This window comes from Chiroxiphia lanceolata, chromosome 9 (assembly GCF_009829145.1).
Source record: "Chiroxiphia lanceolata isolate bChiLan1 chromosome 9, bChiLan1.pri, whole genome shotgun sequence".
In the NCBI taxonomy this organism is placed as follows: Eukaryota; Metazoa; Chordata; class Aves; order Passeriformes; family Pipridae; genus Chiroxiphia; species Chiroxiphia lanceolata.
In genome coordinates this window covers 12,311,914-12,425,122 of record NC_045645.1, presented here as the reverse complement: position 1 = coordinate 12,425,122, position 113,209 = coordinate 12,311,914, and the positions used below count along the sequence as shown (strand labels likewise).

General features: G+C 45.0%; 5 protein-coding genes across 13 annotated transcripts; 1 reads left to right on the top strand and 4 right to left on the bottom strand.

Moving 5' to 3' along the window:
• Positions 1 to 6,916: 6,916 nt before the first annotated feature.
• PGM1 (phosphoglucomutase 1) lies at positions 6,917 to 28,333 on the bottom strand. Of its 2 annotated transcripts, none has more exons than XM_032696969.1 (11): positions 27,968 to 28,333; positions 17,112 to 17,274; positions 16,729 to 16,875; positions 15,576 to 15,701; positions 14,508 to 14,698; positions 13,981 to 14,135; positions 13,446 to 13,561; positions 10,082 to 10,217; positions 8,397 to 8,580; positions 7,920 to 8,054; positions 6,917 to 7,163 (listed from the first exon to the last, which is right to left on the bottom strand). In XM_032696969.1, exons 1-11 carry the CDS (start codon positions 28,211 to 28,213, stop codon positions 7,074 to 7,076), a joined length of 1,689 nt encoding a protein of 562 aa, XP_032552860.1. In that variant the 5' UTR covers positions 28,214 to 28,333; the 3' UTR covers positions 6,917 to 7,073. The 2 variants fall into 2 exon arrangements, with proteins under 2 accessions (XP_032552860.1, XP_032552859.1); XM_032696968.1 differs by lacking the exon at positions 27,968 to 28,333 and adding an exon at positions 19,664 to 20,107.
• Positions 28,334 to 28,809: 476 nt separating this feature from the next.
• EFCAB7 (EF-hand calcium binding domain 7) lies at positions 28,810 to 49,334 on the bottom strand. 3 transcript variants are annotated; one of them, XM_032696966.1, is made up of 17 exons: positions 48,965 to 49,332; positions 48,653 to 48,727; positions 46,610 to 46,797; positions 43,967 to 44,178; positions 43,764 to 43,850; positions 43,094 to 43,283; positions 42,316 to 42,440; positions 39,079 to 39,220; positions 37,972 to 38,081; positions 37,119 to 37,276; positions 36,780 to 36,913; positions 35,185 to 35,333; positions 33,214 to 33,423; positions 32,029 to 32,136; positions 30,925 to 30,990; positions 30,129 to 30,197; positions 28,810 to 29,502 (listed from the first exon to the last, which is right to left on the bottom strand). In XM_032696966.1, the coding sequence occupies exons 3-16, from the start codon at positions 46,794 to 46,796 to the stop codon at positions 30,189 to 30,191; spliced, it is 1,887 nt and encodes a 628-aa protein (XP_032552857.1). In that variant the 5' UTR covers position 46,797; positions 48,653 to 48,727; positions 48,965 to 49,332; the 3' UTR covers positions 28,810 to 29,502; positions 30,129 to 30,188. The 3 variants fall into 3 exon arrangements, with proteins under 3 accessions (XP_032552857.1, XP_032552856.1, XP_032552858.1); XM_032696965.1 differs by lacking the exons at positions 28,810 to 29,502; positions 30,129 to 30,197 and having other exon boundaries at positions 30,258 to 30,990; XM_032696967.1 differs by lacking the exons at positions 28,810 to 29,502; positions 30,129 to 30,197; positions 30,925 to 30,990 and adding an exon at positions 31,035 to 31,949 and having other exon boundaries at positions 48,965 to 49,334.
• ITGB3BP (integrin subunit beta 3 binding protein) lies at positions 49,024 to 71,169 on the top strand. Of its 3 annotated transcripts, none has more exons than XM_032696977.1 (9): positions 49,024 to 49,157; positions 53,049 to 53,091; positions 55,619 to 55,757; positions 58,469 to 58,541; positions 59,804 to 59,882; positions 60,643 to 60,736; positions 62,294 to 62,353; positions 68,841 to 68,976; positions 70,098 to 71,169. In XM_032696977.1, exons 1-8 carry the CDS (start codon positions 49,153 to 49,155, stop codon positions 68,963 to 68,965), a joined length of 618 nt encoding a protein of 205 aa, XP_032552868.1. In that variant the 5' UTR covers positions 49,024 to 49,152; the 3' UTR covers positions 68,966 to 68,976; positions 70,098 to 71,169. The 3 variants fall into 3 exon arrangements, with proteins under 3 accessions (XP_032552868.1, XP_032552866.1, XP_032552867.1); XM_032696975.1 differs by having other exon boundaries at positions 49,050 to 49,157; positions 58,472 to 58,541; XM_032696976.1 differs by lacking the exon at positions 62,294 to 62,353 and having other exon boundaries at positions 49,050 to 49,157.
• Positions 71,170 to 72,822: 1,653 nt separating this feature from the next.
• ALG6 (ALG6 alpha-1,3-glucosyltransferase) lies at positions 72,823 to 90,414 on the bottom strand. 4 transcript variants are annotated; one of them, XM_032696970.1, is made up of 15 exons: positions 90,315 to 90,414; positions 88,050 to 88,161; positions 85,775 to 85,859; positions 83,933 to 84,022; positions 83,160 to 83,248; positions 81,306 to 81,388; positions 80,577 to 80,641; positions 78,501 to 78,686; positions 78,130 to 78,265; positions 76,048 to 76,133; positions 75,568 to 75,652; positions 74,422 to 74,492; positions 74,064 to 74,132; positions 73,464 to 73,662; positions 72,823 to 73,312 (listed from the first exon to the last, which is right to left on the bottom strand). In XM_032696970.1, exons 2-15 carry the CDS (start codon positions 88,129 to 88,131, stop codon positions 73,115 to 73,117), a joined length of 1,524 nt encoding a protein of 507 aa, XP_032552861.1. In that variant the 5' UTR covers positions 88,132 to 88,161; positions 90,315 to 90,414; the 3' UTR covers positions 72,823 to 73,114. The 4 variants fall into 4 exon arrangements, with proteins under 4 accessions (XP_032552861.1, XP_032552862.1, XP_032552863.1 ...); XM_032696971.1 differs by having other exon boundaries at positions 90,263 to 90,338; XM_032696972.1 differs by lacking the exon at positions 90,315 to 90,414 and adding an exon at positions 89,597 to 89,646.
• Positions 90,415 to 98,303: 7,889 nt separating this feature from the next.
• On the bottom strand, positions 98,304 to 99,518 carry FOXD3 (forkhead box D3). The gene has a single exon (XM_032696472.1). The coding sequence runs from the start codon at positions 99,516 to 99,518 to the stop codon at positions 98,304 to 98,306; it is 1,215 nt and encodes a 404-aa protein (XP_032552363.1).
• Between the last annotated feature and the right edge of the window lie 13,691 nt (positions 99,519 to 113,209).

Genomic DNA, 113,209 nt, shown 5'->3' with positions numbered 1-113,209 from the left:
GTTCTCCAGACTAGCAGAGGGGAAAAGTGCAAGTTAGCTGGGTCACAGTCTGAAATGTGAGAGCAGTCAACTTTTTCTGAAGTTTATGGGAATGAAAGGAAATTTAATACTGCTCAAAAGCAAGATTTAAAGTTGCATCATGTGAAAACAATTGAAGAAGTTTAATCCCGAGGTCTTGGGTTATTTGGTAACTTACATGACCATTTGTCAGCCTGCAAAAGATGGAGTTGGCTTTGCCTCTGTTAACAGTTGGCCTCTGTTTTGGAGTGGTTAGGGAACAAACACAAGTTATATTGGGTTTATAGACCCTACTAGTTCTATTCTTCTTTGTCCTTTCAGCCCCTGACATGTCTGCTTGTCTCCAGTGTGGATCTCCCACCGATCTGGGCAACACGTGCTGACAAGCCTTTCATGTGAGAGGGGCTGCGGGGCCTGACAGCTTCTCAGCCTTCTGAAAAGCTGAATACATATCCATAATTTAACCTTTACCTCTCAGGCCTCATACATCTCATTGTATGTGGAACAAAAGCCATGGGACCCCGGGATGTAACTGAATACTTCACGTTTTGTAATGTTTCCAGTGCATCGTTTATGCTAAAAGATGTTGCTGAAACATTCTTTACATTTATAGCAGTTTCTATGGAGTGAATTAAAGTGAAAACCTACAGAGCTTTAAATGCATAAAAATTAGAGATGTCTTCGAGAGTGTTCCAGCAAAAATTCCACCAAATAACTTTTAGCAAAGTCTCTTGCTGTTAGGAAAATTCCCTGGAATTTTCCTGCCTGTGTATTCTCCCACCACGGATACATCCTCTCTGGTTTTGGCATCAGCACCTTCTGTGTTTGGCCGTCACTCACAGGCTCTCCACAGAGATTTAAAATAATGGTAATCATCATTAAAGTGAAAAAAATGGTGTCAAAACTTGTTTCTGAAGGACATTTCAAATGTTGTTTTGAGGGAGACTAACTTTTCAGAAGATCTTTGGGGGGTGTGCAGGGTTGTGGCCATGGAGCTGCTGCACAACCGGACAAAAGTGAGGTTTAATCCATCCAGCTCACGATGGAGCCTCTTCTGTTTTTTTCTCTGTTTGAATCTGTTTGTTTCTCAGATTCATTTATAAGTTGCTTTTACCAGCTCTGAAAATTGGGGTTTATGGAGTTTCTTTTCCACTTGATTGTACAGTAACTCCTTGGACACCCAAACTGGAGCTCCACAAAGGGAATTTAATCAGTGCTGGAAGTAAGGACCAGAGGAGGGTTTGTAGATGATGTTAAATACTGATCCTGAAGTCTTGAGTTCCCACAGTACTGCAGAAGAGAAAGGAAGTCTAGAGGGGAAATATATTGTGTACGGAGGTGGCAAGTTGGGAAACTGTGAAGGAGGCTGAAAAGGAGGAAAAGCTGGAAACAAAGAAGGGAAAAAGGAGAGAAGAAACTCCAGAAGTTCAGATGAAGGATCCCGTGTGCAAGCTGAGCTACAAACCATTGGGCACAATTGTGCAGGAATTAGTGCACAGTGAGAGGAATCTGTTGCATTTCCCTGCATCTACAAAACCATTCCTTATGAAACACCAAGCAGCAATTTGCTGTAATGGCAGAAGAAATCAGCACTATGTTATTTCTACAGGAGCTGAGCTATTGCTGTACCTTCTTCCACACACAGTAAGTTTCCCAGACATACATGGGGACATTCAGCTACTCTGGCTTTTCAAGGCCTGTACCTAAAATTGAACAATGCAGCTCAGCTGCTTTTTATAAGATATCTACAAGAGCCAGTTCAAAGCTGAACATCCAAGAGCTGCTTAAAAACTGACTTTGATTCCCCCTGATAGAGAGCTCACCAGTGCAGCTGGGGAGCTGAAACCACTGATGTCTACTTTCACTGCTGCTGCTCTTTAATTTGAACTGATCTATTCCATCTCTTTTTATTTTGAGAAAGCAGAAAAATAAAATGTCTTGCATTGCTCATACTGCCATAAATGTTATCAGCAAAATCTGAAATGCTGCCAGGAGCTGCACTGTCCCACCTACTGCTGTGAGCGAGACACTGAGGAACAGCCCTGGATGTGGCACACATTTCTGCTTTGCAATAAAGTAAAAAATAAAGGGCTTCAATTTACATTGAATTTCTCTACTCTCCATAAAACCTAACAATTCACCTTCCAGTAAAGCAACAATTTTATCAGGAGGACACTCAAAGCTAGAAACCAGTGAGTGTGGAGTGTGCTCTGACCTCTTGGAGCTGGTGGGAGCTCAGGTGAAAAAGGCACTTAACTGGGCTACATTCATTTTAGCATTCCAATAAACTCCAATTTAGATATTTAAATAACACCTACATACTAATTAGCTTCTTCAGCCTAAGCTGAAGCATATCACTGATGCTTTCATTTTGCTTTGGAGAAGGCTGGGCTTCACCCTGGGTGATGTAGGTACCCAGAACTAGGCAGGACCATCATTTAACTCTATGTATATGTATTTCTTTCTCTGTCATTCCAGTGGCCAAACTCTCAAACAGTTGGAATTTCTTGCAAAGGAAGAAACACCTGAGCCAAATTAAACCACAGCATTGTTTAAAAATCACATTCTTTCATGTTGTGCCACGGACTGTAAGACCTGAGCTGCTGATTCCTGCCCTCATAAAGCTTTTTCTTTGAGGCTGACTAATTACAGAGCATTTTAACACTTTTATCTTGGGGCTGCATGGGGACAGAACAGATTTGTAGACCCTGTCTCCAGTTTTTTACCCAGAGAGGCTCTTTGCAGGCAGGTGACCCCAGAGGAGAAGCCAAAGCTACTCTGGGCAGCCCAGGAGCAACTGTCCAAGTCTTCCCTCAAGGATGTAATAGAGCTGATCATTCCCAAAGATCTCCCAGCCCCACCATGGGGGGTTAATGGCATTGTGAAGGGACACACATGACTGGGAATTTGTGCCAGAAACAACACAAGCACTCTGCTTGTGAACTTCCTAAACTCCTCCTAAACTCCTCCGCTTCCCTCCAGCTCCCCTCATCTTCCAGGAGCGCTGGATAAACACGGAGTCAAATGATTCAAAGCTCTGCACACTTGCTCACTGTGACACAGGGCTTTCTTTGCCTTTTATTCCCTCTACAACTTACCTTCTTTCTTTTGTGCTGTGGATGCAGGAGGTTCACCAGGACCAGAAAGAGTGGGGGAGGGACCCTGGGGACAGGAAGGATTTTTTCACCAGCCTCTGCCTTGTAGTAGAAGGGGCCTTAAGACCCATCCAGTCCCATCCCCTGCCAGGGGCAGGGACACCTTCCACTATCCCAGGTTGCTCCAAGCCCCGTCCAACCTGGCCTTGGACGCTTCCAGGGATGGGGCAGCCACAGCTGCTCTGGGCAACCTGTGCCAGGGCCTCACCACCCTCACAGCCAAGAATTCCTTTTCAACATCCCATTTCATCCCAATGCCCTTTTAGGCACTGGAAGGGGCTCTAAGGTCTCCCTGGAGCCTTCTCTTCTCCAGACTGAACACCCCCAGCTCTCTCATAGCAGAGGTTCTCCAGCCCTTGGAGCATCTCGACATCATCATTCAGACGCCATATGAACCATCCCAACAGCTGCAGCCTTGGCTCCTCTCACACACTGTCACACACACCTGGATGAATTTCAGACCTGGACTGTTGCTCCTTGCTAGGATTCCTCATCCTAATTAAAACTTAATTTGTTCCCTGCAATCAAGCTGTGTGTGTGTAGCTGAGTGTTCATCCACAGAGGAGAGTGGGAGTTTCCAGAACTGAAGTGCAGGTGGGATGCTGTGAGCAGCAGGTTCTGTGCTGACCTCTAAAGCCATTTCCCAGATTGGGGAATGGGGCTGTTATCCCTGTTAATTCTGGCTGGGAATCACAACCTGTGAAAACAAAGGCAGTAAAACCAAATCCCTCCCTGTTTTGGAGCTTTAATCCCTTCCAGTCTCCATACAGACCCCTTCCACCGCTCCCACCTCCATCCCAGCACCAGCTCCTGATCCCATCCCGTTCTTGCCAGGCTTCTCTGACCTGCTCCTTATCCAGATCGTGCTCCTTGCTGGTCCCACTTCACCATTTCTGGGATTTTTCCAGAGCCTCACAGAGGTGGGGAGTGCAGAGGAACACTAAGGGAAGGGATGAGAGCAGCTCTTCTGATGGTGGAGAAAGTGCAGAGACACTGGGATGTGCTGATGGTCCCATGTCCCTGGTCAGTGTGTGAAAACATGGAGGGAACAAATGAGAATTGGTTGATTGGATTTGGTAATTTGTTTAGCTCACCTGCTACCACTGTCCCCACCTAAGCCTGGGCACAGCTCTCAGTGCTGTGATGGGAACATACCAAATAACACATTTTTTTCAGTGGTACCCGGAAATTTTGCCCCAAACTCTGCATGCTGAAGATATGGGGATTAGACTTTGGATTTATGACATGGAATTACCCCACCAATAACAGCACTGTGCAGCATTTCCCTGAACTGTTTCAGCCAGTCTCAAAGTGACCTGTGGTTTGCCAGGCTGGGTTTCAGCTTTGTGCTGTGGAGTCCACACTTAGGGCCCAGCTGGGCAGCTGGTGCACTCACCAAGGGCTTCAGAGATGCAGGAGCTGTGACTGAATCCCTGGATTACTGGTGAAATCACACTGGAGTGAGGTGTGCCAAGACTCTGGCTCAGCTGGAGACAGCCTGGAGACTCTTTACCAATGCTGCCATCTAGAGAGAGAGAATCTCTTCCTGGGTGGAAGATCCTACAGACAATCAGGATTTAGAGCTTTTCTGCCTTTGGACCACAACGTGCATGTGCAGTAAAACCATCACCCCGTGTGCTGGGACACTCTGGAGACTGGTTCCTGCCAGCTCCACTTCTGGCCATGGCACCTCTGTGTGAACCCCTGGATGGGACAAGGAACCCCTGAGCTCTGCTCCAGGCTCAGCTGTGGCTGCTCTTCCCAGACAGCTCCTGTGATGGCTTTTCCTTTCTGTGTAGTGAAACTGCAGCCATGAGATCCTGCATTACGTAACCACGGGGTAAAGCTTAAAACATGGCTGAACACACATCTGGATCTAATTGGGCTCCTCCGGGACAGGAGTCCTGTGCTTTGGCCTGGAGAGAAGCAAGGAAAGAGCAGCAGTAATCTTTCATGCAAATTTCCAGCTGCAGAGGGGTCTGTGCAAACCCTCTGTGGCCACAGCTTTGGCAAAGGTGGCCCATTAAGTGCTGCGTGGACTGATGGTGCTCCCGCTCCTGCAGTCACTGACTGGGAAGGGATCTGCTGGAAAAGTGGGTTTCCTGAGAAAATCAGGACTAACTGAAGTTCAGAAGTGTCCTGTACCCAAAGCTGCACTGCTTATCCTAAACCACCAGCCACTGTCCCTTCCTTTCTGTCTGGTCAGGGACTACTGGCACTGGGGCAGCTGCCAAGAGCTACATCCCGCTCAGTGACCCCACAGGCAAATCCGCCCGGGCTATCCCAGGAGAGATCTCTGGCCTGCAGCCATGGAATCACAGAATCACCGAGGTTAGAAAAGCCCTCTAAGATCATGGGGTCTAACCATTAACCCTGCACTGCCAATGCCACCACTAACCCATGTCCCCAAGTGCCACATCCACACGGCTTTTAAATCCCTCCAGGGATGGGCACTCCACCACTGCCCTGTACAGCCCCTTCCAGCACCTGACCACCCTTTCTGTGAAGAAATTCCTCCTGATGTCCAACCTGAACCTCCCTTGGTGCTCTGCCTCTTGTTCTGAAGGTGCTGAAAGAAGTCAGGAGCCCCAGGAGAGGAGAGCTGGTGTCACCAGAGAGCTGTTAGCACCAGTTAGCCCCAGTATGGGCAGAGAGCAGCTTTTAGCCCAGTTTGACTGAGCAGTGCTCATGGTTCCACTAGGAGGAGCCCAGGACTGACTTGCTTTAACAAGAGGCCAACCATAAACTCTGGGGTCACTTGTTCACCCAACGCTTAAAAGGCAAATTAGAGCAGCCAAATTGTTTCCCCCCCACTAATCCAGCTTTCTGCTTTCGTGCTCTGCATTGGGCTGTAGGGAAACCTCCGGGACACCATCCTGCCAAGGGAAGTGCTGGGCAGGCATGGAAAACACGGCTCTCCCAACCTCAGGCACAGGTTTTTCCCGGGTCCTACCTCAGCTTTTAGCCTTTATTAACACCTCCTCTTTTCTCTTTACCCCTAACCCTGATCTAGATCATTTTATGGAGCAGCTTTAGGGCACTAACACAATTTACAAACTCCATTATTTGCAATTCCAGTTGTTCTTTATAATCAAATCAGATGCTCATTGGTGCAAATCTGAATTCTGTGGTCCCTCTGAGTGTTTAACAATCGCAGCTTTACATTGTTTTCACACAGCTGACATCAAACAGCTACACCTGTCTCCAAAGTGACCCTCTCTGTGCCCTTGGATAAGACATTGCACATTAATGCCTGCAAATCTGATTATTCCAAGGCTCTTACTGTCCACATTCAATCAAACAAGCTCATCAAAACCATCTTTTCGGGAGCCGCTATGTGGGCAAATAAAAGAGCCCTGAGCAGTGACTGTGGCCTGCAATGCTCATTTCTGCATGGAGGGTTTGTTGGGGGGTTTCTCACACAGAAAGAAAATAGAGATTCATTTTCATAACTGGTGTTTAAAAGGGAAAATCCACCTGAGTGAAAAATACTCAGCTTTAATACACAGCCATGGCTGATTAAAAGACTGTGTATTACCAAAAAGTATTTGTGCTTCTTTTCCAGGAAAGTTTTCACTACAGGAAAAAAACCTCTGAATATTGAAAAATGTAGACTTTTTGTTATTCCTAGTGGCTTTTGTTTAAGGAAAAGCCAAGAGTCTATGTGCTGACCCAAAGGTTGTCTAACGAGCACCACACATAACCCACGGGGACACAGAGAAGCAGCACAGCAACACAACACGGGGTGCTGAGGGCTGGGGTTTATTATTGTCTATCCTTAGCAGCAAAATAGTGTTCTTAATTACAAGGATAAAATGAACATTCCTCTCTCAGTGACAGGTGGGACAAGGGCAGGTGGGCTGACCTCCTTCCCTGCGTGCATCCAGCGGCGGTGCCGCTCTATGTGATGACGGTGGGCCCGGTGCGGCCAGTTCGCTCGTGGAGCTGGGAGAGCTTCAGTGCAATGGAGATGAGAGGGGCCAACATCACCTGCAGGGAGGAGAGAGATGGCTCAGAACTACTGCAGCACATGGAGCTCTCACATGCCATGTCCAGCCTTCCCTTGTGGGCACCTGGGCTCAGCCCGGGACACCCAAAGCTCAGCTCTGCTGACCAAAGGACTAGTTTGGGCTCACAGGAGCTGTGGGACCAGTGAGAGGGATGCAGTGCTCAGAAAGGAATCCCAAGCTTAGCTCCAGTGTTGCTGCTGCCACCCTCGCTGTGCCATATCCCAAACTCTGTTGCACGATGGCAGAGGACAGGGAAATCCTGAGTTCAGTTTGTTCCTCTCAGAATGTGGGATTCTTAGTCTGTTTGTCAACAGTGGCACAGCAAGTTGTGCACAAAGAGCTCACAGAGTGTTTACTGGTGAATATAGAATCACAGAATAGGCTGAGCTGGAAGGGACCCTTCAGGGTCATCAGTCTAACTCCTGGCCCTGCACAGACACCCCAACAACCCCCCCTGTCCCTGGGAGTATCATCCAAACGCTCCCTGAGCTCTGGCAGCCTTGGTGCTGTGACCACTGCCCTGGGGAGCCTGTTCAGTGCCCAACCACCCTGTGAGGAAAGAACCTTTTCCTGACATCTGTCCTCAACCTAAATATAAGAGGAGGATTCTTTTCCTCCCGTGCCTCCAAGAGCACAGCAGCGTTTTTAAGCTGTAAAGAACACATACTGAACTCATTACAGAACAGGTCAGTGCCACCTTAAGTACAGCTGCATCCAGCTGGGATTCCACACTCACCTGTGGATCCTGATGGATCTTCTGTGCATCCTTCTCGTAGCTGTCGATGTAGAGCCGCACGGTGGCTCCCGCGCTGCCGGTGCCGCTCAGCCGGAAGATGATCCGGGAGCCATCGGAGAAGATGAGCCGCAAGCCCTGGGCAGGGAGGAGAGAGGGAAGAGCCTCTCAGCTCTTGGGTATCCAAGGTATTTTCCATGAGAGCCAGTGTGGCTATGCCCAGCCTGCACCATCCCTGTGCTCCTCCTCTTCAGGGAGCCACAGAAGGCTCTTTTGTTACTCTCTCCCTATTCCCACAAGGATTACTGTCTCTCCTACCCCATGCTGGAGAACTTGCCAGAGCTCCTGAACACAAAGCATGTTGCTGCTGGGAGGTTCCTACCTCAGCACATGCCTGGAAACAAAAGCCGCCACAGACAACATTCCCAACCCACTGCTATTCCATAAAAATGGACACAAAGAAAACACTCCTGTGCCCACCTGGTTTTTGGAGACACTTCCATCCACAGGGTCGTTGTACTCAAAGTTATCAGCCTTCTCCACCGTGTAGGCCTTGTCCCCACACGACAGCTGCTTCCCCACGAAGGAGCGGTCGAACATCACCGCCTCCAAATCCTTCATCATTTTGTTGGCTGCATCTGCATCCACCTCCTCATAGTCATACCTGCACCAGGCACCAACACAGGTCAGGGAGGGGAGGGTGCAGTGGGCACTTGTGGTTTGGGATGCCCTTTTTGACTTCTGCCTTCTGCACTGAGGATGTCCCCTGCTCCCACACTGCAGGGGAGCACGGGAAGAAAAGGCACATAAAAAGCACCAGAACAGGTTGCCCAGAGAAGCTGTGACTGCCCTATCCCTGGAAGTGTTCAAGGCCAAGTTGGATGGGGCTTGGAGCAACCTGGGATAGTGGAAGGTGTCGCTGCCCATGGCAGGGGGTGGAATGAGATGAGCTTTATGGTCTCTCCCAACCCAAACCAGTCTGGGATTCTATGAAAAGAGAGGAGAGTCTGTGTGCAGCACTACAGCTCCATCCAACACAGACTCCTGGGATACACTGCAGCAGCTGGGGTCAGGAAATGGAAGCACAAAGTGCTGTCTCACACTGGGTGTGTTACAGATCCAGGGCCAGGCTCCAACTCCTGCCAGGAATTTGCTGTAATTCTGCCGACAGCATCTCAGCAGGCCCCTCACAGACACAGCTGAACACCCTCATCTGCATCCCCTGAAACTGTGACTGCACCAGGACAACATCCCACTGACAGCTTTGAGAGACAGCAGAGAGTGGCTGGAGCACATAAGGGATCCTAGACTCTGTATTCCGAGTGCCAGTGGGATTTGTGCCACTTTATTTGCCTGCTGACCCGCCCACTCCTGCACTGAGTGTGCTCTGCAGACACCTCGAGTGCTAAAAGGCTGCCTTTTTATCCCAGACTTTGGCATTTCCCCCCAGGTCTCCATGCCTCAGGTGTGTGCTGCCTTTGCGGTGTGGGGAGAAAAAGAAGGAAGAAGAAAAAAAATAAAAAGGCCAATTCTTTCATTTGGCAATTTGAGAGGGAATTTTCATGTAGGTCTTCCAAGCTGAAAGATTTCTGCCTAATGCTTTCACTCCAGGTGACATTCCCACCTCTGCTTGTGTGCAGGCTGGTTCTCACTCCTTCCCTTTCCATATTCCATGTGTACTGCAGCTTAAATTGGAGTATTTTGGGACTGGACAGAAACTCATCCAGGTAAGTAACAGCCTGGGAGCTGCCATTCCACAAGATACTGCTGTCACTGAAGGTATCAAAAATTTGCTGCTGATTTGGGCTCTCAAGAGCCCAACATACTGAACTGAACTTGAAAGGAAAAAAAAAAATCATTAAAAAAAAAGATTCTTTGCATGTATAACATGTACAGCCTGGGCAGACTTTAATACCAGATTTATGTCTAGAATAACAACCCTAAGCTGGACACGGTGAAGGGTTCTAGTGAATCCCATTCCGTGTAACCCACGTGTGTTACAAACTGCTCGGGGAGTTTTAAATTACTGTGAGAGAAGCAGCAAGTGCCCCGGGGCAGGAGCAGCCCCACGGTGACACACCAGTGCCATCAGTGCTTTGGCTGTGACCTGGAGGGTTGGACACGGGACAGAAGGAAGTGTGAGGTGTTGGAAGCACTTTTCCCACCTGGTAAAGTAGTTCCTGCCATACTTCTGCCAGTGGTCCTTCATGATGTCCTCCACGCTCTGCTTGCGGGTGGCCAGGATGGACAGCCAGGCCAGCACAGCCCACAGCCCGTCCTTCTCCCGGATGTGGTCGGAGCCTGTGGAGGGAACAGCACAAACACAGCTCCCACTCCTTTCACCTACCTTGTCTCCTCTCCTGCATCCATCTGGCAGCACTACAGGCTCCCAAATGGAAGGCATTCCCACAGCTCCATCCGGGCTGCATCATTAGAACGGGGCAGGACATCATCTGCTTTCAGCTACAGCCCAAGTAAAACATTCGGCGCCTTTCAACACACACACTCTCATTGTTCACAGATCCTCAACTCTGTTCCCAAGGAAGGAACGGGGAATGCACAGTAAAAAGGTCATCAAATAAAAAAAAAGGCAAATGCAGAGGAGCAGCTCAGGAAGAACATCAAGCTCCTGAGCAGCTGCCACGTTCTGTCTGCCAAGCAGCACACTGGGATCAGCACAAATCCTGGCCCAGCACCAGGACAAATGTCAGCCCTCCTGGGGAACCAAACCCCAGCAACTCTGGAATTAGCCCAGAACGGGGAGAGGAGCAGCAGGTCAGAGAGCACTGGCCATGGGGCTGGAAAATAGCAGGGCAAGGAGAGACTCCATCCACCTGTGGAGACCAGGAGAGCTCCCACACACCAGGCACGGAGAGGCTGGAAAACCCCCCTTTTGGATAGAGGAGGATTCACAGAACCAGAGGACAGTTCAGGTTGGATGGGACCAGAGTGGGTCATCTGGTTTGACCTCCCTGCTCCAGCAGGGTCACCCCAGAGCACATGGCACAGGGTTGCATCCAGGTTTTTCACTATCTCCAGTAAGGGAAACTCTGCACCTTCTCTGGACAACCTGTTCACTGCTTGGTCACCGCACAGGAAAAAAGTTCTTCCTCATGTCCAGGTGGAAGTTCCTGGGCCTGTTTGTGCCTGTTGCCTCTCATTCCTGATTCCACCAAAGCTGGCACTGCACAGAGAGCAGGAAGCCACCAGAGCCCAGCCCAGCCTTGCCTGGGAGCACAGCAGGGGGCTGGGAACACACAGGAAATCTGAGAGGGGCTGGACCTTACACAGCACCCTGAGCACCCAAATGAAATGGGATCTAGTGGCCCAGAACACCCCTAACCCACCCTCGGGGCTCCTGCCTCGTCAGCTCATGCTATGCTCCACAGCTGCAAAGTTCTCGCCTTTCCACTCTGGGAAACATCCAAACAGGTATTAATGAATCCCAAGGAGCTAATGCAGAGAGCACTCCAGAGATGCCATGTCACCCTCTCCAGGAGTGCCAGAGTGGGGATCCTCTGGGAAAGGGCTGGGGGCAGGGCATGGGTTAGGTGGAGCTTTGCACAAATCCCACTATTGTGGACACAGCGATAAATTATCCCCACGGTCCCTGAGGGAGGAGAGAGCTGGGCAGAGGTGATGGAGAGGAATGCTAAATAAACACCAGTCCCATGTGATGTATCAGCTTATGGCTGGAATAAAATACCCAAGGAAGCAAGAAGGAATTCTGTCATGTTGCATTACTCTAATTGCTCCTGGACTCCAGTCCCACCAGGTCACAGTTTGTTTCAATTTTTACTGGATCTATTTGGCTGCTCCTTCACCTCTCTCCCCTTCAACACTCACATTCTGTCCAGCTCCAAACAACTCCTCATTAACTTCCTATCAGCCAACCTTCCTCACCCCTTTTCATTCCTAAGTGCATTTGCCAGGTGGACAAACACCCTTTGCACTGTGGGGGGAGCCCAGCACTCCCAGGCTCTTTCTGTCTCCCCAGACTGCTGCAGCCCCCAGCCACTTGGATTTGATGCTGTCTGGCCAAAATCCCAAACCTCTCCCTCAGCCCCTGCTGCAAATGGAATCAGTCACTTTTATTTGGGATGGAGTCACTTCCCTGTTGGGGGATGGAGAGAAACTGGGAGCTTGTTGCTCATACAACAGTTTTAGAGAGCTGCTCATCCCGGACAATATCCCATCAGCAGCTCCAGGAATGTGGAAAAGCATTTGCTGGTTTTTGGTTTGATTTATTTCCTGAAGCACCAGTGCCCTCTCATTAGCCAAGGTCCGGGATATAAACTCAGCACATGCTGAAATCACTCAGGCACTCCAAAATCTTTACTCACAATTTCCTTCAATGTTTCTTTACACAGATACCACGTTTCCTGAAATTCCCCTTTCCTTCCAACCTGAGGCCAAATCCAGTGTATCAGAATAGCATATGATTGCAAAAATATTGCCACTGAGGACTGCTCAGCCCCACAGCCCTCTGCTTTCACCCAGAGCCTGGGATCCCCTTCCTCAGGCACAGGGAAGCTGGGGGAATCCTTTCCTGTCAAGCTGTGCACCCCAGCTCCACAAAGCACTTCACCTCAGGCATTTGGGGATTTAAGGCACCCATGCACAGGTTAAAAGGTGGTGGAATGAAAAACACACAAGGTTTGAGTGGGAAATCATCCACCCTGAATTCCCTCAAGACCCTGTGCCTTGCATATCCCACCAGAGGTCCCAAGAGAACAGGGAAAACAAGATCTCAAGAGAATTCAGACCAGGTAAGACTCAGCCTTTGTGCAGGAATTAGGTGCCTTTTCCACAGTCAGGATGTTAACACCATGTGGTAGATGCCATGGGAGAGCTCAGAAACTGCTGAGGTCTCCCAGGAATTCTGAGTGTCCTGCACATGCTGCTCCAATGTGGAGCAAAACCTGCTCCCTTCAACTTCCCTGCACAAATAACAGTTGTGTGTCACGTGCACACCCCTAGAAATTCCTTGTGATGTTCACTTTGTTTCTCAGTAACCCAATAACTTGCTTAGACTGTTCAAAGGCAAGTGTTAATTTAAACTTTATAAATCATACCTTGTTTTCAGAACAGGAAAATGAGGGCCCTATTAAGCTCAGAGATTTAATAGTGACCTGAAACCTTCCCTAATAAAACTCCATGCTCCAAACCATATTTCTTTCCAGAAATGAAAACATTTAGAAGGCTTTCCTGGCCACCAAGAGTTGAAAAATACATTTAACATTGCAGTTAATCCCCACAGACTCAATGACCGGACTAGTAAAGAGGCCCTCAAACTTCCTGCATATCTCCACGTGCCTTCCTGAAGGACTGAGGGAGAACTGGCTCCTGCCTCACAAAACCTTCAGCACTGGTTTTTTCCACACTGATTCTTCCAAGCCTTTTTTCATATTTTATTATTTTAGAAGCATTAACAAGTACAGATGAAAGAGAAATCCCAAGCTATAAAGAATAAAGAACTAACAGGAGGAACTGACACCATCCTGGGTGATCCCAGGAATGCTGACTTACCAGTTCCAAAACTTTCCTCTCCACACAGAGACAGTTTGTTTGCATCCATCAGGTTTCCAAAGAACTTCCAGCCTGTTGGAGTCTCATACAGAGCGATCTTTGTAGCCTGGGCCACCCTGCAAAGGTAAGAAGGCCAAGTCACATCCCAGCTGGATTCCTGGTGCTCCCATGTGAGATGCTGCAGTATCAGCCTCTCCCTTGGGGTGACACTGCAGGCAGGGAATGCCACTGCTTTGGGGGTTTATCCTCTATTTTATCCCAGTGTAACATTTGGAAAATGGGTGGGATGTGCATTTAAAGAACAGATACAAACACACAGCTCTTCTAAAGCAACTTTAAGTTATGGATCTCCAAACATTTAACAAATTAGCACTATAAAATTTAAGGGAAAAAAAAGAGTCATTTGTTTGGACTTATCTGTAGAGAAGAGAAAGAGCCAAGAGCACAGCCCAGCTCTGCTCCCCACTACAGAGATGTGTTGAATCCCAAAAAAGGGACAGGGATCCCTCCCCCCTCCCACCTGTACAGCTGGTACCTGTCGAGGGCCCCGCTGGTGGGCATGCTCCGGGCAAATCCACGGACTCCAGTCTGCTGGAAGTACGGGATGCAGAGAATGTTGGCAGCGATGACGGCCACAGAGTCGGAGGGGTTCACGAAGAAGCCGTGTTTTCCCAGGATCATGTTGCGATCCTGAGGAGGACAAGAGGGGAACAGCTCTGCTCCCTGCTCAGCACAAGAGTTGCTCATAAACCCAACAACTCCCAGGGATTTTCTGACTGCACTGGAATAAAAACAGAGCTTTGAAACACCTGGATAGTGTTTCACCTTCCTGCTGGTTTTTCACAGCCTTTAAAGTTATTTAAATGCAGTTTGGGTTTCTTTATTGGTACAGTAGCCAGCTATTGCCCAGGTGACAAAATGCAGCAAGTGGTTCACTTCCATGCAAGACTACAGAGGGAGAGAAAAGAGCTTTGCCTTCGTCCTCTGCTTAAAATCAGCTGAGCATCAGTCTCCCATAGCTGATTAGAAGGCCTAAAAGTGACCAGAGATCAGCTCATTTACCCCATCTCCATCAAAGGCAGCTCCAAAGTCATACTCTCCCGTCTTCATGGTCTGGACCAGGTCGGCAGCGTAGGTTAAGTTGGGGTCAGGGTGGTGGCCCCCAAAGTCCTCCAGTGGGGTGCAGTTCACAGCTGAGTTTGCTGGGGCTCCCAGCTCCTCACACAGGATCTTTTTCACATAAGGGCCCACAACTGTCACAGCAAAACATGGAGAGAAACAAGTTATCTCTGCCCTTGGTCAGCTCCACACCAGCCACATCACCCACCCCTGGGCTGCTCAGGCTGGGTCAGTTTGTGTGGGCTGTGGTCCTAAAGCACAGGAGCTCCCATAGGATGGTCAGTTTGTGTGGGCTGTGGTCCTAAAGCACAGGAGCTCCCATAGGATGGTCAGTTTGTGTGGGCTGTGGTCCTAAAGCACAGGAGCTCCCATAGGATGGTCAGTTTGTGTGGGCTGGGGTCCTAAAGCACAGGAGCTCCATAGATCTCGAGACAAGAGGAACAAGGTGCCTAGAAAGCCAGGGTGCTCCCAATGACGTCTGTGAAAGGGACTCACAAGTTTGGCCGATACATTAAATTATATAAATCGGTCTAATGGTCTCATTTTTGTACTCAAACCTCTATGGGCACATCTTTGCCTAATTGCTGTGACCTCCATGGGACACTGACAGATGTGAAGTCAGGGTAGCTTTGATCACAGCTTCGTCCTCTGTCTCTCAAGTGCTGACTGACACATGTGAGCCCTCCAGCACTCCCCAAACTCCACCAATACCTCTACCCTGGAGCAATTCCCAAGCCCAAACATTTCACAGAACCCTAGAATGGTTTGTGTTGGAAGGGATCTCAAAGTTATCATCTCATTCCTACCCCCAAAATACAATATTTGACAAAAGAAAATAACATAAGGCATAAAAAGTTTGCTTGCAAGAAGAAAAATCCAGGATGCTACAAAACAAAAATCAAACTTACAAGTGATGGATATAAATTTCAGTAAAATCTCTCTCTCTGAAGGAGGTAGGAAAGCCCCTGGGACACCCAGCTCCCTAAAATGCCCCAAGCCCACCCGGGGTACCTCCGTGCATGGCGTCAATGCGGATCTTGAGGTGGTTTTTCCCTGAAAGCAGCTCCTTTAATGCACTGAAGTCAAAGATATTCCTCAGCATGTTGGCATAAGCTTCCACAGAGTCCACAATTTCCACTGGAAAAGAAAAGGGAGCAGACAGCAACTCTCAGAGTCTGAAATCTTTGTTACAAAAGTCCTTGTTGCTGTGCTGAGCATCCTCAGAGCGCACGGCCAGGCCTCAGCACAAAGCCTCCCACATCCCACAGGATCAGCTGATAAAGATGGGAATAATGGTGCCAAATTAAGAATTTAATTACAGGTTCTCACTGCTAATCAGGTCACAGACAAATGGACCAACAAAATCCTTAAGGAAAATTCTGTTCCCAGCTATGACTCCCAAGAGGCTCAGTCCCACTTCTCTTGCCTGGAGAGAGGGATTAAGGGAAAAGGGGAATATATAGATATATGTATATAAAATCAGATCTTTAATTCCACCAAAGTCAATGGGAATTGTGAACTTAATAGTTCAAAATAGCTGCACCTTTGCAGCCAACAGGCAATATAAAAACCTCATTAACATAAAAATCCCACTACATAAATGGGGACTGAGAGAAATACCAACTTTTATCATCTTTTAATTTATTTTTTAATCAGCACAAGTCACCAGGAGACGGTAAAAAAATACTCGCAGTATTTTTTCAAAAGTCTTTTTTTAACGCATTTTCATATTTCACTGCTGACTGACAGAAATCACATATGAAATATAACAGTTTTCCCACTCACGGGGAGACCTTTTATTTGTGAAACCGTGGAAAAAATCAGTTACAAGATTAAACACTATATTTTTAATCGGGAAAATGCACTGTAACTCAGAGGTGTCTGTTTTCAAGTACAAGTTTGCTTTGCAGATAAAACAGCCTTTGATTTTAGAGAAGTTTGATGGATTGAGATTTTCCCACTGAAGTGGAAACTTTTGTAGGACAGAAACTGATCTACACAAGGTAAGATGCAGGGCAAACAAAAAAAAATAAATATCAGGATGCAGGAGCAATGTCCTTCTTGGATTATCCAATGGATGAGAAGGAGGGATCAGAATGGCCATGTCTGTCCTCAGACAAACCAAATTTCCTCGTCCTTTCCAAAAGGAAGAACACTTGTTTACCTGTAAAGGGTTTAAATTTGTTCTCCAAGTCAAACTGCTGCTTCCCAATGGTGCTCAAATCCACCTGGAGATCTGGGCAGATGGCATACTCCTCAATTTTCTTGCTGATTTGGAAAATTTTATCCGTGATGGCTTCAGGAGCAGGACCTGGGAGAGAAAATGGCCAAGGGGGAAGGTGGTAAAAGAGGGATGTACTTCAGGAGTTCAGGAAAGACCCAGGGCTGGGAATCCCAGAGTATGAGCATCCAGGTTTGCTCTGTTTAGGGAAACCCACAGATCAGGGCACTGGATCTCTGTGATATTAAAGCAGAAATTGGGTTCTTTGGGGTCAACTTGAGAAACAACCAAACAAATTAAGCAAATAAGGGGCCAAGGGCCCTCACCTCCATTGGCAATGTTGAATTTGATGCCAAAGTCCCCGCTGGGCCCCCCAGGGTTGTGGCTGGCTGTCAGAATGATGCCCCCAATGGCCTTGATCTTCCGGATGATGCAAGACACGGCCGGGGTGGACAGGATCCCGTTCTGCCCGATGACCAAGCGCCCGATCTGGGGATGGAACAGCAAAACAAACTCCTGTGAGGCTCAAATCCCAAATGCCAAATCCACCAAACCCCAAATGCCAGCAACAGGTAAACCAGAGCCCTGGAGGTGCATGGATGGCAGAGGCACCCTTGTTCCTGGGAGGCCTCCAAGCTCTCCATGGTGCATCCAACCCCACACTGTTGTGCCTTTGGAGCATTTTCCTTCAGGAATGCTGCAGCTCAGGTGGACATGGTGCACTGGAGGGCTGAGCTCTCCAGTTGTCCCTGTTTTTATGTTGTTTAGTTGTCTCCAAACAACACCAAAAACCAACCAACCCCTCTGGCTGTGACCTCAAACTTTGGTTTCCAAACACACAATGGGACAGAGAGAAGCCAAAACAGCACAGAAACTGGACATCACAGCTGCTCCCATGGGACCAGCTGCAGGTTCTTCCAGTGACTTACACATCTCCTTCCCATTAATTCAGTAAGCTCACTGAGATTGCATCCGGAGCAATGTGCTGAGACATACAATCAGAATCCAGTTGCTGGAGTCCACGCAATAAAGCAGAGGATGAATTTCCCTGACAGAACACGCTCCTCAACACAGCCCCCAAATGAGGTGACAGAGATTTAAAAACACACCAGACTCTGCATCAGCTGAGATCAGAGAACAGAAAGAGAAAAGAGTAGGGATTCCATTCAAACACAAGATAAAGCAGGGATCAGGAGGAGTGTTCCCGACTGCAGGCCCGCGGTGGGAGCTGGGCCAAGGGCACGGGATGAGTGTGATTCCGGGCCCCTGGCACTGTCAGGTGCTAAGCCCCAGCCTCCTGCCCATCAGTTAGTGCATGGTATAGCTGTCAGAGACCAGCTGCTCAAAGATCTGCACCTCCAGCAAATAATAAGCATAAATATGAAACAGCAGTTTAGGACCCCAAGGTGAGGCCCTGTTCATGGGGGGAGCTTGTGGGACAGCAGCTCATGGTGGAGCCCTCCCGGGTTTTCATTTGAAGTGGCCCAACCTGCACAGGGTTTGCTTTTCCCCATTCTCAGCCAAAGCCAGCACTGCTTGATCTGTGCTTTAGTCACCAGCACACCTTGTCCTGTGCTTTATTCCAGCCTCCAAATTTTGCTCCTCCAGTTTCCCCAAGAATTCATGGGACCTCCAGGAAGCTCCTCTGCAAAACTTCACCTCTTGTTCCCCAGTTTCCCTTTGAGGGTCACATTCTGCAGCACCTCTGTGTTCTGCAGCAGCTCAAGGGATGCTGCAGAGGACTGGCAAAACAAGGGATTTTCCCTCCCACACCAGACAGGAGAGCTCCTGGTCCTCCCCACACACCTGAATGCAGCTTTTCATCCCCACAGTGAGGAAAGAAAGGAAGAAACACTTGTCTCCATACGAGCTGCTCTCTGATTTAGGGCCCTCCTTGGCTTCCAGAGGTTTTCAGCTGTCATTTCCCACCCATCCAATGCTCAATCCCTTGTGGTAACCACTGGAAAAGGTTGCTTATGGCAACAATGTGCTGAAAAATTTACACTTAATTCTTTTGGATTCTCTGGAATTTCTTCTGAGAAAAACCTAAGACTAGAGAAACACCTGTCATGGAATTCTCAAAACAGACCCACTTGGTGCAGCAATTTTGGGTTACAGCCCCTCAGAGCAATCCAGGCAACATTTCCACCCTGGTTTTACTGAGAGCCCACTAAGATGCACACAGGAAATAAAGAACACCTAAAATTCCCAAGATCCAGGTCTCTCGGAATAACAAGAGATCCAGAACAGACAGCAGAGCCTTTTCTTCTTAAAAAGCAGAAGAAAACAGATACAAAACCCCAAAGCCCAAGAGCCTTGCAGTGCATGAATCATGATCCACCACAAACAGACAAGCCTGTCCTGCTTCCAAAACACAGAATTCCAGCACAACTGAAATCCACATAAAGGTTGCCACTCACTTCCTCACCCTCATCTCAATTTTCAAAGGCTCTTGGAGTATTTATCACAACTTATATATGGTGAGAAAGAAACAACCATGTTTTACCTTTTCCTTTGCCACTCTGTGGCTCTCCTTGTAACTTCATTTCTGAATAATATTAGGGATTTATATTCTCATGGAAAGGCTACAAAATCCAAGTGCCAACAGCCTGGGGCTGTCAAACCCCAAACCAAGAACACACAAACACCAAGCAGTATTTATTTTCCATTCTCCAGGTGTATTCTCTACCCAACTGCATCACTTAGAGTGAAATCAGTCATTTCTGTACTACCAAACTGGTTTTCCATTAAAAATTTAACTCCTACAGTTGAATAAAGCCTTTGGGGAAATTAAATCTCAGAGTGACTAATTTATTAAGGTTTCCTGCATTTATCAGCCACACACCGACAGGAATTTAGGGATTTAACATTTACCAACCCCATTGGCAGCAGCCATTTGGACAATCAGTTCCACTGCAGACTTATTGAGGTACCTCCCATCACCTCCAACGACCAGAGAAGATCCCTGGCGGTCTCTCAGGTCTATGGAAAAAAAGATACTCTGGAAGAAGTTCTGCAAATAGTTCGTCTTGGATTCAAAATAAAAGGTCTTCTTCCGTAATCCGCTGGTTCCCGGTTTCTGGTCATTGTAAGGGGCTGTTGGCACAGTTAGCACGGGCAGAGGAGCGTCTTCCATGTTCTTTTTTCATACAAATGCATTTAAAAAGCAAAATATGCCAAAATTAGTCCCCAGCCTTGGCCCACCTATTAGACAGGAGTTCAGGGAAGCCGCTGGACACCCAAAAATAGCCCCTTGAACCTTGAGCTGCCGCTGGTTTCTGTAACTGAAGACGCTTTCCCGCATTTGCTGGGGAGGATCAATGTCCCGGAGAACACACAATTCCACGCTGCTAGGAAAGGATTTCTGTCTTCTTTACCATCTGCTGGTTCCCACAGGCACAGCTCCTGGCCATTCCCGAGCCCAGCAGTGTCAATCCATGTGGTTCTCCCTCAGGGAAGGGACGACAGGGAGGCGGGAGCAGCTCAGCTCCCGCTCGGCTGTTTTTGCCAGCCCAGCAGATCCACAGGGCAGTGCCAGGCCAGGCCAGCACGCTGGGTCCCTGAGAGGCAACATTCCAGAGGGATCCTGCTGGAGTTATTTAGCAAAGTCTGGTGAGTTAAAGGTCACTCTTAAAATGGAAGGGAGCGGATCTGTTACCTCCCGTTTGCTCACGCAGCTCCTGCCCTGACAACCCAACTTCTCCCTCCTCAAACACAGGGATGTTATCCACCAGGAACAGTGGGAAAAACCCAGAGAAGCTGAAAAGCTACAGGAGCAACGGGTTCAACTGAACACCCCAGCAAATGTCAGCGAGATTAAAACCACAAAAAAACATCAAATGTTTTGGAAAACTGCATCTGGTAAAGATACTCATTTAGGAGCAGCTTAAACATGTCCAGGAGAGACTCAGACACCAAGAAACTTCTATGCAGCATCATCTTCCTGAGCATGGGGAAGGTAAATGAAGGAAGGGAAGCTTCTAGACTCCCCACCCCTGGAAATGTCCAAGGCCAGGCTGGATGGGAAAGGAGCACCCTGGTCTAGTGGGAGGTGTCCCTGCCCATGGCAGGGGTGGGATGAGGTGGGCTTTAAGGTCCCTCCCAACTCAAACTATGCTATGATTCTAAATCAGACTTTCCTCCAAACCGCTTCAATAACACTCAGAGCCCTCTGTCTGAGCTGCTGGAAACAATGTATGGATGTTACTGGAGCAGTTAAAGCACAGACACTTTGTAACAACTCCATCTGTCCCTTATGAATGCAGGGGACAGGAGGTGTGTACTCAGCTGAACAGGGAGAATTCACAAAGGTGCTCGGACACTCTTTCCTGAGGTGCTGAGCCTGTCATTGCTCCAGCCATTGATATATTTTTTTCCAACGGGTAAAGGGATCATAGAACCATAAAGGTTGGAAAAGCCCTCTGAGATCACTGAGTCCAACCACTCATCCAGCACTGCCACGGCCACCACTAACCCATGGCCCCCAGATCCTGTTTTATGCATCAGTACATTAAAATCCAGTTGTATAATTTGTATGAGCTGACACATCTTTTACACCGACAACAAGATTTCCTGGGATACAGAGAGAACTGGGTTGTGTTTTGTCCATCCTGAGACTCCCTTAATTCCTAGGCACAGGTTTCCCTCTAGTGGCCCAGAAACCACAATCCAGCTCCCAAAATTACACCTGGCAGCAAAAGGCCTAAGCGAGCTCTTTCCCTTCTTATTCTCAAGATAAACTTGGTGCCCTGTGAAATGTCGTGGCATTAAGTGACAGGAGGAGGGCACGGGCCACCTCCCAGCTCCTGTGACTGCACGTGGAATTACTGGCAGGGAAAAGGCCTATGAAAGGTTGGAATTTGAGTGTGCAATAAAGTACATGTGGACTGGACAGAGGAATCAGATTAAGCTGGAGAGGAGGGTGTTGGCCATTAGTGAAATGTTTGTGTACATAAAGTAAAACACATTCTGTCAAATGAAATATAAAATAGTGCATAGAAAGCTTAGGGACAAGAACAGTATAACAACAACCCTGGGTTTGGGTTGCTCACTTGCTCCCAGGGCTTTCCTGAAACATCTGCATCACTGCTGGGATAATCTAAATCACCACTAACTGGCCTAGCAGGACTGGTCAGGGGTTGGGCATCACAGGCTGCCAGAGGATTCAGAGGTGGAAAAGGTCACCAAAGGTTGATGCTGAGCACCTTTGGACTGGGGCAGGGTCATTAAATCTGTGATCTGAGAGGCTTTGCTGGGATGACTGTGATCATTACAGACCACTCACATCTGGAAAGGAATTCAGGAATTCAGCAGGTCATCAGCTCCCTCTCCAGAACTGGATCAAATACACCCCAAAAGCTGATATAACTTGTTCTTGAAATCTTTATCTCCAGGTAGTGCCAGTGCATCACCAGCCTCGCAGCTGGAATTGTTTCCCTACAATCTGCTGGACATCTTCCTTGCAGTGGTTTAAGTCCTCCTGAGCTGACACAGCAAACAAATCATAATCCTCTTCCTGACAACTCCTCACACACTTGAAATCCTTTGGCTATAGACTCTGAGTGTCCTTTCTGCTACAGCAAACAACCCCAATCCCCTGGGCTTTTCCTTATGGGCATGTTTCCTGGGTCTCTTGTTCCTGATGGAATTCAGAGGTTGGTGAGGGCATCTCCCCTTCCCACTGCAGGCCAGGACATTTGTTAGCTTGGGTCCTTTTCCTGACCTGCACTTCAGACACACAAGAACTGAGAGAAAATAAATAACTAACTCCCCCCACTCAGAGGGCAGATAAAACCCGGGTACCCTCTGTGGGGCTGTGTTCAGCTGCAATCCTTCTTTTCCAGCTTTGCAGGAATTTCTGACAGCAACCAGCTGCTGACAGGCATCATCTCCTTACACCGTTTTTCTGTGCTTAGTCCAAAAGACACAGAGCACGAAATCCCAGGCAGCAAATGGAGTAAAATCCCTTCACACTTATTTGGTGACTTTCCTTTAGGACAGAATCCCATTCCCCTGACTCCTGCCCTCTGAAAAGCACAGTTCCCTGCACTGTCCATGCACTTTGGCCATAAGAGGGTGCCAAGAGCCCTGAAAAACCCCATTGACCAGCTGCCAAAACCTGGCACTCTGTGCCCGAGGACAACTCTGGTCCAGGCAGCCACGGCTGTGACATTTGGCAATGCCAGGACAACTGGAGCCCAAGTCAAATAAACAGACTGCAAGCCTGTTAATCATACAAGGAGTGCTGCTCCAGCTGCACTGCACTTTGTCTCTATCAAGAGTTAATTAAAAAGCCGGCTTTGGAAGTTGCTGCAGAGATTATGGAGAGGCAAAAAACTATCTGGCACCATCTCCACAGCACACCCACATGAATCACTCCAGAATTGAGACACTGTTCTGTTCCTGCACTGCATCCCAGTTAAAATGAGCAGACAAACTGGGTGGCACAGAAAGGGCCCAGCAGGGCTGGGAATGAAACCCCCATGTCCAGGTTTGTCCCAGGGAAGTCCAGGGTAGTGACCAGGACTGAGAAACTTTGTGTTCAAAGGTCAGCCCTTCAAAGCACACCCAAAGCTGCATATTATCTCCAGTTCCTGCCCCTGCACCAGGGAAAGGGCAGGGATTCCAGCTGGTTTGCCTCAAGCAGACCCAGGAATGCTCCAGGATTTCTGGCCCCAGCCTGCTGATCGACAGCACCTATCCCTGAATCCTCTTAAAAACCAGCACCTGAACCCCAAAAAAGTCCCCTTAGGCAGGGATGACCCTACACAAACCATTCTCCTTAAAGGTTTTCCCAGGCAGAGATTATTTGACCTTCCCAAGGCAACACACTCCATTCCTTAGCCTTAAGCTTCCAAAATGCCTCCCGACATTTGACCTTATAATTCTTGCCCTGTCCTCACCAGGCCAGAGAATGATGTCACTTTGTTCCCTGCAGCCTCTCTGTGCTTCCCCATCCCTTGGCTCAGGTCATTCCCACCTCACTGGCCTCACCTGTCCCTCCTCATAGAATCCCAGAATAGTTTGGGTTGGAAGGGACGTTAAAGCTCATCTCATTCCACCCCCTGCAATGGACAGGGACACTATCCCAAGTTGCATCCAACCTGGCCTTGGACACTTCCAGGGATGGAGCAGCCACAGCTTCTCTGGGCAACCTGTGCCAGGGCCTCACCACCCTCACAGGGAGAAACTCCTTCCCCCCAGAATGACCTCAGGCCATTCCTGCTGGTGTCTCCCCCATCCACACTGGATCCTCTCTGAGGGTGGTGCCCCAGGTCAGGACTTAAGCTCCTGGTGCGACTTTATTTCCTGGGTTTCATTTACACAGCCTGACTTTAAAATCTAGAAATGATGTTTTTCTGGATAACTGGATGATCCTGCCACCAGTTTTTGTCCTCTGCTCATCAGATCTGCTGCTTAGTGTGTTACTCTGCATCTTGTGCTATGAATATATAGTATGTACATCTTACATTTCTTAGGACTTCTGCCTTCTTCACACTTTTTACTGATATTTATGTTATTTATGTTTATTCCTAAAATATGTTCCAGCTCATCACTTGAAACATTAATCCATATATTGGCTAACTCAGACCCATGACAGGGTGGGCAGGACCCCCCACAGTGCATTCCTAGATCCCGATGAGCTCTCCAGCCCAATTCCTATCCCAAACTTTGCCTTGACCAAGAGAAGGCTTTAGGTTCCATCCTGCTGCCCTGCCAGCCCAGCCACAGCTGAGGTGTCTGGTTATACAGAGTCATTGTCCCAGAGATTACAGTTAAATCCCTGTAGGATGAATTTCAGCTCTGCCTGCTGGATTTGCAGAGATTAACTGCAAAGCACCTTAGCTCTGTCTCTGAGCTGGAGTTTCATTAGTGTAGAGTTTAAAATTCCAAAGAGGCACTGAAACTGGACAACCTGACACTGCCTTAATCACCTTCCACTGTAAACTGGCATAAGCCAATTAACTTTACAGGCAGAAAGAGGCTAAGCTGGTGTAACAGCAGCCTGCAACCTGTAAGAGCTGCTGCAGCATTGGCTACCTCCTAAAATCCACCATCATCTGCAGCCAGGAAATATCTGCAGTTCGTATTTATTTCCTTACTTCACATATCACACCTCAGTTCCCCCTTCTGCCTCTGAGAAAAACAGGAACATTAGAAAGCCCAGAAATTGAGGCTTTTCTTACTGGCTTGTAGGATTCAGCATCACTGCATCTAGTTCTGGTACACAGGGATTGCTTTTTGGAATAACTTTCTGTATGATCACTTTATTTTGATATTTTTAACACCAGGAGCTCTAACTTGAAGGAAAGATCTCAATGGGAACTGATCTGGAGGCTATGGCAGAACAACACAAAGGGAGCTCCAAAAGTAGAGCAGTGGCAAGTAAAGAGCGTTTAAACACTTGGTTTCCCTGGATAACTGAGTGGGGAAAAAGGTAAAGAGCAGCCAAGCCAGGAAACCAAACTTCCTAGGGTAGAGAGCAGCATTTCTAATAAAATCCCTGTGTCCTGCAGCTGTAAAACAAAGCCAGGCAGTATTTAGCATGCAAAGCACTGCCTAGCATTCAAAACACCTTCCAGCTACTTTGTAGCACTTGGAAAACTGTTTAGTTAAGAAGGAACCAAGACCACAGTAAATTTGTGGAATAGCAGGTGACAATGTCAGTGAATCAGCCTGGTGCTGGTTATATGATCAGATCTGGATTTACAGCTTCAGTTCTGTCATTTTTGGTTGTTTTTGAAATAAAGCTGTTGCACTGCCATCATTCTACTGACATGTAATGCTCCAACAGGAGTTTTCAAGCTTTTATTCATGTAATTAAGAGTCAGACTCACTATGTGGGAATCACATCCAGGGAACCTGGCACACAGACCAAAATAAAGCAGGGAGGCAACGCTGGATGCCAAACCCAACAACCTCTGTTGCAGTTTACTTATATAAATGCAAACTTAAAAACAAGATAAACATTCCTTAATTTTACAACTCCAAACTGAGTTGCCAGTAAAAAATAACTACTTAGTTACATATTAACCACTCCAATTAGAGACAAAACTAAAACTCAATTTAGCATCCTTTCTTTTTACTTGTAAAACTAACAATCATCAGCTGTGGCCCTCAGGTCTGTCCTGTGTTTCCAGAGGATCATTCAGCCAGGTCTTAACACCACATGGTTTTAAAGTATTCATCCAATCACCTCTTAAACCCTACGACCAGAAATGCAGTTTTCCAGCACTCGTTTTCTCTGTATTTCTCAGCATTTCTCACACTGAGTCCTTCCCTGAGTCCTGGCTGCTGGAATCAGGAGATCTCCAAGAGCCCCAGCACTCAGATAAAACCAAAGGCTCCAGGAATGAGTCTCCATGTGCTGTTCCCTGTTCTGTTGGACACTTTCTTACCAGTTAACAGCAGTTGTCCACCCTTCTCTTTGAAGGGCTGGCAACTTCCAGTTACTTCACATTTACTATGAAGAAACAGGATTTTCATAGATTCTTCCTTAACTACACTGTGGTAACCACTAGGAACTAATATTTGCAATTACAGGGAAAAACCACAAAGCAACCATCCCTTAACCATTCCAAAACAGGAAGGTAAGCACAAAAAAGATGTATTAAAATTTTACTAAAAACTACTATTTTCAGTCACCTCATTTCTTGAGGTTTTGCCCTTCTTAAATTTGGCAATACTTGCACTGCCTTATATCAAATGTAGCCAATAACTGTACATCAAGTTTTCAGTAGCTCTCTACTCTGTAGATCACCCCTCTGTACCTCCTCTGGTTACTTATTCAGGCTTTACCTGCTGTCCCTTTATTAACCCACATATTCTTCCACGTGTTCTTCCTCCACCTCCCATTTTTCCCTGCCCTTTGAGCAAATTTTCTCCCAGCACTTTGAATTCATGTGGACAAAATGCTCCAAGGCAAACTGCTGTTGGCAAGGGCACCCCTTGGGACCCACTGCAGCTCTGGCAGCGAGCTCAGCTCTGCACGTACGTGAGTGTCTGCACACCCTCCCAAAACACCTCCTCACAGCCCAGCATGGCTCTGCCTCCAGGCCTTTCCTTACTCCTGGGACGGAGCTGAGGTGCAGATGATGGAGAAGCCGGTGCTTGGAAAGCTGCCACATCCTGCCAGGCCCCGGGTGCACATCCAGAAACCTGCACAAACACTTTATCCCAGGGAACAAGTTTCCCATTCTGCTTATTTACAGTGATCCATAGGGATCCTGTCTGTGTGTGCTGTCGGGCATGAAAGCTGCATGTTCAAAGTCCAACCTCTTCCTAGAACAGATAAATACACCAGTGTCTGCTGCTTTTCCACCAGGGAAGGCTGCACTATCCATCACTTCCAGAGGTGCACAGAGCAAGGCTGGTGCTGCTGAGGGATGCTGGAATAGGGAACCACACATCACAAAAAAGCAGATTTCTACATAGCTTAAACCCCTCCCAAATAAACCCGTTATTTGCTTTTTTTGTGCCCTAAGAAGGCAGAGATCTCAATTTGCTAATTCTTTTCGTAAGTAGTCAGATCTTTAAAGTCATTGAGGCACTGGGAAGCTGAAATAGGGAACTCTAAGGTTTTACCCTATGTCCAACCCAGAGCACCTTAGCCCACTCCCTCCTTCGTGGTCCATGAGGAAGAATGCTTGCTGCTGATGTTGGTGTCCCAAGAGAAGGGGATATTTTTCATTTGGAAAACACAAAATGTAGGAAAAAGCCTCCCTTTACAAACTCGGCTCCAGTGCAGCTCTCCCTGCCAACATCCCGGTCCCCGCTGGGCTTCCCTCGGGCTGCCCAAGTGACAGGACCAAGATGAAGCAACAGGGATGAAACCCCAGCACGGAGACACATCCCAGTGTCGTGGAAGGGAACGCCGCTCCCCTCCCAAACCTCACCACCTGCACGCTGTGCACTGGTTTGCGTTTCAGCTGGAAAACCCCCCGACAGCCCGAAGGAAGAAGGAATATGAGGAAAGTGGTGTTTGCCTCCTCCCCGGTCGATGTCCGCTCGCTCCCGCACATCCCGCAAGGGGGGAAAGGCTGCCGGGGGGGTTCTCCTGCCTGCACCGCGAACTGTGCCCGCGGCAGCCTCGTCAGCTCATCTGTCACTCACCGAGTTACTTCCATGCCGCGGACACGCAAAGCGCCAGCGATTTCCGGGATCCCGGATCCCGGCTCCTTACCCCGTTGGCGGCGGCGATGCGGACGATGAGCTGGATGGCGTCCCTCATGTAGAAGCGGCCGTCGCCCCCCACCACGAGCGTGGCTTCCTGGCGCTCTGCGGGCGGCACCGTGGCCAGGATGCTCTGGATGAAGTTCTCGGTGTAGTGGGCATTGCTCTGGAACACCGTGACCCGCTTGCGCAGCCCGCTGGTGCCCGGCTTCTGGTCGCCGTAGGGCTTGGTCTTCACGGTCTCGATCCGCACCATGGCCGGCGCCGGGAGAGTTCCGGGAGCCGGGGGGGCACCGGGCCGGACCGGCCCCGCCGCCAGCACCGCCCCGAGACCGCCCCTTAAAGGCACCACCCGCGCGGCCGCCTGGGCACCCAGCGGAGAGAAGACACAGCATCCTGCCCTGCCCTGCCCTGCTGTGTCCTGCCCTGCTCCCAGAGGGTGCAGATGCCGCGCTGCCGAGCTCTGGGTGTGCAGAGAGGAGCACTGAGCATCCCTGTCCTGCCACAGCACTGAGCACCTCCGTGGGTGGGTGCTCTGCTTGGGCCAGGTGTCATGAATCGTGGAATGGTTTAGGTTGGAAAAGATCTCTAAGGTGATGGAGTTCAACTGTTCCCCCAGCACTGCCAAGGCCACCACTAACCCACGTCCCCAAGTGCCACATCCACAGGGTTTTTAAATCCCTCCAGGGATGGGCATTCCACCACGGCCCCAGGCAGCCCCTTCCAAAGCCTGATCACCCTTTCCATGAAGAAATTCTTCCTGATGTCTCACCTAAACCCCCCCCAGCACAACTTGAGATCATTTCCTCTTGTCCTGTCCCTTGTTCCCTTAGAGCAGAGCCCGACCCTCACCTGGCTCCACCCTCCTGTCAGGGAGTTGCAGAGAGTGAGAAGGTCCCCCCTGAGCCTCCTTTTCTCCAGCCTGAGCCCCCCCAGCTGCTCCTGGTACTCCAGACCCTCCATGTCCCTACAGCTACCAGCAGGATGTCACCACCGGCCCAACAGGCAGGCCCTGGTCTTAAGTGACCACCCCACGCAACCAAATACCCCCAGAAGGTTGGTCAGGGAAGGTCAGTGCTAGCAAACCCACAAAGAAGCTGAACTTTGTTATTACAGCACCAGTTCTCAAAAGTAAGGTAATTCCAGAAATTAAAATTACAGGTGTTACAGACACTTTTTCTCTCAAATGTCTCCCCTAGAAGAAAATAAGCTAGTACCTATGTTCAGCCTTGAAAAGAGAAGCTGGAATGTTTTTCTGTCTTGGTGGCACCTGGACTTGAAGCAAACTGGAAAATAATCTGCAGATTCTGAGATCTCTGTTCTCATCTCCTCCAGGGCAGGAAAGGCAGAGCCTGCCATGGAGAGCTTGCTCATGTTCCCCCTTTAAAATCTGGGTAATTAAACCCTTCCTAGCAGCAAGAGGATCAGAACATAAATGAAGTTCCCCTGTTGCTCTGCCATGTTTTTTACCTGCAGCAAAACCAAGTCTTTCCTGTGCAGTGATTTCTCCACTAAGCTCTTCCTTCAGCCTTAACCATTCCTTTCCTAAAATGCAGAGAGAGTTGCATATGAATTCCTACCACATCTAAAAAGACTGATTTGACAAACAAGAGAAATGCAAATAATGGGCTGCTCACTTTCTAGTGTCTGTTCTACAGAGAATGTATCATTATTTCCTAACTCCCCCTTAGACACGTAGCTGGGAACTTCTGATTTACCCACACTTTGCCTGAGGCAGCATTTCAAGAGCTCAGGCAGAGCTAGAAATCACCAAATATTTGTGTGGCTTCTACTTCTTTTAGACAGTTCTGAAAATGAAAACCACATCTACTGTACTCGCTATGGGGAAAAAATGGAAAACTAAAGGATTATCAGGAAACCTGCCCTAGCACCAAGTGTGTAAATCAGAGCCCAGCTCTCCTTTTGGCACTGACATTTACTTGCCCAGTGTAAGATTACAGCAGAGGAACAGCAGAGTGCAGGAGTTATGGCAGATAAAAATAGCTTTGCAACACTCCTCGCCGCCCTTACACATGAGGTCACGTACATTTAGTGGCTATTTTAAACTCAGACACTTTTTAAGCATCCAGTGGGCAGGGTCATCTTTTTTTCCCCCCCACATTAACAGACATTTAGAGGAACCAGAAAAGTAAGATGAATATTTTTAGTACCTCAAAGCTGGTTTTCTTTGCTGTTGCAGCCTAAACTTGGTGCACTTCAGTCTCCTTATTTCAGCTACCCTGGAAATAATTAATTGTTGTTAACAGTCAAGAGCCCAAGACAAACATTCCCTTTCCTCGAATGATAATATTTCTTTACTACATGCAAAAAGGCAGACTTTATTTTACATAAAAGAGTATAAAATTAGGCAGTCATTACAGAAATGATGTAAGAAAGATGAGTATTATCAATGAGGGGAAAAAAGGGGAAAGAGGCAAAATAAAATCTTGAGCCTCATCCCTTTATCCTTCTCACACCAAAACCACATCAGTGTTTAATTAGGAACCCACCAGACTCATTCACCAAAGTAAGTCCTCACTGAAGCAGTTCCAGCCTGTGATGGAACTACAGTACATGTTATAGAAAACTAGAGCATATTTAGGGAAACCAGCCTTTATAAAACACTATTATATTACAGCTGTCAGTTGTATTTCTACTGAACAGCACTAATTTTTATTGTGCCTCAGTGTTTTCATACCAATAATTTATTCTGTCAAAGGATTTTACATACTTACACTTATTCCATCCTAATCTATCACTGTACGTGTTTCTTCACAGCCTTTAGCAGAAATAAGTGATACCAGAAATATGTGATTCATTGGCTTTAACAAATCAAACTCTGCAAAGCCCAAATGTATGGCAGCTTTTTGAGAAGGACAAGATTATAAATTGTCTGGAAGCTGCCAAAAACCCACTCCTGGTTTGGTGTGAACGTTCCCAACTCTGTAACCAGAAGGTTTAACGTACAAGGGAGTGCACACAGTTATAAATCCACTCCTCCTGCTCGTTCAGGGGCACCACGTGCTGACAGACCTGGACAGGAGAGAGAGAACAGAGGTGAAACAGCTGGGTTTGGAGAACTGTCACCTCACGTGCTGTGTAAGCAAAATGAACTGTTTCAGTACTTGCACCACTAAAGGATGAACATTCCTCATCCATATTGATGGCTGATAGGCAAAAATCACCATGGAATTTAATTACACGACAGCAAAACATTGACAGGGGCACTGAACCCAGTACTGAATGAAGCCGAAATTACAATTAAAAAACACCTTACAGGACCAACCTGTGGATATCTAAAGTGTCAGCAGCAGTATTAGAATAGGCCCCAGCCCTGCCTGTGTCACGGGACTGTGCTGTTTACAATGGGTTTGAATCCACACGGGAAAGCTGGGAAATATAAAATAGCTTGGGAGCCTCTTCTTTTAAACAAAGGGACTGTACTTTTAGAATAATAAAACCAGGATTTTATTCATAAATAAATGAAGAAAAACATCATCTGCGTTTGTAATGCATTTTCACGTTCTATCCCTTAGAACTCTCATTTAGAATTTTCACTACAGCCTGCCCAGCTCTGCAACAAGGATCAGGAGATCAAAATGCCTCGTGGCTAAACATCCTTAAGCCAAGTTTAACAGAAGCAGCTGTCTGCAAATCACACTGTGCAGAAGGACTGCGATGCATTTATTGCTCTTTCTGGTTAGTGCATGCTTGGTCTGTCCCTCACAGGTATCAATGTATCTGATTAAAATTTGCTAAAGTGAAAAATAAAAAGAAAATACAGCCTTAGAAAAGGATTATTAAAACTATTAGTAAATGATATGGATTAGTAAATGTATTGGATGGAAAACTGAGATAGGCCCAAGTATGAAAAACCAAACTGTTATGGACTTTTATAACAAAACATCAAGAACTACATCTGATCTGTACTGGTCATGAAGATGCCACTCTCCACATGCTCATTCTCATGATAAAAGATCTACAAAAGGAAGCTATAAAGATGCCATATGATTTTCTTATTGCTTAGATTTTAAGTTGGCTGAGCAATAAAAATTAAAAAAACCCCCTTACCATCATGGATTTTGGTGCCACTTCTACAGCAAAAACTGTAAGTCCCCTGTTATTTAGGCAGTTCTTACTCTGCTCATTGTTGACATGAATAATCACTTTGTTTTCAGACTGTAAGTGAAAAAACATGAGGGAACCCATTAGTTTTCTGGGTAACTGTCTATCCTTCCTGTAAGGACTACACATCCCTCTGGCCTCCTCTGACTTTGCTATTTTACAGGACAGAAATGCTTTAAGGATACTTTTTGAAGAGTAACAGTTTCAAATGTACCTTTGCACCAACAGAGCCCAGATCTACAGTCAGAAATTGAAGACTCACTGAAATACCAGAGAGCATCCAGCTGTCTGAGTGCAGACCTCACCTCCTTCTCTGACATATTCCCAAACATATAAATAACTCTGGAACATCCACCCTAAAGGGCACATCTAAACCCAGAGTTCAAGGAGCCTAATATTAGTCCTCTAAGCCATTCCCTTTTGCATGTCTCTCCTTTTAAAAATATACTTCTTGCTGTGATCTTTTCAGATTTAAAGCATCTTAAGTTCAGCATCTTACTGAGCTGTGTTTATTTACTCACAGTTCCTGGTACAAATGAGACTGAGAAGGAACAGCAGATTCATTATGTTCTATGCAGAAAGGTTTAAAATCTCTGCTTCTCACCAACCACTTCTGCTTGCATTTACAATTCTTAGCTTGGATTAGTAATAATCCTGTCAGACTAACCAGTTAATAATTCATCCATAACACAATCAATGCAAATCGCTGCTCTTTGACTTTCTTGTGGACACTGAAAATGCTAAATAGTGTAAATGCTGTATTCTTTGACCTTTCTGTAATTTTATTTCCTGTTCTTAGTGTTTGTTTTCTCATATTATGATGATATTGTGTATCCAATTATTATCAAAATACTGAAAAATTGGAATGTGAACACAAAAATATTCAGATTCTATATGATATTTAGAACTGGTTGCCTCATTATAACAAACTGTCCCTTCTGACACTGATGTTTAGAAGTCCGAGCCATATGTCAAAAGGAGCACATCAGGCACTGGGGTGTTTTTTTTATGAAATAGATACAAAAATGTGATATCAGAAAACTTAATTCTCAAATATGACAAACAGGAGGGAGGAAGAACTGTAATAATAGAAATTCCCACAAAGTACCCCACAGAGGTCTCATGCCATACCTTATTTTCAATAACAGAAGTGATTCTCCTGCCTGATTTGTAGGTGTGGACCACGATGTTCTCAGAGCCATCCAGTACTTTGGGCTCTCCTTTATTCACCACAGCCTTGCAAACAGCCCTGCTGAGCTGGGAGCCCCCTGCCTCCAGATACATGGCTTTGATTCGGGGTTTGCATCTCTCTGCATAGACGTCAATGACAAAGGGACAGGCCTGCAATGGAAAATATGGGGTTTATCATCACCTGAGCTGTAGTTTTTCCCCTCAGATTTCCATCCACAGCTCCTCAGTATTTTTATATCTGCTCTGAAGTAGAATTACCCAAAGACACATATGTCCCTGAATATCAAATATGCCAAACCTGAGAGCCATGGCAATATTTTAGAGGACAAATGACATTTTTCATGCCAGCCACAGTACACTCAATATCTAGTTTGGTGCGTTCAGCTCCAACACAGGAAACCCTTCCTCGGACAGCAAAATGCACGGGAATTAGGATGAAGTACAAATGTACTCCAGTGTCTGAAATAACCCTGACTCCTTCCCCTGTCACACTGTTGCTATTTGTGCCACTTCCCACAGATTTAACACACCTGCCCTGTTGCATCAAGCCATGTTACTCCTGGTGTAACAACCAGGAGTTTGCATTTTTTCAGATACAGTAACAGCACCTCAGTTCCTTTCAAATGCCTGCTGGAATCCACCAGGATTTCTCAAGTTCTGCCTTTAACTTGTTAGAGGCTCAATGCTCCCAAAACACCACTCTTGAATTGTTTGAAATCAAGGAATTCAAGTGTTAAGTGATAGACACAAGTTAACAGATGGAGATATTTAGATTAATGTTGTCCTTTGGAAAGCAAAGGCTGGAGCCATAAACCACAGCTGCTGTAAGGCACAAAACACCTGCCTGAAATTCCCAGCTGGATAAAAACCTCCCCAAAATCCTCTTTCTTGGAGGATCGCTCCCTCTCGCGGCTGAAATGCAGAAAAACAGCTTTGCAGGGGCTCTGCCAACCACAACTTGGAGGAAAAGGAGAAACTGCTCATCGTGAAATCACTCACCAAGATGCCAAGATTTTCACTGAGAGCTGGTATCTCTCACACTGACTATTCTGGGGTCTGCATATATTTGTTTCACACAGATATTTTATACAGTGACTACACTAACCTGTTTTACTTTAATAAAGTTAAAGGACATTATCAGACTATGATCCTAGAAGTCTTTTCTTGGGAACGAAACTTAAATATTTAATTATCTGTATATTTAATGGGGTTTCTTTTAAGTTTTCATAAATTTTTTCCTCTTCATTAAAAAGATCCTCTTTCTTGAGTGAGAACTATTAACACCAAAATTATTTCTGTAAAAATAAATTTAAAAAATGAAATAAAATAATAAAATAAAATATCTAAGTGTATATACACGTCAGAAAAAAATCCCTGGGCCTGTAAGTAAACAGTGTGTCACCCAAAGCCTCTTCATTAAAATTTTATGTTGAACACATTCAGACACTGTTGTGAAAGGCAACAATAACAGAAATAGTCATGTCTGAAAATTAGGAATTCTGAATCATGTGGAAAAAAATGATGCATTTTTGTTGTGGTTTGGGCCAGGAAAGTGGCTTTTTCAAGGAGAGCAAGTGCTGCATTTTCTAAGTTTGCTGAGAGGTCACAGTTTACCATCACTGTCTTATCACATCTCCCCAGCAAGGGCAATGAACTCTTTCAATGGGTATAATCCAAAATTTCTTCCTCTACAACCCACAAAATCCTGTCTTTCTCTAAAGCAAAAAGAAAACTTCCTCTTTCAGCAATCCAAGTGCTATCCTAGGAAACAGGGTAATGGATGTGACAGTGTAAATCCTGAATTCACCGTGTTTGGAGTGGGTCCCTGAGCTGCTGGAATCAGTTCACGGCAGACACGAACAGTGCTGCAGTTAAACATGAGCAGTTGGTTTTGCTTTGTGTCCCTCATACCTCTGTCATTTCTAAGGCCTTGTTGTAGCCCAGGGACAACAGAGTGACCCAGAGGTCACTGGGATCCCCTTCCCGGTCCATGGCTTCCATGAGATTCAAATCCAGGAATCCTTGTCTCGTCAGTTCATTCTTCTTCATCTCAAAATTCTCTGTTTAAAGGAAATAGAAAGTAGCCCTCAAAAGACTGTCCTCTCTGCAAACACCATTTATCCTTCCAAAGCCCAAGTTTAAAAGATGGAGCCATTTTGCAACCTCAGGTTCTCCAATATTATTTGGGAAGGACTGTCCTTGACCAGGCATGTGCTCTTTGCAGAGCTTCCCTGTGGATTTTGGATAATGCCTAGAAACAGCTGGTCCCTTGGATAACCCGAAAGAGGGTGAGATTTCAAAACACAAACAGTTCATATTGATTTTTTTCTTTATGCTAAAACTTTGTGGTTGAGTTTTGCAGAAAGGGGTATTTCAGGAACGGGAAATGAAAGTCAGCTGGAACCAGCACCCTTAGTGATTGAGGTCCTTGATATAGAAATGATTTACTTAGTTCCTAAAAAGCAATAAAATTCCAGTAATCCTAACACCCCTCTCTAGAGAGAATATCATAGATATCACTCTAATGTCAGCAAACACATAATGGAAATGTCCTTGTGTCAGAGAGTTTTAAAAATGGTTTTCTTATCTTCATAACAATGCTAAATCTTTACTATATATTATTAAAAAGGGATTACCGATTTAATAAATCTATCCAAGGGTACAGCTGCTGTAATAAACGGCTTGAACTTTGGTATCAAGATTTATGATATTTGTCTGAACCCTTTCAACTGATTAATGACCTGGTAAAACATTCACCAGATTCTCCTCTTTCCTCCCTTATTTATTGACACATATTTACCCCTCCTACTTGTGTGGAGATAAGTGCAGAGGCATCACCTGACAGACTCCAAGTGTGGAAAAGTACAGGGATGAAACAGAGGAGAAAGTTAGAGAAAAGGATTTTATATGAGTTTTCCATCAATTAGGAAAAAATCCAATACCCTGGAGTGTTTGGGGGAGAAATGATTAGAAGGATTTGCCATATCTAAAGTATCTCAGCCAGCATGTCACAGCCTGCAAAGGAATTATGTCAAACATGACGTGGGCTGATACACAGTGAGACACTGGCAACCCACAGCAACTCTGGATGCCATTTTATAGCACCACAGACACTACTGAAATGAACCTCTCAACCCTTTGTGAGATAGGAAAGCAGCCCCAGCCTAATCTGCACAAAGGACAGGGATTAAACAAATACCTGTTACAGTTTTATTCAGCACAGGATCCAGGATTAGAAAACCTGGAGGTTTTGGCAGCTACAAAACAATTAGGAATGGGAAGAACTTTCTCAGCAGAAGGTCAGTGGCACACACACCAGAATGAAGCAAAACAAAGGACAGGAGACTGGAAAAGGAAAAAAAAGAAAACAAAAGGAGAAGAGAACAACATCCACATGTGTCTTGGAATAGGCTACAAAATACTCAGTTCTTCTATACTATACAGGTACAACTCGGAAGTAGATTGATGGCCCTAATTAGTTTAATTAAGTACAGCAATGAACTTACCTTTACACACAGCCCATGCTTCCTCATCACACTTCTCTCCACTAGTTCTCAGTTCAAAGAAGTTGTATTCCTCCAGACTCAGGAGGCCATTCCCATCCAAATCTATTGTTTCAAATATATCCAGTAAAGCAGCTCTGAAAGATTAAAAAAGGCAAAACTACTGCCAAAGGCTTCTGTTTGCTTTACTGGCTCATAATATTGTCAGGAACTGTTCAGTCCATTTGAAAATATCCTGTATAAAGAGTACTTTAGGAAGATACAGCTTTCAAAAAGCTGCATTTTAGCTGGAGCACATCCTCTTACAAAGTTTGGGAATTCCTGTTTGGGAATATGACTCACCTGAAGTCTTTGGTGAAGGTCAGCTCTCCATCTTCATCCCTATACACCAATTTTGCTTCTCCTGTAACTTGTGTTTTCTCCTTCCTCAGCCTGCAGCCTGTTGTGAAGGGGAGCAGCCAGTAATTCCCAGATCCAAGCTCCCCTTTCCAGCCAAACATCTGCTCTTGGAGGAACACAGGCAAGTTTGTCACTCACTTCTCAAATGATGCCTTTCTTTATTACCAGTAATATCCATACAAAAGTGATTAATCACTTGAAAACACTGGTAATGCTGGGTGCTTTCCTTAGAGATGCCATTTTAAAGATAAAAACACTTAGTGAATCTCTTACAATAAAATTTAAAGAAAATATACAGGACCAGAGATGAGGGGAGAAGGGAGAACTAAGTTAATGCTGCCATTTCTCCTCCCTTATTTCTGTCAGAGGATAAGAATATCCTGTGCTCTGTGAAGTTCAAAATTATATGTGGAAGGAGAAAGAAAAATGGAGGAAATTTTAACACATTTTGCCTTTGAAATTTTGGGTTTGAAGGCGCAGGAATAAAGTGAGTTTCTGAGAGTATCTGGAAATGTAACCAGCAACTCAGCAATACTTGCCAACATATCACACAATAAGGTGGTTCTCACAAGAATTCCATTAAACTTCCATACATGTGGAATTGAGGTTCTGTTACATCTTACTTTGCACAAGTGCTGTCAGTTTTGAAAGGGAACATGCATGGAAAATGTGCTGCCTCTCTCTAATCTGACTAGCACAGCTTGAATTCCTTCCAATCACATGGGACTCACCCATATAATATTAACATACACACTAAATAACAAACAATCAGAACTGGAACACAACAATATCTGACCTCTTTGTTTTGTACTTCAGTAAAGCTCACAAGCTGTAGACTCTCTTGGGTTTCGTTCTCCTTCAGAATAAATAAAGCTGTATCCACTGACAACCAGTGACAAGATCTTCCTAAAAAGAAAAACATCCCACACATAAATGCTTAATGATGGCACAAAACTGGTTTTCCTTGGACCTCAAAATAGATATATTCATGGTATTTATAATATTGATCCCTGTTGGTGTAAAATGGAAATTAAGAATTCATTATATGATATTGGGATTTCCTTCCTATTTAGGCCAATCAGAGAAATTGTTCCAAGCCTTGTGATTGTCTTACAGATAATTATTCCTATTAATAGTTCTATCATTAGGAAGTATTGATAGAATAGCTCTATCATTAAGAGTCAAGAATACCAAAGAGTGGTTACACACCACACAAATTTGTTCAAAATGTGAAGACATTTTTCTCCTAAAAAGGTCATTGCTCTGCTAACATGGATCCTTTCCTTACACAGCAGCATTGTGCCTTCCTCTCCACAAGAAAACACAGAGATATTTCTATACACAGGACAATAATATTGGGCGAAAGTAGAATTTTTTATACAAAAGATGAGGGGTTTTTTGGTTACAGACAATGTCTGGACAATCCTGCAGCAGAACTGTCTAAAGTACAGGTACAAAGGGTGCCATAAAAAACCCCAAAGTTCTGAGCAGAGCACTGAGACATCCTCAAATCTGTTAAATTACTCCAATCTGTCAGATTCAGATCCCTTTTTCTCACTGAAGTCTGTTGATCAGCTTCCCATTTCAGCCAGGCAGTAAGTGGAAAACAACTATTTTCCATCAGTTATTTGCAGTGAAGTTTTTATTACCAACTTCAGTCAGAATCAATCACCAACCTGTAGCACAACAGATGAGTCTAAACCAACTTTGGAATCTCATGGCTCCTGTTTTACAGGATTAGAAAAGAAATAATCTACTTGGAGAGAAAATAATTCCAATGCAGCAACAAGACAAAGCCCATTAGTAAACCACAAAGTGTTTGGAAAGCACTGACTGATCCCAGGTGGATCTAATGGTGGGTTTCACTCTTTTGAAGAGGAAAATGACATAAAAATACACTCACCTTCTACCTGGGGAACATTTAAAGGCTTGATGGTGACACAAACTGAGGACCTCTGAGGGAAGTGCACCCTGTACTTGTGACTGATGATTTCACCATCTTCTTCCAAGTAGAAGCAGCCTTTGGATTGTGCACATTGCCATTCCTGGGAACCAAGCGAGTATCAGATTTTATCTCTGATCAAGATAAAAGCACCTTCTCTGAAATATTGATTTTATTATTTAATAAATCCTGCACAAAACACACAAGATACAGAACTGATACCCTATTTTAAAAACAAGAATTATCTCAAATAGTCCTTTTTGTAGTCAATTTTTATTGCTTCACTTGTGGAAAAGCCTCAAAAACAGATTTCCCCCAATGCTCAAACAGATAAAATCAAATTTGAAATGCCAGTGAATTAATGAAATTCTCTGAACTGTGTGATTTACCACCAAAAGGCTGGAATTTTGCTACATCCCACAGGCCAACCAAGCAAGGAACACAACTGACTAGCTGAGCAAGGAGGGAATATTTGCTCAGACAAATCACAAACACAAGTATTGGTCAAATAATGTGAATTTTCTTGACTTCTGTCAAAGCTGTTGGAAAGGCAAACTGAAAAGTGCTGTGTTTGTGAATAATAATAATGTTTCTAGGGATACCATGATTTTGCTGAAACAGCCCTGTGCTTCAATTATTTAATTTTTCTGAACAGCAGCTCCCAATTTTCAATTTCAAATATCGTTAGAATGATACTTCTTTGGCAAAAAAAAAAAAAAAAAAGATATAAAATAAATACAGACACACTGTATGCCTTGAGGAATGTGAGACATCCTTGATTTGCCTTCCCTGGTTTGGATTAATGGGTGTTCAGGGACTCATGGATCTAAGACCCTTAAGTTTTGCCCCTGACTATTGTGGGAACAGCATGAGCTCCTCTATTCTAAACACTTGTCATTCAAACATTCATTTTACATAGCTGGAAACTATCTTAATCTCAGTTATTTATTGTTATGTTCCTCCAAGATGTTAATCTAAAGGCAACAATTATTTCATCCTTAAAACATGACACAGCTGAGATAAGTGGGTGTTTGCTCATTTAGTCTCCCAGTTTAATACCTGACAGAACTGCTGGACAAAAAGTTGATCAAAGCTTTAGGAAATCAAATCCTGAACTGTTATTCTTGCAGAGAGCATAAGGTGGTGCTAAGTGCCCTAAATTATCCATGTCAAATAACAAATAGGCAAATTTGGGAAGATAAAAGATGATTTTCTGGTTTGATTTTACTATGTCACTTCAAAGCATAGCAGAAGTTGTCAAATAACAGCCAAAGTGGGAAATGTTTGTGTTAGAAATGTTGATTGTACAGAAATTTAGGCACCACCTGCTGCTGGTCACTGCTACTGCAATTGAAGTTACTACTGAAAATGTCCACACACCAGTGGAGAATTCCAAATAAAAAAGTGTTTGTGACAAGAATTGCTCCTGTGATTAAAGCAAAGAGCTCCATTTTTAGGACATGATCCACTTTCTTTTTTTCCTGAGGTCTTTCAATCTTGACTAAAACCAACAGCAAGAACACTCTGCAGAAATTTAACATCTCCATCAGCCTTTTCATGAATTGGGATTCAGCTGCAGTTGAAGCCCAACAGGACAACATGATGTTTATGCACATCTGTAACTGGCTGGGTTTTTTCTCCCAAAATTTACTGATATGGCTTTGAACACATCCCAAAACTCCACTGAGAAAAAGAAAACACATGGAAGAATGCACTAGGAACACATTCCATGTTTTTTTAATTCAGACATTTACCGTATTTTGACTTCCAATGTTCTCCTCTATCAGAAATTTTACACTGGCTTTGGTCCAACTTCCTCATGGCAATATTTTCTTACTGCCCCAAAACCACAAGTGAACAGCAGAGAAAAATAAATACATATTTCTGAATAGAAGATGACTAAGAAGAATTTTTGGGTGCTACATTCTGATCCACACCACAAATGAATCCCTGGGTATTTATTCACTGATTCTGACAGAGTTTGCATTGTGCAAAATAGAGTTTATAAAAATTAACAGTTCTAGTTCTACCTTTTCATGTTTATTGACTGATTTCAGGGTTTGTATGATGCTAATCAATACTAATTGATATCTGCAGCTGCTTTGGTTTTTTCAGTCAGTTCTTACTGGCTTGGGCAAAGAAAGAAGAATCCAATCTCAGCTAAGTGTGTGCTGCTTTTGTACACCACATATCAGGTTTGAACAAGGTGAAATTGCAGGTTAAATTGCATGGAGGTCCAGATACCAAAACAGACTGCAAAAAATTCCTCTGAGATGATGTTTTTAAATTTTCATATAGAACAAATGTCGCTGTATTGCAATGTGGAAGATATAAAGGACTTCAGAGTTCAATAACAAATCCAGAGTTGTTATTTGAAACAAAAATGTAGCTCCTGAGAACAATCAGTTCAGTTTTCCAGCAGCAGTTACACTATGTGGTCATAACCATTTTTTCCCTTTTATACAGGAGTCTCAAGGTGCACATTTTTAATGTATCTGAGCAGTTTCCAGTTAATGCTTTATATTTCTGCAGCTATTATTTTCTGGTGAAAGAAAACTAGTAAAGGTTCAGTCAGGAAAGGGAAAACAAAGGAAAAAGATCAATATTAACACTCTACAAATATTGACTTAGCAAAGTGACTTTGTTGTCTCTCTCCCCCAGGAATTTATATTGAATGAGTGATTTATTCAAAAGAAAATACTGATAGAACATATTAGTTTAACTAAAAATCAATATTTTCAGGCTATAGCATATATTTAGAAAGTAATGCCCAACAAACTGAACATGCTCCCAGATCTGTTATTTATTTCCAATTACCTTTCATGTAAAGGTTTATGATACACAATCTTTCAGACTACTTAAGCATTTAAAGTTCTCACCAACCTAATAAATTATTAAACTTTAAATTTCTCAAGAAGTCATTAAAACGTTTTCTCCAACAGTGGTTTCATTTATAAAAAAACACACTTGGTTCTATTAAACCTTCACACCTGAAAAATTATTTTCAATAACTAGATGTCAGCAAAACCAACAGTATATAAAAATGTTAATAATAACACATATCAAACTCTCAGTAGTTTATAGCTGCCCTTGACAAACTATTAATAAAACATAAGCCATTTTTCTCTGATTTTTAGCTTATTTAAAATGCAATAACATGTGTGCCTAGAGGAAAACAGCATAATTTCAGTGTGATACCTTCACTGTGTCGGGCTCAATTAGCTTTGTGCTCCTGTTGCTGCTGGAACCCACACTGACAGCGGGACAAGTGGAAGCTTTGCCACTTTGGGCTGATGAGGGCCTTGAAGGAGCTCTGCTGTCACCTACAAACACAGATACTTAGTTACAATTACATTATTTCAACCCCCTCCTAGTGCTATTTATCATAAACCTTGTGTTTGCAAGCACACGGACAAACCGGGTCCCTTCATCGCCGGTTTGTCAGAATGGTTTTTTGCCCAGAACTGAAGCAACTGCAACCAGCACAAATTCCATGCAATATTCCATACATTGCACCTCTGCAGTCTGTGGTCTTCTTCCAGTTTGGGAAGGTTTTAAAGTATCTCTGTAACTCCAGGAAGAACATTAAACCCCCCTACTGATGGTGCTGGAAGAGCGGCCTCGATAATTGAAACAAACACACATTTTATTGATAAATGTTTAAGGTTTCATCTCTGATCCGAGAAGGAAATAAATAACTTGTCTATGTTGCAACATCTGAGCATTCATTTTCTCTCTTCCCTCTGGGCTGTGTCACATGACAGCCAACAGAATTCACCCTCAGGAATCTGAGAGCTTATTCTTAGCAATTTGAGAACATATTCTGCTGAGATATTTATGTGATTGCCACTGTAGAAATTACACTAATCAAAAACATCCTCACTAATCTGAGAAAAATTCAACAAAAACTCAACTGCTCATTGACCCAGAGCTTCACCTCCAACAGAAGAAAACTCCCAATGTGAAATACAAACACCTTTTGGTAGTCTGGGATCAGTTTTCTTGGAGGTTCTGGGCGATGGTTTTGGCACTGGCAGTGGGATCCCTTCAGAGGAAGTTTCAGCCTGATTCCCAAACTGCTGCTGCCTCAGCCTTCTGTCAACTTCCAGCCTCTCCCGGGCAGTCCTGCAGCTCTGCTCCCTGGTGGTCAGGTACAACTCACAAAACTGCAAGGAAAGAAAGGGAATCTGGTAAGTGAAACATTCTTTCTCATGGTTTTAAGGAGTAAAATTAACATCAATAAGGAAAGGACAGGTCAGTAGATGTGATGCATTTCAAGCACAATTTGAATTTTCCTGAATTAGAACAACCACTCAAGTAACACAGTAAAGTGGAGCCATTCAAAAGGAGGTCCAAATATTGAATAAAAATTAAGTTTGACTTTCAACCCAACAGATGATTTATATTTCCTTCTAGAAATTTGAAGACAGAATCCTTTGTTAAAAATCATATTAGTTTTCCTCCTATGAAACTATACTTATGCACGAATCTTTGTGAGCTGTTTATCCAGTTCACAATTTAGCCACAGGCAATTGGGGATCCTGGGTAAGATCATCACTAGACACATGGAGGTGGTAATATTGTGCTTGATCGAGTCAATAACACCAAGTCAGTACCACAAAAACAAGTATCTCTGTTTGCCATACCTTGCTGTAATCAAGTTTGCCACTGCAGTTAAAATCAGCCTGTTTAGTAATTGCATTCACTTCATCCCAAGTCATTTTATCACCTCTCTGCAATAAAAAAACCAAACCAATCATTCTTATACTGTAGCATAGTTTTACCACCTCATTTCCAAAATCTCTACTAATGGTTAAAGATGGATAATTGAGTTTCCACTGCTACTTACTGTTGTAAGGATTTTATAGAGTTCATCATGTAAAATATATCCAGTTTTATCTGTGTCTATTTTTCCAAATGCTTCGAGCAGCTCAGTTTTTGTAACTGGCTTTTCTTGTTTTAAAATAGCACAAAAATCATCAAAATTCAGTGCAGTTGTTTGTGAAGTCCAATATTTATTAATGGTCTTCTGAGATGGATTTCTTCCAGCCTGTTGAAGTACTGAACAATATAACACAATATTAACTATATATTCCAGCTGTTAGTAAAGGAGTTTTCTCAAAACATCCTTGAATCATTTTCCATGTTCAGACTTTTTTTTTAAGCCAAATCACTCCAAGGGAAAAGTGGGTCTAAAGGACAGTCTTGGGTATAGTCTCAATCAAAATATCCACAAATTCAAAGACAAGTCTTCCCAAGTGACAAGTGTAAAATTCAGCCTATATCCTGTGCCTTAATATCAATAGCACATTATTTGTAAACCTGCACATTATTAGATCCTGTTTCTACTAAAATCTGTCTTTCCACTTAGTTTGCCAAAAACTGAGATCCAGTGTAGAATTCATCTTAAACAATATTTTAGGTCACATCTACACATTCGAGCTTATCAATTCAAATTACCCAACATGAAAGGCAAAATGATACCAACAGATACACATTAAAGCCAACAGCCAATCCCACCCATGCAACCAGTGCCTGGGATCTCACACCGGGCATTCTTCAACATTAATTTCCTGGGTCTAGTTTGCCTCTTCCAAGTCTTCACTGCAAACATCCTTTCATCAGTTCTCAGTGTGATGAAGGTGTGATGTTAAATTGAAATTAAACTCAAATGAACAGTCTGTGTGAATCCAGAAGGATGCCTCTATATCTTGCCATCTAATCAAGTCTTTTAGGGAAGCACAAGAGATCCTTCATCTCCACCTGGGCTGACATTTGATTTTGAGCCAGTTGAGCACTGACCAGGCCTGTGCTGAGAACTGCCCAGGACCATCTGTGAAATGAGGTGGTGGCATCGTTAACAATGCTCGGTGGGCAACTGTGTCACCATCAAAACAAACAAACAAACAAACCCAGACACCTTTGTTGCTAATCTGCAGCTGAATGCCAAGGACTAAATAAAGATTCCTGCCCTGTCACCTCTGCAGGCAGCGCCAGGAGGACACAGCACAGTTTCTATCTTCATCTGTGCCACGCTTGGGCACAAAGCAATTGTTTGGAGATTGCAGTGTCAAGGTCAGCCAAGGAAGGGCAGTTACTCTGTGTGGTTGTTGCTGTGGATAGCAGAGTTCCCTGGAATGTCAGCACAGCACAGTATTTACTTATATTTAACAGATTATCCTTCTAATGTACAACTCTGTGTTTTCATATATCCAGGGAGATCAGCACTTGCCATACCCTACCTGCCTCCCAAGTCTGCATTTGTGAAAATTCAATTAGCCTGCACCTTTTATTTATATTTCTTTATGGACTGATTCGGCTAAATAACCTCAGTATTATTACAACACACAGGAAGTGAAGCTACCATTTGTGAATAAGCAAAACTCCTAGCAATAAAATGTCACAGGGCCAATCTCTAAGTTGAATACTTTACAGTTTAGAAAATCAGCCAAACATCAGGTAGCAAGAGATGTCTAAACATTAGCACATTTAAGAAATGCCAGAATTAAGATGCAATACAATTCTATAATTCTCAATGCTTACAAATTCTAACACAAGTTCTTAAATATTTCTGAAAAGGCTGGGAGCCTGAGCAACTAATTGCCTCTCAAAGTTAACCTTGAAACCCAAATGCCCAAACACTTGCTGTGGAGCCAGGTGGCACGTGGATAGACAGATGAAAGCCAAAGCATATATTAAAGAGATGACACTTGTTCACACCACCCCTATCTTAAAATCCAGATTATCCTAAACTATCATTAGGATGTTATAAAGGCACTTTTATTACAGCTGAGGAAGCCTGGAGAGCACTAAGTCACATGCTGTAAGAATGTGCCTGCTGATGGGTAGGATTTCATGTACTGCTGTAGGGAAAGAAGCTCCAACCAGTGTAACACAGAAGAACAGTCAGATTCTACCAACAGCTTTATTTAGTGCAGCTGAAGCAGCCAGAGAGATTTCTTTCCTGTTGTACTGCTGACAGGAACTACTTTGACACAAACACAGTCTGGATTAAAAAATGAAAACTTTTTATTTCATTCTGTGGAAGCATCTTAACTCAGTAGGAGTGGAAATACAGAGTAAGAATTCCTATGGAATACCAGTTACGGTGATTTTCTGTGCCAGGGCAATTGCCCAACCTAAACTGAACTGAGAGCACTCACACTGGTGATTTACAGAGAAAAAGCTCTGTCTGATATTCCCACTTCCATGAGTCATCCAACACCCAGCAACAAAGATTAAGGATTTGAGGAAAATTAAAGACTTTGAGGAACGGCAGTTCCTATAAACTTCGAAAAATCACTGTGATATTTTATAACAGGAAAATGTCTTTGAAGACATTAAAATCTGAACCTTATCCAAAACTACTGTGAATTCCTTAAAACTATTACTGAGCCTATGCACTGGGATACTCTCAGTGCTGAACTGCTTGTACACCACCCACTGTCCCCATCCCACACAACAGGTACAGGGAAAAGGATCAAATCATTACCTAGGCTGAGCTGTTCTCTGGATTTGATATTTTCCAAGCTGCTTTTCAGAACAGTCAGATAAGCTGCTCTGCAGTTCATGTAGAAGTTTGCTTCTTCTGTATGCTGGGACTTCTTCCCTTGGGAATTTTCCACGTGTGTGGCTTTCTGAACAGAGAGGGAAGCGTTATTCCTGGGACTGCTGGCCATCCTGTGAAGGGTACAATTACAGTTAGAATTTGTCACCATTTCCCTGAAACACAGTAAAAAAGTTTAATTTTATGGTATTTTATTTTAATTTCAGACGTTTGACATTACAATTATTATCTAATATATATTATATAATACAAATATTATATAATCATGTTTTTGGAAAGCATAAAGACACCTTTTTGCGTTATCTGTGAAACAAGCCATTGCTATCCATGCTTTCTCTTTGCAGCTGTAACTCAATAAAACATATGGATAAAAGCAAAACTGGTCAAAACCGTCACCCTTAGTCTCTCAAATATGCCAAGTCAAGCACACAGTTCTACTTCTAAGAGTTATCTAAATACAAATAATAAGAACAGATGTGCATAAAACTTTAGGAATATGCATAAAACTTTGAGCAACTTAGACTACATAATTGTTAATGAATTGAAAAAAACATGAAACTCACGTTTTTCCTCAATTATTAAAACAATTCCAAGCAGTAACTGATGCTGTTTGCTCACCAATGGCCAGTAAATGGTAACAGCAGCTTTCTGCTTTTTCCAAGGGTGATTAAGGTTTTTAGAAGGCCACCACAGAGGGCCACTAAATCCTGTTTTGCTGTTGCTCTAACAGCCTCTCGTATTATTTTACCCAATGTTGACTTCAGAAAATATATTCCAGTGTAACAAATGGAATATCTCAAGTTCAGCAACAAGACAACGACATCAGAGGGTCCCCTTCAGGACTCATTGGATTTTGACTCGGGAGGCCTAAATCACTTGCACCTTGGTGAGTTATACAGGTCTTTTACACTTGGGAAAGGAAGATAATAATCTCTTCTCATGGATGAAGTACCCTATTTGTAATACCCAGCCTGCCTGCCTGACACTTTAATATTACACAGGCACTAGAAAGACCCCACAGGGACCCCCTGCCACAGTCTGGCTCCTGCAAACAGGTATCACTATAATAAAGCACCAGTGTTACACACACAAAATGGAACTGGGGGGAAAGTCAAGGAGGAAAAGAAGAATAAATGTTAATTTTCCAGTAACTAGTTTGTAAAATGTGAACTCTCGTTTGTGCTCCTTGGACTTCCCATTGCTGAGAGATTTCCTGTGTGGGCCACAGTTCTGCCAAGAAGTGCTACCAGTCCATTGAGGGAAATCCAGGGAGCAATGGCTCAGTGACAGCACTGCCAGCAGCCCCATGGCTTGGGCTGGGACATTTTTACTGGATAAATGACACTTTAGACAAAACAGGTGGAGGGGAGCATTCTAGGCCGGGCTTTTAAACTGGGAGAGAGTAGGTTTAGATGGGATATTGGGATGAAATTGTTCCCTGTGAGGGTGGTGAGGCCCTGGCACAGGTTGCCCAGAGAAGCTGTGGCTGTCCCATCCCTGGAAGTGTTCCAGGCCAGGTTGGATGGGGCTTGGAGCAATCTGAGATAGTGGAAGGTGTCTCTGCCCATGGCAGGAGGTGGAATGGGATGGGTTTTAAGGTCCCTCCCAACCCAAACCAGTCTGTGATTCTATAGAGCAGGAAGATGACACAAGAACTACTACCTTTGATTTTTTGTCATATGATTCTAAGAGATTAAAAAACACCTTCCAAACAGGAATTTAGTCACAGAATCCCAGAATCACTGAGACTGGAAAAGCTCTCCCAGCCCATCGAGTCCAGCCTGTACCCAATCCCCACTGTGTCACCCAGCCCAGAGCACTGAGTGCCAAGTCCAGTCGTTCCTTGGGCACCTCCAGGGATGGGGACTCCACCACCTCCCTGGGCAGCCCCTTCCAATGCCTGAACACCCTTTATGTGAAGAAATTATTTCAAATATACAAAGTCAGACCCCTCACGACAACACTGACCTTCAGGACCGAGGCTCATCCATAAAGCACGCACACCTGCACAGGGAAGCTTCGCCCTGCTCCGGCCTCGCCCACCTGAAACGAGGAAACTTTTACCTCATGGATCTCGTCACGTCCCTTTCAAGGACTAAATTTACTCCCCACCGTAGAAAACATTACAATCCCCTTCCCCCAGCGCATCTGAGGGGAACCAACAACCCTCCCTCCCTCCCTCCCTCCCTCCGCCCCCCCCAGGCGGCCTCTGAGGGGACCCTTGAGGTGCGTTTGGCCGCCCCGAACCTCCCGCCCGAAGCTCCCCGGCCCGGCTCGTACCGCGCACAGCGGGGCCCGACGAGCCCAGCTCGGCCCCGGTCTGGGCCCCGCAGCCCTGAGGGGCTCCCCCGCCCTGCTCCGGCCCGGCCCGGCCCGCCCTCGGCGCCGTTTCCAGCCGGCGGCGTTTGGCGGGAGCACGGCGGGAGCTGCGAGGAGGCGGCGGGAGCGGCGGCGGGAGCGGCGGCGGGATGTCGTGGGTATCGAGGGGCGAGCGGAGCCTTTCTGCTCCCCTTTCCGCTCCACTTTCCTCCCCTCTTCCTCTTCTTCCCTCTCCCCTTTCCCTCCCCTCCCCTCCCGGCGGTGGGGCAGCTCCCGAGGGCGGGAAGCCGTGAGGGGAGCGCGGCTCCCGCCGAGCGGCAGCTCCCGAGCCCCTTCCCTGAGGGGAAAAGTGCGCCGAGCGTCGTCCGGGAGAGGGGAGGAGCGGCGGGGAGAGGGCGGGATTTGTTTCCAGAGGAAAACAGGGACCGGGGAATGTTTTCGATGGCGGTTCCCCTGGCGGGGTTGAGTGGGTGATGTTGCTGTGGGTGATACTCTCTGTGTTCTGTATTTCCGAAAGGGGGCCGGGGTGACTCCTTTCAGTGGTGCCCAGCGACAGGACAAGGAGCAATGGTCTTAGACGACAACACACAGAGTTTCACCTCAACACGAGGAAGAACAACTTCACACTGAGGGTGGCAGAGCACAGGAACAGCTGCCCAGGCAGGGCATTGTAATCTCCCTCTCTGGAGACATTCCAAACTCACCTGGACTCGTTCCTGTGTCACCTGCTCCAGTTCTGGAATATCCCCAGTGAGGGAGACTCCACACCTTCTCTGGGCAATCCCAATGCTCCGTCGCTGCACAAGAAAGAGTTTCTTCCACATATTCAGGTGGAATTTCCTGGGCATCAGTTTCTGCCCGTTGCCTCTTGTCCCATTGCTGGGCACCCCTGAACAGAGCCTGGTCCATCCTCTGACCCCTCCCTTGAAGGGATTGGCAAAAGCAGGTTTTAATCTGGATTTATGAAAGTGTGACTTTAACAGAGTTCAGTGGCAAGGTTCACTCTATTACTACATAGATGAAACATACACAAGAAAATAGGATCAGAATCCATTTAGGATGATTTACATGCAGACGGGATGCAGAAGGGTCAGGTGTGCAAAGGATTTGGATACAAAAGATACGGGTGCAAAAGGTGTTACCAACTTCAACAGCAGGAAGATGAGGCCATAAGATCTGTGATGCCTCTATATAGGCTTGGGATATTATCCCAGTTTATAACTCCTTATGGATTTCAAAGGTAAATGTTAGAGCTACCAGAGGTTCCAACCTCTGCCAGTCCTGACCATGGAATTTGTAGTGGTCATGGCAGGATACAAAGGAAATACAAAGGAAACTTAACAATACACAAATTTTGATTTTTTTGTTTGTTTGTTTTTTTATTGAAGTCTGCTTCTCTCACACTGAGTTTCACCACCATTTAAACTGAACATAGGAAATTATAGGATTTTTTTCTGCTTTTCCAATTGAAATGACATTTTCACTGGCACATTTGAAGATGGAGCAATATGTAAATAGCAGAGAGGTGCTTTGTTTTTTTCTCCAGTAAAAGTAGAACCTAAAGAGGAAGCAAACTGAAGTGGCCTCAAAATGCGCTACAATAACCTCTAGGGCATTTTTAATGAAATAATGTGATCAAATCCCTGATTCTCTGTGGGTTTTTTGTGCATTAACCTTGGACATGGCTGTTGCTGTTGCATTCATTCCTAAATTATAAAGGAGAGGAAGCGAAGTTCTTTAACCTGATAAATATTATGGGCAAAATAATCATTTCAGGCTGGACAGCTGGCTGGAAACACGTGCTATCATACTCTGCATGGTCAAGAAAAGAAATTAAGTCTAGTCAGGCTACAATTCAAGGGTAGAAAACTCAGGCTGAGTTGTTAAATACTGTCACCTCATGTACCTCATCTTTCCATCTCCTTTTCTTGTTCACAATCTGACATTTGGTTTTACTCTGGAGCCAAAGTGAAGCTTTTCCAGCCATATAAAAAAGATAACCCAAACTAGAACTGCTGCTCTTCGTGTTGTTCCCTAAAATACTTCAGGAATTTTGTTTGCATGTGTTGGTTTCTCACCTTTTGGAAGATCAGAGGGAAGACAGTTTGGCCAACAGGGTTTTCGTGTTGGGTGTGGGGATGAATTTTGTTTCGGAGTCCAAGGCAGGGAGCACAAATTTTAAAGGATTTTGGTGTAACTTCTCACATTATGGCATTGAAAAGACAAACATTAGAAACACAGCCACAAGCAAACGAGGCTGCTGTGTAGGCTGGATTGGGAAACACAAGGAAAGGTTGTCTAAAGCTAAAATTGTGTCTTCCAATGTAATATTCCAGCTCTTTCCAATGTTTAAGTGCTTAGAAATGAGGCTCCATCTTTGCCCCCATAATCTGGGGAGTTTGCAGGGGTTTTGGAGGCCAGCAGAGAGAAATTTGGGCTTCTCTGTTCCTGTCCACAATATTTGACAGACTCCAAAGAACATACCATTGATCAGTCCACAACTTTCCCCCTAAGAAATTTTTCTCAATGTTTATAATTTAATGGGATTTTCATTTAGTTTCTCATTTCTCTTCATCCTACAGCTGTGCTGAGTCCAGATCCTGCTTTTTACTTTGCCTTTCAGTCATAAAATCTTCCATCATCACATGCCTTGGTACAACATGCAAATGCACTGGCCCCCAGAGCATCCTCTCTATTAATAAATAGGATATTTCCCTGCTGCCATGGGCTGGAAGGTGGAATGGAGTCAGGATTCCTTCAATATGGGTTTCTCTTTAAAAAAGAAATACATTGTAAAGAATTCCATCAAACTGTTACAGCTTTCACTGCCCCTTGGCCAGAATTTCATAGGCTTTTTTAATTTTAATGTTACCTGTTCCTTTGGCATTTTTAAGACAGAACGTTCTCTTCCCCTTTTTGAAATGGAGATGGTTGTAAAACAGTTTTCATATAAAACCCTTACCTGAGTTACATATCAAAGATGTGCTTCCATTCCTATTGTCTTTAATTTACAGCAGCATAAATTTAAAAAGGGTATGTTTGGAATGAGGTCATCTTAATTCCTTACAAGGCAAAACGTTCTTTTCCAAGATGAAAACTGAACCAAGTTCTTGAAATATGATGTGTATTGCAAATCCTGTTTAATTCAATATAATATATACATTTCTTGGGGACTGTTCTTACGCAGATTTTTTTGTTTCTTGTTGTTTTATATCGTGGTTTAGACCAAGATTTAGGAACGTGCTTAAAAACTTTCAGTTGTCTGTGGGAAAAATAGTCTTAATTTATGTTGACCTTTCTTTCCTTGGAGCATTTAGCCTGCATTCAATAAAATTTTGATGACTGCTCTTTAGCAGACAGCTGTACCATATAAAGTATTATAAATATTCAGCTTTCCCCTTCCAGTGTTGCCATTAACAGCTGGGCATCCAGTTCAGCAGAGCAGATTTTGCAGAGAGAGCTTGGCATGTTCCTGAATCAGGAGAAGGAAGAAGGGAAGCAAATAGTTTCTTATGGTTTGGGGACCTGTAAAGGCATAGAGCATCTGTTCCCCTGTTAAGTCATAGTCTGGCAGCACTGAATCATGTTAAGAGCTAAAATGATGGGAAAAACTACTTTTTTCTCCTTGGCTGTACCTGTGCTTTAAATGGCTTTATGCATTATTTCAACTAATGGCAAAATCCTTTCAACCCTTGCTCACGAGGTATGTAAAAGAAAAGGCTTTTGTGGGTTTTTTGGTGTTTATATCTTGGGGAAAAAGCAAATATTCAGTGTGATTTCACTTCAGTGTCTTGATTTTTATCTCTATCATAAAATGGAGAATCAGGTTCTCTTATGCAAACACTTTATCCTTCTAAACAAACAATGTTCTCGGTACACAGTATTTTAATCAGTTAATAGATTTGCTTTGGATGACATTTGTTTTCCTGTGTAAATGTGAAACACAACAAAGGAAACTGTCTTTAAAAATATCAATTATAGATGTTTCTAAAAGAAATCTTTGTGTCTAGATACCATAAAACTTGTCCATATTTTTCTCTTGCAGAGTTAAGAGAGCATTAAAGTTGGACACTGTCAAAAAAGATAATGTAAGTATTTTTTGGTGTATGGAACCATCTATTTATATGTGTATATATATATATATATTTATATTTATATGTGTGTTTCTATAGATGTATATATATATTTGTATGTGTATGTATCTGTGTGCAAAAATTATGTGTGTATAAATGTGCTATTTCATTAGAGCTGCATTTATATTGTTACAGATTGGCTGTTGTCTGGGAGAATCCTAAGGCACAAAATTACTGCTGACAAATATTATAGTATAAAATTGATAGTATTTCATTTGTCACAGAACTGCCTGGTGTTAAGTAATGTACATCTGCATGAATCACTTGAAAAATATGCACATTGTTATTGCCATCACTATTTACCCAAGAGCTGAATGAGTTAAGATCCTTGGTGAAATAATTTATTAAAAATTAGCTCCATTATCCTGGGGAGCAAATGCTCTGCCCTGTAATTGTACATGGAACAATATGGAATTATGGCAATGCTGGAATCTGCATATTACAAACTGCAAAATTGAAATGAAAACATTAAAGGCATTTTCATGTCAGAGCTGTAATTACCTCCCTCAGCTAATCTGGCAGAATGAAACAATAAAGTACAAACACTGCCATAAATTTCACCACAGTTATCACAATGAAAATAAAATTGTACTGGTGCTATTATTTTTTGTAAATGCAGCTCCAGCGTCCTCCCAGTCCCAGCATGGTGGGACATATGTCGGTTTATTGTCTCTCCTACCACGGTGGGTGTTGCTGTAGAGGATTTTGGGAGGATGGCAGGCTTTAAAGGAAGGACAATTTGGGAAAAGTACAGGGAGAAATAACTGATCAGCAAACCAGCTCCCAGGAAATCTCCATCTCTGTGTCATTGTGAAGAGATTTGCTCCTGTGCAGCACGTCTTTGGAGGCCTCACTGGTGTTTAGCAAGGTCGAAATTCACAATTTTAAAAATTTTTCTAGACATTTTTTTATAAATTTAAACAAAGGTGGCGAAATACCGCAGTGGCACTAAAAAGAATCATTAGCAATTTAATTAGCAGCTTAGTGTACCATTACCCAACTTGTTCTGCTCACAGTGCAGCTGTGAGTGTCATTTTGCATCTGTTTCTTAGGCCGTGGTAACATTTTTGTAGGTGAGTGGTCCAGCTGAAATTCCATGGAATTCTTTTTCTGCCTTAAAGCAGATGAGCTAAAAGGAGTTATTTGATGGTTACCTGCATTCAGGTTCTTGTGTAGCAAAAAGCTTCACAACAGCCCATCTGAGTGATCAAAACTTTCAGTGGGAGCTCAGTGATGTGGGTTTACACTGATTTTTTAGTTCCTACAGTGCCTTTAATGACATGTCAGAGATTTAAAGTGTACCATAATTAAATAACTATTTAGAAGGTAGGAAGGAACATAAAGTAGTAAACACACATTATTTGATTGAAGTATCTGTTTCATCTTTACTGTTTCTACAGTTCATTCCCTATTTTTCAGGAGTCTGTCATTCCACCTCCTGGTCAAAATACCTATGAACTAAAGATCAAAAATCAGTGTTTTTAGATTTTGGAATGTTTGCATGATATCATTAAAAAATTGCATAACTGGAGGAGAAATCCTTACTGCCAAATAAATACTGTCCTTGTAAGTACAACAGTAGCTTTCTCCAGGTAGTTGCTCAGATGTGGATATGCTTATCCATATCCAGAGGTGGCTGCTGTTCAAGCAGGAAAAATATCCTGAAACTGTGAGCAGATTGGAGATTTGCTGACCTGTAAGTGCCTAAATTGGCATTGATATTTAAATTAATATTTCGTTTAAAGATCATTTGAAACATTTCTTTAACCTGCTTGGATGTGGCAAAACAGTGGCAACAGACTGAGCGTTTCCCTCAGGTGTTGTGTCAGTACTGATAGACAAGAGCATAAATGGCCAATGTGAAATTATTTAGAGTATTTGAGACTAAAGCAAGACAGAGGTGAGTGGGCAGCAAACTGAACATTTCAAAATATGGTGTAAGTCACATTACTAATGACCAATACCAGCACTTCCATTAGACATATTGAAATCCTAAACCAGACACAAAATTTGGGGTTTAAGGAACTTACTTGGGATTTTTTAAATTAACATTTGTGTAGGTAATCATCAGAAATAACTATCTTTTGATGCAATTAAAATCTAAAAATAGTTGCTTATAGTTCTTATGTGTCTTAAGTTCTTAATACTGTTGGAAAAATAATATCAGGTTTAGGCTGCTCTAAAAAACCCAAACCAAGCAACCAGGTGATACCTAAATCTCTGGAAAACATAGACTTTTTCTTTATGGAAAAAGGAGCTTTTATTTTTTTTTAGAGTAAAACTAATATTAATGAGGAGGGGGAGTGATAGAGCAGCTTGGCGGGCACAAGGTCAACCCACCACAACATACAACATGGGCTTCCAATTTATGGGAGTACATAAAGTTAGGAATTACTGAGGAGAACCTCTTACCAGATGGTAAATGTTCAGAGAGATTTTATCAATGTTAATCTAGATATTTTTGCATTTTGCTGCATTTCAGCCATCTGATGCAACACCTCAGAAGGTCAAAAAGAAAAACCTGAATTCTTACTCCCCAACAACAGGAACATGCCAGATGAGTCCCTTTTCATCCCCTGTGAGCCACAATGAACAAAACCCCAGGAACCCCCCAGCAAAAGGTTAGTTGAACATTCCCTCTTTCTTAATACAATATTTTCCTGATTATTGGCTTGATCTAGTAACTTGTCTCTCGTGTGCTATGTTTGTTTCCTTTTTCACCTTAAAAATTTTTAATGTCTTTTGGAAAAGCTGATGTTGACTTTTAAAGCTTGAATCTTTTCAGTCTAAATCTTGGGAGTGTTTATGAAACAACTTGTTTATGAGGCAAGTTTTGCTTTCTGTTGCTCGGTATTAAAAATGTTTGGCTTTGACTCAGTAAAAAACTTCCACGCTGGCATTTTTGTCAATAATTCCATTAATTCCCCTGGTTTGGCATGTTAGCAAAGTCCTTTTTTATTTTGTGTATTTTTTGACAATTATTTTTCATGGTGAGGCACTTCAAGGCAATTTTTAATGAACATAATACTGAATGTCATTAGCTTTCAGAAAATATATAATTATTTTTATAATTATGTTATTTCCAGTTCCCTTTAGGATTTACACCCCCTTAGTTCCACAGTCACAGTTTCTGGTGCAAACTCTGAGTGCTCAAGAAGTGGATTTTCAGTGGCCTGATGTGCTTTTATGGCTCTGTAGGTTGTGGGGGTGATCTCTTTAAGTGTCAGGGAGACCCAGGAAAGAAGTGATTGTGTGTCTCAACCAGTCATGGAAACCTCATTTATTGAAAGGACTTGTATTTTAGAACAGTCTTGCTTCCACAAAACTGAAGATTTATCAGCTGATGTGTGTTTTATTTTGTGGCCTTTTAGGAACTGTGTTGGGATTTGCAATGCAAGGCCTGGATTATGTACTTCCAGGTCTGGGATGGAGGCAGTAATCCTCACAGGGCCTGCCCTGTCTTGTGAGCAATTCCTCCTCTCAAACTAAGTGGCTTCTTCTTGATTCCTGAAAAGGTGGTTATTTGGCATGGTGGGCATATCCATGCTCCCACTTCCTTCACATCCCAAAATCTTCAGAGACATTTAATCAGCCCTTTAGGTACTGACAGGAGTCATCTTAAAAGACTCTGAACAGTTTCTCTTTGGGATTATTTTCCTCTTCAACGAAGTTGCATTAAAGCTGTGTCTTAAATGTTTCCACAAATACTCCTGGTTATGTATTGCGTTTTTTTCTTGGAATCCAAACCCACTGATTTCCAACTTTCTTCTTGCTGTGAAAAGTAACTGTTCCAATGAGCAGCTTCCTGACTCTGTTTATTAGGGAACTTATGTCCTTGGCATCTAAATTTATCTACTCTGTTTTCCTACAGAGAGAAAGGTATTTTCAAATATTTCCCAGGTCAGATTTCTCTGTCAGTCTCTGCTTTTATCAGCAGAAAGGAAATTTTGTGTTTGAATGCTTTAACTTCTGTATCAAGATTTGGTAGTACTTGGTGGTAAATATGAACCTCTTCACCCTGTACAAAGAAACCTTTCCACGAGAAGAGTTGCCAGTAGTTGTTCTCCTTACCTTTGCAGAAGCTTTTAAAATTGTGTATAATGATAGCAGTTAAAATTAAAAATCTGTAGCTCTCTAGATATGTTCTCTTGACTATCCTGACGTTGGTAATTACCTGCTTTAAGGAACTGTTAATTTTCATGAGGACACACAAATGTTTAAATTACTACAACTTCTCAAACTTTCCCAGCCTCTCTGCACTTGAATTAGATAATGCCTTATCTCTCAGGTGAAAGTAGAACAGGGGCAAAATGTCTTGAATTAAAATGTATATTAGGATGTCAGTGGGAAAGGTGAACGTGTACTTCCAGCCTGATATTAAGGATGGACATAGGGGAACATTCCTTTTTGCCTATAAAAAGCCTGATCACGTGAGCAGAGCTGACATTTAGATGGATAATTACTCAGTAATGTAGCACTAACCAGCTCTTTTTTTCCTGTGTTCATATAGGTACAAAATGGTGTTATACAATTATTAAATCACAGGTTTCAGGGTGTCCTTTTAAACCCACAATCTCTGTTCTCCTTCTGAAAAAACACTTTTATTTTAAGAGCTGTGGTGCTTTAATAGGTTCTGGATGTCACCTTTCAGGTGTTACACTTTAATCAGTATTCTGTTTTTCTGTGACCAATATGTAAGAAAACAACAGAACAAAAATTACTACAAAATTCAGTTCAAGTTCTATTGACTACTTAGATTTAAAATTGAATCTTCGAGGGTCTTCAGCTGCTGTATTGGAACAGCTTAAACTTGTATAGCACTTTGTCATTCTGAGATATTTCTAAGTGTTTTACAAAATAAAAATTAAAAGTTGATTCATCCTTGAGTGCTGATCCTTGTGTGTAATAATTCAAATTTAATAAGAAATCAAAGTGTTTAATGCTTAGCGTGGCCTCCCTTTTTTAGTCTGATGTCAGGAAGATTTATTACAGAGAGATGTGAAAAGCACCTCATTCCACAGGGTGGGATCTGGGATTGCCAGAATTATCCCAGCTTCCAGTTATTAATACTCTAATCCCAAGGTTTCCAGGAATATAAATGTAAAGTGAGTTGATGAGAGCTCAAATTACAAAAGTGTAAATTGTAGTGAATTCAGTGTGGTTCATTCCAGGGGATCTGTCCTGCTTTCCAAGTGAGTTTGGGGTTTTCTTTCCTCTTCCTAAAAGATCATTCTAAAATCAAGATTCATAGTAACACCTACTTCACATGCTTCAAGTAGAAAATATCTTATTTTTATCTTTATTGTTTCTTTTCTTCCTTGTGAACTCCGAGGAGGTGGGAGAGAGCAGAGCAATTCCGACACTGGATTATCCAGGAGAGGGCAGCCTCCAACAGAGCAGGATGGGTGAGTGCATCAAATGTGTTCACTTTGTCATGGGGGCAGTGATTTTTATTTCGTATTTCACACAGAATTCAATTAATAGCCATTATTTTTAGTGCTTCTGATTGCACAGGATTAGATATTCAAAGGCACTGAATGGTTATAGGTGTAAATTAATGCAAAATCTTTTACAATTCTCGTCTTTTCTGCCACAATCTAATTTTAAGGTATAAATTTCCTGACATTAATGAACTTGGGGCAATCCCCAGTTAGTAAAGCACTTAAATAAATGTTTCAGGTGAGGTGTCTGATGGGCTGTTTGCCTAGACAGGCATTATTGAACTAAATGTCGTGTTTGAAGTTGTAGCTCTTCCTTTTGAGCTCTCAGTTTGTCTGTTGGGCTTTTTCCTTGTCATGGATGTTTCCCCCACCATGAGCTTGAAATTCCTTCATTGTAGGACGGTGTTTTCTGAGTGATGGAGTTTGACAGAATTGTTTGGGTGACATGTTACGTAGTGAAAAATAAAATATTAAAATTATACCAGTGGTAAACTAAACTGACTGAAGGGCTTTTCTGGTGGTTCAGTAATTCCCTCGGTCAACTCATTTCTTGGTGACAGAACCCTGAACTACAGAACAATTGGAGTAATCAGAGCCTTCATTAACATGTAAATGTTTGCCTTCAGTGATTCAGTATATTTTTAAAAGCTTTGCAGAAGACCAGCAGTTACTGACCTGCCACTAAAAACATTTATAAACCAACACCTACACTTGATATTTATGTGAACTTCCAGACACTTGATTTTTACAGGTGGAAAATATATAGTCCAATACACTGCTATTATTGTTTTCTTTTCTCATATGGAAATGTAGTTTTCTACATTTCCATACTGTAGCTCTGTTCCTACATTTGAGGTTTTTATGAGGATAATTCTCCCTTCTCTGAGAGGAAACAGTAAATAGATTATTTGATTGGCATCTTTAAATGGTTCAAAGAGAAAATACCCTAAACTATCCTGGCAGGAATTTTTTTAATGCGCAAATCCTGAAGAAAATCCTCTGATACTGCTGAACCTGAGTTCCTATCCTTAAAATTAGGATATAGGGATTTTTGGCGGTTGGGATATGAATCCCAACCAAAGGCAGGTTGGTTTTGGTGTTACAGGTCACTGAGCTGGATCCAACCTGATTACATTGGGAAGAAACTCTGGGAAACATTGCAAACATGGAATTTCAGTGAGTGATGATGAGAGTAATTGGAATTGTTTTACTTTTCCTGGACCCAGGTTCCTGAAACTGCAGTCCCAAGTGAGAAGTTCATTGACCAGAATTCTGAAAATAAGAGCAAATCTCACAAGCCTCCAGGTCTGCTTTACACTGATTTATTTTTTATCTGCTTTTAATACAGGATTTGAAATCAAAATTAAAATTTTATATGCAGCATTTAAATTTCAGGGAAGCAAATAAAAGACTTGAAGCCAGGCAGGTTTGACTTGGAAATCCAGAAAATGCAAAAAACCTCAGAACTTAGAAAATTTTTTTAAACTGGAAGAATTGCTTTTCCAAGTCCACCATTTTTAATTTGTATCACTCCTCCTTTTGTTCACAAACAAAAACATAGGTAGTTCTCAACTGTTATTTATAACTTGAAATATGAATTATTACTACATAGATTTTTGTGTCCTTAAAAATGAAATATCCCTTTTTGATGAAGTGATGGTACTATTTAATTTACCACTAATGTGTCATCATTTCATAGTTTGTTTAATGCATGTGAAAATGCAAATCACTCTTCTATTTTATTCCCATTTTGTTTCATTTTTAATAAGTGTAGCAGAAGGTTCATTGCTCTATATCAATAGCTGGGAAATAATTCAGTGTACTCAGAGTACTGTAGTGATTTATTTTATATGATCTGACAAGGTTTTATTTACTAAAAAAAGGCTTACACTAATTTAAAATATTTATTTATTTGTTAGAATTTATTGGAAATATTTTAATTGAAATGTTTATTTATTAGCAATTTCCAAAAGTTCGTTCTTTCAGGTGTTTTTGATAAGTTGTAGACAGCTAGTAGATAGTTTGGGGATGGGATTTACCAGTGTCTTTAATTGTTGTTTTCCAGGCTTTGGAGGGCAGCAGAGAGCTGGAAAATATCCTCGGTGTCTCGGACTCCTCTCGTGCCCTGAGTGCTGAAGTGCAGAAAACCCAAACACTGCGTAAGGAGGGTTTCCAATCTGTTTATCCCCTTTCTAACCACGGAACAAGGATCGTTCCAGATGGTTCCCGGTGTTATAATGGAGTGTCACAGCCCGGGATTCTGTTTTGGTCAAGAAAAATGCACTTTAAATCTCCCCGTGCATCCAACAGGGACATAAAAGACAGGCAGCCCCTGTCCTGCTTTTCCAACTCAATGGGGAGGGAAAACTTGGAAAAGCAACACCTTTTCTCATGTAAATAGTTAGATACTTAGTGGGTACTTAGCTGGGAATTAGGATAAACGTTTGCACTTGGATTGCTTTGCTTGTCTTCTCTTCTTCCGAGGAAATTGGTTTGTTTGTTTGCCTGGCAGGAGGATTAGGCTGATTGTAGATTTCCAGGCTTTAAAAATCGCTATTCATGTGTCTTTAAATGATGGACATTCCAGATGCTTATTGTGTTGGGAATAACGGCGCTTCCCAGATGGCACATCTGTAATACTTTGCCAAAGGAACCCAAAAAGCTGAAGTTTTTTCACTTATATGTGTCCGTTTTTAGGAAACTGTTTATCCTTCCTCCAAGTCAGAGGTTCTGAAGTTCATTCCTCCTGCTCTTCCCAACCAGAAGGGGAGGATGTGGTGGGGAAATAGTCTAATAAAAAAAAAAACCAGTGTGGATTTTTACAGGAGAAGACCAGAGATATTGGCTTCCAGGGATAAGAAATCAGGGTCACCTTTTCCAGGTCATTTACATTGTTCTTGGAGACTTTTCATGCCAGCCTCCAGCTGAGCAGGGAATATGAGCAATACCTGGATACAGCCAGTCCCTGTGTCCACTCTCCAGACAAACATGCAAAGGTGATAAAATAGTTTCTGAACCTGCACCAGAAGTGCCAACAGACATCATTCTATAACCTGCCTCGTTGCTCTGTTTTCTGCCAAGTGTAAAAACACTGGAACCAGCTTTAGGGAAGCAAAACCTGGAACTGCTCTGTTTGCAGTTGGAAGCAGGTGGACAGTAAAGCCAACAGGTGCTAGTGAATTCTTCTTCCCAGAGCATTGGAATTTATGCACACAATTCCAGCAGCTGCTGTTGTTTAAATTACCATTTCTTTCCTGAGGTGTATTCCAAACCTTTTCCTTTTGCATGTGTATACACTGCACTGTTCCCTCTGTAATGGCAGAGCCTTTCTTATACAGAAGGAAATTCCCTGGAAACAGTCTGTGTTCCCTTCCCTGCTCTGGATAGGACAGTCCAACAGCCCAGAGGAGAGCTCAGACCTACTGCTGACATTCTCTGTCATGTCCACTCTTTCTGTCAGCTCCTTGGGAAGGAATCCTCTTTTCCCCATCTCTGAATTAGGAACAAAGCACAGGAAAAAATGGCAACAAAATGTGGTATGGGGCTGAAAGCACCACTTGTCAAAATTATCTGAACTTTGAAAGCTTTTTGTTAATTTTTTAAAGCACAGTTACATAAGTAAGGGCTTTTTTCCTTGAAATGCACTGAAAGTGAAGAAGGCAGCAGAGGGATCATTTCCTTTGAAATCTCTGATTTGGGATTTGTTTCTTCACTAGTGAGTCAAGCAGAAGAGCTGCAGCTGTTGAAAGCAAACCATGGAAAACTCCCCGCCCCAGGTGAGAAACTCCGTGTAACTCCCGTGTGACTCGTGTTTTGATTCCTTTTGGTTGATTCCTTCTTAGTTCTTTCCACTTGCAATAAGTTGGGTAACATGGAGTTATAAAAAATTATGAGAATCAAATGTGTTTCCTCTGAAAACTTCCACTACACATTTTAGTATTTTCTGCTCTTTTCACTGTATTGGGTGTTTCTCCATGGAGTTGGTGGCATTTAATACCAGGTGGCCACTTTGGAGCCTTGGCAGGAAGGAGGGGACACACACAGGGTTGAGGTTTTCTTTCACATGTGGTCAAATCAACAGCTTCCCCACTGATATTCTGATACTTCTGTTCTCTTCACACATTCTGTCTGAAAATACAGCAAAACCAGAATTAAAAGCACTGATGGCATCTCTGCTGCTTCTTTTGTTTGGATCTGCTCAGGCCTAAATTCCCTCTGCTGTGGGGAATTCTCTTAAAGGAAAAAAAACTGCTTAAACTTAGGTTTCCTGGGCTCCAGCAGATTATCTCCAAATGTAGAGGAGTGACAACCCTTTGGAAGGATTGTGGCTCATTTGTGCAGTCTGCTCTTTCTGATTTACAGCTCCCTGTGTCCTCCTGTTCCAATGATCCCAGTGATGGAAATGCCATGGGCCAGTGCAGATTTAAACACTCACTGCCTCCTTTGTGCCCTGCTCTTTAATACACATTTTTAGTTCCATCTTTGCTCTAAAAACCAGCCCCTAACACACAAACACATACCCAGTCTTGTTAGAGGATAAATACTTTATGAAAGTGGGCTGGAAAATAGAATTCTGAGTGTAAGTTGACCAATTTTTATGTAGTTTCAGTGTCAGTTTTGTTTTAACAAAGAATAAATTCAATTCTGCAATCTTGAAAATGCAGTTGTAGGAGAGGCAGAGAAGTGTGTGATCAAAGGAAAGCATTTGGAGATGTTTTCCTTTGCTTTTTAGTTTTGGATGTGTTTTTTTTTCAGAATTATTTTTAATTAGTTATGGCAAGGCTGAGAACTTATGACTGTTCAGTGAGTTGGTACCCAGGGAATGTCACATTATCATCACATGGTGAGGCATGAAATTTATTTACTTTACATAAACAACCTCCTCTTAAAACAACCCCATCCAGAACATTCCTGGCTCAATGGGCAGCCTTGTGTGGAGCTCAGTTTATCATTTTGGGTGACCAGCAGGAAAAAAGGGCAGCATTGTCTGGCCATGACTGGAATTTACAGTAAACAAAATGTTTTGGAATAGAAAGTAAGCAAATGGTAAAACAACTGCCAAGAGATGAAATGGAGTCGGTGTGTCCCAGTCCCAACCAAGCCCTGTGTATGCTGGGAATGGCTGTGTAGGTTGGGCTGTGCATATTTTAAAGGAAAGTTTAATAAATTGGGAGATTCCAAGAGTGAAGATAAGATTCCAAACAGGAAAGCTCTTTGGTTGGTTGTTACAAACTACACTAATACTTTGCTTCCCAAAACCAGTGACATAAATCATATCCGTGACTCCATCTGCTGTCCACGTGGGAAACAAGGGAGTGTTAGAGCAGAGCAGATCTTGCAGTGTTGGGGAAAACTGTTTTCAGGCCACAATGAAATCCAAAATACTTTCTTTCCATGGTGTTGTTCATCCTGCCCAGCTCAGGGGGAAATACAGTCACCCCCCGAATTTAGTTCTAAACATTCCCAGCTTCCATCTTGGTTTTAGTACAAGGGACTGACTTTTGCACTCTTGGATCAGTAGTGGTGGCTTTCCAAGAGACTGGGTCAGGATCAACTGGATGGGTTTTCATTTTAATGCCACTTGGAGTCACTGATGAAAGCAAAGCTGGAGAGATCAGGGATGAAGTAAAGCTAAGTTCCCGTTCACCAATCCAGTTTTTTGAAGACTGGATAGATGGCAAAACATAAATTCCATGGCAGAACTGCAATATACAGAAGCCTCCTTAATAAGCAGAGTTCCTTCTCCAACCAGATAAAAAGGTAAAAATACAATATTCCACTATTTATCCCAATTCATGTCAGTTTGAGTTTGGGTATCCTAGGACTAAACCCCTTGAGTCTGCTCTGCTGGTGGGTTGAAGGCAGTGAGGGTAAGTCACATTTACAATTTATTTTTTACATCATTCTCACATAAAGTAAAACAAATTTGTTGCTCTTCAGACATACTTGGGGTCTGTCTGACCTATCCTTCCTCCTCCTCCTCCTCCTTTGGGATCTCCTGGGGAAAAGGGGAATACATCAGACTGCAGAGGTGAATTTTTCTGACTGTAGAACCTTAACTTAAAAAACATGGCTATTTTTCTCAGCCCAACTTTGGACTTACTTGCAGGGAAGAAATGTCATTATCCCTTTGCTGGGAAAAGTAAGTCTTGGGAACTTAAGTGAACTGAGTAGGTTCACAACTAAATTGATTCAGAAACTTGAGCTGCTTTCTAGTGTTCAGATTGTGATTCAGATGCACAACAGCTCTAAAAGGAACAAAAATGATGCTGAAGGACTTGTTTTCAAACAGATTATTAGATGGAGACTTAGAGTTGTGTTTGCAAACACTGTTACTCAATGCTTAGGCCAGGTTTGGTGTTTTGCCTCTCATCCCAAATGTCTGCCCTGAGTTCACATCCCCGATGGTGCCATCGGTTCTCCTGACTTATAATCCAACCAAGAGATGAATTGTTCTCTTGGCCTGGTCAGAAAGGTTCTGAAACTAAAATAGGAATTGAATTAAAAAGTAATATTTTCTGAAAAAACACACTCTAAGGCTTGATGTTCAACTGCATTCAGCCCAGCCCCAGCCAGGCTGTGTAGGCAGAGATTAGGGAGAGGCTCAGCACACATTCCAACCGGGAGATGATTCCTTGGAGCTGAAACCCTGTGAGTGTTGTGTCCTGTGTCTCTGGGACTCAGCTCCAAGAAATCAGAGCTTTGTGGTGCTGGAGGGACGTGGCCTCGTTCAGCTGCTCTTCCCTGGGGAAGGATATCCGAGTTTGTGCTCCTGAGGCTTTTCCACCATCAACACAGGGCAAAGTTCTCTCGGTTCCTCACAAGTGTGGGAGTGCCCCCAGAGGAGTGGGCTGCTTTGTATCCTGGGGATGAGAAGCTGTTGTTGCTCAGGCTGAATTTGGCTGCACCCGTGCCTTGGTCTGTGCAGGTGGGTCTGGTTTAGTCTGGGACCAAGCAAGTCCCTCCCAGTCTAGAAAGGTAACAAAACCCACTCACCCAGTACCCAAAATCTGCAGTGGCAGTGCTTTTCCTAAGACAAGGAGGAGTCTTGTCCTGACAGAGGAGCTGGGGTGAGGTTTCCACTGCTCCTTCCCAGCAGGATTGGGAGCTGTTGGGTGCCCCCACTCCATAACAGTCTATATTTTAGAGTTCAGCCCGAAGTTTGAGGAGTCTCTCTGGGTGTGAGGAGGAGCTTTGGGCTGGAAGGAAGGAGCAGGTTCCAAAGCTGCAGTGATGGAACACCCTGTACTATGCAGATAAAATATTAAGCCATTACCTGCTGTGGCAGATCCAGAAATGCACGTGAGACATATGAGTGTGGGCACATCCAGAAATGTCGCCCTGCATTTCAGATTTGGGTGGCAGCCCCATTTATTCAGAGATTTCCACTCATATTTACTCTCTATTTTCCTATTCACCTTCTTAGAGACACAACACCTATTAATTTTTAATTCTAGTGGATCTAGTTGAGAGTACTAAGCTTAATGAAAAATTCAGAAGAATTGTAGTTCTTCCAACAGCTACATGTAGCAACTCCTACACGACAATAAATACTGCTTTGTCCCATGAATATAATTATTTTAAATAAAAAAGAAAAGAAACATTAGTTTGGACTCACTTAGTAGCAATTATATGTTTAAGAGGTGTAAATAACTTGCCATCCAGACATTACAAATATCCAGGTGCTCTGTATGTGCTGATGACAACAAAATTGAAAAGAAAGACTGTAATAATTCTGACTGGTTTTCTCTGCAGAAGATATTGATTATTTGTGTGTGGTGAGAGATTTGGAAAATTCAATTAAAGGAGTTGTGCAAAGGTTTCATAAATTTCCCGGGTACAGCGTGTACACAGACATTGCTGCCTATTAAATCAATGCAGCACTTCACAATATATTTTCTTTGAAACATAAAAATAAATAACATTTAAACAGTTCTGCTTACTACAGAAACAAATTTTATTTTCTGTGAAGCATTTAGTCATGTGCTATCACTGACTCATACACATTTGCCAGCTGTAACAAATTTTATAGACGTTTTCTCCAGAGACAGAGCTCATATACTATGAATTTTTAAATGAGCAAATGGTGAAGAAGGGATGTCAGCAATATAAAAATTGATCAGTTAAAAGATAAAAGCATAAGTAAAGAGATTTGTATGGTAGTCTTAATAGGTTTTATTAAATAAAAATACTATAAAAAGACAGTAATGAATAGACTGAAGGTTTTAACTGTGGTTGAGGTGGAGAAAAATTATTCTGGCACATTTAGTAGAAGATTGGTTTTATATCACCCGACAGGTGAACATTTTTTTTCTCTCTGCTTTTTAGATCTGTAAATGTTTTAGAGCAGTCAAACTTGGGGAAGAGTGGCAGGGGAACTAGGAGGGGGAAGGAAACTTGGGAAGATCCAGCCCTTTTAATGCTCTTGTGGGCCAGGAGGTGCCGTGTCCAAGGGCAGTGAGGGCTCTGCCAACCCTCCAGGAGCAGAGGTGGGGTGATTCCAGCTCCTGCCTTACCCTGGGAACCCTAAAATTGGAGCTGAGGAGAGGAACAAGCTGGGCCTGCACCAGCCACCTCTTCTGCTGCAGCCCAGGTGCCTTCTGGCCCCTTCCACACGTCCCTTTTCCAGCTGCTCTGCTCACATCCATCCTCATCCAGGAGTCTTGTGAGTGTTCTCTTTGGTTTTATGTAGTTTGACTTACTCAGAAGCTCTGTGTAGAAAGATATCAAGAGAGAGGAGGGGTTGGGGGGGTGTCTGTGGTGTTGGGGTTTTTAAGAACAGCTCACTCTGAGGTGAGGCAGAGTTAGATGGGATTTTGGGAAGGAATTATTCCCTGTGAGGGTGGTGAGGCCCTGGCACAGGTTGCCCAGAGAAGCTGTGGCTGCCCCATCCCTGGAAGTGTCCAAGGCCAGGTTGGACAGGGCTTGGAGCAACCTGGAATAGTGGAAGGTGTCCCTGTCCATGGCAGGGGGTGGAACTGGATGGCCTTTGAGGTCCCTTCCAACCCAACCCATTCTGGGATTCTGTGTTTGAAAAAGAAGCTGAGTTCATGGTGTTTTATGTGAATCTGGGCAGCTTGTATTTTTTAGGACAGCTCAGTGTGGTGGCTGTGGCGTGTTTGGGTTCTCCACGTGCTGCACAGTCCAAATGCTGCAATCCATGATTGAAAGGAAATCAGTTCCATAAAGACTGAGTTAGGAATTGCATTTAGTACAAGTAAACCAGCTCATAATTCAATCTGTTATTTTTTTCTGTTCCATGTCATACAAGACTGGACAGTTTCCTGCTGGAAGCAATTGTGGTGTGGTTTTGTTGATAATTTCTGTGAACAAGTGGTGGTTATCAGGAATAATGCTGGAAGTGGGACCTGAGGCTGAGTTGGATTGGATGCCTTTTTATGGAGTGTGAGACCTGGCTTAGGACAGAGCCTGGGCTTGGTCTGGGTCAGCTCCTGGTGACATTGCCAGCACCTCAAATCTGATCCATGGGCAGGTCTCGGTGTTACATCATGTCCTGGAATTGTGTGGGGAGAACTGAGGAGAACCTTCCCCAGCACCCCATGGCTGGGGGGATTTGGTGCCCCTCCCCAGCTGGGTTTCTGTTCACTGTAAGCTGCTCTGAACACCTGTCTGTTCTTCTTGGTGTGTTTATTACAGTTCTGAATTCTCTCCTCACCCTCGGTGGTGGTGGAATCAAAGCTCCTCGTGACACTTGGGGTCCTGGGGGCAGAGCTGCTCATCTGCTGCAGGACCATTTGGCAGCCTTGGCACTCAGATGCACCTGCTTCCAGACCCTTTCCACGCATGTTCTCATTCCCTGAGTTCCTTTCTGCCCTTGCACTCTTCTCCTCTCCTTCTCCCAGCCACCTGCTCTGCCCTCATCCTGCCCTGCCCTCCTCGGCTGGGGGGCTCAGGTGCGGGGGCCTCCAGGGATGGTTGTTCCTCTCATGCAGTCCTTGGTTGGGTTCTGCTGAATATGCTCCTGATACATTTTTATTTATTCTTTTATTATTAATAGCAAAAAAGAAGCACCAGCTTCTAATACTTGTAGCACATTCTGTTCTGCTTTGGTAACGTAACACTTGCACATCCACTCACAAGGGCAAGCTCTGAAATTACTGCTGAGACTCCAAGGAAAAGGGCTCCAGGGTTTTAACCACTGCAGCAACTTATTTAACTTGTACTGGGGAGGGATTGTCACACATTCTGCCATAACACCCCTGTCTATCACACATCATGTTTATATTTGTTTCCCCTCCTCAGGGTACATCCAGACTGTTGGGAGCACCGAGTTTCTGAACTCACTCCTGGAACAAAGCAAGGAGCCCCTGGGCCTGCTCCCTGCCCTCCCCAGCACCCAGGCACTGGCACAGAGACCAGGAATGTGACCAGGATACAGGTACTTGTTGTAAAGCATTTCCAGAGGGCTCTGGGATGTCCTGCGGGCACAGCTCAAGAGCCCAAGGGGATCAGTTTGTTCCTCCTTTGGCTCCTTGTCCTTGTGAGGGAAAAGCTCAGGTAGTGACAGACCTTGTCTGTCATCGTGTGTTACCTGAGCAGGAGAAAACTGGTTTCATGAAGTGTAAAGATGAGAATAGCCACAGATGATCTCAATTCCTGAAGAGTGTGAGAACATTTCTCTTTGGGAAGCTGAAGTCTAATTCCTGTAACTGAGGAGCAGGGAAGCGCTGTATGGCCATAGGGCAGGGCTGAGCTCACACACCTGCATTTGGCTCCTCAGTGAAGGTTCCGTTTTACTTTGTAATCAGCCATAAGTAACTGAGTAGCAAAAAGCCTTCTAAACCCTGCTTGGCCACAATCTAACATTACCCTACTGCTTCCTGGCTGCTTATGCCAGACTTTTCTACTCCTTCCGAGCCAATTCCCCCTCCCAAGGCAGAGTCCTCGAGGGATGGCATCCCCAGCCCAGGAGAGCAGAGCCAGCATCCTCCTTTTTTCCATTCAGCATAATTCCTGAGTCCTGCAGATGCAGAGTGGCCTTTCCATGGTACAGTAACACGTTAAGCCTTACACTGGGTTATCAGCTTGTAGTAAAGTCATGCTGGCAACTCCAAGGTTTCAGTTCACAGCTGGCTCAAAGTACTCAGGTCTGCTGTGAGTTTATGTCCATGGACAGCAGAGTGTAGTCAGTGAGTATTTGCATAAGGCTTTGCACCTCATGCCCAAAAAATGACAATTTCCTGGTACTTTTTATCCCTTCCATGAGTGACCAGCACTGTAAGGCCGTTTCTTATTGCTTAAAAAAACACAGTTGTGGTGGCTAAATGATCTTTTAGCAATTATTCCTCAACTTTTTCTACAGAATATCCTTAAACCATCCTAAAATGTTCCTGCAGTCCAGGGCAGACCAGCTGCTGCTCTGCATTGTGTGTCTGTGTTTCTCACACAGTGAGGTTTGTCCTGGACATCAGACAGCCCTGAGCCTCCAAACACATCCCCTGAGTGATGATGCTGTTGTCTAATTGCTATTTATTTTAGCCATTCCTCATCTCCCCACAGGCATTATGTGAAAAATGCATTCCACATCACCCCAAACTTCTACATCTGCTGGACTGGACTTAAAAGGAGCGAAGAACTGAGTGTAAACCAATCTCCCCCCAGTCCCGGTGCGGGAGCGTCGCTGGCCAGGCAGGTGCAGTCACATAACATTCCTGGCGTCCATTTAAACTGAACAATGTGCACAACCACATCATCCCAGTGGATAAATAATCCACCATGCTGGGAGCTGGAGCTGCTGCTGCTGCCTGGGAAATAAACTGTAGGTTCTGCAGGTTCTTTTCTAACACGGGGTGGGCTCTAAAGCCGGAGGAAGCTTTGCAGTGCAAGGAATTATTCCATGTTTCAGCTGTTGAGAAACACTTTCCCTGTTGGTGCTGCCACACTTGGGGAAGTTTGTCATCCACAACCAGGTTTCCTCTAAACTCAACCCAAGCCATGGCCTCATCTTCAAACCCAGCATTAACGCACATGCTCTAGGAACATTTGCTTTTCAGGTCAACATTTTAGTTTAGTTTTGGTATTTAATGATGTAAGAGCAGAGTTGTTTTATATAAACCAGCTGCTTCTCTTTTTTCCACCCCTCCAGCCTAGGGAATCCCCAACATCCCAAATCCTTTCATTAGGTTGGAAGAGTGCAGTATAATGATCTATACTTTCTCAAGTTCAACATAAACACCCACTTGAATGTCCTTTTTACTCCTGCAAAGTCCAGCTCCTCAAATAAACTGATTTTTATGACTAAAACTCTGAGCACTAAAATGATGAACATGTTCCACACGCTCAAGCTTTGGGAGTTTTTAGTTAATAAAAATGTTTTTGCACCTCACTACCTGTGCAGTCCAACTGGCAAAAACATTAGTAACTGGTGGAAGGGAATTGGGACAGCTTTTCTCCCTTCCACACCAGTCTCTGTCAGGCTCTCAGAGCTGTGGGTTGTTGTTCTGTGTGTAAGGGGCACCAACCCGTTGCTCTGTAGCAGGAGGGGAGGATACTGAACCAGCGAGAGTTTATGTAACCTGACTGTAACCTCTGGAGCTGGAAATTAAATAATTATTGATCTGAGAAGAGCCTGGAACTGACTGTGCTGGTCTAAATCAAGCTGTTATGGGCAGTCTTGGGAGAACATAAAACTTGTACAGGAAATACCAGTGAAGGTGGTGATGGGCAGTGAGTTACAGCATAACTTACACCATGGCAATTACTAAATCTGGTATTTAGTCATTTTTTAGGGAAATAAAGCTGTACATGAAGACTGTGCTGCACATGCCCCCCTCACATGCCTCAGCTATTTAGGCAGTTACTGTGGCTCTGACCTCCTGCTGTACCAGCTCTTGCCTCTGAAACAGCTGGGGCTGTTAAGAACCATTTCCAGTTCCACACAAGGTGGATCGGGTGACTCTCACTTTATCACCCCCCGAGGCCACCTCAAGGACAAAGAAAAGGGATACACTCAAAACTAATGTTTGGCTATGGGGGGAAGGACAGGCCTGGGCTCCTGCTGGACACACAGACCAGGCTCATTAAACCCTGAACTGCTTCTGCTTCCCTCCACCTTCATTTTCCTTGTCACCTTAGAGACCTTCTCCAAGGCTGACAAACTTCAGGCAGCCTTTCCCCCAGCCCTGCTGGGGGGGGAGCATGGTGGGTTTGGGATTTCACAGCCTCTGGAGACAAAGATTCCTATTTTTGTGTCCTGATACACATCCATGCCACCCGGCCTACACTTCCACAAAGAAAGGCTGTGCTGTGAGTTGCAGTCACCCCCACAGAAAATTCTGAATACTTGTGAAAATATTGAAGTTTGTTGGTTTGTAAGAATTTGCTGAGCTGTGCTCACCCCCCATATCCTCAGAGTTACTACTCCAGAGCACCGTTTCCACTCTGTTGGAGCTGCCAGGAGCACAGTGTTGGCTCTGGGTACTTTTTCCACAACAAATAAGGCTGGAAAAACTGCATAAATACACTCAGCTCGGAGCCACTCCATTGACAGGGCTCATAACTGACACAGTTGGAAGTTCCCAGAACAGCTGATTCACACACTGACACTAATGGCAGTGACAGGCTGGAATGTGACAGCACAGCCAGGGCAGGGGGAAGCCTCTCAACAAGGATGGGGGGGCTTATTTTTAATATATATACATACATAGATACAGAAGAAAAACATAGACTGATTTCTAATTAAACCATACAACCCTAAATTGCTTTATGATTTATTTTCTTCCTCCATGCTTTGTTATGTTTATAATTACTCAATCAATATGCATTCTCTGAATTATTGGCAGTGGAGGCTGTGCTGCACCCAGGGAGAAATTAAAGAGTTGAGTTCAGTTTACGTCTGCAAATTGCTGTGCAAGGAGGGGGGTTGTTGTGGGTTTGGGGTTTTTTTTTCCCCCTCATACCTGGTTTCCAACTGCACTGCAGCACCTCAGCTTTCACTGCAGGAGAAACGAGGGTTTGGCTTTTCAGTCCTGTTGAAGAAAGAGCAGTTGAGTCCTAAGACTGCAGAGGTGTTAAAACCACTTAAAGCAGAGCTGCTGACCAACAGTGAAGGAAGAAATGTCACAGTGGAGGAAAGTTTGTGTCACAAAACAATTCAGCAACACCAATTCAGAGATGCCAGTCCAGCATTTTGACTTTACCTGCATGACTTCCTTATGCTTTTTATGCTGGGAAAGGAACAAACTCAATGCTACTTTTGCTAATACAGCAAATACAGGGCATTTTGGCATTAATTCAAAATTTGGTCCTTTATTAGGCATTTTAGGTTTATAAATGGTAACAAAAGTATGACACCTCTGAAGAAAACACACCAAATCATATTTCCAATGCTCTTCAACAGACTTCTCCTTTGAAACAGTCTTTGATTGTTTTGTGTTTGAATAAGCCAAACGTGTTTCCTGACTTTCCCTGGGTTCCAGCAGTTGTGTCCATCCCAAACAGGTTCCCCTGCAGCGCTGACAGCACTCACCAAACACACTCTGTCCTGCACAGTTCAGTCCTGGAGCTCCACAGGTAGATTAACTGATTTTCTTCTGGCTTTTGCTATTCTTGGAGTCCCAGAGTATCACAACATTAAAATACACCAGAAATAATAAGAAGTGTAAGCAGGAAACAATGGACACGGATATGGGGAATAAATCCGGGAGGCTCTGGGGAGGAGGCACTGCAGCACTCAGGAGAGACAGGACACCCATCAGGGACAGGGAAAGGAGGAACTGGAAGATAAGGAATGATAGATTAGGTGTTGGTGATGTAACACCTCAAACAGGAGAGCTGTTACTGCATTGTTTGGGCGCGCTGTTACAGCCCCCTCTCCACTGACACTTCTGTGCTGCAACTCAGAGTTACAGCAATTAAATTGCTTACCAGAATCCTGACAATCCTGGGAAAGGACTTAAACCAAGACACATATCCCTTCAGGGAAAGGGAGAATGCTTTGAGCTGCAGGTCCTCTGCTGAGGTCTTGTCCAGGATGGAGAAGGAGGCCAGGCAGGTGGCCAGGAATGCCGGCGTGGTCACGGCGTAGGGCAGGAGCAGCCCGTCCCTCAGCAGGAGAGGCAACATGCTGGGAGCAGGATCATCCCAGCATGAGGGCACGGATCCAGAGGTATTCCAAAGAATGTGAAGAGAAGAGGAAAACCAGCAAATACATTTATCCTTACACAAATTGGGGAAGAACATGGTGTTCAGAGAACCATAGAATGGTTTGGGTTGGGAGGGACCTTAAAGCTCATCTCGTTCCACTCACCTGCCACAGGCAGGGACACCTTCCACTATCCCAAGCTGCTTCTACCTAGCCTTGGACATTTCTCTGGGCAGCCCGTGCCAGGGCCTAACCACCCTCACAGGGAAGAATTTCTCCCCAGTATCCCATCTAACCCACGTGGGAAGCCATTCCCCCTTGTCCTGTCCCTCCATCCCTTGTCCAAACTCCCTCTCCAACCATGTTAGTAGTTTCCAACTCACCTGAAAGTTGATACGAGTAAAAACCACGTGGCCATAAAGGGGATTTCATTTATGATTAAGCAAACTGGGCTAGAACGAAAAGAGGAAAAACAGGGATCAGATCTTCCCTTGTCAAACACCCCTTCCAGGTCCATGTGGGACATGCACATGGAACAGCAGCACCGGTGACTGTCCCCTCAGCCAGAGTGATATAGGACAGACCAGCCAGGCTGTACCTCACACCTTCATTTCCAGGTTATTCAGAAAAGCAAACGTGCAGAGTGTTTAAAATTCAACATATTTGTAGGTTAAAGAGCAGCATGCAATAAGAGCTCGAGGAAAAGATCAAAATATATCCACAGGAATATAATTTACTTACACTGCCACCAGAAGAATGGATTTTTCATGGACTTGAAAGGAGAACAGGAAAAATGACAGGGCACAACTAACCTTAGGAAAGGAGATCAGAGCTGGATTAGTGTGTGTGACTGCAATGCAAAGCTCTGCTTTAGTGTCTCTGGCACAGACTCCACATGGAGGCAGGAGCTCAATGATCTGAGTTTTCTCATTAACTGCTCTGTTTCCTCCAGTGCCATTTACAGGCACCAGAGCAGCTCCTGGAACCACCCACACGTGGGTGAAAACACTTGGTTTGAAAGTTGACCAGGATTAGTCAGAAAGCACTTCCTGCAGAGCCCTCACTCCTGCTCAGCTTCACCAAGAACATCTCCACCAAGGAAACACAATGTTCACCCTCACAGGCACTGAAAAACCTCAGTCATTGCCCACCCTTTTGACATAAAATTTTGCTCCTCATCGTGAACAGTTAATACACCGGAGTAAATAAACCGGTTTGGATTTGTTTTTGCTCCCACCAAATAAAAAACACACTGCAAAACATCAACTAAATCTTAGAAAGTGTGACTTCTAGGCAGTGTTGTGATATACTCTCAAACATCGCTCACAGAAATCAAAACCAGAAATTATCTTGTACCTCTTGAAACTTTAGAACCAGCTCCATATAATTTTTGATTTTTGCATAAGTCATGGCAATGTGCTTCGATTCAGTGGTATGACTAAGGAAAGGCAAACATTTGGGCAAAAAGGATCATTTTATTTTCAAACCACTAATGAGCTCACAGTGTCCATTTGGGGACTTTTTAATTGAATTTTGCAGCCGATGCAATAAGAAAAACTAACACTTTGGTAGCTAAACAAAAAGAGGAGAAATCCCAACTCTATATGAGGCTTTAATGTGTATGGAATCTTCTGAAAGCTCTTCGGAGGAAGATGATAAAATACAACATTAAACAAAGAAAATTGAGGCTAAAGTAAAAAAGTCTGGTTTTAAGAGACAGGTCAGACCCCCTGGACACATGAAAGTAAGGTCCTTTTTAACCAATTCCTTCAGCATTTCATGGCACACACCCCTCTGTGCTCTGCAGCAACTGCTGTTGGAGTGCTGGTCACACCCCAGTGCTGAGGGGTGGATGAAAACAAGGAGCAATTACAAACAAACACTTACCAAAGCAAATTTAAACCCTCTGAGGGAAGGTTGGACAGTGAGTTTGATACAGGCAGGAAGCAGGCTCAGGAATGTCACAGCAAAACTGGAGAGTTTTGTAAGAAAAACAGTTTAAATACACGAGCAACTACATCCATTAGTACTTCACTCTGCAGGCCTAGACCTGAATTCTTCACTTAGTTGAGAAACAGACCTGTGAGCTCTGACTTCTAAGAGCACTAAAAGGGGTAATTCTTTGAATTTGCAAATTTTAACTGTTTTAACCAGGCAGCTTAAATCACTATATGGACAAGCAGGGAATTTTTCAGTTCCTAACAGCACTTGGGGAAACCCTCACTCAGGAGAAAAGTACAGCATAGGAAAGAAAATGTATTTTCAATATTTTAAACACAACTTCTCGTAGTTCTTTGAGAAAACTCACTCCTTTTGCAAAAAATAACGCAGATAAAAACTACCTAAAGCACTTAAGTCATGTCTTACCTGAGTTTGAGCTGAGTTTGAGGTGATACTACATTCTTTATCTTTATAAGGACACTTAGACTGCACCAAATATTGGCTACTTTATCCTGGAAGAAAATAAAAAGGTAATTAGTGATAAATATATTCATTTAAACTTATGTTTGTGACAACAGCGGGGCTTGGGAGGTGGGGATTGTTGGGTTTCTACTATGAGAGTGCAAAAAACACTTGCAGATGTACATCATATTCTTAGATGTACTTGAGCTTATTCTGAATGGAAGTTTCAAGAGACTCAATTAAAACATGCTCTAAAATAACTGAGAAATTGTTCTCCAGCACACGGGACAACTACATAACTCATGAGACCACATATTCTGTGAGAATATGGCTCTGACACCGTGTCCCTGAGCAAACACTGGCACAGGGGAGTCCCTTTCCAGGAGGACACACCGTGCTGGCCCATCTCATTCATGCCTGGCTGTAGCTGTGCTCAGTGCCCGCCAGCACTGACAGAGTTAACCCCTAATAAATCAAGGAGTCTAAAGACATTAGCAGTTGTGCTAGGATCACTTTCCAAATTAAATCTGTAAGCACAGCTCGTGAAACTCATCCCCAAGCAGCTGCTGGAGGCACAGCTGTGTGGACAGAACACCACGGAGGCACCAGCACCAACAACTGAGCCACCTCCCTCACGTGCTCGCCAGCAACACGGGATATGCCGAGGATTCCGAGGGGACACGGCTTTGGCAGCACCAGCAAACACCACTTCACAGCCAGCACCATTCTACAGCCTCAGCAAGTGTTACTGGGCTGCAAAGGGACACAAGGCAAAGAACCTGTCACACACGCCCCGGGCTGAGTTACTGGGCAGTGCTTACGTGGACAATTTCTCATTTTATCCGCATTAGCATCCAGCAAGTCACTGCCCTGAGCAGCCCAGGAAATATCTGGGCTAATATTAGACTAAAATCCTTCAGCTCTTTCGGACTCATTGGTTATTGTCATTTACAGATCGTATTTTTAAACTTGGTACTGAATAAAAAGTGTGGTGACCCGAACTATTTCTTCATAAATTCCAAATAATCTCCAAGAAAAAGGGTCATTTTTTGGGGGGGGGGAGGGGGGTTGTCTGTGTGAGAAGGGGTCTTTTTTGGAGAGGTTGTTTGGTGTTTGTTTATTGGGGTTTTAAAATAAACTAGCAGAGAGCACATTAAGAACACTTGTGTACTGCTGCCTTTGGTACATCAACATTAACTTCTGAAGAAAAACATGCCAGCTGTGATATTATCTACATCTGAGAAAGACTGGAAGAATAAAAAAAACTACATAAGTATTTGCTTTAATCCCTGTGACAACACAACCTGAAATTCAAAGCTTCATTTTATTGGTTAAGCTTGAAGGTGAGAATCTGCTGTATAAGTTGTGTAGTACTGACTCGTGCCCTAATTAAGCAAAAGAGCAGCAACAACTCCCTGTGAGTTGGGAAATGGGAACCCTTTCTTTCATCCCAAAACTCCTGTGGCATTGCCACTAGATAAGGGAGGAATTGCTTTACTGGATTAAGGCTGCAGTAGTACTCAGCACTTGCCAGCATGCAATTGTCCATAGCCTTAGGAAAAGCAGAACTGGCCTAAAACTTCTGGAAAACATTGTGGAAATTGGCACAAGGTGGGTCAAAAAGGAAGTTCTGGGCTGTACCTACAAAATTGTTTTAAATTCTTTTTTTAAATAATTAATCCCACTGAAAAGAGCTGAGAAGAATTAAAGACAGGCTGAAGCTGTTCACTTTCAAGGTTACATCTTCTGACACTGTCAATTACTATGGAATCTATTTCAATGGAAAAATGTATGGATTGAAGTATGGGTCTGATGATGGGATAAGTGTTGTCTACTGGTATAATATCCTGGAAGATGCCAGCTGAGCTGGGGTTAAACACTGGATTAAATAACTGGCAAGGACTGCCTGCTGAAGAAGCCTCTCGAATTACCCGTCCCGTGGTGTGTCTCCCCCATGAAATCCCTAAAGGTCACACTGAAGGTTTCTCAAGGGATCTAAGAATACAGGGCAGGGGCAGTGGGGTGGGGAGAAGAAAACATGCATGCCTCAAACAAGCCTCTGTCAATGGGAAAGAGTCTTCTGAGTACTTGCATGATTTGTTCCACGTCGGTGCCGAAGGGGAGCCAGCAGGCAGCGAAGGACAGCACCACTGTCCCTGCCAGTTTGGTCAACAGCACCAACCTGGGCCCAAGAGAAGAAAAAAGCTCTCATTTCAGGAAAAGCAACCCAGCAGAAATACCTGCCTTAGATCTCAGCAGCAAATACTCATTTTGCAGGAGAGGAAGATGTTACAAAAGTATCTTCCCCTACAGCTGAATTCAGAAATGCCCACTTGCAGATTAGGAGAATCCCACTCTCCATGCCAGGCTGCCCAGGCGTATTCCCGAGAAAGACAGAACAGTTTAAAGCCACTTACCCCTTTCCTTTCAGTCCCTTCTTGAAGCACTTCCCCAGTAAATAGCAAAAAAAGGGCAGGGAATGGTAGAGCTCCATTTGCTTGTAGTTTAAGGCCAAGCAAAAGGCCACCGAGCCCAGGAGGTCCCAGTCATGGGACAAACAAAGGACACCCCACAAGGCAAAGCCGAGGCTCACTGAGTTGTATATGGTTTTCTATGTCAAGGACAAGACACACATCTCAGTTCTGCAAGTCAGTAATTAATGCCCTGAGGGACAGGCATAAATAGCTTGGAAAATTAGTTTTTCCAAGTTAGTTTTAAAAACGCATTACCAGTTGTGACTATTTCGTTCACAGAGAGAAATAATTTTACTTCCGTTTAAAATGTAATTTTTGTACTTCTAAGGCTTGATTCAGAGCTTGCACAGGCAAATATGAGGACAAATTATGTGTGTGTTAATTACATATATAAAGTACATTCAGTCAACCAAGCTTTTGGTGACAGTACTATACCACATGCATCAGGGGAAACTTTCTTTCTGTATTTACATAATTAAGGATAAAGCTTTCACAAGCTTCTCCTCCCAGCTCACAAAAGATATGTGCAGAATATTCAAATATATCAGGGTTTAAATTATATGTAATTTAGTTCAAGGACTTCTGAGGTTCTTGTGATTCTATTACACTCACAGTGCACCCTCATCCATGACCAGTTCCCCTAACTGCTAATATTGCACAAACAATGAATAATAGTTACTAAAAGCAATGTTGCTGCCTTATGACTTTGAGAACAGGTTCACAAGATCAGTAAATTTGGAACAGACTAAGCTATGCTTACTATTAAATTGCAACAAAGTATTAGCTTTGTCTTTTGCTTGGCGTTCTTAAAAAAATGAGATAAACCAATAGGGCACAGAATCCCAGAATGGTTTGCTTTGGGGGGGACTTTGAAGCTCATCTTGTTTCACCCCCTGCCATGGGCAGGGACACCTTCCACTAGCCCAGGTTGCGCCAAGCCCCATCCAGCCTGGCCTGGAACACTTCCAGGGATGGGGCAGCCACAGCTTCTCTGGGCAACCTGTGCCAGGGCCTCACCACCCTCACAGGGAAGTATTTCTCCCTAATATCTAATGTAACCCTGCCCTCTGGCAGTGGGAAGTCATTCCCCTTGTCCTGTCACTCCAGGCCTTTGTAAACAGTCCCTTGCATTTCTTGTATTGTCAGAAATGTCACAATACTTAGTTTCCCTCTGTCAGTGCAGGTATCTGTAGGACACATCCAGATGGCCCATGTTGCTTTCAGCCCACTCCCACTTCCCACTCCCAATCTTCACGTGTATTTGACAGCTCATTGATTTCCCATCAGCAAACTCCCACCATAAGGCCCTGATCTTGCAGCAGTTCAGATCAAGCAAATCTTTGACTTCCTGGGAGCAGGGCACAGGGAGTGATGCCGTTCATGTAAGAGTGGCAGGGCTGGACCAGCCCCCAGAGGCTCTGCAGGACATCTCTGCTTCCACTGCATCCCCCCAGCATGAGGTCAGCTGACAGCATTTGCTTGTTCATGTACAAACCCAGTACAAAACCAGAATTCTTATTAAAACAGACCCCCTGTGAAGGTGTCTGCACCAACAGGGACCAGTCAGCCCTGGATTCACTTCACTTCACTGTGAAGCCAGGACAGAACAGCCCATTTTATAGAACTGAACATTTCCCACAGCTACTCCTGACACTCCTCTGCCATCCAAGCAGATCTGAGGTGATTCCCTCTCCAAACACAAATCACAGGAGCACAAGCCATCATTCTCTTCCCTGTCACAGCACCACCGGTCTTGTCTGCAATAAAGTGACTGACAGAAATATGAGCTGGAGGCACGGAAAGAATTATATTCATGTTTGGACTGATTTGTCCCAATATCAATAATTTTTATCTCAAATGTCTCAGACTTACAGTTTCTTTGATATCTCTGCTTTGGGGTGGCAGAAGCCCCTCAGATGACTTTGTATGCAAAAATAACCTTGTGCCCAGCCAAAAAAAAGTGCTAAAAACAGTGTTACTCCATAAACACAAATTCATCTCAGTGCAGAACAAGGATACTGGAAGTGTCCATGGTCAATAAGAATGAGGCCTGGATAAAGTAGGATACAGAGAGCACTGGAAACCTGGAAAGAAGGACCAAAAACGAGAGGGGACAAATGATTATTCCCAAATTAGACATTAGACGGAGGAACTTACACCTCTGCAGTACAAAAATATGTCCCTCCTTGGTGCACCCTATATGTAGGAATCTTATTCTCTACAAGTAATCATCTGTCAGTAACAATCTGAGGAATAAAAAAGAATAAAAATTTTCCATAAATGAGAAAATATCGAATATTGCCTGTCCTTTGCAAACAGCTCAAAGATCACCCACACCCATCTTAAACCTTAAACCACTCCAAAACCCAGGAGATTTATTATTCCAAAATGTATTGAATCTACTGTGAGGAGTGTTCAAGAAAAAGCAGCTCTCAGATGCCCCTGTGCCACACCATAATCTTGCTTTTACTACTCAAGTAACAAATTCAGAAAGAAATGTAATTCAGGAGTTCATGGCTACTAAACTTCAGAGCATCTTGTTATTGAAAGCATTAAAATAATTGCTGTAAGATAAAATAATGGCTTTTTTAACCTTTTTAACTGAAAAGCCTTTAATATGAGCTACACTGATTGTCAGCTTTACATGGGTTTTGGATGTTAATTAACTCAGTGTTACAGTTCTACCCTGTTGTAACAGTGTTTTCTTTGTTTAATTTACACACACACACACACACACCAGGTACTTGCCTTCTTTTTAGCAGATGTTTCTTTCAAGGAAGAACAATATAAAATAACTGCAGGAATATAAACCAGCAAATCAGCAACAAACACTGCAAAATAAAGATTAACTTTACATTAGAATCCTCCTAGGAGAAGACAAGGACAACATACAGGCAAGTGAGCATTAAAATATCAGAAAGCTCTTCATCAGAATAAACTGGGCAGTTCCACTTCAAAGGACAAAAAGAAACAGGTCCACAGAATTTGATCTTGTTAATGTGTGTAAGGCTCATTTCTGATGTCCCAAAGCTGCTGCTTCCACGTGTTCAGCTGTCCTGGCTCCTGGCACAGCCTCAGTCACACAGGGAGCACACTCTAGTTCCTCACATGCCAAAACCAGGGAGGCATTTGGGAATGCCCCAAAGAAATCGGCTCTGACTGGATCCAGGCAGGTTCTTTGATGGGACAGATACTCTGGGGGCACAACTAAGAAGCTCCAGATTGTAACAATCTCTGTGTGAATTAGTGATGTGGGTAAAGAGACTAAAACTAGTGATTTGGCTTTGATAACCTGCCTACAGCAAGTATTTGTAAGAGAGTTGACAAGAAAACAGAACCAGCAGGTTCCCCTGCCTGGGATTATGCCAAGCAGGTGAATTCTCCTTGAGCCTGAGAAAAACCTCAGATTATTTTTAAAAACCAGTTTCATAAAATGTGCAATGGTTCCAAAAGGGAAAGTGTACTTTGCCTCTTTTTAGCCAAGGTCTCTGGAAGAAAACGTTTCAGTATCTCAGTTACCCAGTGATGAATTGTTTTGCCAGCTTAAGCTACAACTAAACAAATATACCCAAGGTGTTAGCAAAACAAATACACCGATGCTTCAAATAAAGCTGACATTGACCACTCTGAATTATTTTAATGCATTCTTCTAATGGCTACTGTTAAATAGTGTTTATCAGCTCTCTAGATCCATCAGTGGTTTGTCAAGTGAGTTGATTTCAAAATTAATAAAGACCATTTCAAGGGTAATTAAGTTCTAGTGATTTTTATTTTTTTTTCAATTCGATCAATTACCAGAGACCAGACTGAGAGGTTTGTGAAGTACAGAAAAGCTATTGATGAACAACAAATTCTGCTGTTGCAATCAGAAAGCATTTTGTGGAACTTGAGTGTTAGAGAAAGCAACACAGATTTAAAATGAAGGAAAATAGAAACAGGATAAGAAGAGTTCATTGGAGACATTGCTGTTTTCCTGATACAGTTACCAAATCAAGTTATCGACACATTTTCTCTGTACTTGTTTCATCATTTTCTTTGTAGTGGCAGTTCAACATAATCAAAGAGTCAGAAGAGTGACTGCAGGAAAATGAAATTCAGAATAGATGTGGTAAAATAAATTTTTACTTTTTTCTTAACAGTAATAATATCAAATCTCCTTCCCTCTGAGATCAAGTATCCGCTCATAATAAAGATCTCTGAGACCTCAACTGGCTGTTAAGTCAGTGAATGCCAGTCTACATGTAAATTAATTTTAATATAAAAACCAAATTCAGCTAAAAATGAAAAGACTAATTATGAGAATGGAAGGGAAAATAAGAATATTATTTTCGAAATTAAAAAATTAGTCCATGCTACAAAAAGTAGCTTTGTTTCAGAGTTTTTAATGAATCAGTTGGGTTGGAAACTTGGTTTTGTATTTTATATTTATCACTATGGCAGAAGAGGAAAGAACACAGGACTTTGGTTCATAAATGGACCTGCAAAACCACCTGAGTTAAAGAACTGAGAATAAACCAGAAAAAACAGAGAAGCTGCATATCAAACATGTTAAATGAGTGAGACAAAGGTGCAGGACCATCCTAAGGAATGTGATTTCCCTACCTGTTGTCCGCATAAACAGCTTGTGTGGCTGACTCTCGTAGCCCCGGGAGCTGTGCAGGGCAACCCAGTCAGGATTTATTAACTTGGCACTGGAAAACAAAGTACAGACACATCAAAATGCAGACAGTTCTCATTTCCCTTTACACTCCTCTCAGCAATAAAGATGACATGCACAGGAGCATATTCCAAGAGTCGAGATGAATGAGAAGAAATATTTCAAACAGCAATAGTGATCAATGAGAGACCTTCCTCACCCCCAGATCAGTTTACACTATAAACTATTTCACAATTAAAAAAATCTAATCTTTGGAAAAAGTAAAAAGGGAGTACAATATTTATTAGAACAAGATAACCACCTTCAGTCTGGTTCCACTGACTTTTAAAAAAACAATTGTAAATACCTTTCATACTGAAGTATTAAATATAAACCATTTACAGTTCACATAGATGCCCCACATAACTCTGCCTGTGCACTTTAACCTACATTCTTATTCCATAAGTCTCATTCCAATGGCAGTAAAGCCCTTGTGGAAAAAGTATTCCAATAACAGAATTCTATTTACATGATATCCAGTCATCAAATGACACTGGGGCTCTCCACACACGAGAGCTTTCCCAAGCAATGCACCCAATTCCTACAGCACTTTTTCCCTGGGCATCACTGATCCAGCAGTGGAAAGCTGAATATCCAAGCCACATCTCAAGCTGCTAAAATTTACAGACCTGGCAAAAAGGAGAATGTAACACAGAACTATTTGAAATCCTGAACTTACATGTAAGCACACACAAAACTGTGATAGGCTGTGAGAGGTGGATAATCAAGGCCCCAGTACAGGAGGTTGTTATCACTTGTGTTGAAGTACCTAGAAAAAATAAAATTAAATTTAAATAAGTATCTACATTTCCAGCTTGGTTTTGGCCCAAGGAAAAGGTTGAATGCTAAATGTATTCAAAATCTAAAATGGAAGGTAGCAACTTGTGTATCTGTTTAATTTTACTGCAAACAAAGTAACAGCAACAGTGATTCAGAGTTCACATATTTCTGGCTGCAGAACAGGTTTAGAAAAGCTGCTAAAGTTCACTTATCTGGAGCGGGAAAATCCTAGGTCTCCCTCAGAACTCAGGTGGACCACGTGCAAGAAAGGAAAAGGATTTTCCCATTTGTGATTCCATTGTGTCAGTATTTCTATGGCAGGTTGGCAGCAGTTCCAATTGTCACCTCTTCCAAGTGAGAAACAGAGGGTTTTGTCCAAGGAAAAGTTACAACAATAAGGCATCAGATCCTTTTTATCTCCCGGTGAAACACTGATTACTCCACTCCAGCTGCCACAGGGCAAGCTCTTGGCTTCTCCAGCTTCTCTCTTCAAATGCAGCCAATTTTTGACATTTATTATAGTAAATGATATTTCTTGAATTCTTTATGAGCTGCCTGAAGTGTCTTATGAACTGATGATAAATCACATTTCTTTGAGTTGCATCTCTGCTTCTCATCCTACAACTCAAGACCGCTCATGCCAAGGCAGTGCAGACTCTTCACACAGAATGTAACGGTTTGCAACTTTTAGTGAACTTCACAGTTTGGGGAGTTTATTTTTTTAATTTTACCTTACATAAACTCATAGTTTCAACAAAAAAAGCCCAACCCCACATCCAGTAATATTTATCAAGAAAGCCTTCAGAGTTTTAATTAGCAGTAGGATAAGAACGTTCTTAAAGCAGCCTTTAATAAATAATGTCAAGACTCTAAAGAACAACATAAATAAGAATTATTTAAGTTCTAGAATGTAATCCCTTGCACAGATGTGCTTTTCCCAATGCCCAAGATTGAATACGACTTTGCTGTATTAGACATTGAATTCCCAGACCAGAACCAATCAAAAAAACCCCAAACTTCCATTATAAATATAAAATTACATAAATGATAAAAACAGAGAGCAAATACACCAGGACCAAGATGCCCACCTGGCAGCCCATCAGCTAAACCCAGCCTGCAACAGTTTCATCTGGCCCCTGGGAAGGCCTGGAAATAATGGCTGCTATAACTCCTAATTTTAAGTAGATATAGTTCAGTGTAGCAGAGTGGATCAAAGCTGCCAACTCTATTAGTATGGAATATCCCTTATCCCAGGTTTGGAAATGATAATACAGATACAACAGGATGATCTGAGGTCACTACACAGAGCCACCTGCAGATATTTACAGAAATACAATTAACATCCTATTCTGTCATATCAGTGTGTTCCCCAACAGCTGAGGAAAAATTACACCAGACAAACACCACCACTGTCCCTGCTGGAAGATGACCTGGAATTCCAATATATTCCAGTTTGTGTTGTATCATATATATGGACTAAATAATTTTTACTGTTCCATGCATGATCTAAGGAATAATAGCAATAATGTAAAAAGAAATAAAAATTGTGGAATAATTTTCCTTCTGTTTTAAGTGATCTGTACAAATTAAGGTCACTATCCTTACATCTACATTCCAGGCACTCACATCTAAAAAATCTAATAGGAACATGGGTGGGAACAAAGGACTCAGAGGTGTAAAACACAACCAAAATTTCAGTACATTCACCCTTTGTAAGCTGAGCTCCACCAGCACCACCTACCACTGCCTGATGGGTAAATTGTAAGTAATTTCTTGCCAGTGCCTCTGAGCTTCATAGTCTCCATACATAGGTGGTTTTCCTGCACCTACAAAAATAGGACAAAGCAGTCAGGAATTATTTGGTTTATACAGATTGTTTTCCCCCAGTTAGGTATTGCACATTAATATACTACTGATTGTATTCTCCATTCCTCTATGGTATTGTAGAGCAAACAGACACTGCTATGCAGTCTCACAGGGAGGACAAAAAAGTTATGTGTTCTTTTGGCTTTCTGGATATTTCTGCAATAAGCATTTATCAAGGCACTGTGCGGTGAAGAACTGCTTCCTCATCTGACAAAAAAAATCATTTCCAAGTGTAGATGAAAAATGGGGCACTTCCACTGATTTTGTGTGAACTACTGCACTTCCTTAGTCCATGTTCTCACCTGTGTTCCAGCCATGTTGTGGTACCTTGCTATTAAAATCAACAACCAGCCTTTTTTCATGAAAAAAAAAAAGCTTTATCAACGCAAACACTTCAGTGTCTACTCACATAATTCCCTCAATGGAAGGTTAACTCTGATACTGGCAGCATGTTAAGCACCTTCACAAAGTTTATTTACTTCTATTAACCTACTTATTGAGAACAGAGACTGGACTGATTGTACTCCCAGTGAAATATTGACATGAGCCAGACAGAGATTTAAGGGTTTCTTTAAAATATAGGAAAGCCATCTATATTTCTTCACATGATCTATGTTTGTGGGAGTCCCACAAGCTCAGATATGTAGTATTTATTCCCAGAAAGTGGAAAGGACATATTATCTCTGCTAATTTATTCCTGGATGGTAGAGAGAATAGATTATCTCCACTATATGACACATTCAACCTGAAGTTTCCTAAATAAGTGAGGTCACTGGGGAACAGGAGTTTTATCAGTGTCAGTTCTGGAGCTATAAATCTAGTGGAACATAGAATCTACCATAGGATTACTGAAATTCAAGATTTTAATCCAAAGTTTCATTATAAAAAGCCAAATACAGACTGGTCAGTTAATTTAAGAATGCATATTTAGCTTCCATCTATAGCAAGCACGGAGTACACAGACAAACTGGGTTAAAAATTAATAAAAATGCAATATTTTATTTTAAAAGGGTTGTTCCTTTTCCTATTCCAAAAGGAGTTACATGATCAATGTGTAGGAAATCAGATTAAAAAAATGTTGTTTTAGTTTAGGTATTATTTTAGACTATCTTTCAAAGTCTTGATTGATTTGAAATTAAATCAAGTTTTAATAATCCTGTTAGCAGTGGAATTGTAAATACTTGAAGTGCAAGAGAAATTCAGTCTTGTGTGGCAAAAGACAGGGTGTTTTCTGCCTAGAGATGGGTAACAGAGCCTCAGTTACCTACAGATCTCTCAGAATGGCATTTTCAGAAAGCAAACTCAAACCAAAACAACTGGGCATGCAACTCAGGTTCAAGCAAATTCCTTCACTTGAATGAAGCCCAGGAGTTACCAGTTCAATCACCAGAATACTCCTGAACAGCTCCAACCACTCAGGGGATGAGGTTCCAACCGACTCAACAGAAAACCAGAGCTGGACTAAACTGAGCTTGTGATATTTTTAACTGATGAAGGTTGAAAATAATGGTTTGGTTTTTATTTTTTTTTCCTCAGTTTGCAGAGAGCAAGCTTATGCTAAATGGGAATGGCACTGAGAGGCTTGGAAAGAAACTTGCTAATTCTTTGCAAGTGTTCTGACACGGGGAGGAGAAAAACTCATCCATTAACAGGATACAGCTGTAGCTCAGGCTGTAAACAAGCTCAAGGAAGCACAGCTCCAAGGCAGAGTAATCCCTCACTCCATGTCACTTTTACACTGTCTTCATTAGCACTACTGTAGTTTTAAAACCATAATTTATATTTAGCTGTCTGCTATCGAATTTAAAGGACAACTGTAAACAAATCTACAGTTGGACTGCAATATTCTGCACACAAAGGCACAGGGGAGAACAGCCAGATGTTCAACCTAAAACACTACTGACCACCACCCCCCCTCAAACAAAAAGTTGTGGTGTTTTTTCCCCAGTGCTTTGTTCCAAGCAGCTGTGATGTTAATCATTGCACTCTTCAAAAAAACAAGAACAAGGAATTCTGAGGGAAATCAAGAGACACTAAAATACGATGATACTTGAAATAACACATTGTTTCCTATTTATGATTTCACATAACTAAAAAGTTTACTTCAATTTACCACGAGGTCCAGAATTCAGCCTGTGAAGGTGCATTACCTGAGTAGGAGCCCAGTGACACAGCCCAGCGCACAGTAAGTGCCAGCAACACAGTAACTGTCATTAAGCTCCACTTCTCCATGGCTGGCCTTGGTAACAAGCCAAAAGGGACCTGGAAAAAGACCACAAACATTGCTACAGTACCATCCATGGGGTTGTTCCTTGGGGATTGCTGCCAGTCCTGGTTAAGGCCACTTAGTTTCTCAGTCAAGAGCACCACTGCCAAATTAGGCAGAGTGTAGGTCTGGGATAGGCATCACTGCTGGTTTAAAGGTATCACAGGTTATTTAAATGAGGGCTGATCTCCCAGCAAACTCACTTGATCACACTAAGGACCCAGTAGCAATAAGAAACATTGCCAAATCTGTAAAAATTAAAGGCCACATGCATCAAACTCAGAAAGCAAAAAACAGGAAAATAATTATGTTGCCCTATGTAAAAAAAAAAACAAAACACCAAAAAACAACAAAACAAGCCACAAACTATAGAATATGTAAACTTTGACCCAAAGAAACAAAAATATTTTATTCTGAATTAGAAGAAAAGTGAGGAAGAAGCTAGTCCAGCCTTGATAGTGATAGATGGGATGAGCCTGGGTACAACTGGCACAGATTCTCCTTGCAGGAAAGGCATCATTTGACTTAAGAGAGTTTAATATACTTGTTCATGAGCAAAAAAAAAAGAGGCAACAACAACAACAAAACCACACAACAACAACAACAACAAAACCCAAACAAAACAAAACAAAAAAACCCACAAACCAACCTCCTCACAGCAGCAGTACTAAGCTGCTGTTTTAGTAACAGACAAGCAACATCCAAGGCATATTTAGGTGATTCTGCTCAAACTACATCCGTATTTATTTCCTATTCACAGAAAGCTGTGACCCAGCACCATCAAGGAAAAAGTTAATTAATAATACAAATCTGTGGCAGCAGTCGATCACCATCTACCCATAGAAAGGTGAACACTGACATTTGCATGTTTTCAGTGTGCCTAAACCACAGGGGAGGTACTTTTATCTAAATAAAAGATAATGGGGTCGACTTTGTAGATCCTTTCACTCTAAGTGGACTCTTGTGCTTCCTAAATTTGGGTCTAATAGACCCAGGGTCTTATAAGAATTCCAAAATCAAGCATCACAAGCCCGGCCCTTCCCTTCTATAAAATACATCTGCCCTTCCCTTCCAGCTCATCAAAACATTTATTAATTAATTACACTTTTTTAATTTCCACATAACATCTACAGACTCCCCCATCTCTGTTCCTCTCATTTACTTCTGCCATTCCCTACTTTTGGAATAACTTGTTTTTCTGAGATACTGAATTTCTTTCTCTCCTCTCAAAAGTGGCTCTTGAAATAATTCTTTCCTACTTATTTTTCAGCTTTAGTAATTATCTCATACCTCCTGAAACAAAAAGCCATGCTTTTATTAGAATCTAGAGCACAAATCTCTAGTTTCTGCTATCCTATGAGTAACAGTATTAAATAAGGAAGAGGTTTCAGGGGATGATAAAGCTGGTTTGGTCAGTCCCAAACTTTTCACCTTCCGCCTCTGCACGTGCGACACTGAGGGTCTCTACAGTGAGATGCCACCTGGAAGCATATGGTGAAAATCACTCAAAAATCCCACTATCCTTCCACACTGCCCACGACAAAGATAAATAACACCAACACAAACCACCCACTCCTGGCCACAGGGACGCTGACAGAACTCAGCCAGCGATGCACAGCCCTTAATACAACTTGCTTTAAGTCAGCACACGTCTCAGCAGCGCCTTTCCCCTCCTCAGAAACGCGAACGCTGAATGAAGAACTTAATCTGTTGCAGCAGTACCCGTCTGTGATCCTGTTGTTCCCCTCACCCTGGTCAGGAGCTGCTTTTACTCCTCATGGTCCCTCATCCCCCTCATAACTCACTCACCCCGCTCTCAGATCCCACTCACACACTTCGCACCCCCCGGCCTCCTCAGAGACCCCCAGGATAAGATGTCGCTGAGGGACTCACGCCCAGGGCTCCCTGCGAGTCCGCCCGAGCTGCTCCCACCCACCAGCGGACCCTGCTCCCCTCAGCCTCCAGCCCCTTTCACCCCTCAGCCTCCAGCCCCCATCACCCCTCAGCCCCCGCAGTCCCTTCACCCCTCAGCCCCCGCAGTCCCTTCACCCCTCAGCCCCCCTCGCCTCCCTCAGCGCCCTCATGCCCCTCAGCCACCTCAACCGTCCCAGCCGTGTCAGCCGCCCTCGCCTCCCTCAGCCCCGCTCACCGCTCAGCTCAGCTCACCCGCTCCGCTCCCGTCCGTTCCCGCCCTCGCTCCCTCCCCGGCTCGGCCGCCACGCGCGCTTCCGCCTGTGAGGCACCTTCCGGGCGGGCTGTGCGCATGCGCGGGGCGGGAGGCTGGGAATCCTTCATGGATCCGCGGGGGGATGGAGAACTCCAGCTCTGGGAGAGCTGGGGGTGTTCCCCTGGAGAGGAGAAGGCTCCGGGGAGACCTTAGAGCCCCTTCCAGTGCCTAAAGGGGCTCCAGGAGAGCTGGAGAGGGACTTTGGACAAGGGCCTGGAGGGACAGGACAAGGGGGAATGGCTTCCCACTGCCAGAGGGTAGGGTTAGGTGGGATATTTCGGAAGGAATTCTTGGCTGTGAGGGTGGTGAGGAGCTGGGATGGAATTCTCAGAGAAGCTGTGGCTGCCCCATTCCTGGAAGTGTTCCAGGCCAGGCTGGACAGGACTTGGAGCAAGCTGGTCTAGAGGAAGGTGTCCCTGCCCATGACAGGATGAACTTTAAGGTCCCTTCCAATCCAAACCATTCCATGATTCCATGGCACATGTAGTGCTCACATCTCCACGGCAGCAGCTCAGGGAAGTGAGGGATGCACTAATGGGCATTGCTGATGAAAAGCACAGTCCTGGCACACGGGAAGATCAGCTTTTTGTTCAGGCAATGAATCTCAGTGTGAGTTCATTTTCACAGAAGGAAGGGAGCAGCTGGAAGACTTGTTCTTCAACACACCAGGTCACTGGGAAGAAGCCCCTCATCTCATCCCACCCCCTGCCATGGGCAGGGACACCTTTCTCTAGACCAGGTTGCTCCAAGGCCGGTCCAACCTGGCCTTTCCTTCTGGCTGTGTGTCTGATTGAAACTGAATAGAAAACTGATTCTTTTTAAAACTAACACCACATACTGAGGTTTTCGTGTCCAGACCTTCCACATGAGCTGCCAGCAGTGCTCTCCTTGAACTGGAATCCCAGGACTGAAAGTTGTGATGGGTTTAAATACAACTGCTACTGAATGAAAGTGTGGTCAAGAAGTGTCTGAATACTTGTAAATGAAATGTTACGGTAGCCAGAGATAGGAAACAAAATGATAAATTTTTTTTAGAAGCACATGTTTTTAAAATAAATAAGCACTATAAATAAGCACTATGAATGTAGTATTCCATAACACCAGAGATGGGTTTTCTGTCTTTATGTTCTTCCAGTGCAATAACATCTAGAATACTAATTTCCACTATCACAACCATTTTTGAGTGCAAACTCCTTGGACATCCTGGTCCCTCCGACACCTGCCATAATTTCTGTCACTTGTGGTGTTACCTCAGGTGAGACAACGTGAAGAGACTGAAAGTCTGAGGTCTTAAACTGATAAGGGCAAAAATCACACCTGTTTGCTGTTTTACCATGGTGTTTAGAGCCATAATCCTGTGGAAAATGGCAGATTATGCCCATCAAATTTTACACAGTTTATCTAATCTGTTGTACTCCATCACTAATACTGCTGCTAAGTAAAATGCTTCTATTGCAGGATATTGGTAGGATTTTAAGGGTTGTCTGGAGATCACAACTCTGTAAAATAAGCATAATCCTAAAAACTCATCAACTACAAAGTAACTTGGAATACAGAGTTACACGTCCTGAACCCACCGTGGCTGGAGCTGGTTTATGACACTGAAAACACGCAATGCAAAGAGAATTCCCAGCCTAAACCCGGCGAAGAATCATCAGGGCATATTCCTATTTCAGTCCTCCTCTCTCAGCCCCTCTCTCCTTTCCTTCTACTCTTCCCTCCAGGATTTTCCATCCCCGGAATTGCCCATACGGTGAGGCCGGGGAGCACAGCAGCGCTCAGCCACCCCCAGTCCCAGATCGTTGCCTATGGGCTCCTACCGCAAAAAAAGGAAGAAGTTTTTCTGTTTTATCTTGCAGGTTATTCCTAATTAGTTTCTAGTGCTGGAATGGGCGAGCAGGAGCCCATGGCCGCACATTCAAGTGCATTATTTCAATTAGCTGAGCGCTCTTTGTTGCAAGGTGAAATCATTCACTCCCCGGGAAAGCTTTTTTATTGAATGCTTTCTAAATACTTGCATTGGGCACGTCGCCTGGAATTGAGTCTCTGTCACTAGTGTTTCTGCGGTGACTTTGACCAGATCAATGACTGGAAAAGGCATTAAGGACACATTGATACCGCGGGGTAGGTGACGAGCGGGATTTGGTGCTCAGGAGTAAAGAGAAACCGATAATGAGGAGATAAACGGCTTTTCTTAACCCTTGGCGTTCTCGGGAGGCTTCGGCAGCTCCTCTGCCACTTCTCCTCCACCCTGGCTCTCAGGCTTGATGTAAAGCCCAGTGGTGGCAAGGCAAATATCTCCCGGGTATTCCATAAATTTGGAGTGAAATGCGGTCAGGATAATAAGAAAGTCTTTCCTGGGGCAGACTGAGGGAAGAGCCTGCGGCCATAAAAAGTTCCAGCTCGTCAAGGATTTCGTTTCTGAGCGGAGCCGTGATGCAGGAGCGAGCGGGGAAACAAACTCTGGAGACGTTTTCAATTGCAGATTCACAATCTGACCTTTTATGCCGACACCAGAACATCGGCCGTGATTTAGCGGGCACAGAGCTGGGCGCTGGGAGCCACGCACCGACAGCCTGCTGGAGCCCCGGCTCTTTTCTATCCTTTCCCGAGCAAAATCAGGAATAAACATTTTTGAAACCACTGCCGGGGAGATGGATTTATTTTATTTTATTCTCCTGAAATACTAGGACTTAATAAAGTAACTAGAAATTATTGAGGGTTTGGGTGGTTTTCTTGAGTCCCTGCGATTCTCTGGGCGTTGGGGGACACGGAGCTTCCCCCGCCCGACCTGGGGACTCCCAGCCCGGGGGATGCTCCGAGCCCTCGGGAAAGCAGAGCGAGACTTTCCATCCTTTCATGGAGAGGAGAGGTTGGGCCGTTTTCCTGTGTCCCGGCTTTTCCCATTTTGCTGAACCTCGAGAAACCCGGGGTTTTATTGCACCTGGAGTTCAAGGACGCTCCCTCTCACACTTCGCCGTCTTAATAAAGTCGCACGGTGCCTGCTTCCTCAGCTTGCTTACCAAATTCTGGATTAATAAAGTTTACTTAGTTATTTAAATAGATTAAATGTCACATTTTAAATGGAAGGGGAAGGTTCTACCTTCCTGACCTATTTTTCATTTCTGATTTAGAAAAAGGCAAGATTAGCATGGATATTGCATTTTCAAGGACCTCGCCACTATTAAATAGACTGTTAAGTGCATTTTATGGCTGAAGAGTCTGTTCCCAGTTCAGTCTGGAAGACGTGCTAAGTTCATCTCTACCTGCTACATTGAACATTCACTGACTAAAATACTTCCTGTGGATGCAATACCTATGCTCTGCACCTTTTAAGTACATAACGCTTTATGTTTTAGCACTGGTAACACGTAATTCAATAAAAGCCCCCGAAACAGAAGTGTTGTCTCCCAAGAAAACTGTATGAGGGTGTTTGGCCCGTTGCAGCAGTTCCCGGCTCGGGGAAAAGGCACGGCGGTGGGAAGGGAGACTTGGGGAGGGACGACAGGGATGCTCGCGGCTCCGGGCGGGGGTTTAAGCGGGAGCGCAACAGTCGCCGCCCCGGGAAATGCCCGTTCCCGTGCCCAGATCCGCGGGGATGGGCAGCGCAACTTGCGCGTGGAGCTCGCTGTGATTTGTCGCCCCGGCTGCCTTCTAACACCAATAAATTCCCCCTCGGAATGGCGAGGCTGTTTTTCCGCCTCCCGGGCCGAGTTGACCCCGCGGGGTCGGACCCCCGTGCGCCTCGGACACGAGGAAGAGTCCACAAAACTGCCCGAGCTGCCCCAGGAGGCAAAATCCCATCGAATTCCCTCGGGAACTGCCCCTCTGCCCCGCACCCGCAGGCGGGAGAAAAAATCTTCACCCCCGCAAAAGCAAGTCCTTGTGTCTTTCCCGGAGCGGGAGACTCCCGAGAGCCCAATGAAGGACGAGGGATGGCGCTTCCCAAAGCGAAATGTTGGCCTCCCTTCCTTTATTTCTGGCCCAGGAGAGCCGCATCCCCAGAGTCGGTGGGAGCGCTGGGAGTCGGGCAGCGCTGCGATATGCGGGGGGTGGGCGGCTAAATGCCCCCGATACAGCCACCGCGGACCCAAACCAGTAACCCTCGAGGAACAGGGAACCGTATCCCAAAGGGATTCGATGTCCCCAGTGGATGATTTTCTCCGGCCACCTCCCTGTGGGACAGACCGAGAAGGAAGGTGTCCGATGGGCATCCCTCCCTTGGTGCCCCCGGAGCCCTCCCGACGGTGTTTCCTCCGGGAAATCGGGCCTCAGTTCTGCCCTCCCGCAGCTCCAGAGAGGGGTCTCCGACCGCTACCCCGCCGGGAACACGGCTGTGCCGAGCCAGGGGACTGGGGACGGAGGGGGCTCCTTACAGAGGAACAACGTCCACGCGCGATAAATACACAATGTCCGCAGATCTTTCCTTGCCTTTTCCAACGCTCGCCGCAGCCTCACAGCACCCATTAGCCCCGTCAGCCCGTAACTTTGAGCCCCGCACTCTGCCCGGGAACAGACCGTGGTGCTATAAATAGAAGGTGCTGGGAGACGGCAGAGCGGAGTGGGGGGGAAAAGGGGACGCAACTCCCGCGGCCGCGCAGGGAAAGGCGAGAGTTCCTTGGGAGCCTAGGAAATGGCCCTGATGAGCCTATCTCGTCCCTTTTTTCAACCAATGTGATGGTTTAGAGGATTAGGGCCAGATCCTATTGTACATTCCTTCCCCGGACGGAGGGAGCGGCGGGGTCGTAATTGCAATAAACAAGGGGGAAAGTGTCAGCGGGGTGGAGGTGGCTCTGGGTAAACTCTCTGGGCTGCGAGGAGGGTCATTTTCGCGGTGTTTCGGATCTAGTTACTTCCAATACACTCCAGGGACCGACGTGACACGACTTACACTAATGGGCATCTGTCACCGGCCGTGTCAAGTTGTACCATATGCATCGGACAAGTTCGTGGAAGGGAAAAGCAGAGAAAGAACTAGGAAAAGAGTTTCTGTGGTCTGGCTGAGGCCCGTGGCTGAGGAAAGTTCGCCAGGACATGGTGCTCCCGTTTGCCCCCGGCCCACCGCTCCCGGTCCGGCTGTGGGAGCTGCCCCACTCCTCTGGGCAGCACCGTGCGGGAAAGCCGCTCCCGTCCCGACTGCAAACCCTCCCCTATATGGGGACCGATTTCTGGCACCCCCGGGACCGCCGAGCCCCGCCGGTAGCTTTGTGCCCATTCGGTGCCGTCCCGGGGGCGGCTGCGGACACCGGGAGTGCTCCCAGCCCCCTGAAGTGCTCCCGGTTCCCCGGGGTGCTCCCGGCCCCGGGGGCTACGGGGGTGATCCCAACCTCGAGTGATGCTCCGGGCTCCGGGGGATGCGGGATGCTCCCGGTCCCGGGGGGGGGGCCATTCCCCGCGGGTGCAGCGGGAGCTGCCGCGCCCCCCGCAGGCCCCGGTGCGCCACTGCAGCCCCGCGGCCACCGGGAGCCTCCCCCGCCCGCACGGACCCGCTGCCGCTCTCAGCCCCGCGGCTGCGGGACCCGGCGGCTCCCGCGGGAAGGGGGCGGCTGGGCGGGGGTCTCACCGCGGTCCTTCCCCAGCCCCGCGCCCTCCCGGTGCTGCCCGGCCCCGGGGGCCGCCGCCGCCGTCGCCCCTTCCCGGGGAAAGGCTTCTCCTGGCAGCCGCTGTCCTCGACGATCGAGGGAAGACTGGGGGAGAGAGAGAGAGGACTGAGGGAACGGAGCTAGAAGCGGTTCCCGATGGGAGGCAGCGGGAGGAAAGTTGCCGGTGCCGCCGCCGCCGCCGCGCAGATGCCGAGCCGAGGTATTGCTGCTATGTGGGGAAATATGAGCGAGTAATTTTATAAGTAACAAAGGCTGGGGAATGGAATGAGCCCCTGTTATCCGGTGTCCTCTGGAAGCCCTGGATCAGCAGCTTCTTGAGCCTCACAGTGACTCCGGGCAGAGGCTCCTTCCTTTTTTCCCAGGGGATCCGCTAAATATAGAAACCCCCTCAATCGCACAGATCACCCACCATTTGCTGTTTGTGTAAAACCGATTACCCAGACACAACTGTGAAACAACCCGCTCCTCTGCCACCGCCACGCACCGCCACATTCCGCTTCGCGGGGTTCCGCGGGGCCGTGGGTGCCCGTGCAGGGCCCCGCGTGTCCCCGCTCTCTCCAGGTTCTCCCTGTCCCTGGCAGATGATTAGCGAGTCCTTATTTATAAAGTTCAAACGATCTCATCACCGGGGCTGCTCGGTTTATTTTAGTCTATGTATGCGGAGGTATAAATATTTACTTAGGAAGAAATAATATTTACTGCTTACCAGGAAAGCAAGGACACTTTTATTTATATATTTATTTTAAATTCGCGGCTGCCAGCGGGTTTTTGGAAGGGAAATAAGCGCCTGGTCCAGCTCCTCACGCAGCCGAGCCTGCCGCATCCCGCATCCCGCCTGCATTTCACGCCGCCGATTTTCCTAACAAAGACAACGAATTATTTGGGCGGAAAAGCAAAATCCACGAAGGTTTTCAAAGGTGACAAAAAATGTCACGTTGTAAAAAGAAGATAATGAAGTATCAGACACTGTCAGTGCAAAGGAGAGACCGAGATCTCTCCAGGCTCAACACCACAAAGCGCCGCTTTAAATATTATAACGCTACATATTAATTCTCTCTCTCTTTTTTTTTTTCCTCTTGGCCGGCTCTTTACTTTAGCCCTGAAAATATACTTTAATCTATTTTTTTTTTTTTTAATTTTCGCAGCTGCCGTTAAAACTGAGTTTTTAGGAATTAGCTGGGAAAGGCCAGTTCCTTCCCGCGGGAAGAGCCGCTGCATTAACAGCGATAATTTTCCTGATCGAAACGAAAGATCCGCGCTCGGACACCGCACGGGCACGGCTTGAATATATATAATTTTTTTTCATATAAAATAAATAATAAACATTACTTAAACTGACCCAACGTGTTTTATGCAAAATAATTTCCCTTATAATTAGCCCCGAACGCCGACCCAAAGCGTACCAATTCCGGCCGGGAATCCCGCAGCGTCGAGATGCGGAGCCGAAGTCAGGCCGAGAAAAATGTATATATTTAGAGAAACATCACGGCGCCGTTGAGGGAGCCTCGGATCTGCAGGGGAAGGTTTGATTTTGGAAGAATCGGTGTGATGTTGGCCCCGCCGCGGCGGCTGCTCCGGTAACAGGCAGGGCCGGTGGCTTTCGCTGCGCGGCCGCGCAAAGCACACCCCGAGCGGCGGGAGATTCCTTGGGAAACCCGCCCGCACCGCCCCGCGCCGCGACCTGCGGAACCCAAACCTCCGCGAGGCTGGAGAACCGGAGCTCCGCGGCCGCGCCCCGCGCTGTTCTCCCCCCTCCGCGATTCTCCGCGGCCGCGCATCCCGTCCTGCGAGCGGGGGGTCACAGAGGAGCCGCTCACACAGAGACGGGCAGAGCATTTTAAAAATTTATTTACAAAGTTGTGTACAACACGAAGGGATAACATTTAGAATACATATATTCATTCATATATAAACAGACTTCTATAATAGAATGACAGCGTTTTTCCTCCTTTTTTTTTTCTCCAAAATTCTCTCTCTTTTTTTTTGTTCGTTCGTTTAATACTTAAAATTTCCCCCGCTTATTTTTTTGTACAATTTCGTTTTCTCGTTTGTTCGTTTATTTCGGATAAAACCGCTCGGAGCGCCGGAACCTTCAAAAAAAGTGAAAGTTCGCAGCTCCTTAATCGCGACCGTCATTTCGCCTCTTTAGAAAAATAAAAACCCCGAAAGCAACGTCAGTGATTTTTGATACAAATATGTACAATCGGCGGTGGCCGGTGCCCGCTGCCGCCCCGAGCCCCAGCGGCCGCGGAGCCCCGAGGGGGCGGCCGGAGCTCTCCGGAGCGATGCCGGGGGCTACCGCCCGGGGCTACTGCGCCGGCCACTTGGCCTGCACGGCGGCGGCGGGGGCTGCGGGCTGCAGGAACTGCCCCGCGATGATGTTGGTAGGCACGCTGAGGATGGGGGCGATGGCCGCGGTGGTCCTGGCCAGCGCCAGCGGCTGATGGGCCATCAGGGCCGACTGCACGGTGACGGGCGGCCGCAGGAAAGTCTGTGCGCTGGCGGCCGAGCTGGCGGCCGGGACGCCGATGATGTTCTCGATGCTGAAGGACGGGCGGCTGCTGGGCTCCGACTTGACGATGGAGCCGGCGGCGCCCAGGCTGTTGAGCTGCAGCTGGAGGCTGGGGCTGAGCTGGGAGTTGAAGGCTTTGCGGCTGAGCTCGCTGGACGGCAGGAGCGGCACGGCGGGCGGCAGCATGGGCCCCACCGGAGGGATGTAGGGGTACTGCAGCGCGGCCGCGGCCGCCGCGGGGTGCGTGTAGGCGCCGGGGTGCAGCCCGTAGGGGCGGCCGTAGGGGCCGGCCAGGCCGTAGGCACCGAAGCCCTGCATCATGAGAGCCGTCTGGTCCCGCAGGTGTTCCTGCTGGTGCCTCTTGAAGCGCTTCCTGCGGCGGAGGAAGCTGCCGTTGTCGAACATGTCCTCGGACTGCGGGTCCAGCGTCCAGTAGTTGCCCTTGCCCGGGTTGCCGGGCTCCCGGGGGATCTTGACGAAGCAGTCGTTGAGTGAGAGGTTGTGGCGGATGCTGTTCTGCCAGGCGGGGAACTTCTCCCGGTAGTAGGGGAAGCGATTGCTGATGAACTCGCAGATGCCGCTGAGCGTCAGCTTCTTCTGCGGGCTCTGTAGGATGGCCATAGTGATGAGGGCGATGTACGAGTAGGGCGGCTTCACCAGGCTGCTCTTGGGCTTGCTCTGCCCCGCCGCCCCGCCGCCGCCGCCGCCGCTCGCCCCCTCCTCGCCGCCCCCCTTGCCGCCCTCGGCCGCGCCGCCCGGGGCCGTCCCGGCCGGGCTCCCGCTGCCGCTGCTGCCGCTCTCCGCGCCCGCGCCCGGCTCCGCGGGCAGCGCCAGCTCCGCCGCTTCGTCCAGCGGCAGGCGCGGCAGGGCGGCGGGGCTGCCGGCCTCGCCCTCGCTGTCCTTGCCCGGCCCGTCGTCGCCCTCGCCCACCACGTCGATATCCACATCCTCGGCCGCCGGGACGGCGGGGCCGGACATGTCGCTGGCGCTGCCGCCGCCCGACAGGGTCATCCCCGCTCGGCGGGGCGGCGGCGGCGGCGGGGCCTCCCGCCCGCACCGGGGTCCCCCCGCGCCCCGCTCCCGCCGCGGCTTCGACCGGCCCCGGGGGCTACACCCGAGCGGGCATGGGGCCGTCCCCGCGGGGCATGGGGCGGCCGCGCCCGCCGCTCTCCCGTGCGCGGGGCTGCGCTGGCCGCCGGGTCACCTCCCGCCGCCGGGCATCGGGGCTCAGGCGGCCGCTCCGCTGGGTCCCGCCCGCCGCGCTGCGCGCCCGCCGCGCATGGGGCCGCTCCGCGGGCCGCCGCCGCTCCACCGCTCCGCTCCGCGGCCGCGCCGCGCACCGCTCCGCCGCCCTCCGCGCTGGATGGATGGGAGGTTTTTTTCCTTCCCTCTTTCCTCCTCTCCTCTGGGTTGTTTTTTTTTCGCTGGTTGTTTTTTTTTTCCCCCCCTCGGCGGAGGGAGGGGACGGAGCTCCCGGCGGCCGGGCGGGGCGGGGGCAGGAGGCCGGGGGTCGCGGGGCCTCGCTCGCCACTTTGGCAGCGCGGCGGTCCCGACTGCCTGATAGATTACTTTCCCGTTAAAGATATACTCGGAGGCGGCTCCACGTGACCGCCTGACGTCAGGCGCCCCGCTGTGAAGTCATGCAAAACTCGAGTTGTTTCATGGACTGTCAACAAAGACCGGCGGCGGCTCCGCTCCGCCCGCCCCGACGGCCCCCGACGGCACCGGGACCCTCCGGCCCCCGCGGACGAGTTGCCGCACCGGGGGCTCGTCGCCGCCTCCGCCGCTCTCGGTGCGCCGGGCCCGGAGCCGCCGCTCTCGGTGCGCTCGGCAGCGCAGGCTCGGCGGATGCGCCGCCGTCATAGCGCTTAAAAGCACCAAGTTTGGGCTCCGAAACCACTTTTCTGTGGTTTTCTATCTTTTTTTTTTTTTTTTTTTTTTTTTCTAACAGCACACCACCAGCTGGGAACGGAAGATCAGAGAATGGCTATTGATTAATCTATTAGCTTAGTTGGAGAGAGAAATAAAAAAGACGTAAAATAACAAAGGGAAACTATAAATAAAGACCCTTTTAGCCGGTTTCTTTCTTTTTTTCTTTTTTTTCTTTTTCTTTTCCTTTTTTTCCTTTCTTTTTTCTGTTTTCTTTTTTTTTTTTTTTTTTTTTTTTTTTTCCAGAGATGTTAACGACTTAATCATTGCGGGCCTTAGCGTAAGAAAAAGTAGGAAATGAGGGAGTGTGTGTGAATGTGAGGACCGTATTGCCGCGGCCCCAGGTAAGCCCCGGCCCGGGGAGAGGCGCCCGACGGGGCGGGAGGGGGCTCGGCCGCCCACCCCTGCCCCGGTGCGGGACCCCCCGCCCGGGCCCTCGGCCACGGGTGGCTCACGGTGTTTGGCGTTTTAATCCGTCCCGCCGAGCCTTTTGCTCTTGTAGTTCTCCCACGTGCTGTCCGATTTCGGTGAATGCAATTAAATTAGAAAAATGTCCCAGGACCGAACGATTTCCTGCGAGCGGTGCTGGCTTAGGGAAGGCAATTCCCTCCCTTCCCCCAAAATCCATCGGAGTCTCGCTAAGGTCGATGTCCCGGCCTCTCCCAGAGCCTCGACGGATCTCTGCGGGCGGGCCCGACCCCGCAGAAGGGGCCGCGGGGAGGATGGGGGGGACTTTCAGGCTGGTTTCCCCCTGCGCTCCGTTTTTCCGCGTTTCCCAGTGGATCTCCGCGCCCCGTGGCCCATGACCCTGGGTTCCGCACCCGCGCACCACCCTCTCACACACACAGACTCACATACCCACAGCAGCACTCGCACACTCCCGTTATGTGTCCCCCTCCGTCTCACCGCAAAGGCTCTCCCAGGGAAAAAGGAGAAAAACCCCCCCAACTCCGCAGCCCCCCGTTCCATTTGTTGCGCTGTTCTTCGACACAATAAAAGTCAAATTAATTGATTCATACCATTAATTACGGTGCTTAGCGTGAAAAGAAACGTTTCCCCTCGATTAGGGCTCTATTGTGCTAATCCCGTGTTCAATCACGGCTGCCGGCCGAGCGGGGCCGCCCCGCTCCGCGCCTTTCCGCGCCCCTCCGCGGACGCTGTTGCGGCTCCAGGCCTTCATCTGGTGAAGTTTAGGACAGTATTTTGGAACCCACCCCGTTAGAAAGTATTTAGGAGCCCATCCAGCCGGAGCGGGGAGGGAGAAGATCTTTTCTAAAAATCGGGAAAGTTTTCCCCAAACATCTCGGGAGCGCCCGAACCCATCGAAGTTCAAGGACTGAAGGGGAGCGGGAGCAGGAACTGCGTCCTGCAAAGCGATAAAATAATTAAAGCAGCTTCTGTGGAGGTGGAAACCCACAATAATGACACGGCCAGAAATAGAAAGTGGGCGCCCATATAGACAGATAGATTTAGCAACAGGAGAAAAACAAACTGTATCGTCCGGATCGATACGGAGTCAAATAGAGACACGGCAGAGCAGCGTGGAAAAGGAGGATGGAATAAGTTATGATAGAGAGGGAGAAATTAATTACAACTCAATTTGATTCTAATATGGCAAAGCAAGATACTGGCTGCGAAGAGAGTTAAAAATAAATCCAGAGGCTGGGGGGGGGGGGGGGGGATTGAGGAGGAAAGGCAGGGCTGGGGCAATTTCTGCTTCTGTAATCGTTTTAAAGGAAGGAGAAACCAAAGGTGTCCCCTTTCAGCTCCTTAAGCCTATTACTTTCACTAATGAGTTATATAAATCGTTGACCTGACCTGGATTAAACCAGCATTGTCGTTCGGTACAAACGTGCGGGGGTAAAGGGGTTCGCAGGAGAGTGGCCGCGGGTGAGAAATCCCTGTAAAATAAACATATCCAAGGGGAGGGACACGACAGGGACACACAGACATCCCCCGACCGGGGCTGGGACCGGGGACGGGGTCGGAGCTGGTCGAGTGGTGGAGCCTGGACCCCCCCTCCAGCCAGCCTTTTCGCTAAAGATGCAGGTTATCACATATATATCTTTTTCTCCCCTATTTTTTTAGGCCTCTATCTGGACAGGTTTGATTTCCTTTTTTCCTTTCTTTTTTTCTTCTTCTTTTTTTTTTTTTTTTTTTTTTTAAATTGTAATAAATCGCCCGTAAACCCGGCAGATCTCAGTGTAAAACGAAATTGGTCATGTTTCCAAAACGGCTTTGGATTTATTTGTATTGAAAATGTATAAACATTCATTCCGTAAAAGGCAACACGTTTAATTAACGATGAGAGAGCAGTTAGGGGCAGAAAGCTAGTAAAATTGTGTGATAAATTTATGGCATTGTTAGCGTGCTTTTAATTATGGCTATTATGTTAATTATTTCACATTAGCATGGAGTTATCAGCAGCATGTCAGATTTAATCAAAACGAGCCTTTCTCTCGAAAATTGTGCTTTTCATTCGCCGCGAGGAGAACGGGGGGTCCCGAGACGAAGTCGCTCCCCCCCTTCTTTATTTATTTAAAAATAAATAAATGAAGGCTTTTAAAAAGAGACTTCCCATTGAAAAGAGTGGCTGGACGTGATCCGGGCTGGTGCAGGCGGCAGATCCCTTTAGGCTACAGCGAGCAGCGCAGGGAGACTGAGGAGAGAAGCGACGCTCTTGTTTTTTAGGAATTCACCATTTTCACCCCCTCCGGAGAAGGCATTTTATCATTTTGGATCATTCTGTCAAACAATATGATGTTGCTCATTTTTATCTGTCCCGTTTTACAAAGCCCCCGTTCACACTGCTGGCCAGGACAACGCGCCTCAGTACAAAAGAATAAAAGAGACAAACCGGGAGGATATGGGATCGCTGCATGGATCAAAAAGGAGGGAAGAGGAGGAGGTGTGTGAGTGTGAGTGTGTGTGCGTGTGTGTGCGCGGAGGGGCTCGCAGCGGGCCGGGACCCTCTCCCTGCTCGGCGCTGCGGGGCTGCTCCCGCACACGCTCCGCAGCCCCCGCGACCTCCCCCCGGCCGGGCCGGTGATGCCGGGGGAGGCGACCCGCCGCTCCCCCAGACCCTTCCGAGCTCAAATAAAAATAATTAAAAATATAGAAATGCAAAGGAAAATTAAAATCGCCGGTTTGACAGCGGCGGAGTTTTGGGGGGCTCCGTCCGCGCCGAGGTGCGGAGCTGCCCCCGCCCCGCCGGCAGCCCCGCGCCCGCGGAGATCTGCGGGAATCGCTCCGCACCGCCCCGCGCAGCCCGCCCGGCCCTGCCCGCGCCCCCTCCTCCGGCCGGCCCCACTCCCCCTTCCCCACGGGAGCGGGGGGCTGCGACCACGGCAGCTGCTGGCTTATTTTTAGAGCATTTCCATTCCTCCGGTTAATTTTAGATCGATCCATTATTTAGCCCCAGTTCGCCTTTAGGGAAACCCAAGCTGGGGGCGGCCGGCGCTCCGCGGCCGCGGGACTTTCCGCCTTGCGGGGGAAAGACAACTTCGGGGACCCCCCCCGAGCCCTCGGGGCTGCCGGAGGGACGAGGTGCCGTTCCCCGCGGAACCTGCGCTGCCCCCCATCCCCGCGGCCCCCCGCGCTGTTTGCGCGCTGCCCGTCCCGCTGAGCTCGCATTTCATCCAGGCGCCGATTTTCCACGTTCCGAGGCCTTTCCTCCTGGGGGAGACACCCCCAAATGCACACACGCCCACCTCCCCCGCGCCCCTCCGAGCCAGGCGGAGAAGCCGGGGCTGCCCCGCGGTCCCGGTCCCGCTCCCCGCCCGGCCCCAGGGGACCGCGGGCGGGCGCGGGGAGGCACAAACCACCTCCCCTGGGCCCCCCGCAGGGATGCGGTTGTCTATGCGGGTATATGTGCCCGCACACTCTCCCTCCGGGCAGCCCTCGCCGTCGAGGCCGGACAGCGCTGCAGCCCCGCACTGTGTCCATCCTCCCACCGCCCCTACGGTTTCACTCCGAGCTTCTCCCCGCTCCGGATCTAAACACCAGCCAAACACCGTGTTTATGGAAAAATACGAATCGCCTCGAATTTGGAGTTAATTTTGCTGCAGGTGCGTCTCGGCCCTGGTCATTGCCTCCTCGCTCCCGCCTCTCCCCTGGGAGCCGGGAGGGTGCAGGTGGAGGGGCACAGCGGTGCTGGCTCTGCTCGGCTCGCAGGGAAACATCCCTGTGTCGGACACAGGCAGGAAAACATCCCGGGGAGCTGGCAAAAGCAGGCAGCAGCGCTCAGGTGTCCCCATGAGGAATCCTCTCGGGACTCACAAAACAAAATAAAAATGGTCAGAAGAGTAGAACCTGGTACAGCTCAGAGATTCGGGTGCTTTACAGAGCAGGGAGAGAGCAAAATTAACCAAATAAGGTAAAATACAGAATTACTATTGGGCAAATTGGGGTGTGTGAGCAAAGGAGTTCTGCTGCCTTTTGGGCAAGACGGCTGCAAAGTTAGCTGAGACCTGATTGGAAAAAAAAAAACAACCCAAAGCATATGGCAACTGTTCAATCAAAATTCGTTTATTCTTCAGATTTTCACTTTGCAAATCCCCACTCTAAATAAATGGATATTTATCCTCAGTTTTGCCTGCAAGCACCTGCACCCACTCTGCAGTCCCATGCAGCCCTGGCATCCAGCAGTGTTGATTCCTGGAAGGGCCCTGCTCATGTCCCCAGTCATCCCATAAAAATGGCTAAAACTCATCCTCTAAACACCCTGTCACATCCCTGTCCCTCCTATATCGTGAGGCATCATAAATACATAGGAACAAAAAGCAGAGGCAAAAAATCCTTTAAATTTGATTTATGTGAATTCCTGGAGGAATGGGATGGGTGCAAAAGGGTGACCCTGGCCCAGGTTCTGGGGTGCTCTGGTGGGAGGCACATGGATGTGACACGGACACTCTCCAGCTCATGCTCCAGGGAATGGCTGGTCTGGAAAGGGATGTGCTTGGGCCATCTTGCTTCTTCAAAACTTACAGATTCCTCCATGTATGGATGGAGAGGGGACACTCAGTGGGTTCCGGAAGGAATATGCATTTTATATGAAAAGACCTTTAATTGTCTGAATAAATCAACATGATGTAGTTTTTTTCCCTCCATCTATGCATGGCTCAAAGGGATGGTGCAAGTGGTGCTATGGGGCAAACATGGGGACATGCCTCAAAAAGGGGGAATGCAACCCCAAAAGAAGGGACACCACTCAAGATGAGGATCCACTGAGAGGCAGCAGTGGCATCTCGTTTCAAATCGCTGCCCTGTGTGTTTTTACACCGACTTCGAAGGTAGGCAGAAGGTGTGAGGAAGGCACAGCAGGGTTTTTTTTCTCAGTTATTCCCCTTGCCATTGAGATGCAAATGAAGAAGCTAAGAGGATTTCCAGGGATGTGAGGGAAATCCCTTTGCTGAAAGCAGCGAGACTGGGAGCCCTCAGTGTGCTGGGCCAGTCCCTCTCCCAGTGTGGAGCAAACATAGTTCTTAACTCACAGACACTCCCGTGAGATTTCCCACATCGTGGGATCCTCGAGCTGATCCAGAATTTAATTTTATTAATCAGCACAGCCAGGGTGTTGGTGGGAGCCGGCTCCCCCTCCACGTGCTCTCCTGCTTCCCAAGGCTTCATTTGTTTGTTTTTTCCAGGATAGTTTTGTGAGCCTTTCCTCCGGCTCGTGTACAACACCCTGGATTCCCTTTACTGAGCAGGGAAAGACAAGCAGTGAGTTATCGCTGTTGTTAATAAAACTACTCTGCTAATATTTTTCCCCAACACATGGAATATTATTGATGGATCAGGGCTGGAGCCCCTCCAGAGGCACAGGGCCCATGTATCACCCCAGCTCCACGTGCACCCTCCAAATGGGGCCTTGGTGGGGCGTAAGTGGTGCACAGGCCTTTTATGGGCCTTCTGCAGAACAGTGAATTTTACCCAAAATGCAGGTTAAAACCCATGTTAGGTATTAATGTAATCAGGTCCATAATCTCTCTATCAAAAACTCCCCAAGCACCTCTTCACCTCCTAAACCAGGTAGCTCCTTGACTGGAGAGTGCTGTAACATATTTTAGGGGACTCCTTGCTTATTTTTGGTAAAGAAATTATGCATTGCTGAGCATCTTCAAGTCCTGCTTTAGGGTAGAGCAAGGAGAGTCACCGAAAGGCCATCCTGACCTGCCACATGTCTGTGCCAGTCCAACATTTTCTCCTTCCAACATTCTAAAGACAGAATTGTGTTATCACAATTTTCCTATGAAAGGTGGGTGATTCCACAAACTTCTTAGAAGCAGAACTGCCAGCATCAGTCTGCTTTTTTTTTTAACCTTCAAAATCTATTTTTTCAGACCAAAATATAGATATATATTTAACTTTTTGGGTAACACTGACCCCTTCCATCAGAGCTGCTGCTGTTCCCCACAAAGCTCTGTCAGTTTGCCCATTAGGATATTTCTGCGAATTCCATTTAGATACTTCACCTTATTGGAGGCATTTTATTAAACATTTTATTAAAGCCTTTTAATGCCTTCCAGGGCATGTTGTAAAACCCTACTGATTTCAGAAGCTTCTTTGAGGGATCACAGGCAGCACAGAGCCCAGCTCATGTCTAGGACAGAATGGATAAAATCAGGGAGGGTTTTCACTTTGACAAAAATCTTTAAAGGATGGTATTTCCTATTGAAAGGGGAGGATGTGAAAAGCAGTATTTATTCCTTAAACCACGTCAGTATTATTTTTTGTTGTATTTCATGCTTTTGACCAGATAAGAGAGATTTCCAAGAGGAATTCCAGCTAAGGAGGCAATGAAACAGTGTATTGAGCTGGTCAGGCAGTATTTACAGTCTGTAAATAAAGCTTATTTAGGGGCTCTTGTTAAAATATTCCATGATAGACAAGTTCACAGGCATTTTAAACGGGATTCTAAGCAACTGGGCAGAGAGAAAATATGTCTGTGGGACCATGAAACATTTATCTGTGCAGAAGGAGAGGGGGGAAAAAAACCCAGGAATGATCTATCGTAAGGGAGGAAAGCTGCACCTCAGCATTTGCCAAAATGTCTTAATTGCTTTGTAAACTCATCTAAATAAATAAAATGTGGAAGGCTGTCGCAGCTCTCTGCTAAGGTACAGGGATAAAAATTCTATTCCTGCCCAGGACTGGGCTTATTCCTGTTTTGGGACTGTTTACTGCTAGTGCAGTAGTTTAGGAAGTTGTCACAGGGCTTGGAGCAGGTCATGGAGATGTGGAGTGATCCCTGCACCAGCCCTTGGCCATAGACACGAGCCACCTGGGCATCTTTTGGCTCCACTGGAAACTCACACCCCTTGTGGCTCCTCTTTACTCAGTTTTTTTACTGCTGCCTGCATGTTCTACTGGTGAAAATGGCTCTGTGATACTTGTAGATCCTTCCCTTTGAGGACTTGCACAGCACAGGTGTGAGAGGGCTCCGTCTGGTTCCTTGGGTTTATTTAAACTTTCCAGTTTGTAGCTTTCCTCCTCAGAATCCAAATGAGATCATCGCTCAGGGCACATGGACATTCTCATCAATCTCATGATTCTTGTGATAGAAATGATCCTCCCCCTCTGCCCCCTCAGGTGAGACCCCACCTGCAGAGCTGCCTCAGCTCTGGGGAACAACATCAGAAGGACATGGAGGAGGCCATGGAGATACTCTGAGGGCTGGAGTCCCTCTGCTCTGGAGACAGGCTGGGAGAGCTGAGGGTGTTCACCTGGAGATGAGAAGGCTCCAGGGAGACCTTAGAGCCCCTTTCAGTGCCTAAAGGCTCATAGCATTTAAATCATATAAATTAATAGGACTTAAATATGTGCTTCAGGTTAACAATATCCTAATGCTGAACTAGAGTTTCATTTTCCAGATAAGTCTTGTTGAAATTTGTAAGGTAAATATTCATCTTCATATATATGAAATATCTTCCTTCCTTCCTTTCTCCTGATAGATTTTACCATTTTATTTTTGTTTCTGGTGAACCTCGATGTGGAGCAATGGTCATTCCTGCTCTGGAGCCTCAGCACACGCAGCTCCTGAGTGACTCCAGTGGCTGTTGAGGTGCTGGTTGGTGTTAACACACTCTGTTCACGGAGAGGAGAAGGCTCATGGCTGAGACAGTCATACTATCCTGCTGCTTTGGCTTTTATTAACTAATTAATTTGGCTCCTAATAACTAATGGCCCAGTTCTGCACTCCTCATGCATGCAGAAAAGGACATTTTCTCCTAAAGCTGTGCTGGATCTCAAACAACTTTACTCCTGTCTTGCTTCCACTGCAAGTAATTATTTGCGTGAGTCTTTCCTCAAGTTGGGAAGGATTTTTCAGGCTGTAGCTGTGGGCAGGACATATGTCCAGCATGATTTACATGTTTCTTATGTGTGTGAAATGTAATATACTTGTATGTTTTGGAGCCATGTATTTAGATATGATCTCAGATAAATATATTCATATCATATAGCACTGAGATACTTATTTTCACTTAGGACTGCTTGCATCAAGGACTTCTTTCTGTGCTTGGTAGGGTCAGTAGCAGCCTTGTTATTGGATTCACTGGATCATTATTAAGTCCAAATTTTCCCTTCAAACTCAGTCCTCTGAAATACAAACATGTAAACAACGCAACAACTATACTTAAGGCAAATATTAGTGTTAAATATGGATCCAATGGCAAAAAGATTTATGCCTGCCTGTACAAGACCCAATAATCCCTTGAAAGAGGAACAATGTTATATTTTCTATCTCCCTATGACACTTCAGTGACAAGTCACCAGGGTCTTATTCCTTCGCAGAATGACGTGGAACAGGTTGAGCTGCAGCTCTTGCCCGGGTGAATCATGCTTCTCGTCATAAAAAACTTCATGCAACTCTCTGGCAGAATTACCTGGACAGAAATCTCTCCTTTAATTTACTTTTCTGTCACATTGCTTCCCTGAATTCCTGAAGCTGAGAAGGAGGAAGAGGCAGGAAGAGGAACGTCCTGATTCCGAGCAAGGTATGAATCTGAAAACGAACAAGTTAATTCTTTTTAAGTTTCCTAATTCAGGAAGATAAATTAAATAAATAAATGCTAATATAGAAGTAAAAAACACACAGTGCCTGACAGGAGAGCAGCATTTTAATGGCATAACTTGTGAACAATCTTGCTGAAAGGTCTCTGCTTGCTGCCTGTTAGTGCCTGACTGTGCTTCTGTGCTCCAACGTTTGCTCCTGTTTTCTTCTGCTGAAGTTTATAGATCCAACTTTAAAAAAAGGGGGAGTGTTTCCATAACTGCAGTAAATTCCACTCCAGCCCCGTGCCTTGCTGTTTAACAGGAATCAGATGAGAGCTTCATATTTAGTTTAATAAACCGTAATTTCTGCCAAAGGTAACTGTCACCTTCTGTTTCATTCTGCACGTTTATTTTTCAAGCACCAGAGCTGACCTCCGAACTCAATCTGCACTTGCCTATTGATGCATAAATATCTGTAATATCACAGTAAATTAAATTCAGTTTTAAAGGGTTTCTATTTAACAATCTGTCAGAACTTTCACAGCGTTTGATTTCTAGTTTCCTCTGTCCACTGACAGGTTTATCTCAGTATGGCTTGATTAATGAAACCTTTTATTTGGAGTAAGCACACCTATTATTACCATAATCTCTTAATGCTTGCTTAGGCAACATTGTACTCTGACAGCAGGGCTCCAAAAACTTCCAGCCCCTTCACTCCTGGCAGCAGGATTTGGGGGCTGGAGAAGGGACACCAGTGTCTTGCCCTGCACTCTTGGGGGTGCTTCAAAATCAAGCAGTTTCCCAGTTTAGCAGGTTTGGAAATGTATTTTCACATAAACTGGTGTTAAACATGCCTTATTACAAAGTATTTTCACCTAAGATTAACAACTGTACATTTAATTTGTGGTTAGTCTTTTCTAAGGAGGAAATGGGTGTTCTCAAAATGAGTTCTTGAGGAGGATTTGTTGAATTCGGGGGAAAAAAATATAGCATAGCCTGGAAAAGTTCGTATAGATTTGGATATCAGAGCTGTTGTATTCTAATGCCTGATTTTCCTATCATAGGCCCTGAGAAAATCACTTGATGTCTCCATGCTCTAATCCCACCCGTCTGTGCTGTAATCCCATCTCACTGATGGTGTAACAGAGCAAACAGAGTTACACCACACAGGTGGCAGAGTGAAACCGCTCCAGATGAGAGACAGTCAGGGCAAAATATTCCAAATTTTCTCTGTTGAGTGGGAATAATGCTCATTTACTGCTCAGGAGGAAATTGAATTCCTGATTCCCCCACATTGCTGCTGTGTCTGTGGACAGCTCTGCAGCAGCGATTGGGATGAAAAATGAGGTGCCTTGATGCCCTTACTTGATGCAGGACAGAAGCAGGGAAATAACCAGCAAGTTGCATCCCTGGATTAGGAAAAGATGTGATTTTCATCCCTGAGAGAGCTTTACTTTTACACAAGTTAAGGAGAACTGCAACTCTCCCAGGGTTTCCTGAGGATTTTGCTCCTTCCCAGCTTGTACAGGTGGTGGGTGAACTTCCAGCCCCATGGAGAGCAAAGGGAGCTCTGACACTGACTTGGGAGTTTGATTCCATTCTTATTCTTGTTTACAGCTGGGGTGTGGGCTTTTTCCAAGTTAATCCTCACTGGAAGTTCTTAGTTATAACCTGGTTGTCAGACTCTGTCAGGTTCTGAAAGTGAAGACCCCACCTCCCAGCCTGAGCACCTAAAGAGATTGAATAACTGGGGTGGGCTCTGATGTTTGGGTTGTCTCCAACTTTCCAGCAACACTGTTTGCTTTTAGCTCTTCAGGACTTCCAAGAGACTGTCTAATTGAAATCCACACCCCACTGAATTTTGGGACAAAGTTCCCACCAGCATCAGTAAAATTGAGATTGCTGAGCATGCCAACATAAGGTCACATATGGAAAATGTCACATGTGATATGTCACTTCAAACGATCACAAATACCTTTTATGCAGGTATATCAAGAACTTGCATGCCAGCATCACTAAAGATCAGAATGATTTTTAAGGTGATTTGTGCACTTGTTTCTTCAGGAAGAAAATATTCCAAGAATTTTATTGCATTAAGACATTAATCAGCATCGGGGAATATATATTCTCAGTTCTGCATTAAGACCCAGAGAGGCCCCGTCATTCCTCAGAAAACAACTTACAAATGAGGATTATATTTGTCAGTGTGCACATACAGAGAGAACACACAAAAGCACATACAGCCCTTTGCATGTATATACCCAATCACAGAATATTTTCGCAGTATAAAAAAGTGGAGAAATTCATTAGAAGCAAATTGTGTATTTTCCATCAATAAATGCAATATGGTTTGTTGGCCCTGCACACAGTGAGTGTTTCTGCAGCACCAGGAGCTACACTTTCAATAGACAAATGCTTCAGATTGTCATAAAAGTGTTTATTTGCTCCAAAGTACAGACTCTGCTCGTGCAATCCTCCTTGTGGAATTATTATAATTCTCTGACACGTCGCAGACTTTTTTGGGTTGTTTCGCACTCTGCTTTTTAACCTTCAACAACAAATATTGTTGTATCATGAAGACAGCAAATCCAAACAATTACATATGTAGTCCAAAGGCATACACAAGAAAATCAATATTTGACATCTTTGCAACTCCCTCCTTGGAGCAGCGCTCAATAGCTCTTATTCATTATACACTTATATCTCTTTCACATTCGCCTTTGTCACCAGAAACCCATTTTTTTTTTCTCCTTTGACTTCCACATAACTTCTTTGCCCTGTACTTTTACAGATGCCTTCTGGCTATAAATACTAATGAAATCTCTTTGCTTAATTCAATTTTGCTGGTACACTTACAGTTATGACCTAACTTTCCCACGAGAGAGACTGATTGAACATTCCAATACCTTATGGATGGGAGCAAACACTCCACAGAACTGGACTGACAATTTCCATAATTATAGAATTCACAGCCTAATGACCTTAAAAAACAATAAAAAGATCTCTTGTTAATTCCATTTCTGTTACTGACATTCAAGATATTTCATTTTTCACAGGACAACAAATTTACTTTTTATTTTCAAAAGAGCAGTCTATCCTTTTACCCTAGATTAAATTTTCTGAATATTGAAGGATTTCATTGAATATTTAGCATTTCTTTGTCTTTTAAAAGTTAGAATATTTATGATCCTTAGAATGCTCCTGACTGATTTATAGCAATCAATTATAAGAGTGCGTTTTCAAATAGCCCTTTTAAAAATGAAGAATAGAATAATTAAAAAGATCAGAAGTCCTCCCTTGCATATAATTATTTCATTATTTCATTACAGTGCAGAAATTGTTTTTGCTGACTGCGAACAATTTTAATTGAGCCAAAGCTGTATTAATATAAGATAGCAAGCAGTTCTTCCTAAGAAATAAGATCACTAATTGCCTAAATTTTTATTCAGCACAGTGAGCCTTAAAAGCCACATTGTAATATAACCCTAATCAGTAGGTACAGAGGATCCTTTTTGCCATGGTGGAGACATTCCCAAAGCATAACCTTGCAGCTCATTTATTCCTTCAACAGGTTTATTGCTGCATGAAACATTTGTTTGGGTGCTGATTTGTGGCAGGCTGAGAGCAGAGGGCTTTGTGCCAGCCTGGCCCTGCTCCAACAAGGCTGACTGTGCCATCTATGGCCACCTCGTCCCCGTGTTTTGGTGGGAACACCACCATGAGTACCCACACAACTTCCCTACACTGCTTTTGTTCCTCACGTTCCATTGCCTGGCTCT

Excerpts from the sequence above, each read along its gene's own strand:
- ALG6 (XM_032696970.1), bottom strand. The coding sequence starts at position 88,131 with ATGGAGAAGTGGAGCTTAATGACAGTTACTGTGTTGCTGGCACTTACT. Across the intron at positions 85,860-88,049 it reads GTCACTGGGCTCCTACTCAG|GTGCAGGAAAACCACCTATG; the intron begins GTAATGCACCTT and ends CTATTTTTGTAG. Across the intron at positions 74,133-74,421 it reads TCCATTCTTCTGGTGGCAGT|CCCAGTTTGCTTAATCATAA; the intron begins GTAAGTAAATTA and ends TTTTCGTTCTAG.
- PGM1 (XM_032696968.1), bottom strand. The coding sequence starts at position 19,921 with ATGGAAGACGCTCCTCTGCCCGTGCTAACTGTGCCAACAGCCCCTTAC. Across the intron at positions 16,876-17,111 it reads ATTCAACATTGCCAATGGAG|GTCCTGCTCCTGAAGCCATC; the intron begins GTGAGGGCCCTT and ends TTTCTCTCCCAG. Across the intron at positions 10,218-13,445 it reads AGAGGAAAGTTTTGGAACTG|GCTCCGACCACATCCGGGAG; the intron begins GTAAGTCAGCAT and ends TTCCCTCCACAG.
- EFCAB7 (XM_032696966.1), bottom strand. The coding sequence starts at position 46,796 with ATGGCCAGCAGTCCCAGGAATAACGCTTCCCTCTCTGTTCAGAAAGCC. Across the intron at positions 36,914-37,118 it reads ACCTTCACCAAAGACTTCAG|AGCTGCTTTACTGGATATAT; the intron begins GTGAGTCATATT and ends TTAATCTTTCAG. Across the intron at positions 30,991-32,028 it reads TGGCACCAAAATCCATGATG|GTCTGTCAGCACGTGGTGCC; the intron begins GTAAGGGGGTTT and ends TCTCCTGTCCAG.
- ITGB3BP (XM_032696977.1), top strand. Across the intron at positions 58,542-59,803 it reads CCTCCAACAGAGCAGGATGG|GTTCCTGAAACTGCAGTCCC; the intron begins GTGAGTGCATCA and ends TCCTGGACCCAG. Across the intron at positions 60,737-62,293 it reads GCAGAAAACCCAAACACTGC|TGAGTCAAGCAGAAGAGCTG; the intron begins GTAAGGAGGGTT and ends TTTCTTCACTAG.
- FOXD3 (XM_032696472.1), bottom strand. The coding sequence starts at position 99,518 with ATGACCCTGTCGGGCGGCGGCAGCGCCAGCGACATGTCCGGCCCCGCC.